We start from the raw sequence: 136,197 nt of genomic DNA on the forward strand, positions 1-136,197 counted from the left end.
AAACGGGCGTTATACCAGGGCCGAGAAACGTGTTAGCGATCATTAACTCTAACGCGGACCTCTTAGAAGGACAACCTTTGATCTACATTTGCTGTCACTAGTGTTCCCCGGGCCTGAGCTGTAACCTACACACCTGATAGACGGGTATCCTCGTACAAGCGCACAGAGACCTATTGTAAGAGGTCTCATGCCCGACTGTCCAATTACGTCTGATTGGTTGTGGCGATTATAGATCTGATGACAATCCGTGGATTTAGCCAATAATTGCTAAATATTTGCCCACCTTTACAATTAGTACTGGGAGAAGACCTTGAGGTCCGAGAAGGCCTACACTGAAGAAAACATGCACACTGCAATTGAGGGAAACAATACAGTGGTCCTTAAATCTGAAGATACACTTGCCCCTAACCAGACTACCGGACAATAAATGTTTAGGGCAGGGGTCACTGTGACAGACAACTCATTTCAGTGATCGCTGTACTTCCTGTAGCTCTGCGTTGTCACATCATGTCCCCGTTCTAGGGTTTCTCTTTGGCATTTGGCAGCCGGGCCTAGAATGTGCCCGCCGTACAGAACACAGATTGTCCCTATGTGGGCACAGCTGCCAAATCTATAATTACAAAGCAAATACAGTTCTATCCCAACATGATAGTATGAATTCACTTGTTGACCTTGCAATGGCAACAATGGTAAATCAGATCTGGGAGAACGTAAAATAGCAATAGATGGGTTTTCTGGCGGAAATGTTAAACCCGGCAACACAACGTGGTATACTTGTACTCGTCAATGACATGCGCATAGTCACTAATTCTAATTCGCCAGACATTACAACTTATGTCAATGCATTTTAGGGTTTCGGCTACAAAATGGTCAATTTGTTGGCATAATTGCATATTCGAGTTATAGTTAGCAATCCTAAATGTTTATTCTGTCTTAGTGGACTACGGTGGTTGGTTGCGAGTCAGATAACCGTAACATGCTAACATTATATAGAAGTATAATACAGTAGTGGCGCAAATAGGAATATAAATTATATACTCTGCATTGCCAAACGTGTGCGGACATACGAACATCACACCGAACGGGCTGGTTGAACATCCCCTTTAGTCTCTACTCTTCTGGAAAGGCTTTCCACTAGATTGTGTAACATGGCTGCAGGGATTGGAATCCAGTTGTCCACAAGGGCATTAGTAAGGTCAGGCACGGATGTTCGGTGTAGGCCATAGGCCCGGTTTACAGTCAGTGTTCCAGACAGAAATATAAAATTTGACGTTCATCCCAAAGATGTTCAGTGAGGTTCACAAATGTTCACAGTGCACTGTGCAGGCCAATCAGGTTCTTCCACACCAAGTTAGGCAACATATGTTTATGATGGACCTAAAGTTCTATGAGAGTATTCTTTACACAGCTCCAGCCAATGTCTCATATTGAACTTGGCGATCAGAGACTTATCTGTTGCGGTTCTGCATTGGGAAACCCAATCAATAAGGCTTCCGACACACAGTTCTTGGGCGGACGTTGCCTCCAGAGGCAGTTTGGAACTCAGCAGTGATTGTTGGGACAGATGATTTTGTTTGCGGTCGAGAACTTTGCAGCCGAGCTGTTGAGGCTCCTAGATGTTTCCACTTCAAAACAGCAGCACTTAGCGGTGACTGGGGCAGCTGTAGCAGCCCAGAGATTTGGCAAACTATCTTCTTAGAAAGGTGGAATCCTGCATCGGTACCATGATGTGCTGCTGTTCAGTACAAACCCATCCTACTGCTAATACTTGACTATGGATATTGCATGGCTGTAAGCGTCATGTTGCTCACCTGTTAGTAATTGGCATAGCACATTAACAAGGGAATCCACATACTTTTGTCCATGTAGTGTAATATTATATATATATATATATATATAAAATAAGAATTTACTTACCGATAATTCTATTTCTCGTAGTCCGTAGTGGATGCTGGGGACTCCGTAAGGACCATGGGGAATAGCGGCTCCGCAGGAGACTGGGCACATCTAAAGAAAGCTTTAGGACTATCTGGTGTGCACTGGCTCCTCCCCCTATGACCCTCCTCCAAGCCTCAGTTAGGATACTGTGCCCGGACGAGCGTACACAATAAGGAAGGATCTTGAATCCCGGGTAAGACTCATACCAGCCACACCAATCACACCGTACAACTTGTGATCTGAACCCAGTTAACAGCATGATAACAGAGGAGCCTCTAGAAAAGATGGCTCACTACAGCAATAACCCGATTTTTTGGTAACAATAACTATGTACCAGTATTGCAGACAATCCGTACTTGGGATGGGCGCCCAGCATCCACTACGGACTACGAGAAATAGAATTATCGGTAAGTAAATTCTTATTTTCTCTAACGTCCTAAGTGGATGCTGGGGACTCCGTAAGGACCATGGGGATTATACCAAAGCTCCCAAACGGGCGGGAGAGTGCGGATGACTCTGCAGCACCAAATGAGAGAACTCCAGGTCCTCCTCAGCCAGGGTATCAATTTTGTAGAATTTTACAAACGTATTTGCTCCTGACCAAGTAGCTGCTCGGCAAAGTTGTAAAGCCGAAACCCCTCGGGCAGCCGCCCAAGATGAGCCCACCTTCCTTGTGGAGTGGGCATTTACAGATTTTTGGCTGTGGCAGGCCTGCCACCGAATGTGCAAGCTGAATTGTACTACAAATCCAACGAGCAATAGTCTGCTTAGAAGCAGGAGCACCCAGCTTGTTGGGTGCATACAGGATAAACAGCGAGTCAGTTTTCCTGACTCCAGCCGTCCTGGAAACATATATTTTCAGGGCCCTGACAACGTCTAGCAACTTGGAGTCCTCCAAGTCCCTAGTAGCCGCAAGCACCACAATAGGTTGGTTCAGGTGAAACGCTGAAACCACCTTAGGGAGAAACTGAGGACGAGTCCTCAATTCCGCCCTGTCCGAATGGAAAATCAGATAAGGGCTTTTACAGGATAAAGCCGCCAATTCTGACACGCGCCTGACCCAGGCCAGGGCAAACAGCATAACCACTTTCCATGTGAGATATTTTAACTCCACAGATTTAAGTGGTTCAAACCAATGTGACTTTTGGAACCCAAAAACTACATTGAGATCCCAAAGTGCCACTGAAGGCACAAAAGGAGGCTGTATATGCAGTACCCCTCTTACAAACGTCTGAACTTCAGGGACTGAAGCTAGTTCTTTTTGGAAGAAAATTGACAGGGCCGAAATTTTAACCTTAATGGACCCCAATTTCAGGCCCATAGACACTCCTGTTTGCAGGAAATGTAGGAAACGACCCAGTTGAATTTCCTCCGTCAGGCCTTACTGGCCTCGCACCACGCAACATATTTTCACCAAATGCGGTGATAATGTTTTGCGGTTACATCCTTCCTGGCTTTGATCAGGATAGGGATGACTTCATCCGGAATGCCTTTTCAGGATCCGGCGTTCAACCGCCATGCCGTCAAACGCAGCCGTGGTAAGTCTTGGAACAGACAGGGTCCTTGCTGGAGCAGGTCCCTTCTTAGAGGTAGAGGCCACGGATCCTCCGTGAGCATCTCTTGAAGTTCCGGTTACCAAGTCCTTCTTGGCCAATCCGGAGCCACGAATATAGTGCTTACTCCTCTCCATCTTATCAATCTCAGTACCTTGGGTATGAGAGGCAGAGGAGGGAACACATACACTGACTGGTACACCCACGGTGTTACCAGAACGTCTACAGGTATTGCCTGAGGGTCCCTTGACCTGGCGCAATACCTGTCGAGTTTTTCCCAACGGTTTATAATCATGTGGAAGACTTCTGGGTGAAGTCCCCACTCTCCCGGGTGGAGGTCGTGCTGAGGAAGTCTGCTTCCCAGTTGTCCACTCCCGGAATGAATACTGCTGACAGTGCTATCACATGATTTTCCGCCCAGCGAAGAATCCTTGCAGCTTCTGCCATTGCCCTCCTGCTTCTTGTGCCACCCTGTCTGTTTACGTGGGTGACTGCCGTGATGTTGTCCGACTGGATCAACACCGGCTGACCTTGAAGCAGAGGACTTGCTAAGCTTAGAGCATTGTAAATGGCCCTTAGCTTCAGGATATTTATGTGAAGTGATGTCTCCAGACTTGACCATAAGCCCTGGATATTCCTTCCCTGTGTGACTGCTCCCCAGCCTCGCAGGCTGGCATCCGTGGTCACCAGGACCCAGTCCTGAATGCCGAATCTGCGGCCCTCTAGAAGATGAGCACTCTGCAACCACCACAGGAGGGACACCCTTGTCCTTGGTGACAGGGTTATCCGCTGATGCATCTGAAGATGCGACCCGGACCATTTGTCCAGCAGGTCCCACTGAAAAATTCTTGCGTGGAATCTGCCGAATGGGATTGCTTCTTAGGAAGCCACCATTTTACCCAGAACCCTTGTGCATTGATGCACTGAGACTTGGCTCGGTTTTAGGAGGTTCCTGAGTAGCTCGGATAACTCCCTGGCTTTTTCCTCCGGGAGAAAAGCCTTTTTCTGGACTGTGTCCAGGATCATCCCTAGGAACAGAAGACAAGTCGTTGGAACCAGCTGCGATTTTGGAATATTGAGAATCCAATCGTGCTGCCGCAACACTACCTGAAATAGTGCTACACCGACCTCCAACTGTTCCCTGGATCTTACCCTTATTCAGGGAATCGTCCAAGTAAAGGATAACTAAAATTCCCTTCCTTCGAAGGAATATCATCATTTCGGCCATTACCTTGGTAAAGACCCGGGGTGCCGTGGACCATCCATACGGCAGCGTCTGAACTGATAGTGACAGTTCTGTACCATAAACCTGAGGTACCCTTGATGAGAAGGGTAAATTTTGACATGAAGGTAAGTATCCTTGATGTCCCGAGACATCATGTAGTCCCCTTCTTCCAGGTTCGCAATCACTGCTCTGAGTGACTCAATCTTGAATTTGAACCTCTGTATGTAAGTGTTCAAAGATTTTAGATTTAGAATCGGTCTCACCGAGCCGTCCGGCTTCGGTACCACAACAGTGTGGAATAATACCCCGTTCCCTGTTGCAGGAGGGGTACCTTGTTATCACCTGCTGGGAATACAGCTTGTGAATGGCTTCCAAAACAGTCTCCCTGTCAGAAGGAGACATCGGTAAAGCCGACTTTAGGAAACGGCGAGGGGGAGACGTCTCGAATTCTAATTTGTACCCCTGAGATATCACCTGAAGGATCCAGGGGTCTACTTGCGAGTGAGCCCACTGCGCGCTGAAATTCATTGAGACGGGCCCCCCACCGTGCCTGATTCTGCTTGTAAAGCCCCAGCGTCATACTGAGGGCTTGGCAGAGGAGGGAGCGATGTTTCTGTTCCTGGGAACTGGCTGATTTCTGCAGCCTTTTTCCTCTCCCTCTGTCACGGGGCAGAAATGAGGAATCTTTTGCCCGCTTGTCCACGAAAAGACTGCGCCTGATAATACGGCGTCTTCTCATGTTGAGAAGCGACCTGGGGTACAAACGTGGATTTCCCAGCTGTTGCCGTGGCCACCAGGTCTGAAAGACCGACCCCAAATAACTCCTCCCTTTAATAAGGCAATACTTCCAAATGCCGTTTGGAATACGCATCACCTGACCACTGACGTGTCCATAACCCTCTACTGGTAGAAATGGACAACGCACTTGGACTTGATGCCAGTCGGCAAATATTCCGCTGTGCATCACGCATATATAGAAATGCATCTTTTAAATGCTCTATAGGCAATAATATACTGTCCCTATCTAGGGTATCAATATTTTCAGTCAGGGAATCCGACCACGCCAACCCAGCACTGCACATCCAGGCTGAGGCGATTTCTGGTCGCAGTATAACACAAGTATGTGTGTAAATACATTTTAGGATACCCTCCTGCTTTCTATCAGCAGGATCCTTAAGGGCGGCCATCTCAGGAGAGGGTAGAGCCCTTACAAGCGTGTGAGCGCTTTATCCACCCTAGGGGGTGTTTCCCAACGCACCCTAACCTCTGGCGGGAAAGGATATAATGCCAATAACATTTTAGAAATTATCAGTTGTTATCGGGGGAAAACCACGCATCATCACACACCTCATTTAATTTCTCAGATTCAGGAAAACTACAGGTAGTTTTTCCTCACCGAACATAATACCCCTTTTTGGTGGTACTCGTATTATCAGAAATGTGTAAAAACATTTTTCATTGCCTCAATCATGTAACGTGTGGCCCTACTGGAAGTCACATTTGTCTCTTCACCATCGACACAGGAGTCAGTATCCGTGTCGGCGTCTATATCTGCCATCTGAGGTAACGGGCGCTTTAGAGCCCCCGACGGCCTATGAGACGTCTGGACAGGCACAAGCTGAGTAGCCGGCTGTCTCATGTCAACCACTGTCTTTTATACAGAGCTGACACTGTCACGTAATTCCTTCCAACAGTTCATCCACTCAGGTGTCGACCCCCTAGGGGGTGACATCACTATTACAGGCAATCTGCTCCGTCTCCACATCATTTTTCTCCTCATACATGTCGACACAAATGTACCGACATACAGCACACACACAGGGAATGCTCTGATAGAGGACAGGACCCCACTAGCCCTTTGGGGAGACAGAGGGAGAGTTTGTCAGCACACACCAGAGCGCTATATATATATATATACAGGGATAACCTTATATAAGTGTTTTTCCCCTTATAGCTGCTGTATCTTTAATACTGCGCGTAATTAGTGCCCCCCCTCTCTTTTTTAACCCTTTCTGTAGTGTAGTGACTGCAGGGGAGAGACAGGGAGCTTCCCTCCAACGGAGTTGTGAGGGAAAATGGCGCCAGTGTGCTGAGGAGATAGGCTCCGCCCCCTTATCGGTGGCCTTATCTCCCGTTTTTTTATGTATTTTGGCAGGGGTTAAATGCATCCATATAGCCCAGGAGCTATATGTGATGCATTTTTTGCCATCCAAGGTGTTTATTATTGCGTCTCAGGGCGCCCCCCCCAGCGCCCTGCACCCTCAGTGACCGGAGTGTGAAGTGTGCTGAGAGCAATGGCGCACAGCTGCAGTGCTGTGCGCTACCTTGTTGAAGACTGGACGTCTTCTGACGCCGATTTTCCGGACCTCTTCTGCCTTCTGGCTCTGTAAGGGGGCCGGCGGCGCGGCTCTGGGACCCATCCAGGCTGGACCTGTGATCGTCCCTCTGGAGCTAATGTCCAGTAGCCTAAGAAGCCCAATCCACTCTGCACGCAGGTGAGTTCGCTTCTTCTCCCCTTAGTCCCTCGATGCAGTGAGCCTGTTGCCAGCAGGTCTCACTGAAAATAAAAAACCTAAACTAAAACTTTCACTAAGAAGCTCAGGAGAGCCCCTAGTGTGCACCCTTCTCGTTCGGGCACAAAGATCTAACTGAGGCTTGGAGGAGGGTCATAGGGGGAGGAGCCAGTGCACACCAGATAGTCCTAAAGCTTTCTTTAGATGTGCCCAGTCTCCTGCGGAGCCGCTATTCCCCATGGTCCTTACGGAGTCCCCAGCATCCACTTAGGACGTTAGAGAAATATATATAATTTTTTTTATTTTTATTTTTCAAAGTATTCGTCAGGAAGAATTGTGTAATATCAGTGACAGCACACTTCCAACTGTATATTTTTTGATATTAGAGGTCACTTTAGATCATCGTTCTCTATATAACTATAACTCTATGGGGCCGATTCAAATGTGTTTTTTCCTGCAGCCGCTACTAGAGGCACCCAGCAGCAGCAATTCAATTGTTCTGGCGTTTGGGCACCCAGCGGCCGCAGAGTATACATTTTTCTCGCAGCCTCCTGAGGTGCGAGATAAAACGTGTGTAAACTGGATACTTAGGGCGTCCAAACAGGAGCTTAAATGGGTTTAAACCTGTCTATCTGGGCCCGACATGTGCATGGGCGCCTAAACACAATAGAATTGCGACAGTTGTTTGGACGTCTAGGTCCCGTTTAGACAGGATTTCTAGACGCCCAAAACAATTGAATCGGCCCATTATGTACCAACTGGAAAATTCAGTAAAACCCCCGTATTTTCCATTTGTACTATGCCCCGTCCGCCGGCTTTCGCTATAGAAGCCTATGCGGTCAGAGGGATCTGATTGGATCCCTAACAGCACCACCTGCAGTCGCCGTGCCACTGTGTATACATTCATAAACCTGGAAGTCCAGGAACCGCGCTCGCCTCAAAGGCCAGCTCTTATAGGGAGAGCTTTACTAATCGCATATATCAGTACATACGAGATTATGGTCGGCGCAATGTGTGGTGGGTTGTACCGCAAGAGGTTGGTACATGATCCCTTCCAGGGTACGAAGCTGCAGATACGGTATATATTCAGAAAACAGTAGGATTAACTTAAACCACTTTATTTTTGAATCATTAAATATTTTCAAAACACAACACAAATGTCAGAATTCAAACACAAAAACCCAGAACCTACAGCAGTGACCCCGTTTATACAATATTTACATTTTATTATAAATCAACAAATAATTCAGCAAGTGTGTAACATTCATCGGTCAGCCACAGAGCATCAGTGCCCATCAAAAAGATTTTTTTAGGCTGAAGAACAAATAATTAATGTGTGGAAATGTTGCCGGAAAGAATGGTCCCTGGCTTGTAGCTAGTAATAACCATTTATACTGTAACAAATATGATAAGACAAATCCCCGGATACTCTGTCAGCACTCACTTCAATACAGCTCCTTTAACAAAACACAGTAATTAAGATATTTTTACTAATACTACGAGGACATACTGTACATAGTTATTGGCTATAAATACAGCTCATCAGGTTTAAGTGCACACTAACTTCAAATTCCATTGCTAATTCCGAGCAAAATAAATATGCACATATAATGGATCCAATAGTCTAAAATAAATAAGAACAAAAAATCTACACAAGTATGGAAAAATACAGTGAAATATTTGTAAATATGGACAGATTTGGGACGAAAGTCGGCTTTTTATTTTTTTAACCTTTAAAAAAAAATTACATTGTTTACCAGAATCTATTATTATTAATAATATTACTTGTTGTGAAGTCCAAATAATAACGTGAGGCATAAAAATTAGAATCTTCTCCTTTTTTTTTCCAAGATGTGTAAATAATTTACTAAAGATTGTAATTACACAATATTTGTCCAAAGTTGCAATATACAAAACTGACTTTGAATAATGCGGATATAAATACTAAATGTTTAAAAGCATTAACTACCATTTAATTATCTGTGGTTTTTACAGCATTCATGCACGTTATATTATCTTGGAGTTATTGGAAATGGCAGATTTGTACATATTACAGAAAAAATTCGAAACCTCCCACCCCCAATATATAGAACTCCACTCCTGAATCGTAAATAAAAACATATCAGAAATTAATGTATCTTATTATTTAATAGACAATTTATACGATGCAAAATACTGAACGTCAACAGAGAAGCGACAAGTGATTTAAACAATTTGCAAATGACAATCCGCACCCTTGCTTTTATGACGTGAATTTATTTGTCGCTATCTTTTTGGTAATGTAAAAGTAATATGTTTATGGCAAAGTAAACCAAACAAACATTTCAATTAATTAAGCGTAACACCTGTCTACAAAGCAGGGTCAAATTTCTGCAGAGTACAGGGAAACCCCCCTGCGATGTTCAAAAGCTGTGCAACACCTCTCAACAAGTCCGTTTTACGGGGCAGTATTATTTTCACACTGCTCTGACAGAATGTTTCAGAAGAGGCTTCATAGTCACCTCTGAAGGTGCAGTTTCATGCGGGCACCTACGGTCTACACACTGACCAGCGTATAAGTATCAATAAGTACAACATTGCATTTCCGCCAGGCAGAATCAGATCACCACCGACAAGGTGTGGGCTTACCCGAAACTCTTTCTGTACAAAAGCACAAAAAAAGCAAACTTTACTAAATCCTTTTTTTATTTTTTTTTTATTTATTTTTTAGCATTTTTTTTTTCTAAATTAGAATTTCCAGTTAGTACACTTAAGAAAAACAGAAGTCGCTTGAAACAACCATCCTTTATTACAAAATAGATTTATTGGTCCCCGTAAAATACCGTATATACACAAAGAATAAAAAAAAAAAAAAAAAGTACAACAGCCGCTCAAGATACTTTCTTCTTGCTTCGTCCTTTATCGCCATCCCAAAGATGGACTATGTTAAAGTAGGCGAAAAAAAGGAGGAAGTGCGCACAGGAGACACCAGAGATCAGCATCGGGAACAGGTCTGGAAGCGTGGGGGGTGGACGTAAGATACAGCTCCCGACGGTCAAAGCGGCCATCGCCAACATGGACAGGAAGAACTGCGGAGATACGAGGCGGGAATAGATCAGGTTCTAGAGACAAACAGGCCGGGGGGGATGAACCCCCACTCAGCGGACAACTAATTATCTTGCACCGACAAAACCACCTGTTCTGCAAGGGTTAAACCCAAAGCATTTACACATCACACATACTTTTGATTTAAATATATAGCACTCAAGAGGCAGATTTAGCCGTCTCATATGTGTTCTCCAATGACCTCCAGGCATTTCACACATCATCCAAGAAGCATTTGAGGGGCCAAGATGATTTACCGAAGCATCTTCTCTTGCAAGATCACTGGATCTTAGACACCGCTAGGAGGTTTTACAGTACAAGCGAAATGTAGAGCAAATGATATCTAATAATCCAATGGGCTAGACATGTGCAGTATACACATTACATACAGAGAAACGCAACAGCAGCAATTCACTAAGGGTACAGAATGGCATCTGTGTGCAGTAAACCATACAGACCCCAGTTGTGCAGATTTTAATTAATATAAATGAGGGCTGTCATGTTATCTATCAAGGTAAACTGAGACGTGAGAAGGGGAACCGAAGCAGCAGGATGCCACAGACTAAGAGTTATATAGTGAAAGGAGCAGGGTCCTCCAGCAGCACAGAGTATATCAGGAGATGAGTGATGTGTCAGTGAGGACAGGGCTACATGTGACAGGGGCAGTGACACGATGTGAGGAGGGGAATGGAGGCAGCAGGAAGCCACAGACTGAGAGTTATATAGTGGGAGGAGCCGGGTCCTCCAGCAGCACAGAGTATATCAGGAGATGGGTGATGTGTCAGTAAGGACAGGGCTGCATGTGACAGGGGCAGTGACATGATGTGAGGGGAATGGAGGCAGCAGGACGCCACAGACAGAGTTATATAGTGAGAGGAGCAGGGTCCCCAGCAGCACAGAGTATATCAGGATATGAGTGATGTGTCAGTGAGGACAGGGCTACATGTGACAGGGGCAGTGACATGATGTGAGGAGGGGAATGGAGGCAGCAGGACGCCACAGACAGAGTTATATAGTGGGAGGAGCAGGGTCCCCAGCAGCACAGAGTATATCAGGAGATGAGTGATGTGTCAGTGAGGACAGGGCTGCATGTGACGAGGACAGGGCTGCATGTGACAGGGGCAGTGACATGATGTGAGGAGGGGAATGGAGACAGCAGGAAGCCACAGACTGAGAGTTATATAGTGGGAGGAGCAGGGTCCCCAGCAGCACAGAGTAGATCAGGAGATGAGTGATGTGTCAGTGAGGACAGGGCTACATGTGGCAGTGACATGATGTGAGGAGGGGGTTGGAGAGGCAGCAGGAAGACACAGACTGAGAGTTATATAATGGAAGGAGCAGGGTCCCCAGCAGCACAGAGTATATCAGGAGATGAGTGATGTGTCAGTGAGGACAGGGCTGCATGTGACAGGGGCAGTGACATGATGTGAGGAGGGGAATGGAGGCAGCAGGAAGCAAGAGACAGAGTTATATAGTGGGAGGAGCAGGGTCCCCAGCAGCACAGAGTATATCAGGAGATGAGTGAGGTGTTAGTGAAGACAGGGCTGCATGTGAAGCTGCTGTCACACTGATGCTGGAAGAGTCACACCAACCTTGATTTGTTTTGCTACAATGACCATTTAAAGCATAATCTATTTTCATTTTGCCCAGACAACCCCCCCCCCCATCCCAACACACACACACACCATCTAGACTGCGTGACTTTAATTCAGATCCAGTCACTTCTGTCATCTCCATGTAAATCTGTATCAATCTCTTCTGCAGTTCTGCAATGTTTTTCATTTTTAATATATTTTTAACTAACTCTCCCTCTCGATGTAATGAGGGGACTGAAGCTCTTTTAGTCGGAACTCTAAGCACATGAGAGAGTTCCGGGAGCGCTAAACCAATAGTCCTGTACCTGGTAATTCTGTCCCCAAGATACCAGCCACATCGATCACTGCGGGGACCACAGGAACCAGGTCACCGTTTACTACATTTATCCAATGTTTTTTTTCCCTGCATTAAATGTTTCGGGCAAGTATTTAAACACAAGATGCGATCCCTCTGGGTTGTGTGGCTGCCTATATGCGCCCATGGGTCATAGAGGGTATAACCAGGCTTATACACATCTCAGGGGAATTTGCCCCCCAAAAACTTTTCAGCTCTATGTGAGAAATATGGCGTACAACACGCTAGACACTTCGACTGTATGCAGATTACCAGTTTTGTGCGCTCTCTAAGTAAGCCTGGCAAACTCAGACCTCCAACTCCTATTGAACGACTGCGTTTTTATACCCCTGACCGTAGGGGCGTCATATCAATTATGTACTCTCTCCTGGCCGCCCCTCCCCCTCCAAAGAGCCATTGGAACTAGCCTGGGAAAGTGATTTGGGAGTGACTATGGAGGAGGAGGATTGGTCAGAAATCAGAGAGTTGGTCGCTAAAGCCTCTATTAACTCCAATATTAAGGAAAACGCCTATAAGGTCTACTCGTGGTGGTACATGGTTCCTGTACGAATCCATAATATATTTCCATAAGTTCAGATCCGTGTTGGAGACAATGTGTTTCCAAGGGCTCATTTTTACACGTGTGGTGGGATTGCCCAGGGATTGGCCCTTATTGGAATGATATTTTTTCTCTCTTGGGTAAACTCTTTAATTCCTCTATCCATATAAACTCCCTTCATGCATTGCTTTGAAAAACACTGGAACGTATTTCCAGACGGTATCCGGCTCTGGGTCGACACCTCTTAGGTAGACAGTGAATAGGTCGACCCGACCATTAGGTCGACATGCAAAAAGGTCGACATGAGTTTTTTTTTTTTTTTTACTTTTTCATACTTTACGATCCACGTGGACGATTGGGAACAAAGTATGGTGAGCGAAGTGAGCCATGTGAGGGGACACGGTGCACAAATTGGGGTTCACGGTCACTTTCCGAAGAAAACGACACAAAAAAACCCCATGCAAAACTCATGTCGACCTTGTTCATGTTGGCCTAATGGCCGCGTCGACCTATTTCTAGTGTTGACCTAGCCACTGTCGACCTAGACACTGTTGACCCCGAGTCCCATACCCTTCCAGACCAGGAAGTAAATTATGCAACCATATATTCAATTCAGCAAATTATTGATAGCAGCTCACTGGAAACAACCGGCTGCCCCATCCCTACAAGCGCTGATTAATAAAATCTGGTTCGTAGCCTCAATGGAATATATTACAGCTCTACTCGGTAGATAAACTCTCAGCAGTCTGGAGGCCTTGGTACCAACACTTTCAGAAACAAATTGCCTTGCGCCTTATAGACTCATTCGCTACTTTCCCCGCAGGTTCGGCCTTACCACTTTTCAATACGGATAGAATGTGCTCATCCAAATTTTGGTGTTCCAAATTTTTCTGCATATCCCAACTTAGTCCCCTTTCCCGTACCCCCCCCCCCCCCCCTCCCTCCATATACGGTATCTGTGGTTTTTTCATTTGCTACGCATATATTCTACTGCTCTACACTTTTCAAAAGAAAGATTAAAAAAAAAAAAAACCAAGATGCGACTTTCTGGCCCTTATTTTATTAGTTCATTAATATTTAGTTATTTTATTAGAACAAATACGGTGCTTATGATGGGTTTTGTTTTTGGCTGTCGTTAGTGCATTTAAAAATCAATAAATATGATCTCTATTAAAATAGAAAGGGGACCTGAGAGGTTTAAAATAGAAAAAATATCTATGCAATAATTGTTCATGGCTGTCATGTCTTTGTCATGCGCAATGAGAGCTGGGAGAGCGCCCCCCACTGCCCGCCACATCACAGCCCAGGAGAGGAGGACCCGCAACAGGACATATAGAGAGGTGGGAGGGCAAACGTGGGCCCATTAGGAGACCAGTCCAAAACCACTAGTATGAAAAACATTGTGGCAGATTTCCTTTAAAGTACATTAAAGAGAGTCGCAGGGAGCTTTAAACTGAGGACTGCTGAAGACATATATGGCCGAGCAAGAAGTACATGGTACCCGATACTACTTCCTTCATCCCACCTCCCCACAAACTCCCGTCATGCTGCAGGCTGCTGGAAGAATATGGCAATGAGACTGCTCTAGGACTACTTACCATAAGTTTGACCAGGGACTCAGGAATACTAAACCAGGACACGTATCTCCTTACAGAGAGACAGAAGGGTTTCAGTTTTAGGGAATCTTCAGAGGTATTCTCGTGGAAAGACAGCAGCGCCGTGGTCACCAGCAGGAACGCCAGCGTAGTAACAACGTATGCCATCATCAACCCGTCCTTGTGTAGGAGCGGCAGCATGCTGGGAGACGGGGAAATTGCGCAGTTAGTACCCGGGAAAGTCTTTCATATATTTTATTCATGCTCAAACCTGTAAACGCACCTGAAGGTGGAGGTCAGCAGAAACCAGGTCGCCATCATCGGAAGGTCATTGATCAGTAGACACACTGGCCTGCAAATAGTGGTAGAGATACAATCCTTAGTCACACCCAGGTCACATCTTATCATGGCCCCTATTACTTAGCACACGGGGCCCGATTCAGAGTTGCAGATTTATCAGACTGCGCATTTCCTGGGATTACATACGCATCTCTGCGTAGCTACAAATGGGTCAGAGTCGTACTTATCTCTTTGTTTTGTCTGACGCTAAATGGGCGTTTCTGGATGGTAACCACGCCAACGCAGGCAGGAGAGCCGCTCTGTGTGTCTGCAGCCAGCGTTCCTGCTATTCTGAGTCCTACGTGTGCAAAGACGACGCCAAATGGAAATGGAGATAATGAGGACGTCTGCTCTCACAAATGGAAGAGTGGGGTGGTGCCATGACGTACGTCTCGTAATACGGACGTATAGTCTTATAAGCAGTGTTTGCAGCAGGCATTCTGGATAGTGGTCGCATTACATACCCCAGTAATTGAAGGTTGGTTTAAATCTTACAAGACGATATTCCTGGAATGGGTCGTACACACTCACAGCCATAAGCCCCTCATTGCAGCAATGAGTTTCTCCCTCCACCCATTTAAGCTTTTTCTAATGGTCCCCAATTGGCTTGCAGAAACAGGGAGTTCGGGTGGGTGGATGGGTGTATAACCCCCTTAGGATAGGACCTGAAACTTGCTACTACTGTACTTCTAGTGTTGAATGTTTAAGAGCACCCATTACTATATGTAGGATTCTGCAGGGTCCTTAGACCTTTCAGTAGCTCCCGTCATAACCGTACAATGTTTATAGTACAGGAACCTTAACATATTGTAATGGCTTGTGTAGAAAGATTATAATAGTGTAATGAATTTCCACATTGGTTGTGACGACACCTGTTAAAGCTTTAGCTACGACAAGCAGCCTAGGGCAGCACGGATGATGTAATGGTTAGCATTACTGCCTCGCAGCACTGAGGTCAAGGGTTTAATCCCTGCCATGGCCCTAACTGTGTGGAGTTTGTATATTCTCCCTGTGCTTGCGTGGGTTTCCTCAGGGTACTCCGGTTTCCTCCCACACTCCAAAAATATACTGGTAGGTTAATTGGCCCCTGAGAAAAAAATAACCCTAGAGTGTAAGCGTGTACATACGTTTAAGGCAGACTAGATGGGACAAGTGGTTCTGATCTGCAGTCAAATTCTCTTTCTATGTAACAGCAACCCTAATATTCAGTATATTCTTTCTGTAACAGGTTTACACCACCTACAGTCCCCCCTGGGGCTCCCTATTAACCCTCCAACATTCCCCCTACCCCCGGCTACAAAGAGCTCTCTGCTCCTGCAATGCTGAATCATTTGTTACTGCCGTTACCTGGGCTCAGTTGATTCAGGTTTACAACGACCTTTCACATCAATTAATTAACAAATTAATCATAGGTAATGGCAGCGGGAAATGTGGAAAGGAACACTTTATACTGATTGGACGCGGTCACGTCTCCAGGTGGTGTGGGGACTACAAGTGTCAGCATGTTGGCACTTGTAGTTCCACAAAAGCAAGACAACCACACACAAAAAAAAAAAAAACATCACAGCTATTTGCCTTTTCAGAAGCCTGGTCCCAATTTCCTCGCCAGAATAGAGCCGTAGGTGTCACTTCCTACTCTCTGTGTAATTTGTGTGTCAGTAGCTGGTGTGACAAACCACCTTTGTGGTAATCTGCCTCATGAAGTGTTGTGTAAACAAGGCAATCTGTGGCCAGTTACAGACAATTACTAGGGAATTACTAGAGATTAGCCAGTTCACATCTCAATGATAACCACTCAATGAAACTCAGCAGTAGGCTGTTAGAAAAGCACAATTACTTCTCTCTCTTCGGATTTGAATAAGAAACCTCTGTGGGGTAACGTCGGTGGGAAACACTAACCTCCCATTAATTCACAGCCCTTACTGAGGCACGAGGCACTGGTTTCCAGCAAATGAATACGCTGCATTCTAATAATGCGCACATAGATTGTAAGTTTGCGAGCAGGGCCCTCCTACCTCTATGTCTGGCTGTTATTACCCAGTTTTGTTCTATCACTGTTTCCAATTGTAAAGCGCAACGGAATATGCTACGCTACATAAGAAACGGTTAATAATAATAATAATGATAACGGCTGCCTCTAAATGCAATTGCTGCAAGGCCTTAAACCAGATTGAGTCCCAAATTAGACCAAGGCAAACTACGGTGGGCTAAGTATACTAAATCACCAATCGGGGAACAAATAAAAGTCAAATGCGGACACATCGCCGACGAGAGAAGCGACTTACAAGGAGACCAGGAGGATGGACTTTTCATGAACTTGATAGGAGAAGAGGAAGAAGGACAAAGCGGAGTTCACCTTGGGAAAAAAACGAAGCAACGTGGTTAGCGCATGTTGCACAAAGTCACCGACACAAGGGGAACATGCGGGAGCATTGTGTCTAACGTGTTCTAACCATGGTAACCAGACACCCGCTTTGTTGGCCCAACTCGCACAAGACCAAATAAAAGCTCACTGCCAATCGGTTGCTGGGGTTCTGTGCTAATCCTGTACCTAAAGACAATTTAAGTAAAATGAGCCTCAAAGTGCACTGAACACAACCATTACCAGACACAGGTTTATTTACTAAGCTTGCAAAAGCAGCCGCTTCTCTGCCTGTCTGAGCCCCAAATATAAAGATGCAATGATTTTAATAGAGCGTTTTGCTATTAAAATCTGCATTTTAAATTTGGGGCTTAAACGCGCAACGAGGTGGTGGCTTTTGCAAGCTACCACTATACTAAAACCCCAAAAGGGTCCTGCATGATTTGTTATTCGTCTCTGTGACTGTATACATTGTTCATCTGTTCATCTCTATGCAAAAGGAAGGCAAACCGTGGCTCACCCCTTACAAGCCCAAATGACTGTAGAGCGAATCTGCCTGTAACACAACAATGCACGGCTCATTTACATACTAGAAAGCTCAGTGTATGTTAAATCCATAATATTCAATGCACATCAAAAGCTGCCCTGCGAGGTGTAACTTTCCCTGCACTCCCCCACCCCCACACACATTGGTTCAGTCCTCCAGCTCCTCCGAGTCTTTGAGAAAGTGCAGACTATCATCAGTGAACTACACGGTTCTGCAGTGTGAGGGCCACAGGCAGATAAGGGACGCGATAACCGCTAATCACCTGACACAAATAGGGTGGGTGTGGGGCAAATAACACACGATGGGGGAGATTCAAATGTTTCAAAAGTCAGTTGGGAGTCTGTTTTTTCCTATCTAATAGACAGACACCCAACCGACTTTTCAAACATTTGAATTCCACCTACAATGTTTGCGTATACATTGGCACTCACCAGGGCGAGTTTAAATCCTCTGAAAGTGGGCTGTGCGGTTAGTCTGGCGCAAGTTGGTAGAACTCCGAGCAGTGTACAAGCAAGGCTACGAGGAGAAAAATTAACCAATATTAAATAATTTTCATATACTGTATGCAGTTTCCAAAGTCTTACATCTGTGGGCACAAATCCATTAAACGTGCATGGTAAAAATTATTTATCATTAGTAGTTTTATTTAAAGGAAGAAAAAAAAAAAACAGATGACAGTCATTAGGTCGACATGAGTTAGGTTGACATACATTGTGTCGACCACGTTTGGTCGACACATACTAGGTCGACATGAGTTTGTCACAATTTTTTTCCAGTTTTTGGCCTTTTTCATACTTAACGATCCACGTGGACTACAATTGGGAACGGTATGCGAGGGGTTACGATGCACTAATTGGGGTTCCCCGTCACTTTTCAAAGAAAATGGCACCAAAAAGTGTAAAAAAAAACTAATGTTGACCTTTTTCCATGTCGACCTAGTGATCATGTTGACCTAATGTGTGTCGACCAAACGTGGTCAAACCAATGTATGTCGACCTAATGAACCACACCCCAAAAAAACCCCATATAAAACAGTGGTTCCCAAAATGTCAGCATTCTTATTACGGCACCCCTAGGACAAAAGTTTCTTATTGATAAATTCAGAAAAAATTAAACTTAAGTAACTTTTGTCATTCTTATGGGTCTATTCAGTGCATGTCGGATCCTCTCCGATGGAGAAGATCCGACAATGCAGTATTTAATTTGCGGGCAAATCCGACAGGTTTTGCCCGTTTCCAACAATGCCAATCCAACTCTGAATGACATTGTCGAAAACGGGACTAAAACCTGTCGAAATTGCAGACAAGTCGGAAAAACGTCAGGACCACAGAATAGGTCGAATCATGATTCTAACTAAAAAAATAAGATTTTACTCACCGGTAAATCTATTTCTCATAGTCCGTAGTGGATGCTGGGAACTCCGTAAGGACCATGGGGAATAGCAGGCTCCGCAGGAGACTGGGCACTCTAAAGAAAGATTTAGTACTATCTGGTGTGCACTGGCTCCTCCCTCTATGCCCCTCCTCCAGACCTCAGTTAAGGAAACTGTGCCCGGAAGAACAGACATTATTAAAGGAAAGGATTTTGGAATCCCGGGTAAGACTCATACCAGCCACACCGTATAACTTGTGATACACTTATCCAGTCAACAGTATGAACAACAACAGGGCATCAACAATGGATGCCAACATAACATAACCCATTATTAAGCAATAACTATGTACACGTATTGCAGAAAGTCCGCACTAGGGACGGGCGCCCAGCATCCACTACGGACTATGAGAAATAGATTTACCGGTGAGTAAAATGTTATTTTCTCTAACGTCCTAGTGGATGCTGGGAACTCCGTAAGGACCATGGGGATTATACCAAAGCTCCCAAACGGGCGGGAGAGTGCGGATGACTCTGCAGCACCGAATGGGCAAACTCAAGGTCCTCCCCAGCAAGGGTATCAAACTTGTAGAATTTTGCAAATGTGTTTGAACCCGACCAAGTAGCAGCTCGGCAAAGCTGTAAAGCCGAGACCCCTCGGGCAGCCGCCCAAGAAGAGCCCACCTTCCTTGTGGAATGGGCTTTCACTGATTTTGGATGCGGCAATCCAGCCGCAGAATGAGCCTGCTGAATCGTGTTACAGATCCAGCGGGCAACGGTTTGCTTTGAAGCAGGAGCCCCCAACTTGTTGGGGGCATATAGGATAAACAGCGAGTCAGTTTTCCTGACTCCAGCCGTTCTGGCTACATAAATCTTCAAAGCCCTGACTACATCTAGTAACCTGGAATCCTCCAAGTCACGAGTAGCCGCAGGCACCACAATAGGTTGGTTCAAATGAAACGCTGATACCACCTTTGGCAGAAATTGGGGACGAGTCCGCAATTCTGCCCTGTCCATATGAAAAACCAGATAGGGGCTTTTACATGACAAAGCCGCCAATTCTGACACATGCCTAGCCGAAGCTAAGGCCAACAGCATGACCACCTTCCACGTGAGATACTTTAGCTCCACGGTCTTAAGTGGTTCAAACCAGTGGGATTTTAGGAAACCCAACACCACGTTGAGATCCCAAGGTGCCACTGGTGGCACAAAAGGGGGCTGAATATGCAGCACTCCCTTAACAAACGTCTGAACTTCAGGAAGAGACGCCAGTTCCTTTTGAAAGAAAATGGATATGGACGAAATCTGGACCTTTATGGATCCCAACTTCAAGCCCATAGTCACTCCAGACTGTAGAAAGTGCAGAAATCTGCCCAGTTGGAATTCCTCTGTAGGGGCCTTCCTGGCCTCACACCAAGCAACATATTTTCGCCATATGCGGTGATAATGCTTTGCTGTCACGTCCTTCCTAGCCTTTATCAGCGTAGGAATAACTTCCTCCGGAATGCCTTTTTCCGCTAGGATCCGGCGTTCAACCGCCATGCCGTCAAACGCAGCCGCGGTAAGTCTTGGAACAGGCAGGGCCCCTGTTGCAACAGGTCCTGTCTGAGAGGCAGAGGCTATGGGTCCTCTGTGAGCATTTCTTGCAGTTCCGGGTACCAAGGCCTTCTTGGCCAATCCGGAACAATGAGTATTGTTCTCACTCCTCTTCTTCTTACGATTCTCAGCACCTTGGGTATGAGAGGAAGAGGAGGAAACACATAGACCGACTGGAACACCCACGGTGTTACCAGGGCGTCCACAGCTATCGCCTGAGGGTCTCTTGACCTGGCGCAATACCGTTGTAGCTTTTAGTTGAGACGGGTCGCCATCATGTCTACCTGTGGCAGTTCCCATCGATTTGTAATCTGAATGAAGACTTCGTGATAAAGTCCCCACTCTCCCGGGTGAAGGTCGTGCCTGCTGAGGAAGTCTGCTTCCCAGTTGTCCACCCCCGGAATGAACACTGCTGACAGTGCTTGCACGTGATTCTCCGCCCACCGAAGAATCCTGGTGGCTTCCGCCATCGCGACTCTGCTTCTTGTGCCGCTCTGGCGGTTTACGTGAGCCACCGCGGTGATGTTGTCTGACTGAATCAGCACCGGTTGGTTGCGAAGCAGGGGCTCCGCTTGACTCAGGGCGTTGAATATGGCCCTTAGTTCCAGGATATTTATGTGCAGACAAGCCTCCTGACTTGACCACAACCCTTGGAAGTTTCTTCCCTGAGTGACTGCCCCCCACCCTCGGAGGCTCGCATCCGTGGTCACCAGGACCCAGTCCTGTATGCCGAACCTGCGGCCCTCGAGAAGGTGAGCACTCTGCAGCCACCACAGAAGAGACACCCTGGCCCTGGGGGACAGGGTGATCAGCCGCTGCATCTGAAGATGCGATCCGGACCATTTGTCCAACAGATCCCATTGAAAGATCCTCGCATGGAACCTGCCGAAGGGAATGGCTTCGTACGATGCCACCATCTTTCCCAGGACTCGCGTGCAGTGATGCACCGACACCTGTTTCGGTTTTAAGAGGTCTCTGACTAGAGTCACAAGCTCTTGAGCCTTCTCCGTCGGGAAAAACACCTTCTTCTGGTCTGTGTCCAGAATCATGCCCAGAAAGGGCAGACGCGTCGTAGGAATCAGCTGCGACTTTGGGATATTCAGAATCCAGCCATGCTGTTGCAACACTTCCTGAGAGTGCGCTACGCTGATCTGCAACTGCTCCCTTGACCTCGCCTTTATGAGGAGATCGCCAAGTATGGGATAACTGTGACTCCTTGCTTTCTCAGGATCACCATCATTTCTGCCATTACCTTGGTAAATATTCTCGGTGCCGTGGAGAGCCCAAACGGCAACGTCTGGAATTGGTAATGACAGTCCTGTACCACAAATCTGAGGTACTCCTGATGAGGCGGATAAATGGGGACATGCAAGTAAGCATCCTTGATGTCCAGAGACACCATAAAATCCCCCTCTTCCAGGCTTGCAATGACCGCTCTGAGCGATTCCATTTTGAACTTGAATCTTTTTAGATAAATGTTCAGGGACTTTAAATTTAATATAGGTCTGACCGAACCGTCCGGTTTCGGTACCACAAACATTGTGGAATAGTATCCCTCTCCCTGTTGAAGAAGGGGAACCTTTACCACCACCTGCTGGAGAAATAGCTTGTGAATTGCCGCTACCACTACTTCCCTTTCTATGGGGGAAGCTGGCAGGGCCGATTTTAGGTAACGTTGAGGGGGCATCACCTCGAATTCCAGCTTGTATCCCTGAGACACAATCTGTATAGCCCAGGGATCCACCCATGAGCGAACCCACTGGTGGCTGAAATGTCGGAGACGCGCCCCCACCGCTCCTGGCTCCACCCGTGGAGCCCCAGCGTCATGCGGTGGATTTAGTGGAAGGCGGGGAGGACTTCTGTTCCTGAGAACTAGCTGTAAGGTGCAGCTTTTTTCCTCTACCCCTGCCTCTAGCAAGAAAGGAAGCACCTCTGACCTTCTTGCTTCTTTGTGCGCGAAAGGACTGCATTTGGTAATACGGTGCTTTCTTAGGTTGTGAGGGAATATATGGCAAAAAGTTTGACTTCCCAGCAGTAGCTGTGGAAACCAGGTCCGAGAGACCGTCCCCAAACAATTCCTCACCCTTGTAAGGTAACACCTCCATGTGTTTTTTGGAGTCGGCATCACCTGTCCACTGCCGAGTCCACAGGACCCTCCTGGCAGAAATTGACATTGCATTAATTCTAGAGCCCAGTAGGCAAATGTCCCTCTGGGCATCCCTCATATATAGGACAGTGTCTTTTATATGTCCCAGGGTCAGCATAATGGTATCCCTGTCCAAGGTATCCATTTCCTCAGACAGATTATTTGTCCACGCTGCTACAGCACTACACATCCATGCCGACGCAATTGCCGGCCTCAGTAGAGTCCCTGAATGTGTATAAACAGATTTCAGGATACTTTCCTGCTTTCTATCTGCAGGATCCTTTAGGCTGGCCGTATCCTGCGACGGCAGGGCCACCTTCTTAGATAAGCGTGTGAGAGCTTTATCTACCCTAGGGGAGGATTCCCAGCGCACCCTGTCCTCTGGCGGGAAAGGGTACGCCATAAGTAACCTTTTGGAAATCAGGACTTTCTTATCTGGGGAATCCCACGCTCTTTCACATAACTCATTTAACTCATGTGAAGGGGGAAAAGTCACCTCTTGCTTTTTCTCCCCATACATATAAACCCTCTTTCAGGGACAGGGTTAACCTCTGATACGTGTAAAACATCCTTCATCGCTATAATCATGTAGCGTATAGCTTTTGTCATTTTCGGTTACAATTTTGCATCATCGTCGTCGACACTGGAGTCAGAATCCGTGTCGACATCTGTGTCAACCATTTTGGATAGTGGACGCTTTTGAGACCCTGCGGGCCTCTGCGCTGTATGATCAGGCATGGGTTGAGACCCTGACTGGCCCGAGGTATCAGCTTTATCCAACCTTTTATGTAAGGAGCTTACATTATCATTTAACACCTTCCGCATATCCATCCAATCAGGTGTCGGCACCGTCGGCGGCGACACGTCAGTCAACTGCACTTGCTCTGCCTCCACATAGCCCTCTTCGTCAAACATGTCGACACACGCGTACAGACACACCACACACACACACAGGGGAAGCTCTAAATGAGGACAGTTCCCCCACAAGGCCTTTTGGAGAGACAGAGAGAGAGTATGCCAGCACACACCCCAGCGCTATATAACCCAGGGATTACACAGTACTTTAGTGTTTACCCAGTAGCTGCTGTATTATGATTAATGCGCCTAAATTTATGTGCCCCCCCTCTCTTTTTCACCCTTCTACCGTGATTCTGCAGGGTAGAGCCTGGGGAGCTTCCTCTCAGCGGAGCTGTGTCAGGAAAATGGCGCTGGTGAGTGCTGAGGATGAAGGCCCCGCCCCCTCAGCGGCAGGCTTCTGTCCCGCGATTTTCTGTAAAATAAATGGCTGGGGCTCATACATATAACAGTGTCCCACTGTCTATATGCAGTTTTCACCAGGAGGTATCAATTGCTGCCCAGGGCGCCCCCCCCTGCGCCCTGCACCCTACAGTGACCGGAGTGTGTGGGTTAGTGTGGGCGCAATGGCGCACAGCTGCAGTGCTGTGCGCTACCTCATGTGAAGACAGGAGTCTTCTGCCGCCGATTTCGATGTCTTCTCCGCTTCTGCCGGCTTCTGTCTTCTGGCTCTGCGAGGGGGACGGCGGCGCGGCTCCGGGAACGGACGACAAGGTCAGGTCCTGTGTTCGATCCCTCTGGAGCTAATGGTGTCCAGTAGCCTAAGAAGCGCAACCTAGCCGCAGTTAGTAGGTTTGCTTCTCTCCCCTCAGTCCCACGTAGCAGAGAGTCTGTTGCCAGCAGAAGCTCTCTGAAAATAAAAAAACCTAACTAAAATACTTTCTTATTAGCAAGCTCAGGAGAGCTCACTAAAAGCACCCAGCTCTGTCCGGGCACAGATTCTAACTGAGGTCTGGAGGAGGGGCATAGAGGGAGGAGCCAGTGCACACCAGATAGTACTAAATCTTTCTTTAGAGTGCCCAGTCTCCTGCGGAGCCCGCTATTCCCCATGGTCCTTACGGAGTTCCCAGCATCCACTAGGACGTTAGAGAAAGTCGGAAACTGCCATCTTCCCGACTAGACGGCAGTTCCGACTTTAATTGAATACTGCCCTTACAGTCCGTTATGGTGGTGGGTAGGGTTGCACTTCTGACTGTCCACATAGTCTATGAATGACAGCAACCAGCTCTGGTTTTGCTCATCACACGGACCATAAATTATTTGGTTTGGTCCTGGACCACCAACCTGAGGCCCCCCCGGCAGGTGCCGCGGCACCCAATTTGGCAATCACGGACATAAACAAAGGGTCTTAGAACCACAGGGTCTGATTCTGTGTCGTACCAAGCTCTGCTGGCATTCCGCATCAGTTTATCTTAGCAATCAGTGGATTATCACTAGCGAATATATGCATCTCTGTGCATCTCTGGGCCAGACGGAGTTGTGCGGCTCTCGGACGCTTCTCTCAGTCAGTGAAATGAACGTTGATGAAAGGCAATTACACAGCAACCTTGCAAACGAGAGATCTGTCATACGGGAGTTTTGCGGGCATGTAGCCACTTTTGCGTCCTATTTTGAGTCTTACGACTGCCGACGGGACGCCTGCTTCATGCGGATCAAATGCCGACACTAATGAAAACAGACGGCACTTAGGCCAGGTCGGAAAAAAAAAAAGCTGGCGCTGCGAGTATACTGCGTAGAGTCACATTGGCATACCGTCAGCGAGATATTTGCAGCCTGACAGCGGTCAAACACACCTTGAACTAAATAATTTACCTCAGTTGTAGTTGAATCTCGGCTGATAAAATATTCTTTATCTTGAACAGGGCACTCAGACTGCACCAAATATTAGCTACTTTATCCTGAAAAACAAAACAAGGTAACACAGAGTATCATGCATTGCTCAAGCTATTAAGAATCAGTGCCTCGTGCCTCAATGATGTCCCTATATTTTAGTTAAAGAAAATGCTGCATCTTCATAGATATTTGTTCTGACCACATAACTGTCTGAGGTGAAGTATTGCATAAGTGGATCGTGTTCCGCACACTCCCATCGGCGGTCAGTGGGTTAACAAGTAATAAATCAAGAACACTAAAGACGTTAATAGTTGTGCTAGGATCACTTTCAAAATTAAATTCGTAACCACAGCAATCCCGTCCGTGAAACCCATCCGTCGGACAGCTGCTGAATTCACAGCTGTGTAGGGAAACGCGTGGACTGTGCTCTGCTGCCATATACTGCAAGCTGCAGACACAGCACAAGGCACGCATACGGCAAATGAACATTTACAGGCTCAATGTATATAATATGTGCAGAAAAATATACTATCAAGCCTTCAACAGCGATAAACCAAAATGTTATATTTTATATAATTAAACATTAAATATACTAATATACTGTATACAAGTCCCACACACTAGCATTTTTCAGTATTTAGGACGTTTAAAAAGTATTTCAGCATAAAATGCTTTTCATTATATTCCATAAGCATTAATTATCTGATGTATACAGATTTGTCCGTTCTTCCAGTTACGCCAAATAACCCTCTCGGTGCGCCACTTCCAGGGAGACTCGGCCGTGCGTCTTTCTCTGTCAAAAAGCGCGTTTTACTGGCATAAACAAAATAGCTGCGACAAAATGACATGGCTAGATTACGCTGATAAATTTGCTGTGCAACATTTATACATCTGTGCTCTACAGAGTCTGAAAAGGTGTAAAAAGTGCGGCTTTTCCTCACGCCAAGTTCCGTAGCTTCAACTGCGACTTTGTATGTGTGTGGGCGGGGACACAGACGTATATTTAAAGCGATCTGCACTCCATATTAAATCTTCCTGAACGCTCATCCACAGCTCAAACCCAGCTCTCCCCGTTACAACCCAACAGGAGAAAGCTGATTTGCAGCCAATAACTTGAGTGAGGGGGAAAAAAAATTAAATTGCAAATCAATTTTTCTAGAAAATAATTGCAGCATTAAAGCAGCAGAATGATTTCTATAAAAAAATAATGATAGCTTTAAAAGGCAAACAATTAGCATAGGACATTACAGTGCTAAGAAAAGAGCGTATAATGTCTGATGCGTTTATGATGCTGCTCTGGCACACGGGCTTACTATGGAATCTATTACAGGGGAAAAGGTCTGAGCGAAGCACGGTTTTAATAATACAATATGCAGAGCCTCTTGGCACACGCCTAAAACGGAGACTGGCAATCCAGAGGCGTCCAACAAGCCAGCTCGTGTTACTAGGCCCGGTGTGTGTGTGTTCTGGAGCTCAGGACAAAATCCCTAAAGGTCACTGGCAACTGATTCTAGTGCACATGAAGAATAACAGAGAACCCTTCACGGACCTCAAAGAGGCCGCGTCCCACAGGGAAAAGTCTTCTGAGGACTTGAAAGATTTGCTCAACGTCTGTCAAGAAAGGGATCCAGCAAAGGGCGAAAGCGGCAATTACAGTCACGGCGATCTTCAGTAGGAGAAGGAACCTGTGGAAACAGAACACGAGCTGTCTGAGATACGTCCCAGGGTCGTTTCTGAGAATTCCAGTGACAACTTGGGACACGGTGTCTGGGTTAAACTGATGGGTAGCAGGCAGCACCGTCCGGGGGGGATTTAAGAAGTGGAGAAAAACCGGAGCAAGAAACGGTTTTATTTGAGAATCCAAAATAAGGCCATCATGGCATTCTCAAGTAAGATTTTACTCAAGTTTTTCTTTAGCCCACATTAATAAATACCCCTAGGTGTAAAGATAATACTCCCCCGCCTGACAAGTAGGATCGTGGTGGTACCGTGTCCGCAGAGCTGTCAAAGCTATTGCACAAAATATTTACCTCATTGCACATTGAGCAGCATAATTGTGCTTGTTTTAAGCAATTGGCCCTAAGCATTCCCAGCTCTAGCCTAACCACAACGTACAGCCAAATAAATGGATTGTCACCGTCCCAGCTCTATTCATATGAAATGTGACTCTGTAAATAGAACATAAAGAAACAAGAGATTGTATCCTCGGAAATCAGCACCTCTGTAAGATTGGTCTTAAATTTTACCACAGAAGTACTAATTTCTAGCAGCCATTACCAGTGTACGGGGATTACACAGCTGCCGATGAAATTGGATGGCCATGATTCTCACCCTAACTTTCATGAATCTGAGATATCATTGCTTCTAGTCTGGATGCTGGCCACTACAAAATGGCTGCCGCCACCATTTTGTAGGACTCATAACAGCCAACATAATTGGTTGGTATGGGTTACATCTCACACACCCATACTTGCATGATGAACCATATTATTACATATGTCAGAGAAAAGAGGATTAATGGGGGATACATGTAAGTAAAATATAATTTAGTGATGACCAGATGGTAAAAATAGGATTTTAAATACCTACTGGTAAATCCTTTTCTCGTAGTCCATAAGGGATATTGGGGACACATTAGTACGATGGGTATAGACGGTGTCAAAGTCAGAAAAATATCACGCTGCACATTGCCATATATGCACCTCATGCGTGTGCCCGCTGCACGAGCATGAGCTCTCCCGTGCGTGCGTATACTCGCGGTCGCGTGCACACGCGGGCGCGCGGTATGCGTATTTACGGTAGAGTTTGTGTGCGTCTAGCGGGCGACTCAATCGTAACATATTTTAGTCATATAATGTATTTTGTAGATTATGGTCCCTTTGATAGAATCTGAAAGTTTAGTTAATATAGCATGTTCGGGGACAGAGAGATTCCTCTTTGTATGATACGAAGGGTCAGACAGGGGTTACACAGTGGTGTTTAGTATCCATCGGAAGAGAATATAATTAGCAATATTCCGGTGTTGGTTTGAAGCGGATTACTCGCTCGTGCGTATAGTTATGGACATAAGAAGTTTATGGACATTTACTATATTTGCACTAAATTACCCATGCGGCGGGAAACCCAGTTTCCCTCCCACCTGAGCAGTTTGAAATAGTCACAGCCCACCTGTATGAACCAACCTATGACCTTTTGTTATAATGCAGAGACGAATTCCTGTGTCCAATGAACAATAAGAATGTAGGGACCATTGTACTGTACTGTGTGTAAGTGTATATAAAGACAAGCCGATCTGGGCCAGCTCTCTCTCTTCTCAACGGTTCTCATCACTGATAATCGGGAGCTGGATATCCAGAAAGGCGCTTGCGATTGTTCCCCTTGTGCGTAAGTTCTCTGCAACCATGGCCCTCATTCCGAGTTGATCGGTCGCAAGGCGAATTTAGCAGAGTTACACACGCTAAGCCTACGCCTACTGGGAGTGTATCTTAGCTTCTTAAAATTGCGACCGATGTATTCGCAATATTGCGATTACACACTACTTTGCAGTTTCTGAGTAACTTCAACCTTACTCTGCCTGTGCGATCAGTCCAGTGCTTGTCGTTCCTGGTTTGACGTCACAAACACACCCAGCGTTCGCTCAGACACTCCCCCGTTTCTCCAGCCACTCCTGCGTTTTTTCCGTAAACGGTAGCGTTTTCATCCACACGCCCATAAAACGCAGTGTTTCCGCCCAGTAACACCCATTTCCTGTCAATCACATTACGATCGCCGGAGCGATGAAAAAGCCGTGAGTAAAAATACTATCTTCATTGTTAAATTACTTGGCGCAGTCGCAGTGCGAATATTGCGCATGCGTACTAAGCGGATTTTCATTGCGATGCGATGAAAAATACCGAGCGAACGACTCGGAATGAGGGCCCATATTTATCTCCTAGTTTGTGTAGGCCATTCTCTCTCTCTCCTTCCCCCTTGAATGTAATTGTGTCTTTGTTGTATTTTAAACGTGTAGTAACTCGGTTAGGTATTTTATGTTCGTTTGGTAGTGTATAACTTGTATTGTGTATACTTTTGCGATTGAACGTTCATTCATTCCCTTAAAAGGTGTTAGACCCTTAGACCGGTATTTGAGTGTTTATTATATTGCTAAAGGGTTCTCAAAGCGTAAGAGTCGCTCATACAGCTTTTAAACAAACAAGGTTACACTGTTACATTTACACCTTATCACTGCACAAAGGTTTACAATTTAAGTACATTGTTTATGGTATTGTTACAAAGGTTTAACTCTGTGAGCGTCAGCGCCGCTCGTGATCTCCTCGTGGTCTCGAGCGTCCGCTACGCTGATAGCGTATCATTACGTCAGTCGGCAGCCTATAGCGTGCTTGCCTTTACGCTGTAAGCCGTGAGCAAACGTGCCGCTCGTGCGTCTCGTCCACGGCTAAGCGTTTGTACGCTACGTGCGTACTCTTACGGTATTCCATACGCCAATTGCGTACTGTGTTCATTAACCTTTTAGAGTGTTTTAAATAGGATAAATATTAGGCTTTTACAACGGGGTCCAAAGGAACCAGTGCACTTTAAATTTCTTCGACTGGGTGTGCTGGCTCCTCCCCTCTATGCCCCGTCCCACAGGTAGTTACAGGTCAAACAGTGACCGAAGGAGAAATGACATACTTGAGAGAAGGAACATAACAATAAGTGTGGTGAGATTTATACACCAGCACACCATAACATAACTGGGCCAGCAACATCTGGCACCATAAACAGCAACGGCTGAACAGGTAACACATAACAGAGAACCTGCAGAAAGTCACCGCACAGAGGCGGGCGCCCAATATCCCTTATGAACTACGAGAAAAGGATTTCCCGGTAGGTATTTAAAATCCTATTTTCTCTAGCATCCATAAGGGATATTGGGGACACATTAGTACGATGGGGATGTCCCAAAGCTTCCAGAATGAGCGGGAACGTGCGGAGACATCTGCAGCACTGCCTGCCCAAACTTGGTATCCTCTTTGGACAGGGTATCAAACTTGTAGGACTTCACAAAAGGTATTCTTCCACGACCAGGTAGCGGCTCGGCATAGTTGCAAGACCGAGACACCACGGGCAGCCGCCCAGGAAGAGCCCACCGATCTAGTAGAGTGGGCCTTTAGAGACTTAAGAACAGGTAAGGCTGCCGACACATAGGCCTGTTATATAGTAAATCGAATCCAACGAGCAATGGACTGCTTTGAAGCAGGGCAACCCTTCTTCTGCGCTTCATAGAGCACGAACAAGGAATCAGTCTCTGATCCGAGCGGTACGCTTGATATAGATCTTCAAGGCATGCACAGCATCAAATGCCTCCAGAGGAGCAGAAGCGTCATAACAGGACGGAACCACAATAGGTTGATTCAGATGAAATGCGGAAACAACCTTCGGCAGGAACTGCTGTCTAGTCCGGAGCTCAGCTCTGTCCTTGTAAAAGACCAAATATGGACTTTTATACGATAAGGCCCCCAATTCTGAGACATGTCTAGCAGATGCCAGGGCCAGTAACATCACCGTCTTCCACATGAGGTACTTGTCTTCTACCGTCATCAGAGGTTCAAACTAAACAAATCCGAAGGAGGTCGGATGTGAAGCACCCCTTGCAAGAAGGTCTGAACTTCAGGCAGTATAGCCAACTTCTTTTGGAAGAAGATTGAAAGAGCTGAAATTTGAACCTTAATGCATCCCAGACGTAAGCCTTGATCCACTCCAGCCTGCAGGAAACAAAGAAATCTTCCAAAGTGAAAATCGGCAGATGGATATGTGCGTTCCTCGCACCAGGAGATGTATCTCCGCCAGATATTATGGTAGTGTTTCGACGTCACAGGTTTTCTTGCTTGCACCATAGTGGCAATGACCTTTTTAGAAAGTCCCTTGTGACCTAGGATGTTCCGCTCAACTTCCATGCCGTCAAACAAAGCCGCCGTAAGTCCGGGTAGACGAACGGTCCTTGCTGAAGAAGATCTCTTCAGAGTGGTAAAGGCCAAGGGTCTTCGATGGACATGTCCAGAAGATCCGCGTACCACGATCTCCGGGGCAAGCAGAATTGCCTGTACTCCTTGATGCCGGATCCTCTTGAGCACCTTTGGGATCAACGGAATCGGAGGAAATATGTAGACCAGCTGGTAAGGTCAAGGCGACGTCAGTGTATCCACTGCGCATGCCTGAGGGTCTCTGGTTCGCGAGCAATAGGAGCGAAGTTTTTTGTGGAGGCGAGACGCTATCAAGTCGATCTGGGGGCAACCCCACCAGTCGATGATCTGTTGAAACACTTGAGGATGTAGGCCCCACTCCCCTGGGTGGAGATCATGGTGACTCAGAAAGTTTGCTTCCCAGTTGTCCACTTCTGGATGAAGACTACGGACAGTGCTAGTGCATTTCTTTCAGCCCAGAGGAGTATTCTTGATACTTCTCGCATGCAGGCACTGCTTTTTGTCACTCCTTGTCGATTGATATACACCACAGCCATGGCGTTGTCCGACTGTACCTGGATTGCTTGATCCCGGAGGCCTGAATCAGGGCATTGTAGATAGCCCGAAGTTCCGGGAGTTTGATCAGAAGTAGGGCCTCTTGGGCAGACCACCTGCCCTGGATCTGCACACTTGGGTAACCACCCCCCATCCTCTCAGACTCACATCCGTCATGAGGAGAATCCAATCCTCAATTCCGGTGCATCGACCTTCCTGAAGATTGGAAGACTGCAGCCCCCACAGGAATTAAATCCTGGCCCGGGGTGACAGTCGAATCACCTGGTGCATCTGACGATGGGAACAGCTTGTTCAGGATGTCCAGTTGAAAGGGTCTGGCATGGAACCGTCCATACTGGATGGCCTCGTACGAGGCTGCCATATTTCCCAACACTCTTATGCAAAGATGAATGGAAACTCGAGTCGGAGAACCATACGAACCATTTCCTGGAGAGTTCTCACTTTGTCCTCTGGGAGGGACACTTTTTGCGCTACAGTATCCAGTAGCATTCCCAGAAACAGGAGCCGCTGAGATGGGTCCAGGCGGGACTTGTGTAGATTGAGGATCCACCCGTGGTGTGACAGAAGGTGCATAGTGCGATCCATATGGAGCAGTAGGAGCTCCATGGAATTCGCTTTTATCAGGAGATCGTCCAGGTAAGGGACCACGTTGACCCCCTGGACCCTGAGCTGGAACATAATTTCCGCCATTACCTTCGTGAACACCCTCGGAGCTGTAGACTGGCCAAAGGGTAACGCCTGAAACTGGTAGTGATCGTTCAGCAGGGCGAACCTCAAGCCTGATGAGAAGGCTAAATTGGGATATGGAGGTAGGCGTCCTTGATATCCAGGGACACTAGGAATTCCTTACGTTCCAGGCCTGCGATCACCGCTCTCAAAGATTCCATCTTGAATTTGAAAACCTTTTAGGTAAGGATTCAAGGACTTCAGATTTAAAGATTGGCCTCACAGACCCATCTGGTTTTGGCACAACGAACAGACTGGAGTAGTAACTTTGTCCTTGCTGTTGCAGGGGTACAGGAACAATGACTTGGGACTGGACCAACTTTGTGATGGCCTGTAGTAGCGTAACACACATAATTTCCAAAGCTGGTAAGCTTGATTTGAAAAATCGTTGGGGAGGAGCACAGTCAAACTCCAGCTTGTAACTCTGAGAAATAAGGTCCGCTACCCAGGCGTCCTGGCAGGAACTTTCCCAAATGTGGAAGAAGTGACGTAACCGGGCTCCCACCTCGAGATCCACCCGGGGTGGGCGGGCACAGTCATGCTGAGGTCTTTGCGGAAGCTGAACTGGCGCTCTGTTCTTGAGAGCCGGCAACGGCTGGTTTCTTAGGTTTACCCCTGGTGCCTCTAACTGCATTTGATGCACCTCTGGCCCTAGATCGAAATCTGGTGGACCGAAAGGACTGAGTAGATGGACCCGGGTAGGTACGTCTAGCAGGCGGAGCCCCCTAGGGAAGAAACGCGGATTTCCCAGCAGTAGCTTTGGAGATACATGCATCCAATTTGCCTCCGAAAAGCCATTCACCTGTAAAGGGATGAGATTCCTCATTGCGTTTGGAGTCAGCGTCTGCAATCCACTGACGTAACCACATGGCTCTGCGTGCTAGCATTAATATTGCCAATCTCTTTTATGGAGTCACAGAGGACTCTTGCCGTGTCCTGAATGTGTTTTAGGAAAGTCACCGTAGTAACTAGGGTCATGTCACCCGAGAGACCTTCCTGAATTTGAGTAGCCCAGAAGAGAATTGCATGTGTCCAGAGGCGGAACTACCGCCAGTGCAACCAGTGTGTTGCACTGGGGCCCGCCTCTGTCCAGGGGCCCAAAGCATGTAATGAGTCAAACTGACTCATTACATGCCGCTGTGCGCTGCGGGCAACCGCTGCCCGCAGCGCACAGCCGCCCAGAGAGGAGAGGAGCAGCGGTACAGGGGAAGGAGGAGGGGGGAGGTGGAGGAGGGAGCCGCAGCAGCGCTTTGTTACTGGTTGAGGCGCTGCTGCCCCTCTGCTTCACTATAGGCTGTCTTCCGAGAACAGCCTATAGTGAGGCAGAGGGGCAGCAGCGCCTCCACCAATAACACAGCGCTGCTGCGGATCCCTCCTCCACCTCCCTCCTCCTCCTCCTCCTCTCCTGCCCGGGAATCGTCTGACGCTGCACCGAGGAGCCTGAGCCAGCGGAGAGGGTAAGTATAATTCTTCTTTCTTTCTTTTCTTTCTTCAAAAAAGGGGGACTGTCTGCCGCAATGTGTAAAAAGGGGGAATCTGCCTGTCGCAATGTGTAAAAAGGGGGAATCTGCCTGTCGCAATGTGTAAAAAGGGGGAATCTGCCTGTCGCAATGTGTAAAAAGGGGGAATCTGCCTGTCGCAATGTGTAAAAAGGGGGAATCTGCCTGTCGCAATGTGTAAAAAGGGGGAATCTGCCTGTCGCAATGTGTAAAAAGGGGGAATCTGCCTGTCGCAATGTGTAAAAAGGGGGAATCTGCCTGTCGCAATGTGTAAAAAGGGGGAATCTGCCTGCCGCAATGTGCAACAGGGGCACGCTGCCTGCCGCAATGTGCAACAGGGGCACGCTGCCTGCCGCAATGTGCAACAGGGGCACGCTGCCTGCCGCAATGTGCAACAGGGGCACGCTGCCTGCCGCAATGTGCAACAGGGGCACGCTGCCTGCCGCAATGTGCAACAGGGGCACGCTGCCTGCCGCAATGTGCAACAGGGGCACGCTGCCTGCCGTAATGTGCAACAGGGGCACGCTGCCTGCCGTAATGTGCAACAGGGGCACGCTGCCTGCCGTAATGTGCAACAGGGGCACGCTGCCTGCCGTAATGTGCAACAGGGGCACGCTGCCTGCCGTAATGTGCAATAAGGGCACGTTGCCTGCCGTAATGTGCAACAAGGGCACGCTGCCTGCCGTAATGTGCAACAAGGGCACGCTGTCTGCCATTATGTGTAAAAAGGGCACGCTGTCTGCCGCTATGTGAAAAAAGTGTACGCTGTCTGCCGCTGTGTGTAAGGGGACGCTGTCTGCCGTAATGTGTAAAAAGGGGACGCTGTCTGCTGTAATGTGTAAAAAGAGGAATCTGTCCACCGTAAGGTGTAAAAGGGTCTCTACCTGGTGTAGTGGTGCTACTGTGCGGCGTAATTTGAATAATGGAGACTACTGTGCACCGTTTTATGAATTGGTATTATTTTGTGGCCACACCCCTTCCCCACGAAGCCACGCCACTATGTATTTTTGCGCGCGCCTGCTGCGCGCACTGCACCTGTTTTGCATGCAGGGGTGGGGCTCCGATGCCGTTTCTTGCACACAATGCTAAAATGTCTAGTTACGGCACTGTTGCTAGGTATCCACTTCCCTGAGCAGGTCCCCTTCACCAGATCTTCTCCAGGGGTGAGGGGGTGGACTTGGATGGGATGGGGGGGGGGGGCAAGCCATTTTGTCGCACATGGGCCCACCGCTCGCTAGTTCCGCCACTGCATGTGTCATTCAGCAACCTGCAATAACCGGTCTTTGAGATACACCCGCAGCAATGTAGATAGATTTCAGTGTGGCCTCAATTTTCCTATCCCCCGGGTCCTGTACCGTAAAGGAGCCCGGAACCGGGAGTACCGCCTTCTTAGAAAGGCGAGAGACTAAGACGTCTACAGCCGGAGATTTTTCCCAGAACTTTCTACCCTCAGGGGCAAAGGGGAATGTATGCAAAAACCGTTTTAACACCTGATATTTCTTATCTGGATTTTTCCAGGTTAGTTTAAACAAATCATCTAATTCTTTAGAATCAGGAAGTGTGACAGTAAGTTTGTCTTGAGGGAGGACAAATTACTGCTGATTTGCAGCGTCCTCTAGGGGAAGCTTTAGCACATCCCTAATAGCGAAAATGAGGGGTTCAATACCCTGTGTAGGAGTGGAATCCCCACCATCCTGTATATCATCATCATCAGAATCTGATAGAAGTGCAGGTAAAGCACGTTTATGTGGATCTGCAGTAGATATGGGGGGTTGGGGAACATCAGCCCTGGCAGCTAGATCTGCTACTGCTCTTTGTAGTTCTTGGTGTTTTGTTGGCATTAGCAGTGAGTTGAGATGACATATCAGACATCATAGTTTTGATAGCCCCCAGCCAGGTGGGCTCGTGACTCTCCCCCACATTGTCATCAGCATTTTGTGAGGACTGACTACACTGCTCACATGATATGGAACCAGATGAAAGAGGGGTTTATCTGGTATTATATACACTGCATAACATGTTTTACCATTATGAAGTACACACAATACAATTTACAATGCAAGCCTGCCCTATTGCATGTGAGAGGAGACACATAGGAAGAGAGGACCCAGCACACCCAACGTGCAGAGCCCCAGTGAGGCTGTCAGCATTTTTACATTACATAGTGAAAACTGCTTATACAATGAATTCCCTCAGAGGAATATTATCTGTGCACAAATAGCGGCTCTCCCCCTAATCAACGCCATGTACCAGTGAACCAGCGTGTTGCGACAGCCAAGGCGCAGTTCCCCGCTGAACAAACAACACCTCAGGACGGTGGTACTGCAGCGGGGAGGCGGCTCTGCACCTCGCGAGGCCAGTGACTGTCCACCCCCCCTAAATACCACGGCGCAGGTATGCTATTGCCCAGACAGCATACCGAAATAAAATGAAGAAGAAAAAACTCAGCGTGTGTAGCCTCTCCTGAGGGCCCTTTTTTCGAAACTGCCTGTGGGAGGGGACATAGAGGGGAGGAGCCAGCACACCCAGTGGAAGAAATTTAAAGTGCACTGGCTCCTTTGGACCCCGTCTATACCCTATCGTACTAATGTGTCCCCAATATCCCTTATTGATGCTAGAGAAAACACTTTAGGTACGTGAATGCGAACACTATGACCATGTAACTCTACCAGATATGGAAGCATGCCTCGATACTAAGGTCACTTACCCCCAGCCAGTGATTCCCTTCTTGATGCACTTTCCCAGGAGGTAGCAGAAGAAGGGAAGTGAGTGGTACAGCTCCATTTGTTTGTAATTAAGTGCAAAGCAAAATGCCAGGGACCCCAAGGCATCCCAGCCACGCGAGAGCGCAACGACTCCCCACAGTGCAAAGCCGAGGCTGACAGAGTTGTATGTGTGTCTCTGTTAAGTGCAATACCGTTGTGTGTTCTGAAATCTTGTTGTTGGGAAAGACAAATGCCTGCAAGGGTTATTACAGCGATCTCTGTCATGATGAATGCGCACATTGTATCACAAACACACAAGTACAACACCGGCTACACAGGCTGTGTAATTTACAGTCACAAGCACTGTCTGCTTATAACCTCACTCCAGATACACACCCGGCAATGCAGATCACTGTATACTGCAGATCGGAAGCCTGTCGTACAATTAGAAGTCTCAGCAGAGGTTAGCAGGTCATTCTGGGACTTGCAGTTCCATAACAGGAGAGACACAAGCTGTCCAAGGTTACTCAATACTGTCCTCTTTATAATACCCTAATATATCAAAGGAGAGGAGAGCATTTCTGAAACTCTTCTGCATTTGGCCACAAAATTTCACGTTTCGTTGTCGGAATTTGATCTAAAATGTTTTGCTTGAGATTCTTACAATCATTTAACTAAGAAAGGTGGGATAATAAATAGGCAGACTGGGATATTAGAAGCGTTGCATCCCCTGCTATAGTAGATAGTCCCCTGGTTAGTCAGCGGAGGGCGTGTCTCTCCCCAAAAACTCCACTGGTCATACCATGGTCTTCTCTCACCGTATGCTTTCTCAACCAGCTTCACTGGCTCCTTACTCCATCAGAATCCAGTCACACCTTCGACCAGCATGTTCCGCTATAAACATGCACTGAAGACACAACTTTATTTATCAAAGCTTAACCAGTCCTCATCATAACTCACCCTCATCTCCTCTATTCCCCACCATGTATCTTTCCCAGTTCACCCCTCTCCATTATTATGTAAGCTCCTGCAGGCAGGGCCCACTTTCCTCCCTAGCACACTCCATGTCACCAGTATTCCGTTCCTTTGTTCCCCTTCAGTGACTCTGACACGGATTGCTCACCAATACCTTGGGTACAGGATCATCAGCGATTTGCCCCGCCAAGTCTGTGATGTTATAGTAATATAGTTTTGTACTTATGCTATATACTTACACCATGGTTAGCTGATGTGAATTATGCTCTGATACAGGGCCTAATTCAGACCTGATCGCAACAGCAACATTTTTCTCTAATGGGCAAAACCATGTGCACTGCAGGGGGGGGCGGGGGGGGGGGGGGGGCAGGTGTAACATGTGCAGAGAGAGTTCGATTTGTGTGGGGTGTGTTCAAACTGAAATCTAAATTGCAGTGTAAAAATAAAGCAGCCAGTATTTACCTTGCACAGAAACAATATAACCCACCCAAATCTAACTCTCTCTGCACGTTACATCTTCCCCACCTGCAGTGCAGGTTTTGCCCGTTAGAGAAAGATTTTGCGTTTGCGATCAGATCTGAGGCCCACAGTGTTTTAGGGGCCTAATTCAGGTTGGATCGCAAATCGTGACTCAACCGGAATTTGTGTGTTCGCCTGGCGGGCGCATAGTGCAGGGGGCCCGTCCTGCACATGCGCCTGCATTTACTGCGGGCACCCCGTAGTATTTGCGAACACCTCTGATTGACAGGCAGAGGCGTTTGTGGGGCAGCAACACTTAGCTTCCAAGGCGGAGACGGAGCAATACAGGCAGTTACGGGGGGGGGCTGCTGCGTGACGTCACACTCAGCCGCTCCGATGAAAAAGATGGCGCCGGGCTGCGCCGGCAGGAGGCTTCCCTAATTTCTGCGACCGTGCACTAATTGCGGCGCGATCGCAATTAGTGTGTGGTCGCACATGAGGGGCGGTTGTCAGCATGCTGGGCGGCCCCTAGCATGCGAGGAAAAGGATTGCAAATTCTGCTAAAAAGCAGAATTTGCATTCCTTGCTCAATAAGGCCCTAGGTTCGCAAACTTGTATGGTGCGGCAGATATTATGTGGCGCCTTATAAAATAAGATTTTACTTACCGATAAATCTATTTCTCGTAGTCCGTAGTGGATGCTGGGACTCCGTCAGGACCATGGGGAATAGCGGCTCCGCAGGAGACAGGGCACAAAATTTAAAAGTTTGACCACTAGGTGGTGTGTACTGGCTCCTCCCCCTATGACCCTCCTCCAAGCCTCAGTTAGGATACTGTGCCCGGACGAGCGTACACAATAAGGAAGGATTTTGAATCCCGGGTAAGACTCATACCAGCCACACCAATCACACCGTACAACTTGTGATCTGAACCCAGTTAACAGTATGACAAACGTAGGAGCCTCTGAACAGACGGCTCACAACAATAACAACCCGATTTTTTTGTAACAATAACTATGTACAAGTATTGCAGACAATCCGCACTTGGGATGGGCGCCCAGCATCCACTACGGACTACGAGAAATAGATTTATCGGTAAGTAAAATCTTATTTTCTCTGACGTCCTAGTGGATGCTGGGACTCCGTCAGGACCATGGGGATTATACCAAAGCTCCCAAACGGGCGGGAGAGTGCGGATGACTCTGCAGCACCGAATGAGAGAACTCCAGGTCCTCCTTAGCCAGGGTATCAAATTTGTAGAATTTTACAAACGTGTTCTCCCCTGACCACGTAGCTGCTCGGCAGAGTTTTCTGACTCCAGCCGTCCTTGAAATATATATTTTCAATGCTCTGACAACGTCCAGCAACTTGGAATCCTCCAAATCGCTAGTAGCCGCAGGCACCACAATAGGCTGGTTCAGGTGAAACGCTGAAACCACCTTAGGCAGAAAGTGAGGACGCGTCCGCAGTTCTGCCCTGTCCGAATGGAAAATCAGATATGGGCTTTTATACGATAAAGCCGCCAATTCTGACACTCTCCTGGCTGAAGCCAGGGCCAGTAGCATGGTTACTTTCCATGTAAGATATTTCAAATCCACCGATTTGAGTGGCTCAACCAATGGGATTTGAGAAAATCCAAAACTACATTAAGATCCCACGGTGCCACTGGGGGCACAACCGGGGGCTGTATATGTAGTACTCCTTTTACAAAAGTCTGGACTTCAGGAACTGAAGCCAATTCTTTCTGGAAGAAAATCGACAGGGCCGAAATTTGAACCTTAATGGACCCTAATTTGAGGCCCATAGACAATCCTGTTTGCAGGAAATGTAGGAATCGACCCAGTTGAAATTCCTCCGTCGGGGCCTTCCTGGCCTCACACCACGCAACATATTTTCTCCAAATGCGGTGATAATGTTGTGCAGTCACCTCCTTCCTGGCTTTTACCAGGGTAGGGATGACCTCTTCCGGAATGCCTTTTTCCCTTAGGATTCGGCGTTCAACCGCCATGCCGTCAAACGCAGCCGCGGTAAGTCTTGGAATAGACACGGTCCCTGCTGAAGCAGGTCCCGTCTTAGAGGTAGAGGCCACGGATCTTCCGTGAGCATCTCCTGAAGTTCCGGGTACCAAGTTCTTCTTGGCCAATCCGGAGCCACGAGTATCGTTCTTACTCCCCTTTGCCGTATAATTCTCAGTACTTTTGGTATGAGAGGCAGAGGAGGAAACACATACACTGACTGGTACACCCATGGTGTTACCAGAGCGTCTACAGCTATTGCCTGAGGGTCTCTTGACCTGGCGCAATACCGGTCCAGTTTTTTGTTGAGGCGGGACGCCATCATGTCCACCATTGGTCTTTCCCAATGGACCACAATCATGTGGAAGACTTCTGGATGAAGTCCCCACTCTCCCGGGTGCAGATCGTGTCTGCTGAGGAAGTCTGCTTCCCAGTTGTCCATTCCCGGGATGAACACAGCTGACAGTGCTAACACATGATTTTCTGCCCAGCGGAGAATCCTTGCAGCTTCTGCCATTGCCCTCCTGCTTCTTGTGCCGCCCTGTCTGTTTACGTGGGCGACTGCCGTGATGTTGTCCGACTGAATCAACACCGGCTGACCCTGAAGCAGAGGTTTTGCCAGGCTTAGAGCATTGTAGATTGCTCTTAGCTCCAGTATATTTATGTGAAGAGACGTCTCCAGGCTTGACCACACGCCCTGGAAGTTTCCTCCCTGTGTGACCGCTCCCCAGCCTCTCAGGCTGGCATCCGTGGTCACTAGGACCCAGTTCTGTATGCCGAATCTGCGGCCCTCTAACAGATGAGCACTCTGCAACCACCATAGCAGAGACACTCTTGTCCTTGTGGACAATTTTATCCGCTGATGCATCTGCAGATGCGATCCGGACCATTTGTCCAGCAGATCCCACTGAAAAGTTCGTGCATGGAATCTGCCGAATGGAATCGCTTCGTAAGAAGCTACCATTTTTCCCAGGACTCTTGTGCATTGATGCACAGATACTTTTCCTGGTTTTAGGAGGTTCCTGACTAGATCGGATAACTCCCTGGCTTTCTCCTCCGGAAGAAATACCTTTTTCTGAACAGTGTCCAGAATCATCCCTAGGAACAACAGACGTGTCGTCGGGATCAGTTGGGATTTTGGAAAATTCAGAATCCACCCGTGTTGTTGGAGCACTACTTGGGTTAGTGCTACTCCGACCTCCAGCTGTTCTCTGGATCTTGCCCTTATCAGGAGATCGTCCAAGTAAGGGATAATTAAGACGCCTTCTCTTCGAAGAAGGATCATCATTTTGGCCATTACCTTGGTAAAGACCCGGGGTGCCGTGGACAATCCAAACGGCAGCGTCTGAAACTGATAATGACAGTTTTGGACCACGAACCTGAGGTACCCTTGGTGTGAAGGACAAATTGGAACATGAAGGTAAGCATCCTTGATGTCCAAGGACACCATAAAATCCCCTTCTTCCAGATTCGCTATCACTGCTCTGAGTGACTCCATCTTGAACTTGAATTTTTGTATGTACAGGTTCAGAGATTTTAGATTTAGAATCGGTCTTACCGAGCCGTCCGGCTTCGGTACCACAAATAGCGTGGAGTAATACCCCTGTCCCTGTTGTAGGAGGGGTACCTTGACTATCACCTGCTGAGAATACAGCTTGTGAATGGCCTCCAATACCGTCGCCCTGTCGGAGGGAGACGTTGGCAAAGCAGACTTTAGGAAACGGCGAGGAGGGGACTTCTCGAATTCCAACCTGTAACCCTGAGATACTACCTGCAGGATCCAGGGGTCCACCTGCGAGTGAGCCCACTGTGCGCTGAAATGTTTGAGGCGACCCCCCACCGCCCCTGAGTCTGCTTGTAAGGTCCCAGCGTCATGCTGACGCCTTTGTAGAAGCCGGGGAGGGCTTCTGCTCCTGGGAAGGAGCTGCTTGTTGCAGTCTCTTACCCTTTCCTTTGCCTCGGGGCAAATAGGAATGTCCTTTTGCTCGTTTGTTCTTATAGGAACGAAAGGACTGCGGCTGAAAAGCCTGCGGCTTTTTCTGCTGGGAGGTGACCTGGGGTAAAAAGGTGGATTTTCCGGCCGTTGCCGTGGCCACCAGATCCGATAGACCGACCCCAAATAATTCCTCCCCCTTATACGGCAATACTTCCATATGTCGTTTGGAATCCGCATCACCTGACCACTGGCGCGTCCATAAACTACTTCTGGCAGATATGGACATCGCACTTACTCTTGATGCCAGAGTGCAAATATCTCTCTGTGCATCTCGCATATAAAGAAATGCATCCTTTAACTGCTCTATAGTCAGTAAAATACTGTCCCTATCCAGGGTATCAATATTTTCAGACAGTGACTCCGACCAAGCCACGCCAGCACTGCACATCCAGGCTGAGGCGATTGCTGGTCTCAGTATAACACCCGTATGTGTGTATATACTTTTTAATGTATTCTCCAGCCTCCTATCAGCTGGATCCTTGAGGGCGGCCGTATCAGGAGACGGTAACGCCACTTGCTTTGATAAGCGTGTGAGCGCCTTATCCACCCTAGGAGGTGTTTCCCAGCGCGCCCTAACCTCTGGCGGGAAAGGGTATAATGTCAATAACTTCTTTGAAATTAGCAGTTTTCTATCTGGGGTAACCCACGCTTCATTACACACTTCATTCAGTTCCTCTGATTCAGGAAAAACTATCGGTAGTTTTTTCACACCCCACATAATACCCCTTTTTGTGGTACTTGCAGTATCAGAGATATGCAAAGCCTCCTTCATTGCCGTGATCATATAACGTGTGGCCCTACTGGAAAATACGTTTGTTTCTTCACCGTCGACACTGGATTCAGTGTCAGTGTCTGGGTCTGTGTCGACCGACTGAGGTAAAGGGCGTTTTACAGCCCCTGACGGTGTCTGAGACGCCTGGACAGGTACTAACTGGTTTGCCGGCTGTCTCATGTCGTCAACCGACTTTTGTAGCGTGCTGACACTATCCCGTAATTCCATAAACAAAGCCATCCATTCTGGTGTCGACTCCCTAGGGGGTGACATCACCATTACAGGCAATTGCTCCGCCTCCACGCCAACATCGTCCTCATACATGTCGACACACACGTACCGACACACAGCAGACACACAGGGAATGCTCTGATAGAAGACAGGACCCCACTAGCCCTTTGGGGAGACAGCGGGAGAGTTTGCCAGCACACACCCAAGCGCTATAAATATATATAGGGACAACCTTAATAAGTGTGTTCCCTTTATAGCAGCTCAAATATTATAAATATCGCCAATAAGTGCCCCCCCTCTCTGTTTTTACCCTGTTTCTGTAGTGCAGTGCAGGGGAGAGTCCTGGGAGCCTTCCTCGCAGCGGAGCTGGGCAGGAAAATGGCGCTGTGTGCTGAGGAGAATAGGCCCCGCCCCCTTTTCGGCGGGCTTCTTCTCACGGTTTTTTTGGAACCTGGCAGGGGTTAAATACATCCATATAGCCCCAGGGGCTATATGTGATATATTTTAGCCAGAATAGGTATATTACATTGCTGCCCAGGGCGCCCCCCCAGCGCCCTGCACCCTCAGTGACCGCTGGTGTGAAGTGTGCGGAGAGCAATGGCGCACAGCTGCAGTGCTGTGCGCTACCTCATGAAGACTGAGACGTCTTCTGCCGCCGGTTTCTGGACCTCTTCTCTATTCGGCATCTGCAAGGGGGTCGGCGGCGTGGCTCCGGTGACCCATCCAGGCTGTACCTGTGATCGTCCCTCTGGAGCTAGTGTCCAGTAGCCTAAGAAGCAAATCCATCCTGCACGCAGGTGAGTTCACTTCTTCTCCCCTAAGTCCCTCGTTGCAGTGATCCTGTTGCCAGCAGGACTCACTGAAAATAAAAAACCTAACAAACTTTTTCTAAGCAGCTCTTTAGGAGAGCCACCTAGATTGCACCCTGCTCGGACGGGCACAAAAACCTAACTGAGGCTTGGAGGAGGGTCATAGGGGGAGGAGCCAGTACACACCACCTAGTGGTCAAACTTTTAAATTTTGTGCCCTGTCTCCTGCGGAGCCGCTATTCCCCATGGTCCTGACGGAGTCCCAGCATCCACTAGGACGTCAGAGAAAAAGATGATCATTATGATCATTTTACATAAACTTTAATTGAATAAACCACATCCCACATTCAGCACTTTACTAAATAAAAGCGATATTTCCTCTTTTTTATGTCCCAGTCTAAATGGGAAGAAAAATGAAGACAAAACAAGAGAACGCCACTAAAGACCACCCTCCTGCCCACTACAGAGAACGACCGATAGATTATCACAACAGGGACTCACTGCCAGCCAATCACAAGTGGTTTTATGACGCCAGCCTCTTGCCGCTGTAGTTTTATAGGGTCAGAGTTTTCGTAAGCAGTGTGATTCCGGCAGTATCGGCTGCAGTCTGGTTTTGCCATTACAATGATTGTGACTTTATGCCGGCAGATTACCGGGATCACAGTGCTTCTGAAAACTCCAAGTACTGTGTGTCCCCTTTTTTATAACGGAAACAAAATCAGCACTGCCTCGTGATGGGTCTGGTTGAGGATTCTCAGGGGAAGGAAGACGATGGAACATCCAAGCAGAGGGAGACTGTGAAATGTCAAGTACTGCTGCAAAACTGAAAAGGGGAAATAAATTCAACTGGATGGATGCTATTGGATGCATCAGACCATGTGACCATCTATATCGCATATACTGTACATGTGCTGTAATAAGAGGATTTGTGCGCAGTCACAGCTCTTCGGGATGGAATTCTCCCCAATGTGTGTACATATTTTCCATTTTGCTCACCTCTACCACACAGCCATCTTCCCTATTTATAATCTTTTTTTATTGTTATTTCTTATTATACCTTAATAATAAATCTTACGGTTAATTGTTATTAACATTTCTTCTGCAATCTTTGCCCCCTGCTCCCAGTCCTGAGTGCTAAGTAAAGACATGAGTAACGCGGCTCTATATAGAATGTATACAGATGTGTCCTCATACCTTATTGCCGCAGTCACGCCAGACACACCTTTTCGGCACGCCAGGTCCAGTGTGACTCGGCTCGCGCTCAGCATCTTTTATGACTGAATGTGCATCTTAGGCGCAATGCGATTTGACAAAACCGCTTCATGAGAACGCACCAATTACTTTAATAAGCGACGCTTGCGTATCTGTGTGCGAACGAGTCTGAAGTGCTATGTGATTTTTCACGCCAAGTTCTGTTGTGCCTAATCTGCGACTTTGGGGGTTATTTAGTAAGGATTGCAGATTCTGCTAAAAAGCCAAATCTACCATCCTTTCTATCGCATAGAACAAGAAAATTCCCGGCGCTGTGATTACATGGATATGTAAGCAGCTCTCTCAGGGGCAATTGGTATTTTACCCCTGCAATTGAAACTATAGAAAAAACAAACGAGAGAGCGCTAATCACATCTAATGTGGATTTTATTTTTTCAATATCAATAGTTTTAATCACATTATATACTTAATGCTGGCCGGCAATACATAAAAACACAATAAGAAATTGCAGTATACACCTAAAAAACAATTAATCAATAATTGTACTATGAATAATTAATTTCATGTGCACATGTGGGTATAACCACCCCACTGTTTAAATCACTTTCCTTATTTGTTAAGCTCCTACGGCTTGTAATATCTCTCAGGTGGAACAGATATTATGTACACAACATATGTCCAACAGTGTATCTCTTGTACTCAAATATATTGCTCATAAGCTTCTCAAACTCACAGTGGACCATGTACCTGTATATTAACTATGTATAGTACTTCAGTCCACAAGTCTGTTAGTCTGATTAATAAAGCATGCGTTTAGGAACAATAAATTGAGCACAGCCTTGCTCCCAGCTTGTTAGTGATGTTAAAGCAGTTAATGCAAAAGCTGATTACAAATAACCGTCACTGTCCTGCAGTAATCTGTGAATAAATGTTACAGGTATACCGTACAAGAGCCTCTGTTCAATCACGGTGCATGTGATAATCCTCCTGGCTAGTTTCTCACAGGTAGCCTTCTATGGAGTGGAACATACATCCGCTTTATCCACGGTAAGATAACTTTGTCCTACCGGCCGGTGCTAGCACTCTCGACCTTATCCGGAGTCCAGACAGACGCGTTTCCCCGCCTACTCACAAGCATCGGCGGCTTCCTCAGTGCCCTGACACCGAGGAAGCCGCCGATGCTTGTGAGTAGGCGGGGAAACGCGTCTGTCAGCACCTCCGGTTACAGACTGCAGCGGATGAAAATCCACCAGCTGGTCGGCTGAAGTATATTCCCGTAGCAGGGGAAACGCTGGTTCAATCATCTGCCCATGGACTCCGGATAAGGTCGAGAGCGTTAGCACTGGTCGGGAGGACAAAGTTATCTTACCGTGGATAAAGTGGATGTATGTTCCACTCCATAAAAGGCTACCTGTGAGAAACTAGCCAGGAGGATTATCACATGCACCGTGATTGAACAGAGGCTCTTTTACGGTATACCAGTAACATTTATTCACAGATTACTGCAGGACAGTGACGGTTATTTGTAATCAGCTTTTGCATTAACTGCTTTAACATCACTAACAAGCTGGGAGCAAGGCTGTGCTCAATTTATTGTTACTAAACACATGCTTTATTAATCAGACTAACGGACTTGTGGACTGAAGTACTATACAAAGTTAATATACAGGTACATGGTCCACTGTGAGTTTGAGAAGTTTATGAGCAATATATTCGCGTACAAGAGATACACTGTTGGACATATGTTGTGTACATAATATCTGTTCTACCCGAGAGATATTACAAGCCGTAGGCGCTTAACAAATAAGGAAAGTGATTTAAACAGAGTGGGGCGGTTATACCCACATGTGCACATGAAATTATTAATAGTACAATTATTGATTAATTGGTTTTTAGGTATATACTGCAATTTCTTATTGTGTTTTTATGTATTGCCGGCCGGCATTAAGTATATAATGTGATTAGAACTATTGATGTTGAAAAAATAAAATCCACATTAGATGTGATTAGCGCTCTCTCGTTTGTTTTTTCTATACTTTCTATCGCATGCTGGGGACTGCCCATCGCAGGGCAAGGCCGCCCTGCATGCTGAATGGCCTGCCCAGCGGCTGCAACTGCAATTTAATTGCGGTCGCAGTAACTCTGGACGACTACACTGCAGCCGCAGCTAGGCTGCTATGCAGGCGGTCAACCGCCATTTTTCCATCGGAGCAGCTGTGTGGGACGTCACGCAGCTGCCCTGAAAACGCTGCCGCCTCACCCCCGTTTTCCAAGCGCTGCCCCCCCAGCGGTCCACCGCCGCCAACCCCACCCCCCTCCCCCCCTGTGCGAACGCCTCTGCCTGTCGTTCAGGGGACCTGTGCGTGTGCACTAGAACCGCCAATGGGGTTATTGTGGTCGGCATCGCTTAGTGATGCGATTTGATTAACCCCCTTTGTACAAATGTAAAAAGTATTCCTGGGTGGCAAAGCCAGGCGTCTCTGGTACAGACTGAGTGGCGTTTTGCTTCGTTTGCGTGAGAATAACACGCAAATTTAAAGAAAAGGTCGCTGCACTACAACGCTTAGTGTGGGTCTTACGCACCAGGCGTCTCACGCTGCATGGAGTATTGAGGATAATGGGGGTATCCAATTATCTGTGGTCAGTGACTATTTTGCTGGCAGCTATCCAATTAGCCCCGATGCCAGCAAAGCAAAATCCCCAAAAAGAAGCATCCGGAGCCGCGATAACACAAGGGATTGTTAACTTATCACTGATCCCATGTGTTATCGTGCGATCGCGAGTCCATTTTCGGCCGATAAAAACGACCTCTAATTGGATACTGGGATAATGATCATCGGTCATACATTGGGATAGCAAGCCGTTTTTATCTTCCAAAAATGGATACCACCCCACTGTGTATGAAGACACATCTGTACATCCAGTGTACATTAGTAAAATGAATCACACCTACCACTGTCCAACACAACAAATAAATCATTCACAATGATAAACTCAAAGTATAAAAGGATACTGAAAATGGCCGTAGTCTATGAGGATGAGACCGGGATACAGTAGAATGCAGAACAGGGACAGCGCCTAGAATTAGGAAAATAGAATCAGAAATAATGACAATTTTGGAAAAACTGAAACTAATAGGAACCTACCTGTGAGTTTTTGCCGTTTAATAGGGCATTGCTCTAGGGTACACGACTGCAAAGAGACTCTAGCATGAAAGTGGAACGTATCATACAACGACTGTAGTACAGGAGCAGTTGGTCTACGGAACACACACAGGATGCAGATTCCCGTTTGCCACTTACTTTTCTTTTGGAAGATGTGTCTTGCAGATTGGAACAGTACAGGATAACAGCCGGGATGTAAACTATCAAATCAGCAACTAAAACTACAAGACATAGACAAGTTTGTATTATAATAACATAATGATTCCGCACATATCTGGACAGTGACAACAGGATTTAATGGGAAAGTAGCTCAGAAACTGCCGCACAAGTTCTAAGAGTCACCTTGGGGTTAGAAAAGAGCTCATTTAGGCCAAAACGATATTTCAAGTGAAGTAATTACCCAGAGTACTCCGCTAACAGGCTGCAGCAGGAGGACCTGTCAGACTATTCATAAACCCATGACTGATAGGACAATTCCTGCACAATAAATCAAGCCTGCTCCCTATCTGAGAAGTTATTGTTGGGTTGACATGTTCCTACTTAACCAATAGTCATAAAAATGCAGCCTGTCAATTCACTAGTGGATGAGGTATGAGGAACGTTGTGCCTCGTGCCTCCCTGATCTCTGTAGTTCACAATGAAGGCTATGAACACATATAGAGAAAGATACTTGCAAATTTACCCCATAGCACGGTAGCCTCCCCTGTGTGTAGGAGATTTGTGCTTTATGCTTTTTTTCCCCATGATAAACTGAACACCAGGGGGGGCTGCTCCTGCAGAACGGATTATGTAATGTGACCTTTCAGCGAAACAGCGGAAAACGCTTCGTCTCTAAGTGCATGTTTTACCACGGACATTTTTACTGAGCGGCCTGCAACTGATTTTTAGGGAACTGGAAACAGAACAATGGTGGTCATTCCGAGTTGGTCGCTCGCTAGCAGTTTTTAGCAGACGTACAAACGCTATGCCGCCTCCCACTGGGAGTGTATTTTAGCTTAGCAGAAGTGCGAACGAAAGGATCGCAGAGCGGCTACAATTTTGTTTTGTGCAGTTTTAAAGTAGCTCAAAACCTACTCAGCGCTTGCGATCACTTCAGACTGTTCAGTTCCTGTTTTGATGTCACAAAAACGCCCTGCGTTCGCCCAGCCACGCCTGCGTTTTTTCTGCCACGCCTGCGTTTCTCCGAACACTCCCTGAAAACGGAAAAGGAAAGGATCCTTTAGAAAAACAATCCTCCATCTGTCCTGTTCTATCATTGAGGATTACCATCCAATTAAGGGTGAATGTTTTTATTCCATGCCACTATGTCTATTACTATGCACATGGGGTATTATGGTATTTGGTGAGCGCTGCATTTTGTTGTGCTTTAATTCTGTCTATGCGTTACTCCCTGAAAACGGTCAGTTGCCACCCAGAAACGCCCTCTTCCTGTCAATCACTCTGCGGCCAGCAGTGCGTCTGAAAAGCTTCGCTAGACCCTGTGTGAAACTACATTGTTTGTTGTAAAAGCACATTGCGCCGCATGCGCAGAAGTGCAGTTTTTAGCCTCAACGCTGCACAGCGAACGAATGCAGCTAGTGATCAACTCGGAATGACCACCAGTGTTCTGCAAAGTACAAATGCGTCCTCATACATCTAGCCGCAATACACCACGCAGGCGTGCGACGAGGAGCTATTTGCCGTGGCTGCAGCAAAGATGAAGATACATCTGTATCAGAATTTTGCACAAAGCAATGCAAAACTGTCTCATTTGCATATTCCCTCCCAAATTTCACACCTGAGTCATAGGGCCGGATTAAAATCCCCCCCCCCCCCCCCCCGACAAGTTCATTTTAGCGAGCTGAAATGCGCATAGAGAGACCCGTTTGGGTGCCCACGGGTCTTTTCACAATCACGTCTATTACTTTAGTCGGGTTTAGGTGCTTTGCGCGCCTAAACTCGTCTGTAAGGGGCGCAATCAGCGCGATAACGGGGGGACATTTGAATATCACACCTCTGTATCCCGTCACTTTAGACGGGAGATAGGGGGTCCGATAAGATTTCAATTCCCCCCTTAAAGTTACTTAGGAGATTTGCTCATGGTGGATGATTAGTGGAATTGCTAAACTTGTAGTTTACATCAGGTTGGTTTTGAAGTAGCTCTATTACATGGTCCAACTTAACAAATGTATTATCAATTCATTTTTACTCTGTTTGTAGAAATTGTTAAATAACTGTTCCCTGTTCCAACGAGAAATACAAAGTTTGCAGACTGATTTGATGTTATGTCAGCGGAGTCCTGCGAGAATCAGCTGGATCTGGTTGCTTGTATAGAAGTACAGAACTGAAACATTCATTTCCTCCGAACTGCTGAAAAGTTTCAGGAAAGTCATTAGACGGGGAAGACACCTACCGGTCGCACGCATGAAGACCTTGTGATGCAGGCTCTCGTATCCCCTGGAGGAGAACAATGCCACCCAGTCAGGATTGATCATGCGGGCGCTACAATAGAAAGTGGGAAATGTTCAGCTGCTCTCGCCCAGTTCTCCAGCAGATCACAGTGAGCAATATTAGACTGGAGCCTCCTCTTAATATGAGGCAGAGGTGAGCTACCTACCGTAACAAGCGGAATCCAAAACCTGGCTAGCAAATACTAACGTAAACAAAACAATGCATGGTTTCGTGTATCTGCATAAAATAAAAAGGTTCCCCCGAAAATGAGAATCCTTTTCTTATATTTAACAAAGAAGAAAAAAATGGTTCCTTTAAATTTAAAAGGACAAATAAGCAGAAGGTTACAATCAGGGCTGGTGCTGAGGAGTTTGATGCTCCCCTGCCTGAGGTCAGAGTATGCCAACTTCACTGTGCAGAAAAGGCATGTGCTACCCCCTCTACCCCCACCATTCCACCCATCTCACAGCGGTGCCCTACAGCTACCTCTGTGACTCTATTCATTTCATCTAAGGACTATTAGATTGCTCCAATGCAGATTTATATCATATACCCATCAGCTGATCATCGTGAGAGCAATCTGTCAAGTCTCTAGGTTTTGATTACTATTATGTGCAAGTCTGGGTATCCTTTTAGCGATCTGTAGCATGGTGAGTGAGACAATCTGTGAGGGGATACATTTCCAGTAATTTAGCTCAGATATGGTGAAACATACAAAATGACACCAAACAATAATAAAAAACAACAACGTGTGTCGACCTTTTGACCAGTTGGAGCGACCTATGTCTACTGTAAATCTAATGAACAACATCCATGATATTGATACATTAAACATGCTTTTACTCTAGCTTATTTATACCTTTATAACTAGGTAACCCTTCCATTCCTGTATATATCTTTGAAACCTTTGCTCCCACCCTGAAGGTGGAACAGAACTGTGCCACCTGCTTGCACCCGCAGGGTGCTCCCAGAAGCACAGTGCCCTCCTGCTGCGCGTGCTGGGCTTGCCATGTTCTGCCGAAACCAATGTGTCCACTTTTTTAACACCCCATGAAAATACACTGTTATGCTGGGTACACACTGGCCGATATATCGCTGGCCCGTCGGCCAGTGTGTACCAACGATATGTCTGTGAACACCTTCGCTCACAGACATATCGCGTCGGCCCTGCAGCACACATGATGACCAATAAATCTAGAGCGAAATTGGTGCATCGCTGTGTGTGTACGGGCGGTCAGCTGACTGCCCGTACATAAGCAGCAGCTGCTGGTGGCGATTGATGGCTGAACTAGGCGGGCGCATGTAAATGCCTGCCTAGTTCGTGACGTCAGTCACGACGGATCGTGCAGTGTGTGTGCACACAACACACTGCACGATGCGGCTAAAGGTATACCTGCAGATCCATTGATCTGCAGATATATCTACCAGGGTGTACCCAGCATTACTCAGTAGGAAGGGGACCAATCTGTGACTGATTAGCGCAGCGGAGCCTTCATATGCAAGTCTGATCGAGCTGAATCCCCTCTTCAGGTTATACTAGGGCATGGGGACAGAGTGAAGCGAGACTGTGGGGGAGATGTACCAAACCTTCTAATGAGGGGACAAGTGGCGAAGTTGCCTATAGTATCCAATCAGCTTATAGCCATCATTTAAGAAAATGTATTTCATAAACGCGATCTAGAATTTAAATTGACTGTTATGGGCAACTTCTCCACACTTCAGAGGGTTTGATACACCTCCCCCTGTGACACCACATCTAATGTGATGGAGCACCTGAAGCGTACTCCAGCCATACAAAACTCCCTAAGTGTTTAACGCCAGTAATACTCACACGTAGCCGCACAGGAGGCTGTGATAGGCCGTCAGAGGGGGGTAGTCCAGACCCCAGTACAGAAGATCATTGTCGGTGGAATTGAAGTACCTGCGTACGAAAAACCAGTTACTATTTGATGTTCTCCGAAATGCCCCAGCGTGGAGTAATATAGATGTGGAGTCAGAACTCCATTGGTAGACAGCATTAACAACAAGGCACAAATAAATTATACACACAAGTTATTATAAGAGACATATCCCAGGTCTACAAGAAATACACCATAAACTCTACAAACCATTGTTCCACCGGCAAATTGACGGTCACTTCTTGCCAGTGTCTCTGGGCCTCATAGTCCCCAAACATGGGCGGTTTTCTGGCGCCTACAAAAATATTGACGGAACAGACACGTAAATAGGGCACATTTCACATGCAGAAAACAACGAACATTTAATGAAAGAGACCAGCAGAGATTATATTCTCATTATATACATGGAGACGTTTGTAGTAAGTGACGGTAAACGCGCTGTACACACATTTACCACCACAGCCTCTAACTCACAGATCAAGTGCGGAGACGGGCTGTAAAAGGTGACAAGATCGCAGTTATCAGAGTGGCGAATATAATGGGAGAAACATTTCATCAAAATGTTTATTCAGGGTTATCTCAGCTGCACGTGTGGTGGGAAGAGCAGCAGGTTCCAATCTGGTACGTTCTATATGAGATCTCACAGCAGAATTCCACCAAAGGCAATGTTTAGCCGATATTCACTAACATCAGAGAAAGTGCTACTTACCGTCAGATTGGGGTCACCCCAATGAGGTGGGTCCCTGCCAACGGCTGCCACAGTCCAGTACTGTGATAATCTCTCCTGCCTTATTTAAATAGACAGCAGTGTTGTTATTCTTAGGAACAGGACGGTTATAGGAGAGGGGCTTAACACCACCAAAGACTGAAGCTGTCCCAGTTTGTAGGAGAGAGGATCACAGGACAGGACCGGTTTCAGCCTTTAGGGAGACCTGCAAGATCAGGGGTTACACCAAACGATAAAACTGTATTTACTTTTGTATTAGTGAATTCAACAAAGAACTTTTTGGTTGCAGGTGGAGTTATGCTGTTGCTGAACTACACATACCAGCATGCCCTGCAACAGTTTTGCTATTTGGTCATGCTAAAATTGTTGCAGGGCATGCTGGGATGTGTAGTTCAACAACAGCTGGAGGGCCAAAGGTTCACCATAGGCAGAGTATTATTATTATCACCTTTATTAATAAGAGTTCTTTTCTGTAGGGGCAATAAGGCTTATGTGGCCAATGATCCAGGGAGGTTATCCACTTAAAATTTTTGGGGTCAGGAGAACACACTACCCGAGTCTAAATTGGCTCCCGTCACGCTGGAGGTTGTTTTCACTTCTTCTCGATCAACACAATTAGAGTTTATGAAAGGTTGAATATGATTGGCCAGTTTTTTTTCCCAAGTATAATAATCCCGCATATTTATAATTAAAGTATATGGAAATAATACACTTCCTGGCCTCTGGGAAACTGCAGAGATAATTGTGCCCAAATAGTCTCAGCTGCAAAAGGGGCTAGAAAATAACATCATAGAGAAAATGATAATATTTTACAGTCCAAAACTATTTCCATTTTCACTTCTGTTATGGATTATCAGACAAATTCTACAGGGCTGTACATTTCCGTGTTACAAAACTAATGCTGTTGTTCCGTGAATCATGCAATATATGACAGCTCGGAAACCGCCACATGGATTTGCCCCCAGCCACTGGAGTTATATACCCCGCTAAAGAAAGAGATGGCTGTAGCCAATGAGCGACTGTTATATTCTTACTGAGGTTTAGTGTTCCTCCATACAGAGCCACGGAGTCACTGCTATATTCTTACTGGAGTTTAGTGTTCCGCAATACAGAGCCACCGAGTCACTGTTATATTCTTACTGAAGTTTAATGTTCCGCCATACAGAGCCACGGAGTCACTGTTATATTCTTACTGGAGTTTAGTGTTCCGCCATACAGAACCACCGAGTCACTGTTATATTCTTACTGGAGTTTAGTGTTCCGCCATATAGAGCCACTGCTATATTCTTACTGGAGTTTAGTGTTCCGCCGTACAGAGCCACCGAGTCACTGCTATATTCTAACCGGGGTCTAGTGTTCCTCCATACAAAGCCACCGAGTGTTACATTTTTACTGGGGACTAGCCTTCGGCCACACAGAGGGACTGTTACATTCTTACTAGGGAATAGTGTTCGGTCATACAGAGGGACTGTTACATTCTTACTGGGGACCAGTGTTTGGCCATACAGAGGGACTGTTACATTCTAACAGGGGACTAATGTTCGGCCACACAGAGGGACTGTTACATTCTTACCGGGGACTAGTGTTCGGCCATACAGAGGGACTGTTACATTCTTACTAGGGACTAATGTTCACCCATACAGAGGGACTGTTACATTCTTACTGGGGCCTAGTGTTCAACCGTATAGAGGGACTGTTAAATTCTTACTGGGGACTAGCCTTCGGCAATACAGAGGGACTGTTACATTCTTACTGGGGACTAGTGTTTGGCCGTACAGAGGGAATGTTACATTCTTACTGGGGACTAGCCTTCAGCCATACAGAGGGACTGTTACATTCTTACTGGGGACTAGTGTTTGGCCGTACAGAGGGACTCTTACATTCTTACTGGGGTCTAGTGTTCGGCCATACAGAGGGACTGTTACATTCTTACTGGGGACTAGTGTTCGGCCACACAGAGGGACTGTTACATTCTTACTGGGGACTAGTGTTCGGCCACACAGAGGGACTGTTACATTCTTACTGGGGACTAGTGTTCGGCCACACAGAGGGACTGTTACATTCTTACTGGGGACTAGTGTTTGGCCTACAGAGGGACTTTTACATTCTTACTGGGGTCTAGTGTTCGGACATACAGAGGGACTGTTACATTCTTACTGGGGACTAGTGTTTGGCCGTACAGAGGGACTCTTACATTCTTACTGGGGTCTAGTGTTCGGCCATACAATGCAGGCTTCCAACAGAAACAATTTCTGCCCTGGAGGTAAATATACTCTATGGCATCCTATACAAACAGTGAGAGTCTAACCTTTCTAAAGCTCCCATGCCCTACCAGAGCAAAGATAAGTATTTTAAATTGTGGGGCCTGCAATGAATGACAGTAAGTCATTTATTCCGGGAACCTATGACATCCTAGAATGTCTCTCCCGAAACGATTCCTGTCTTTCAATGGTAACACAGCACTAGAGCTGGCTCAGCTCTGCACCTGTTCAGTCCCAACATAAATGTTCCTTTGACCACTAACCAAAACATGACTAATATGATTAACCTCCTCGTCCTGAAGCAGAGCAACCAGCCCCAGAATAACCATCCATCAGCAGATCAACATCTGCAGCAACTCGTTATCCTCCGGCACTTGTCCAAGCGGTCTGAGGGTTCCAGATGCAAGAGCTGTACAGGGCAATGTCATTCAGCCAGGGTCTTGTCATGTTTTTAAAAATATATAATGACATCTCTGACCACAGTGTCGGAAAGAATGCACCGGCAGACAATTCACATCACGCATCTGACATGGTAACAAAACATAACACCCAGCGGAGAGTAAGACGATATCAAATGTATTAGTCCAAGAAAATGTACACCTGGATGGTGGGGTAAGTATTTATAAGAAGACAACACTTAATAGAATAAATTCCTGATTTAAGTATTTAGGAAGTTATTTCTTGCACAGAAATTATAAGTATATTCAGATTATTGTAAATGCAGCAAATGTATTTGTGTGAAATAATGGTTCCTTACAGTAAATCCGGGTACATACTATAGCAGCGGTGGCCAACGCGTGGCTCTTTCTCCCTCCGCATGCGGCTTGGCTCCCGCCTCCCTGCACACTGCCCCCGAGTGCAGCAGCAGCGTTTCTAAGGGCGCTGGCCCGTGAGCCAATCAGAGCTCGCGCTCCGACAGCCAATAAGGGGTAGCTGCTGCCGGAGCGCAAGCTGATTGGCTCACTGTTCAGCACCATAATTAATATGTGCAAGAGACTTGCTGAGGGGCAAGGGAGACGTGTGCTCTCCTCCCATTAGTCTCAGAGGACGGCGGCAGCTGTAGCCGCCCAGGCCAGCCCAGCGACAGCAGTGGTGAGCATTATTGGGGGCATTATATGTATGGGGCACTGTACTGGGGCATTATATGTATGGAGCACTGTACTGGGGCATTATATGTATAGGCAGTGTACAATGTGACTAAAAACGGGGTTATGACACAAGGTCATACTCTTACAAATGTCATACCGAAAGGTGTGCACACAAAAATGGGGTGTGGCTTTGTGACTAGGCCACGCCCCTTTTTTTGTTGCGTGCGCATGATAATGGCTCTTTCACTTGACTACAGATCTTTTCTGGCTCCTTGCCACTGGATGGTTGGCCACTCCTGTACTATAGGATACATTGGGCAATCTTGTGATCCATGATGTAGCTAAACGGACATCTAGTGCAGGCATGTCCAAACTGCGGCCCTCCAGCTGTTGTGAAACTACACATCCCAGCATGCCCTGACACAGCTTTAGCATTCTCTGACAGCAAAACTGTGTCAGGGCATGCTGGGATATGTAGTTTCACAACAGCTGGAGGGCCGCAGTTTGGACATGCCTGATCTAGTGTATGCTCCCAATTCATTGTTTGAATACTTGGATGGTCACACCTGATGGGACGATGAGACAGGCGATGAGGTGTAGTTACATTAAGCACATAACGATATCGTGTATATATCATTACATCGCATCATCGCCAGATGGCTGAGCTGTGCAGCAGGCTTCTGACCATTAGGTCATGGTTTATGTGGATAGGCTATCTGGTCAGATGGGAGAAGGATGGAATAATTATGTACTATGAACTGCGATAAAATTATTGTGACCAAATTTTAATGTATGCAAAATATCATAACCACACTGATGTAAAGTACTTTCTTTTATCTTTTTATGGTTTTAGGAAATAAAATTAATAAACGACAAAAATTATTTAATATTCTACATGAAAACTGAACTAAAAATTTGCACGTCACTCAATTCCCTAAAGCAAACACTCCAGCCCAGTGAAGTAACAAGGAGAGGTAATATTCACATCAATTCCCCCTACTTACATTCCACTCACAACATGCGTTTCATCCATCGTGATTATATATATTACCCCTTTGGCATTATGCAGATGTCCCTATGTAAAGAATGTTTCACTTCCCCACCCTCCCCTTTTTATCATTCATTAAACCAGGGGATAGCAGTAGTATATGTCATGTGCCTGGGTTACACCGGGAGAGAGCAGTAGTATATGTGCCTGGGTTACACCGGGAGAGAGCAGTAGTATATGTGCCTGGGTTACACCGGGAGAGAGCAGTAGTATATGTGCCTGGGTTACACCGAGAGAGAGCAGTAGTACATGCGCCTGGGTTACACCGGGAGAGAACAGCAGTATATGTGCCTGGGTTACACCAGGAGAGGAGAGAACAGCAGTATATGTGCCTGGGTTACACCGGGAGAGAACAGCAGTATATGTGCCTGGGTTACACCGGGAGAGAACAGTAGTATATGTGCCTGGGTTACACCGGGAGAGAGCAGTAGTATATGTGCCTGGGTTACACCGGGAGAGAGCAGCAGTATATGTGCCTGGGTTACACCGGGAGAGAGCAGCAGTATATGTGCCTGGGTTACACCGGGAGAGAGCAGCAGTATATGTGCCTGGGTTACACCGGGAGAGAGCAGCAGTATATGTGCCTGGGTTACACCGGGAGAGAGCAGCAGTATATGTGCCTGGGTTACACCGGGAGAGAGCAGCAGTATATGCGCCTGGGTTACACCGGGAGAGAACAGCAGTATATGGGCCTGGGTTACACCGGGAGAGAACAGCAGTATATGTGCCTGGGTTACACCGGGAGAGAACAGCAGTATATGTGCCTGGGTTACACCGGGAGAGAACAGCAGTATATGTGCCTGGGTTACATCGGGAGAGAACAGTAGTATATGTGCCTGGGTTACACCGGGAGAGAACAGTAGTATATGTGCCTGGGTTACACCAGGAGAGGAGATAACAGTAGTATATGTGTCTGGGTTACACCGGGAGAGAACAGTAGTATATGTGCCTGGGTTACACCGGGAGAGAACATTAGTATATGTGCCTGGGTTACACCAGGAGAGGAGAAAACAGTAGTATATGTGCCTGGTTTACACCGGGAGAGGACAGTAGTATATGTGCCTGGGTTACACCGGGAGAGAACAGTAGTATATGTGCCTGTCTTACACCGGGAGAGAACATTAGTATATGTGCCTGTCTTACACCGGGAGAGAACAGTAGTATATGTGCCTGTCTTACACCGGGAGAGAACAGTAGTATATGTGCCTGTCTTACACCGGGAGAGAACAGTAGTATATGTGCCTGGCTTACACCGGGAGAGAACAGTAGTATATGTGCCTGGCTTACACCGGAGAGAACAGTAGTATATGTGCCTGGCTTACACCGGGAGAGAGCATTGGTATATGTGTCTGGGTTACACCAGGAGATGAGAGAACAGTAGTATATGTGCCCTGGTTACACCAGGAGAGGAGAGAACAGTAGTATATGTGCCTGGGTTACACCGGGAGAGAACAGTACTATATGTGCCTGGCTTACCCCGGGAGAGAACAGTAGTATATGTGCCTGTCTTACACCGGGAGAGAACAGTAGTATATGTGCCTGTCTTACACCGGGAGAGAACAGTAGTATATGTGCCTGTCTTACACCGGGAGAGAACAGTAGTATATGTGCCTGTCTTACACCGGGAGAGAACAGTAGTATATATGCCTGAGTTACACCGGGAGAGAGCAGTGGTATATGTGTCTGGGTTACACCAGGAGATCAGAGAACAGTAGTATATGTGCCTGGGTTACACCGGGAGAGAACAGTAGTATATGTGCCTGGGTTACACCGGGAGAGAACAGTAGTATATGTGCCTGGGTTACACGGGGAGAGAGCAGTAGTATATGTGCCTGGGTTACACCGGGAGAGAACAGTAGTATATGTGCCTGGGTTACACCGGGAGAGAACAGTAGTATATGTGCCTGGGTTACACCGGGAGAGAACAGTAGTATATGTGCCTGGGTTACACCGGGAGAGAACAGTAGTATATGCGCCTGGGTTACACCGGGAGACAACAGTAGTATATGTGCCTGGGTTACACCAGGAGAGAACAGTAGTATATGTGCCTGGGTTACACCAGGAGAGGAGAGAACAGTAGTATATGTGCCTGGGTTACACCAGGAGAGGAGAGAACAGTAGTATATGTGCCTGGGTTACACCGGGAGAAAACAGCAGTATATGTGCCTTGGAAAACCAGGACAGAACAGTAGTACAGGCGCCAGGCCGAGGCCAGGAGGGAACATCAGTATATGCACCGGGCTGAAGCTATGAGGGAACAGTAGTATACACGCTGCTCTCACCTGCAGAGCAGCAATGAATGGATCGCAGAGAGTGGCTGGGGGCAACCTAGTAGCACGGGTAGTGATGGTTACACCCCCAAGCGCGGCATGCAACCGGGGTGTGACTCACAGCTGCACCTCCTTTTTCATGCACACTCCATAGGTGCTCACACCATGCCCCCACAGGCTCTCCTCCCCTCCCCAAATGTTGGGAGGCACACATATACACTGGGGTTCATTTATTTGACATAAGCCAATTATCCTACTGCAGCACTCATGCAAATGCAAACCCAGGCAAATACGTGAGAACATACAAACTCTGCACATACTGTACATGCCCCAATATGCAACAATACTAACCACTGCACCACTGTGCTGCCCTACGCAATAACACAAGCTATACCCAGTGTAAAGAAGCAGGGACAGCACACTGCAGCACGTTACCTGAGTACGGATACAGGGACACAGCCCAGCGCACGGTGAGAGCCAGCAGCACTATCACACCTGTCACGGACGCCTCCATGTCTCTCCCTCCCGCACACATCAGCTTCGGTAGATGCTAGAACCAACCCATCAGCTTCACCGCCCGGCCTCTACGTCACACACAGGCGACGGCGCCACAGTGACACATCACCGAGCTGCCAGCCCTGCGCTCCCGCGTCACCATGGCAACAGAAGGGTGGGGAGATTTGGCTCTCTGGTTTCCTCAAACGACCTGTAGGCTGTTTTAGCCGGAGAGTCAGAGCAGGAGCAGCTCAGTGTCCGCCGTGCGGGATCCTCCTCGGTAAGACTGAAATCTGCTGCCGCCAGGCCTTTGCCCTCATCCAATATGGCGCGGCAGGCTTCAAGGGCGCTCCCTGTGGACCCCCTGAGCTCTGACTGATATCTTGGAGTAAATTTACTAAAATGGGAGTTCTATTTAAGATGGGATTTTGCCCATAGCAACCAATCAGATTCCATTTACATACCTCCAAACTGTCCTGATTTTCGCGGGACAGTCCCGTTTTTTTGGAACTGTCCTATACCCTCCATCTGTACCTTTTTGGCAGGTACAGTACTTTTTTTTATGGTCTGTACCGATTTTTGTCTCTCCAAACGTCCATTGAAAGTGTAGGTAAAGAGGCGTGACCACTTTACCCGTGGCCACGCCCACTTCCCTAATTTGTACCGATTTTTCTGTGCAAAATGTTGGAGGGTATGCTGTCCCGCTGTCCTACCTGCGGTGGGGGGGGGGGGGGGGGCAGTTGGGAGGCTCTACGCATGCGCACAGCGTCTATTCACTGGAGACAGAGGGAGAGAGGGCATGCCAGCAGCTCACAGAGTGCTGGGCATGGCCCCTCAGTGACGGTAAATGGGGGCGTGGCTCTCAGTCGTGGCACTGCTGCAAGGCCGCGCCTCTTTTGATTAGGCCATGCCCCTTTTTCGAGAGAGCGCTTCTATCAAGGTTTGCATTTATTATCTTCTAGAAGGTGCTAGATAAATGAGAAGTAGAATCTGATTGGTTGCTATGGGCAACATCCCATCTTAAATAGAACTCCCATCTTAGTAAATTTACCCCCCAATGTCGCCGGCTTAGCTGAGGCGCTGCCTGTGGCATTTGTCTCCTGGTCTTGTTGAATTGCTAGGCATAGGGGCCAACTCTGTGGGTGCTTCAGCTCCCCTGGGTCCAAGCATAAGTTGGGAGGGCATCTTGGAGCGTGTAGTCCCACAGCCTGCAATATTTAATCACAAATGTTGTCAATGAGAGATGAAAAATGTATCAAAAAAGAGGACAGCTAGTGGTGCTGCCAGCTAGGCCTGCGATCTAATGTGTGCATATTCCGGACTTACGGTAGAAGCCCCGAGATCGTGTGCTTTTGTATGCAGCGCTATGGGCCTGCAAACTAAAATTCCTCACACAATAAAAAATTGTGCGATTCGTAAATACAAAGTCTATAGGCTACTGTATGTGTAGCATATGTGCACAGATCGCGGGCATTCCCATAGCTGATTAGATACTGGATAAGTGCACAGATATTTATTCATTTCTGAAATGATTGCACTGATTTCCTATTTTTGGATCTAGTTATAAATTGATAAAAAGATCACAGATAATAATAATAATAATAATAATAATAATATAGCGTTCTTTCTCCAACAGGATGAGATGATATGCTCTTCCTCAGCCAGTGACCTGCTCAATTCCCTTCCTGAACCCTCTGTCATCGTCTCTTCATTTGATCCCACAAATGATGATAAAGTATCAACACTCTTCTCATCCTGCTATTCTACTACCTCTCCTCTTGATTCCATATCCTTCCAAATCAGTCTCCTGTGCTCAACTAAAATCGGTAATCTCTCTCTATTGATATCTTTCCTTCACTATGCAAGCACAGTGTGATTACTCCCATTCTGAAAAACATAGGATTTTAGGGGGTCATTCCGAGTTGATCGCCAGCTGCCGTTGTTCGCAGCACAGCGATAAGGCAAAAAAAATCAGCATTTCTGCGCATGCGTATGCACCGCAATGCGCACGCGCGACGTACGGGTACAAAGTCCCTTGTGGTTTTGCACAGGTTCTAGTGAAGCTTTCAGTCACACGGCACAACGCAGGAAGATTGACATGAAGTGGGCGTTTCTCGGTGTCAACCGACCGTTTTTAGGGAGTGCTTAGAAAAACGCAGGCGTGTCGGGGAAAACGCAGGCGTGGCTGGGCGAACGCTGGGCGGGTGTGTGACGTCAAAAGCCATCCCACCATCGTTAGAATCAACGCACACGAAGAGTAACTACAGGGCTGGTCTTGTTTTGCACAAAAAGATTTCACAGCCGCTCTGCTGCACAAGCGTTCGCATTTCTGCAAAGCGAAAATACACTCCCCGGTGGGCAGCGGCAATGCATTTGCACGGCTGCTAAAAACTGCTAGCGAGCGATCAACTCGGAATGACCCCCTTAATTACCTACCGGTGAATCCTTTTCTTATAGATCGTAGAGGATACTGGGGTCCACATTAGTACCATGGGGTATAGACGGGTCCATAAGGAGCCATGGGCACTTAAAAAAATTGATAGTGTGGACTGGCTCCTTCCTCTATGCCCCTCCTACCAGACTCAGTCTAGGAAACTTTGCCCAAGGAAACGGACATACTTTGAGAGAAGGATATAAAAGGATAGTGGTGAGATTCCAAACCAGCACACACAAACTAGAGGAAAGCCAAACTAACCAAACTTTAAACCAGGAACAGCAACCGCTGAACCAACAATACTTAACCAAGTAACAGTGCAGGAAGAAACGAAGCACTGGGCGGGCGCACAGTATTCACTACGGACTACGAGAAAACAATTTTCTCTTACGTCCTAGAGGATACTGGGGACCACATTAGTACCATGGGGATGTACCAAAGCTCCCAAACCGGGTGGGAGAGTGCTGAGGTTCCTGCAGAACAAATCAACCAAACTGAAGGTCCTCAGAGGCCAAAGTATCGAACTTGTAGAACTTAGCAAACGTATTCGAACCTGACCAAGTAGCTGCTCGGCAGAGCTGTAAAGCCGAGACACCCTGGGCAGCCACCCAGGAAGAACCCACCGACCTAGTAGAGTGGGCCTGTACAGATTTTGGACACGGCAAACCTGCCGTGGAATAAGCATGCTGGATGGTAAGCCTGATCCAACGTGCAATAGTCTGCATTGAAGCAGGAAACCCAATTTTATTGGGATCATAGAGAACAAACAGCTGTCCGCTTCACATAGATCTTCAAAGCCCTCACAACATCCAAGGACTTTGAAGTAGCAGAGGTGTCGGTAACCACTGGAACCACAATAGGTTGGTTGATATGAAACACAGACACCACCTTTGGAAGAAATTGCTGACGAGTTCTGAGTTCAGCCCTATCTTCATGAAAACTCAAATAGGGGCTTTTGTGAGACAACGCTCCCAGCTCCAACACACGCCTCGCAGAAGCCAAGGCCAACAGTGTGACGGCCTTCCACGTAAGAAACTTGACGGTAACGTCCTGTAAAGACTCAAACCAATCTGATTGCAGGAACTGCAACACCACGTTGAGATCCCAACAGTGGCGGATCCAGGGGGGGGGGCACTCGGGCCCGTGCCCCCCCTGTCATTTGTGTCCTCCGTCCCCCGGCGCCGCAAAGGGAGATGACGGGCGCCCGCTGAGATTGTGTTACCAGCGGGCGCCCGTCTCTCCTCACCGAAAGCCGGAGGCAGGAGCTCAGTACTGTGTGGCGTGCGCTATGGGAGAGACGTCAGTCATCACGTCTCTCTCATAGTGCTGAGGAGAGGACGCCAAGAGAGGAGGACTGCAGCGGTCTGGAAGCGGGAACGGGGCTCGGTAAGTATGATTTAATTTTTTTCTTCCTTAGTGCAGCGGGGGCATCTACTGGGGGCAAACTATGGGGGGACATTACTACTGGGGGGCATCAACAAGGAGCATTACTACTGCGGGGGGCATTACAACTGGGGGCAAACTACTGGGGGCATTATTACTGGGGGCATCTACTGGGGGCACTACTGGGGGGTCTACTATTGGGGGCATTACTACTGGGGGCAGCTACTGGGGGACATTTTTACTGGGGGGCATCTACTGGGGGCAAACTACTGGGGGACATTATTACTGGTGGCATATACTGGGTGTATTACAACTGGGGGCATTATTACCGGGGGGCATCTACTGGGGGCATTACTACTGGGGGGGTCATCTATTGGGGGCAAACTCCTAAGGGGCATTACTACTGGGGGCAAACTACTGGAGGACATTATTACTGGGGGGCATCTACTGGGGGACATTATTACTGGGGGGCATCTACTGGGGGCAAACTACTGGGGGACATTATTACTGGGGGCTAACTACTGGGGGCAAACTACAGGAGGGCATTACTACTGGCGGTGTAACTACAGGGGCATTACTACTGGCGGCGTAACTACAGGGGCATTACTACTTGGGGGCTAAACTACAGGGGGGCCAAACTACTGGGGGCATAACTATAGGGACCAAACTACTGGGGGATAACTACAGGGGCCAAACTACTGGGGGCATTATTACTGGGGGCTAAACTACAAGGGGGGCATAACTACAGGGGCTAAACTACAATGGGGCAAACTACAGGGGGCATTACTACTGGTGGCTAAACTACAAGCAGGCAAACTACTGGGGGCATTACCACTGGGAGGCTAAACTAAAGGGGGGGTAAACTACTGGGGTCATAACAGCAGGGGCATTACCACTGGGGGCATAACTACTAGGGCGCTAAATGACTGGGGGCATTACTACAGGCAACATTACTACTGGGGGCAATACGGGCATTGCATAAGGGTCACCACTACTATGGGGTCTACATAAGGGTCACTACCAGTACAGTGGACATTGCATAATGAGCGCTACAACTGTGGGCATTGTATAAGAAGCGTCACCTCACATGCACCGAAGCCGCACGCAAATGTACTTGCCCCTTCCATGGTGCCCCCCCTATCATTTTCTTCTGGATCCACCGCTGGATCCCAAGGTGCCGTAGGAGGCACAAAGAGCGGTTGGATGTGCAGAACCCCTTTCAAAAATGTCTGAACCTCAGGGAGAGAAGCCAATTGTTTCGTGAAGAAAATGGATAAGGCAGAAATCTGGACTTTTATGGAGCCCAAACGTAAGCCCACATACACACCTGACTGCAGAAAAAGGAGAAAATGTCCCAATTGAAATTCCACTGCAGGAAATTTCCTGTTCTCACACCAAGAGACGTATTTTTCCAAATACGGTGGTAATGTTTAGACGTTACTCCCTTTCTGGCTTGGCTCAGGGTTGGATTAACCCTATCCGGGATCCCTTTCCGGGCTAGAATTTGACACTCAACCTCCATACTGTCAAACGTAGCCGTGGTAAGTCTTGATAGACAAACGGCCCCTGTTGGAAAAGGTCCTCGTGAAGAGGTAGAGGCCATGGGTTCTCTAGGAGCATCTCCAGTAGATCCGCATACCAGGCCCTTCTTGGCCAGTCCGGGGCAATGAGAATTGCTTGAACCTTTTCCCTTTTTATACTTTTGAGAATCTTTGGGATCAGTGGGAGTGGTGGAAACACATACACCATCTGGTAGACCCATGGAGTCACCAGAGCGTCCACCGCCACTGTTTATGGGTCCCTTGACCTGGAACAATACCGCTTGAGCTACTTGTTGAGACGAGAGGCCATCATGTCGATTTGTGGCATTCCCCACCGATGTGTCAAGCACCCGAACACCTCCGGGTGAAGGCCCCACTCTCCTGGGTGGAGGGCGTATATGCTGAGGAAGTCTGCTTCCCAGTTGTCTACTCATGGAATGAAGATCGTGGACAACGCCACAGCGTGTCTTTCTGCCCAGAGGAGAATCCTTGTTACCTCTGCTATTGCTGCCCTGCTCTTCGTTCCACCTTGTCAGTTTATGTACGTTACTGCCGTCACATTGTCCGACTGAACCTGAATGGCTTGATCTTGAAGAAGATGCGATGCCTGTAGAAGGGCGTTGTATATGGCCCTTAGTTCCAGAATGTTGATTGGAAGAATGGCTTCCTGACTTGACCATCTTCCTTGGAACTGTTCCCCCTGGGTGGCTGCTCCCCAACCTCTGAGGCTTGCGTCTGTGGTTAGCAGAATCCAATTTTGAATCCTGAACCTCCGTCCTTCGGTCAGGTGAGAAGTCTGAAGCCACCACAGAAGAGAAATCCTGGCTTTTGGCGACAGACGGATCCTCTGGTGCATGTGAAGATGCGATCCGGACCATTTGTCCAACAGATCCAGCTGAAACCTTCCGTACTGCAGCACCTCATAAGCAGCTACCATCTTTCCCAGAATGCGAATGCATAGATGAACCGATATCCGGGTTTGTCCTAGAACATCCCGCACCATCGACCGGATCACCAATGCCTTTTCCAACGGAAAGAACACTTTCTGTGCCTACATATCCAGTGTCATTCTCAGGAACGGAAGCCTCCGCGTTGGCTCCAGATGAGATTTGGTAGGTTCAGAATCCATCCGTGATCCTGGAGTAGTCGGGTTGAGAGGGCAATGTTGACTAACAACCTCTCCCTGGATGGTGCTTTTATCAGCAGATCGTCCAGGTACGGTATTATGTTTACTCCCTGTTTGCGGAGCAGGAACATAATTTGTGCCATTACCTTGGTGAACACCCTCGGTGCCGTAGAGAGGCCAAATGGCAGGGCCTGGAACTGGTAGTGACAGTCCTGTAAGGCAAACCTTCGATAAGCCTGATGAGGCGGCTAATTCGGATTAATATCCAGAGACACCAAGAATTCCCCATCCTCCAGACCTGAGATCACCACTCTCAGAGACTCCATCTTGAACTTGAACACCCGTAAGTACGGGTTCAATGACTTGAGATTGAATATGGGTCTTACCGAACTGTCTGGTTTCGGAACTACAAACAGGTTGGAATAATAACCCTGGTTTTGCAGCTGAAGTGGAACTGGAACAATGACCTGAGTCTGTACCAGTTTCAGAATTGCTGCCTGTAAAGTCATACTTGCTTCTGGAGAAGCTGGTAAGCCTGATTTGAAGATTCTGTGAGGTGGGAGTTCCTGAAACTCCAGTCTGTAGCTCTGGGGTATAAGATCTTTGACCCAGGGATCCTGGCATGACGTTGCCCATATGTGACTGAAGAATCGCAAACGGGCTCCCACCTTCCTGTCTTCCAGGCAGTGCGGTCCACCGTCATGCTGAAGGCTTAGAGGAAGAAGAACCGGGGTTCTGTTCCTGTGAACCTGCATTTGCTGTTTTCTGGGTTTACCTCTATTGCCTTTGAAGGCCGTAGAAGAACCTTTGGTTTTGGTTTTAAACTTTGCTGTCCGAAAGGACTGCAGAGTTGGAGCAGTGTAGGTTTTTTTTACCCGGGGGAGCTGTGGAAGGAAGGTATGTAGACTTATCCACCGTAGCCTTGGATATCCACGTATCCAGTTCATCTCCAAAAAGGGCTTCACCTGTGAAAGGTAAACTTTCTACGCCTTTCCTGGAATCTGCATCCACAGTCCACTGGCGTAGCCACAAGCCCCTACATGCTGACACTGCCATGGCAGTGGTGCGTGCATTGAGTACACCAATTTCCTTTATGGCCTCCACCATAAAGTTATCAGAATCCTGTATATGCTGTAGGAGTAAAATTACCTCCCCCCGGATAAGGAATCTAACCCGTCAATTAGATTACCTGACCATTTTGCAGTGGCCCTAGTGATCCATACACAAGCTATAGTGGGTCTCTGGGCAAACCCCACAGCTGTGTACAGAGATTTGAGAGTGGTCTCAATCTTGCAGTCTGCAGCATCCTTCAAAGAAGCTGCCCCAGGAACAGGTAAAACTATCTTACGAGACAGCCTAGAACGGATGCGTCAACTATCGGTGGGTTTTCCCATTTTTTGCTATCATCCTGAGGGAACGGGAAAGATGTGACTAACCGTTTTGGGACCTGAAACTTCTTGTCAGGATTTACCCAAGTTGCTTCAAATAGGGAATTTAATTCCTTAGATGCAGGGAAAGTAGCTGAGGATTTCTTTTTCACATTAAAATAAGATTCCTCTTCGTCCTCTGACACCTTATCAGGAATGTGCAGGACGTCTCTAATAGCTTCTATCAGGGCCTGTATTCCTTGTGACAAAGCTGCATCTGCCCCTCCCGAGTCCACCTCACCCTCCTCTGGGTCTGATACATCATCATCATCATCGGTATCAGCCTGCATGATTTGGGCCAGAGTACGCTTCTGTTGACAAATGGCAGGGGTCTGAGATGATGGAATGACCACTTAATCTCTATTTCATCAGGTCATCAACAGATTGCCTTAAGTATTGCATCTTCTTCTCATTTTTGGATAGTTTATTCGAAATATTTGAAATCAGCTCTTTTACTGAATCTAACCATACTGGTTCAGATCCGCTAGCCTGAGAATGTGTACTATCCTGAGTACACAGCAGTGATCCCCCAGATTGAGAAAAGCACTCTGCTGTGCATGATACAAACTCCTTTGACATATTAAACGTGAGAGAACACACACATACACACAGGAATAAGTTAAAACACAGTTAACCCACACAGAGCCCTTATAGGGAGACACAGAGTAAAATGGAGCCGGCCACAGAGCGTCCCTATAGCTAAAGTGCTAGTTTAGGTGGGTAGCAAACTAAGTACCCTAAGTATGGTTTAGTACATGCAGCGCTGTGCTCCTACCCTTGTGCTGCCATTACCGCCGGTGACCCGCTATCCGGGACACCGGCTACTTACTCACCACTCTTCAGTCTTCTGGCTCTGTTAGGGGTGGCGGCGTGCTGTGGGCCTGTATGCTTGCCGTGGTGGGGCTTGCGAATAGGACCCTCAGGAGCTCAGTGTCCTGTCAGCAGGGAATGGGATCATTAACCCTAGGGAGGTTGGGCCGTTCCCCCTCCCTAAGTCCCACAAAGCAGGCAGTCTGGTGCCAACCAGACATGCCTAAAAAACAACAAATAGAAAATAAATGCAGAAAACTCTTCAGGAGCTTCCCAAGCATGAGCGGCTCCTCCGGGCACATTTTCTAAACTGAGTCTGGTAGGAGGGGCATAGAGGGAGGAGCCAGCCCACACTATCAATTTCTGAAAGTGCCCATGGCTCTTAGTGGACCCGTCTATACCCCATGGTACTAATGTGGACCCCAGTATCCTCTAGGACGTAAGAGAAAATACATTTTTTAACCCTAACTCTCTCTCAAACTACTGTCCCATCTCTCAGCGCCCATGCCCCTCCAAGCTACACTCACCTCACACACTTTCTTAACTCACAAATTATTGGACCCACCTCAGTCAGGCTTTCATTCCCAACACGCCACAGAGACAGCACTGACTAAGGTAGTGAATGATCTGGTCACTGCTAAGTCTAAAGGACATTACACACTTCTTAGTCTTTTGGCTCTTTCTGCTGGTTTGACACTGTTGACTACTCTCTTCTCATACAAACACTACAATCCTTAGGTCTTCAGGACACAGCCCTTACTTGGTACTCCTCCTACCTATCTAATCACTCTTTCAGTGTCTGCTTCTCTGAATCCACCACCTCTTCGCTACCTCTATCATTTGGCGTACCGCAAGGCTCAGTCTTAGATCTTCTGCTTTTCTCAATCTATACCACATCTTAATCAGCCCTTTTGTATTCCAGTATCATCTGTACGTGGAGGATACCTAAATCTATCTATCCTCCCCAGAGTTCTCACCATCTGTATTGGGCCGTGTCACTGAATGCCTTTCTGCTGTTTCAGCTTGGATGTCATTTCGCCACCTCAAATAAAATATATCCAAAACAGAGTTAATTATATTTCCACCGACCAATAGTAGTTACCAACCTGATATCTCTATAACTGTTGAGAACTTGATATATAATCTACCCCACAAGCTCGCTGCCTAGGTCTCATCCTTGACTCTTATCTGTCCTATGTTTCACACATTCAATCTTTCTCCAAATCATGTTACATGCATCTATAAAACATATCCAAAATACGACCATACCTTACACAAGACATTGCAAAAACTCTAATACATGCTCTCATTATCTCCCGCATTGATTTTTGCAATAGTCCTCTTACTGGTCTTACCAAAATGAGACTCTCACCCCTACAATCCATTCTGATTGCAACTGCAAGGCTAATCTTCTTAGCTAGATGTTCATCTTCTGCAGATCCGCTCTGTCAGTCCCTCCATTGGTTACCTGTATTCTACCGTATTCAATATAAAATACTTTTACTCACACACAAGGCCTTTAACCAAACTGCACCAACGTACATCACTTCACTCATCTCAAAATATCTCCCGAACCTCTCCACTCTTCACAAGATCTACGTCTCTCATCCACACTCACTATTTACTCCCATTCATGACTACAGGAATTTCTTCGGGCTGCACCCACTCTGTTAAATGCCCTCCCACGCACAATAAGGCTCTCCTCTAGTCTCCAAACCTTCAAGCTTTCCCTGAAAACTCACCTCTTCAGGCAAGCTCTGCGTCGGACTGGCTGACCAGGGAACCGTTTCCAGTCCATTTATGCCGGGACAATGTTTAGAGGCACCCAGTATTCTGCACTCGCACCTGGGATGCAGGTAGCGGGTGTAAAGAGCCAGGTGCTTCTAAACATTGTTCCGGTATTAATGGCTTGGATGCAGTTCCCCGGTCAGCCAGTCCGATGCTGGGCAAGCTTATCAAATTCTGCAACTGCCCACATAACCTTCATAAACTTTCCTATCCTATTGCATCCCCCGTGTACAGTCCTTACATATTTTCTCTTTCTTCACTTTCTCATCCTCCTGACCTCAGGTCAACATTGCTGTGTGACCAGTGATGGCTTCTACTTTTGTGGAGGAGGGGGGCTGCCGCCAGCCAGGTCCCTGCAGAGAAGAAAAGCCGCTCCTACCGCCAGCTGGGTCCCGGGACCGCACATGTCTAGTTAAGCTGTGGCTTGACTGTGTATGTGCAAACCCCCGGCTTCTATGGACTGTATCAGCTGCAGTCCATAGAAGCCGGGGTTTGCACATATGTAGTCAAACCGCGCGCATGTGCCGATCGATCCCAGGGGATCACAGCCCGGTCTGGCAGCCCCGGAGGGAGGAAACACTTCCCAATGGGACTGCCTGTACTGAGGTTGACTGGCAGGTAGGACTTCTAATAGATGTCATCATTGCCAGTCACTACGTAGCCAGAGCAGTCACAGACTGCAACTGGCTCACTCCCTGCAATGGAGGATTAAACTGGGGGTAGGGGGGAGAGGGGTGTGCAGTCTTGCAGCCCATAGGTAAAATCCACCACTGTGTGTGACCATTTTATACAGCCCACCAAGGACCTTTGCAATCTGGTGAATCTTGTGTATGAATTCCTATTTCCCTATAGATTGTAAGCTTGCGAGCAGGGCCTTCCTACCTCTATGACTGTTATTTTCCAGTTTTGTTTTGTCACTGTAAAGCGCAACAGAATTTGCTGCGCTATATAAGGAACTGTTAATAAATAATAAGTAAATAATGGCATTTTTTAATGGCGTCATTTATTTATTTATTTTTACAAATTTGCCTATTTGCACCCTGACCCTGCCCTTTCCTGCTGGCATTTCCTCAGCCCTTGCAATTTTGTTAGCGTTGTCCTGTTTTATAGATTTCGCCGGAATTTTGTTTAGTACTTGTAAATAACTATGGGGGTCATTCCGAGTTGATCGTAGCTGTGCTAAATTTAGCACAGCTACGATCATGTTCCCTGACATGCGGGGGACGTCCAGCACAGGGCTAGCCCGCCCCACATGTCAGTGCCGCCCCCCCCGCACAAATACAAAAGCATCGCACAGCGGCGATGCTCTTGTATTTGAGGAGTAACTCCCGGCCAGTGCAGCTCCTGCGTCTGGCCGGGAGTTAATTGTCGCTGCTGCTGGCCGTAGTGGCTGCGTGAGACGTCATGCATCCGCCGCGGCCCGCCCCCCCCAACGGTCCGGCCACGCCTGCATTGGCCGGACCTGTCAAAGTCGAAAAATATAGCAGAACACACATCACGTACAAACTGCACATACATGCCCTCTGCGCGTGCACTTGTTCTGCCGTGCGTGCACATATCCGCAATTTGCGTATGGTCGCTCCCGCGGTCCTGCGCATCGACGCGTAGTATGGGTATTTACGGCAGGGTTTGTGTACGCATGGAGAGCCATCAAAACACATTACATATTTAATCCAAATAGTGCACAATGTACACATAGTCTCCTTGCACCACATCAGAAAGTTATAGCTGTTTAAATGGTTGCAGAACAAAGGGATTCACCTTTACAGGATAAGAGGGGACAGACTAAGGTTATAAGGTGATATTTGGTATCCAGCTGTAGGGTATTTTAAGGGTAACATTCCGGTGTTGGTCTGCGGAAGATTGCATGTTCCTGCGGATAGTTATGTGCAGAAGCAGAATATAGATATAAACTGCATTTACTGTATATTATGTATGCGGCGGGAATCCAGAGGAGACCACCCACCAGAGTAGTTGAGAAAGACATCGCCTACCTTTTCAAATCAACCTGTGACCTCTCCTGTACTGTAAAAGTTCAATCCTGTGTCCATTGGACAAAGGGATTACAGTATCCATTGTATTGCTTTTGGGAGAATTGTATAAATAAAGCCTGCTGCAGACTGGCCACACACAAGACTCACAAAGTTATCTATCAGATGACCGGGCACCGGCCGGGTTTCGCAAGCGAATCCACTCACGTATGTACATTGACTGTAGCCATTATTCTGTTATATTGTTTTGTATTGTAGTGTATAATTTGTATTGTAAACCCCCTTTCAGAAATAATCCACTGTGGTGTCGGAACCCAGCGGTAAAATCACAATTGGTGTTGTGTCCTCATTGCCCTAGTCAGGTTTAAAGTGTACTATTATTGCATAGCATTGCTGTAGAAGGTTTAAAGTGTATCTCTGGGTGTGTATGCGCTGTGAGTACTTTGTACCGTCAGCGCGGCGTGTGTACGCAAAGTCCGTACACTTCGGAACCCTTTTACGCTAATAGCGTAAAAGGTGCGTAGTGTGAATTAAGTATAGCGGTCGCAGCGGCTAAAGGTTTAAAGTGTATTTACGGTGTGTTTTGGTATAGCTTTTATTCCTGTAAAGATAATCAGCATTATCAATTGGGGGCATCATCCGGTTTTCCACATTTTTTACTGCTTAATAGGTCACAAGTAGACTTAATCTATCAGCATAAGGGTGGACAGGGATCCTACGTATCCTTTTCTTGGTCGGTGGAGACACTGAAAACCCTACTTAATTGCTGATTAGATGGAGTCTGCTCTGTATGGTTTGTAGAGATGCTGGTAGAACTCGTACGGTAAGCAGGAAAAAAGCTATTTAAAATCTGTGAATTTTTTTTGGCGCCAAAAGCGTACACAGCACCCATACTCTTTGCATACTCTCTCACATTGTTGCAAAACAAGGTTCAAATAAGTCATATTGTGTTTGATTCAGACTGGATTGCTTATCTGTTAAGTAGGGTTAAAAGTACATTTAAAAGTTGCTGCATAGCATTGATATAGTTTTTATGTTTAACTCAGGCCTAAAATAACTTCAGGTGCTTGCATGGTGTGTGATTTCTTTGTGACAAAGGAAGCCGCATGGTCTGTCCTCCATTTTGGACTAACCACATGGCCTGTCCACCATTTTGTGTAACCCTCATGGATGTGGAAAGGGGAGGAGCAGCGGCCAATTTGGGAAGGTCTTTTTTCTAAATGGCTGATTTTCAGTCTGCTCATGAATAATCAGCTTTCCTTAGTCACATGAAACACGATTTATGAGTTACCAATGCATTATTTAACCCATGCCATAGTCAATTACAAATAGTTTCAATGGGGCCTAGTAAAAGTTAATAGTAAGATGAATACTTGATGTAAGAATTACACACAGATAAAAACAAAGTTTTTTTCCCCCTTCTACCTCTAGGATTCAGTTAACTCTGCTTGCTACAAGATAGCCATTGAAATGCAAATTTACCTGTGTAACTGCTTTTACAGGCAGACAAAAGCACATAGCTTTCATATGCAAATTAGAAGCACTGAATGGGTAAAAGAGTCTCAGGAGACCAGTGAATGGTATTTCTCTATCGTCCTAGTGGATGCTGGGGTTCCTGAAAGGACCATGGGGAATAGCGGCTCCGCAGGAGACAGGGCACAAAAGTAAAGCTTTCCGATCAGGTGGTGTGCACTGGCTCCTCCCCCTATGACCCTCCTCCAAGCCAGTTAGATTTTTGTGCCCGGCCGAGAAGGGTGCAATCTAGGTGGCTCTCCTAAAGAGCTGCTTAGAGAAAGTTTAGCTTAGGTTTTTTATTTTACAGTGAGTCCTGCTGGCAACAGGATCACTGCAACGAGGGACTTAGGGGAGAAGAAGTGAACTCACCTGCGTGCAGGATGGATTGGCTTCTTGGCTACTGGACATCAGCTCCAGAGGGACGATCACAGGTACAGCCTGGATGGTCACCGGAGCCTCGCCGCCGGCCCCCTTGCAGATGCTGAAACATGAAGAGGTCCAGAATCGGCGGCAGAAGACTCCTCAGTCTTCTAAAGGTAGCGCACAGCACTGCAGCTGTGCGCCATTTTCCTCTCAGCACACTTCACACGGCAGTCACTGAGGGTGCAGGGCGCTGGGAGGGGAGCGCCCTGGGAGGCAAATGAAAACCTATTTGGCTAAAAAATACCTCACATATAGCCTCCGGGGCTATATGGAGATATTTAACCCCTGCCAGAATACACTAAAGAGCGGGAGACGAGCCCGCCGGAAAAGGGGCGGGGCCTATCTCCTCAGCACACAGCGCCATTTTCCTTACACAGCTCCGCTGGTCAGGACGGCTCCCAGGTCTCTCCCCTGCACTGCACTACAGAAACAGGGTAAAACAAGAGAGGGGGGGCAAAAATAGTGGCAAAAATTATATTATAAAAGCAGCTATACAGGGAGCACTTATTATAAGGCTATCCCTGTCATATATAGCGCTTTGGTGTGTGCTGGCAAACTCTCCCTCTGTCTCCCCAAAGGGCTAGTGGGGTCCTGTCTTCGTTAAGAGCATTCCCCGTGTGTCTGCTGTGTGTCGGTACGTGTGTGTCGACATGTATGAGGACGATATTGGTGTGGAGGCGGAGCAATTGCCAAATATGGGGATGTCACCTCCTAGGGGGTCGACACCAGAATGGATGCCTTTATTTATGGAATTACGGGATAGTGTCAACACGCTAAAGCAGTCGTTTGTCGACATGAGACGGCCGGACAATCAGTTAGTGCCTGTCCAGGCGCCTCAAACACCGTCAGGGGCTGTAAAACGCCCTTTGCCTCAGTCGGTCGACACAGACCCAGACACAGGCACTGATTCCAGTGGTGACGGTGACGAATCAACCGTATTTTCCAGTAGGGCCACACGTTATATGATTTTGGCAATGAAGGAGGCGTTACATTTAGCTGATACTACTGGTACCACTAAACAGGGTATTATGTGGGGTGTGAAAAAACTACCTATAGTTTTTCCTGAATCAGAAGAACTAAATGATGTATGTGATGAAGCGTGGGTTGCCCCCGATAAAAAGATGCTAATTTCAAAGAAGTTATTAGCTTTATACCCTTTCCCGTCAGAGGTTAGGGCGCGCTGGGAAACACCTCCTAGGGTGGATAAGGCGCTCACACGCTTATCTAAACAAGTGGCGTTACCCTCTCCTGAGACGGCCGTACTTAAAGATCCAACAGATAGGAGGATGGAAAATATCCAAAAAAGTATATACACACATACAGGTGTTATACTACGACCAGCTATAGCGTCAGCCTGGATGTGCAGTGCTGGAGTAGTTTGGTCAGAGTCCCTGATTGAAAATATTGATACCCTGGATAGTGACAATGTTTTACTGTCTTTAGAGCAAATAAAGGATGCATTTCTTTATATGCGTGATGCACAGAGGGATATCTGCACACTGGCATCACGGGTAAGTGCTATGTCCATTTCGGCCAGAAGAAGTTTATGGACGCGACAGTGGTCAGGCGATGCGGACTCAAAACGGCATATGGAGGTTTTGCCGTATAAAGGGGAGGAGTTATTTGGAGTCGGTCTGTCAGATTTGGTGGCCACGGCTACAGCCGGGAAATCCACCTTTTTACCTCAAGCTACTCCCCAACAGAAAAAGACACCGACTTTTCAACCGCAGTCCTTTCGTTCCTTTAAAAACAAGAGAGCAAAGGGATATTCATATCTGCCACGAGGCAGAGGAAGGGGGAAGAGACACCAACAGGCAGCTCCTTCCCAGGAACAGAAGCCCTCCCCCGCTTCTACAAAAGCCTCAGCATGACGCTGGGGCTTCTCAAGCGGACTCGGGGGCGGTGGGCGGTCGTCTCAAGCATTTCAGCGCGCAGTGGGCTCACTCGCAGGTAGATCCCTGGATCCTGCAGATAATATCTCAGGGGTACAGGTTGGAACTAGAGACAGATCCGCCTCGCCGTTTCCTGAAGTCTGCTTTACCAACGTCCCCCTCCGAAAGGGAGACGGTTTTGGAAGCCATTCACAAGCTGTACTCTCAGCAGGTGATAGTCAAGGTACCTCTTCTACAACAGGGAAAGGGGTATTATTCCACTCTATTTGTGGTACCGAAGCCGGACGGCTCGGTAAGACCTATTCTAAATCTGAAGTCCTTGAACCTGTACATAAAGAAGTTCAAGTTCAAAATGGAGTCACTCAGAGCAGTGATAGCGAACCTGGAAGAAGGGGACTTTATGGTGTCCTTGGACATCAAGGATGCGTACCTCCACGTTCCAATTTACCCCTCACACCAGGGGTACCTCAGGTTCGTTGTACAAAACTGTCACTATCAGTTTCAGACGCTGCCGTTCGGATTGTCCACGGCACCTCGGGTCTTTACAAAGGTAATGGCCGAGATGATGATTCTTCTTCGAAGAAAAGGCGTATTAATTATCCCATACTTGGACGATCTCCTAATAAGGGCAAGGTCCAGAGAACAGCTAGAGAGGGGATTAGCACTGTCTCAAGAAGTGCTAAAACAACACGGCTGGATTCTGAATATTCCAAAATCCCAGTTAATGCCGACAACTCGTCTGCTGTTCCTAGGGATGATTCTGGACACGGTTCAGAAAAAGGTTTTTCTCCCGGAGGAAAAAGCCAAGGAGTTGTCCGAGCTTGTCAGGAACCTCCTAAAACCAGGAAAGGTGTCTGTACATCAATGCACAAGAGTCCTGGGAAAAATGGTGGCTTCTTACGAAGCAATTCCATTCGGCAGATTCCATGCACGAATTTTCCAGAGGGATCTGTTAGACAAATGGTCAGGGTCGCATCTTCAGATGCACCAGCGGATAACCCTGTCTCCAAGGACAAGGGTATCTCTTCTGTGGTGGTTGCAGAGTGCTCATCTATTGGAGGGCCGCAGATTCGGCATACAGGATTGGATCCTGGTGACCACGGACGCCAGCCTGAGAGGCTGGGGAGCAGTCACACAAGGAAGAAACTTCCAGGGAGTGTGGACGAGCCTGGAAACGTCTCTTCACATAAACATTCTGGAACTAAGAGCAATCTACAATGCTCTAAGCCAGGCAGAACCTCTGCTTCAAGGAAAACCGGGTTGATCCAGTCGGACAACATCACGGCAGTCGCCCATGTGAACAGACAGGGCGGCACAAGAAGCAGGAGTGCAATGGCAGAAGCTGCAAGGATTCTTCGCTGGGCAGAGAATCATGTGATAGCACTGTCAGCAGTGTTCATCCCGGGAGTGGACAACTGGGAAGCAGACTTCCTCAGCAGACACGACCTTCACCCGGGAGAGTGGGGACTTCATCCGGAAGTCTTCCACATGCTGGTAACCCGTTGGGAAAGACCAATGGTGGACATGATGGCGTCTCGCCTCAACAAAAAACTGGACAGGTATTGCGCCAGGTCAAGAGATCCGCAGGCAATAGCTGTGGACGCGCTGGTAACGCCTTGGGTGTACCAGTCGGTGTATGTGTTTCCTCCTCTGCCTCTCATACCAAAAGTATTGAGAATTATACGGCAAAGAGGCGTAAGAACGATACTAGTGGTTCCGGATTGGCCAAGAAGGACTTGGTACCCGGAACTTCAAGAGATGATCACGGAAGATCCGTGGCCTCTACCTCTAAGGAGGGACTTGCTTCAGCAGGGTCCCTGTCTGTTTCAAGACTTACCGCGGCTGCGTTTGACGGCATGGCGGTTGAACGCCGGATCCTAAAGGAAAAAGGCATGCCGGAAGAAGTCATTCCTACTTTGATTAAAGCAAGGAAGGAAGTAACCGTGCAACACTATCACCGCATTTGGCGAAGATATGTTGCGTGGTGCGAGGATCGGAGTGCTCCGACGGAGGAATTTCAACTGGGTCGATTCCTACATTTCCTGCAATCAGGATTGTCTATGGGTCTCAAATTGGGATCTATTAAGGTTCAAATTTCGGCCCTGTCGATTTTCTATCAAAAAGAATTGGCTTCAGTTCCTGAAGTCCAGACTTTTGTTAAGGGAGTGCTGCATATACAGCCTCCTGTGGTGCCTCCAGTGGCACCGTGGGATCTCAATGTGGTTTTGGAATTTCTAAAATCTCATTGGTTTGAACCACTAAAAAAGGTGGATTTAAAATATCTCACATGGAAAGTGACCATGTTACTAGCCCTGGCTTCGGCCAGGAGAGTGTCAGAACTGGCAGCTTTATCTTACAAAAGCCCATATCTGATTTTCCATTCGGACAGGGCAGAACTGCGGACTCGTCCGCATTTTCTCCCTAAGGTGGTGTCAGCATTCATCTGAACCAGCCTATTGTAGTGCCTGCGGCTACAAGTGACTTGGAGGACTCCAAGTTACTGGACGTTGTCAGAGCATTAAAAATATATATTGCAAGGACAGCTGGAGTCAGAAAATCTGACTCGTTGTTTATATTGTATGCACCCAACAAGATGGGTGCTCCTGCGTCTAAGCAGACGATTGCTCGTTGGATCTGTAGCACAATCCAACTTGCACATTCTGTGGCAGGCCTGCCACAGCCTAAATCTGTAAAGGCCCACTCCACAAGGAAGGTGGGCTCATCTTGGGCGGCTGCCCGAGGGGTCTCGGCATTACAACTTTGCCGAGCAGCTACGTGGTCAGGGGAGAACACGTTTGTAAAATTTTACAAATTTGATACTCTGGCTAAGGAGGACCTGGAGTTCTCTCATTCGGTGCTGCAGAGTCATCCGCACTCTCCCGCCCGTTTGGGAGCTTTGGTATAATCCCCATGGTCCTTTCAGGAACCCCAGCATCCACTAGGACGATAGAGAAAATAAGAATTTACTTACCGATAATTCTATTTCTCGGAGTCCGTAGTGGATGCTGGGCGCCCATCCCAAGTGCGGATTATCTGCAATAATTGTACATAGTTATTGTTAACTAATTCGGGTTATTGTTAAGAAGCCATCTTTCAGAGGCTCCTCTGTTATCATACTGTTAACTGGTTTTGATCACAAGTTGTACGGTGTGATTGGTGTGGCTGGTATGAGTCTTACCCGGGATTCAAAATTCCTCCCTTATTGTGTACGCTCGTCCGGGCACAGTACCTAACTGGCTTGGAGGAGGGTCATAGGGGGAGGAGCCAGTGCACACCACCTGATCGGAAAGCTTTACTTTTGTGCCCTGTCTCCTGCGGAGCCGCTATTCTCCATGGTCCTTTCAGGAACCCCAGCATCCACTACGGACTCCGAGAAATAGAATTATCGGTAAGTAAATTCTTATTATCAGGGACGTGCAGTCAGGGGAGGCAGGGGAGGCAGTGCCTCCCCTGTGATTAATTATTAAAATAATATAAAGAAGATACTTATGACACATTTTCTGTGTCATAAGTATCTTCTTTATTTTATTTAAATAATTGTAGGTCCTTCAAGTACTTTGGGAGGCACTGATTGCAGTGCCTCCCGTGGATAATGGGAATGGGATAGAGCGGGGGGCGGGACCAAGCACGGGGCTGTAAAAGCCCATTAAAAAAGATATAGAAAGCGGCACTTAAACAAGTGCCTCGCTGACAGGGACACCACCCCCATGTCAGCGAGGCACCTGTGATTGGACAGCGGATCCAGTGCTGGATCCGCTGTCCAATCACACACATGCGGCGCTGGAAGCGGCGGGTCCCGGCGGTGAGTGAAGCTGGAGGTAGCCGGGAGGGAGGAGTGCCGCTGGAGTGTGTGCGGCTCTCCTCCGTCCTACCGCTGACCCGAGCGGTGGTGTGTGCTGTGCGGCTCCCGAGCGGTAGTGCGTGCTGTGCGGCTCCCGAGCATGGTGTGTGCTGTGCGGCTCTCCCCATCCTGCGCCCTCCCGCTGACCGAAGCTACTCTCTCTCCCTCTCCTCCGGCAGCGTGCGGCTCTCAGCAGGTAGTGTGTGTGTGTGTTTTATTATTATCAGCGTTAGGTTCTGAGCTGTAATGTGGGGTTAGCCAGTATTATACAATATAAAAGTAAAACCACCCATGAGCTATGACATTTCATATACTCTATGTGCACCACTTGCAGCTGGCAGGACTGTAACATACATGATCTTGAGTACAGTGTGGAAGGGTCACATATCCCACTGCATCTTCAACCCAGTGAGAGAGATGCCACAGAAAACTTGTCAGCCACCTGCCAGGTACACATGCTCGGCTCACTCTGATTGGTCCATCTATTTCCCATTATCTAGTAAGTATTTCCACTGCATTGTACACTTTCTTGAGTGTAGTGTGGACAGACTGATATGACATGCAGGTGGTGTATGGTATGGTTACACTGGAAGTACCCTAGGCATGTGCATTAAGTGCCTAATGGTAAATTCACTACTGCATTCAAACATGTGATCCAGGTGTTTAAGTGTTTATTCCTGATTCTAATTGTTTTGTATTTTAAGTCACTGAGCTGGCCGCACACATTTTTCAAGCTGTACATTTCCCCCCCCCCCTCCCCAACACCTTTTCCCCGTATTTAATTAACCCGCAGCCTGCCACGCTGTCACTTGTACCTGTTACACGTGACTTCTGCACGATACCTGCTCTCATATGTAGCCTATTGGTCCACCGCGGGCACCGTATGTATGAATGTACAGGACCCATCACCTCTGATCATTAAACAATGGCACATATGCCTGGAGGTGACGGGTCCTGTACGTTCATACATACAGTGCTTGTGGTGGAATAATAGGCTACCTATGACAGCAAGTACCGTGACGAAGAAGTCACGTGTAACAGGAGATGCGGAAGCAACTGACAGCGCAGTAGGCTTAGGATTAATAGAACATACGGGGAAAAGACATCGGGCCGGTAACAGGTTTTACCACTATATTACGCTTAGTACATCCCGCCCTCACACTCTCTCTCTCTCTCTCTCTCTCTCTCTCTCAGTTTGTAAGTATAATGTTCATTTTTACAGGTACCCCTACCCTATTGGATTCTACTGGACAAGTGGACGTGACCGGCGCGGGATGTAGGTAAGTATGTGTGAGTGTGTAAGTGTGTTTTAATAAATTTATACTTTCACCGTGTGTGTGTTGTGTTTTTATTTGGGTATTTTTGTTGTTGTAGAACTACAGGTACCTGCGGGCCCGTTATTTCCCCGCATGCTTGTACTTGAGGTTCTCCAAGTACCAGCAAGAGGGGGAGGCTTGCTGGGCCTTTTAGTTCCACAACAAAAAACAATATTCTTTTTTTTACACACATGGCTATCAGCCCGGCACCCACCGGCCAGGGGTGCTGGGGACAGCCTCGGGCTTCACCCCTGGCCCTTGGGTGCCTGGAGGGGGGGTGACCCCTTGATTTAAGGGGTCCCCACTCCTCCAGGGAACCCCGGCCAGGGGTGACTAGTTGGGGGGGGTAATGTCACGGCCGCAGAGACCTACATAAATGTGTCCCCTGGCTGTGGCATTATGTCCCTGGCTAGTGGAGCCCGGTGCTGGTTTCAAAAATACGGGGGACCCCTACATCTTTTGTCCCCCGTATTTTTGGAACCAGGACCGGACTAAGAGCCCGGTGCTGGTTGTCAAAATACGGGGAACCCCTGTCCAATTTTCCCCCCAGTATTTAAACAACCAGGACCGGCTCAAAGAGCCCGAGGCTGGTTATTCTTAGGAGGGGGGACCTCACGCATTTTTTTTTTTTTTAACCCATTCTCCATTAAGTTAATGGAAGCCCTGGACAACAAAATTGCATTCATGTCCTCCTCTCACTCCCTTCCCAGTCCCAAACACAATTTTTTTTTTCTATAAAAAAGTACAATATACAACAAGTATGATGAGCAGGCAGGCAGAAGGCATTGGCGGCATTGGACTGAGATGCAAATTAGTGCAGGAGGCCTGGGTCAGTTGATGGTGGGCGAGTTTGTAAGCCATTGGCGGTGGCAGCGGGCATCGGCTCAGAGGCAGTAGCGGGCATTGGCTCGACGGCGGTAGGGGTCATTGGCAGGATGAGGCGGACATTATGGCTGTAGTTCCTCACCAGCCACTGACCTCACACCACGCCACTGTGGTATATATATAATTATTATAATTATGTGTACATTTATATCAGTGTATGTTCTGCAAGATAGCTATCCAATCTGAATCATATCATTTAAATTATTGATTATTGCTAGAGTAAGTAAGCGTAAAGACACAAACGCAGTTCTGCATAAAGGTTTATACAGAAAGAAACTGTGTGGCGTGTTAAGTGAGCGATTATAGTTAATATTGCTCACATTTATAGAAGTTGTGTGATCTGTTTTATTGCATACGCACATTGGTATACATGGTACGGAACGTGAGGACAGCGTACAAAAACGTGCACGTAGCGCAAGGCCGCACACGTGGCATAGAGGTACGCACGGTTGCGTAATTACGCAAGCTTGCGTAGCGCTGTGTGCGCATAATAAAACCACACGATAGTTCGTTTAGTTTAAAGGTGGGACAGTAGCCACGCTACAATAACACAAGATTGCCCAGTTTCCAAAGTTTAGTATAAAACTCTTGTTTACTGTATTGCCTCTGGGAGTAAAGCTGCTTGTCTGAATGAATGATAATTTTCTGTACAGAAAAACCAAAGTGTAATTGAGTGAGCGAACGTAGGAGCGAGTGGAAATTTGAACCCCGGAATGTGGAATCTCGTCGTGTGGTACATCAAGTGAGTGGAGACTTGGTGGCGTGAGGCGGCTTACTCACGTTAGTATAAGGTTTAATACGTAAGTCGTGCGGAGACTTACACAGGAGCGTGGTAGGGAATTGTGAAGTGTTGTGACCCATATAGTTTTTTTTTTTATACGCTCCGGCTGAGGTTTCGCAGCCTGAAAATCGATTCCAGTGGTCGTACGGCAGATAAGTAACAAGTACCTATACGCTGTGCGATTGGACCGCGTGTTTGTGGGTGCGATATATAGTGCAACGTGATATCCTTTTTACGAGCTTTTGCGTAAAATCGCGGTATCATCAGCGCTGTATAGAGCATACGCAAGCGTGATTTGTGTATAATAAAGTGCATAGGGAGTTTTCGCTGGTCTCTCTCAGGAAAATCTCCAACGGCCGATACTTTACTGGAAAGGGTAAGTTATTCCTAAAAACTTCCAGTAAATATAGGTCACATAGGGCCCTAAGTTGGGTACATTGCCTTCGCTATCGACAGTGTATGGTAGTACTGGCCAACGTGGGCGGTGAGCGGGTGAAGAGCGCTCGGAGAGCTTTCACCGTTACCTTATATTGAGTATTTTGGTGTTTGTGGGAAAAGGCCCACAATTATGGGAGCCAGTTGATCAAGTAAGGGACGTTTAACCAGGGTTCAGGTTGTAGAGCCGCGGCCCATGGGGTCAGCGGAGTTTAAAGGAAAAAGTATTAAAGACTTTTTGTCTGAATGGGAACGTGTGACTGACAAAGATAGGGAACCATTCCCTAAGGTGGGCAGCTTTGAACCAGAGATACTGCAGAATGTAAGCAGTAAAATATGTCTTCTAAAATCCAGAAAACAAAGGATTAGACATAATGATTGTTTAAAATGATGGCAACAGGAGGGGGATATGCAAAGAGAACAAATTCGCAAAACAGGTTCAAAACCTAGCGGGAATGAGAACACAAACACACCAGTGTCGACACAGGTCGAAGGGGAAGAGATGGCTACAGTCAATGGTATATCCGTAAATGATAGTAGTATGCAAAAACAATGTATTAACCCTAATTTTTGCAAGATGTATCCTGTTTTGAAGTCTTTTCCAGGTTATAGGTCACAGGAAGATGAAGGATCCAGCCAAATCGCAGCTCTCCTCCAAGCCGTCACTTTGCAGGACAATCAAGCTGGGCCTGTCCAACCAGGTAGTGCAGTAACAATATTCCCCAATGAAAGAACTGGTGAGGTCACAGCTACCGGTAAGTGTGAGACAGTTCATTGCACAGAGACAACAACACCACCACACAGTAAACAGATTAGGAACGGAACGGTAGAATTACACCCTGTCTTGGAAATAGTAACTACCAATGGGGGAACCGATAGTCAGGGAGTAGTCCTCACCAGGAATAATGCAATGTATTGCCCGTGGCCCAGAGATGAGCTGCGATCAATCATTTCAGAATTCCCCGACCCTCTGAAGCATTTAGCCAGATGTCAGAAATTCATCAGAGATCTGGGTAATGCGTATGAACCGACAAACAAACACTGGCGGATATTTTTAAAAGCGTGCCTACCCCCTAATATTGACACCCAAAAATGTATCACTGATTGTAGGTTAGAGTCGGATAGTCTTATGACTGACGAAAACAATCAGGAGAACTTAGAACTAATTAATAGACAACTAGAGTTGTGTTTCCCCATTCACGTTAAGTGGAGAAGAATTTTCTCCATAAAACAGAGGGAAAATGAAATGACATCTGAATATTTCCATCGGGCCCTGCAAATAATGGATAGATACATTGGGGTATCAGATACAGGGTACGATACGAATTACAGGGAGGTGGCTGTCTCTGTGCTAATGAACGGACTCGATAAGACAGTAAGGGACAGAGTACAAACATCTTTGCCTAATTGGAGAGGGGTCACAGTAGCTTGCCTTAGAGAGTGCGCAATTATACACCACAAGAATATTGTTAGGCCTAGAAAACAACAGGAGGAGAGGCTGAGGATTGAAAGTATACAGGCTCTTACACCAAAGTCTCATCAGCCTAAACCCTAGACCCCTGCTGTTTGGAAAAGACCGAGAATATGTTACAGTTGTAAAAAGGAAGGGCATTTTGCCAGAGATTGTAGGTATAGTAGAACACATAGCCAATATAGACCCCTAGACAGAGAAAACAAGCCACGTTATTAAACACATAGACGGGATCAAGGGATATACAGTAAGGAATCACGATACTGTATAGAAAAACACAGATTCGGTTAATGGGAAGAACAGAATAAATGCAACTTTACCCTTTTGACAGAACTTACTGGGGTTAGGAGGAGGCCTCTAAACTTCTGCTTCTCTCTCTAGCAGAAGTAACCTCTAAGTAACTTAACAGGAGTTTTGTTAGAGATGGTAAACATATTGAGTGCTCCCACCCAGGAAGCACAAAATATGTTAGATACCCACGAAGACTAATGTTGCATTTCACTGTTTTAGATGCATGTCCATCACAGGTAGAGGAAATTATCTCAAAGATACCGGGTTCCCTATGAACTTAGAATGGACAAGACACTGGATTGATGGCTGGGATAGTCCCAGTAGAGATATAACACACATAGAATTTTTTTTAGGGGAACAGACCGATTAGGGAATCATTCCCCGTAGTGCCCAATCCAGATGTCAAACTTTGTAAAACCTTCTTTGCCTCTACAAACTTATCTGTTACTAAACTCTGTGATTTGTCTTCAAAGTTTCCTCTTCATCTCTTACGTTCACCGACAGGATTACAGTTCAAACGTCACATGCCTACTCGGTCTTTTCAGAGTCCTGCCCAAACCCAGTTTCTCTATCGTCCTAAGTGGATGCTGGGGTTCCTGAAAGGACCATGGGGAATAGCGGCTCCGCAGGAGACAGGGCACAAAAAAGTAAAGCTTTACTAGGTCAGGTGGTGTGCACTGGCTCCTCCCCCTATGACCCTCCTCCAGACTCCAGTTAGATTTTGTGCCCGAACGAGAAGGGTGCAATCTAGGTGGCTCTCCTAAAGAGCTGCTTAGAGAAAGTTTAGTTTAGGTTTTTTTTTTCTTTACAGTGAGTCCTGCTGGCAACAGGATCACTGCAACGTGGGACTTAGGGGGAAAGTAGTAAACTCACCTGCATGCAGAGTGGATTTGCTGCTTGGCTACTGGACACCATTAGCTCCAGAGGGATCGAACACAGGCCCAGCCGTGGAGTCCGGTCCCGGAGCCGCGCCGCCGACCCCCTTGCAGATGCTGAAGCGTGAAGAGGTCCGGAAACCGGCGGCTGAAGACTCCTCAGTCTTCATAAGGTAGCGCACAGCACTGCAGCTGTGCGCCATTTTCCTCTCAGCACACTTCACTGGGCAGTCACTGAGGGTGCAGAGCGCTGGGGGGGGGCGCTCTGAGAGGCAAATATAAACCTTATACAAGGCTAAAAATACCTCACATATAGCCCATAGGGGCTATATGGAGATATTTAACCCCTGCCTGACTGGAAAAATAGCGGGAGAAGAACCCGCCGAAAAAGGGGCGGGGCCTATCTCCTCAGCACACGGCGCCATTTTCTGTCACAGCTCCGCTGGTCAGAACGGCTCCCAGGTCTCTCCCCTGCACTGCACTACAGAAACAGGGTAAAACAGAGAGGGGGGGCACATTAATGGCTATATATATATATATTAAAGCAGCTATAAGGGAGCACTTAATATAAGGATATCCCTTGTATATATAGCGCTTTGTGGTGTGTGCTGGCAGACTCTCCCTCTGTCTCCCCAAAAGGGCTAGTGGGTCCTGTCTTCATTAGAGCATTCCCTGTGAGTTTGCGGTGTGTGTCGGTACGTGGTGTCGACATGTATGAGGACGATATTGGTGTGGAGGCGGAGCAATTGCCAAATATGCAGATGTCACCCCCCAGGGGGTCGACACCAGAATGGATGCCTTTATTTGTGGAATTACGTGATGGTTTATCTTCCCTTAAACAGTCAGTTGAGGACATGAGGCGGCCGGACAATCAATTAATGCCTGTCCAGGCGCCTCAAACACCGTCAGGGGCTGTAAAACGCCCTTTGCCTCAGTCGGTCGACACAGACCCAGACACGGGCACTGATTCCAGTGACGACGGTAGAAATTCAAACGTATTTTCCAGTAGGGCCACACGTTATATGATTTTGGCAATGAAGGAGACGTTACATTTAGCTGATACTACAGATACCGTAAAACAGGGTATTATGTATGGTGTAAAAAAAACTACAAACAGTTTTTCCTGAATCAGAAGAATTAAATGACGTGTGTGATGAAGCGTGGGTTGCTCCTGATAAAAAGTTGATAATTTCAAAAAAGTTATTGGCATTATACCCTTTCCCGCCAGAGGTTAGGGCGCGCTGGGAAACACCCCCTAAGGTGGACAAGGCGCTCACACGCTTATCCAAACAAGTGGCGTTACCCTCTCCTGAGACGGCCGCACTTAAGGATCCATCAGATAGAAAGATGGAAGTTATTCAAAAGAATATATACACACATGCAGGTGTTATACTACGACCAGCTATAGCAACTGCCTGGATGTGCAGTGCTGGAGTAGTTTGGTCAGAATCCCTGATTGAAAATATTGATACCCTAGATAGGGACAATGTTTTACTGTCGTTAGAACAAATAAAGGATGCATTTATCTATATGCGTGATGCACAGAGGGATATTTGCACACTGGCATCTCGGATGAGTGCTATGTCCATTTCAGCCAGAAGAGCCTTATGGACACGACAGTGGACAGGCGATGCGGATTCAAAACGTCACATGGAGGTTTTGCCGTATAAAGGGGAGGAGTTATTTGGAGTTGGTCTATCAGACTTGGTGGCCACGGCTACTGCCGGGAAATCCACTTTTTTACCTCAAGTCACTCCCCAACAGAGAAAGGCACCGACCTTTCAACCGCAGCCTTTTCGCTCCTACAAAAATAAGAGAGCAAAGGGCTTGTCGTACCTGCCACGAGGCAGAGGAAGAGGGAAGAGACACCAACAGGCAGCTCCTTCCCAGGAACAGAAGCCCTCCCCGGCTCCTGCAAAAACCTCAGCATGACGCTGGGGCCTCTCAAGCGGACTCGGGGACAGTGGGGGGCCGTCTCAAAAATTACAGCGCGCAGTGGGCTCACTCGCAGGTAGACCCCTGGATCCTGCAGATAATATCTCAGGGGTACAGGTTGGAATTAGAGACGGATCCTCCTCATCGTTTCCTGAAGTCTGCCTTACCAACCGTCTCTTCCGAAAGGGAGAGGGTGTTGGAAGCCATTCACAAGCTGTACGCTCAGCAGGTGATAGTCAAAGTACCCCTATTACAACAAGGAAAGGGGTATTATTCCACTCTATTTGTGGTACCGAAGCCGGATGGCTCGGTAAGGCCTATTCTAAATCTGAAGTCCTTGAACCTCTACATAAAAAAGTTCAAGTTCAAGATGGAGTCACTCAGAGCAGTGATAGCGAACCTGGAAGAAGGGGACTTTATGGTATCCTTGGACATCAAGGATGCGTATCTACACGTTCCGATTTACCCCGCACACCAGGGGTACATCAGGTTCATTGTTCAAAACTGTCACTATCAGTTTCAGACGCTGCCGTTCGGATTGTCCACGGCGCCTCGGGTCTTTACCAAGGTAATGGCCGAGATGATGATTCTTCTTCGAAGAAAAGGCGTATTAGTTATCCCATACTTGGACGATCTCCTAATAAGGGCAAGGTCCAGAGAACAGCTGGAGACAGCTTTAGCACTATCTCAAGAGGTGCTAAGACAACACGGGTGGATTCTGAATATTCCAAAATCCCATTTAATCCCGACAACTCGTCTGCTGTTCCTAGGAATGATTCTGGACACGGTTCAGAAAAAGGTTTTCCTTCCAGAGGAAAAAGCCAAGGAGTTATCCGATCTGGTCAGGAACCTCCTAAAACCAGGAAAAGTGTCAGTACATCAATGCACAAGAGTCCTGGGAAAAATGGTGGCTTCTTACGAAGCAATTCCATTCGGCAGATTCCATGCAAGAATATTCCAAAGGGATCTGTTGGACAAATGGTCAGGGTCGCATCTGCAGATGCACCTGCGAATAACCCTGTCACCAAAGACAAGGGTGTCACTTCTGTGGTGGTTGCAGAAGGCTCACCTATTAGAAGGCCGCAGATTCGGCATTCAGGATTGGATCCTGGTGACCACGGACGCCAGCCTGAGAGGCTGGGGAGCAGTCACACAAGGAAGAAACTTCCAGGGAGTATGGACGAGTCTGGAAAAGTCTCTTCACATAAACATTCTGGAACTAAGAGCAATCTACAATGCTCTAAGCCAGGCGGAACTTCTCCTGCAAGGAAAGCCGGTGTTGATTCAGTCGGACAACATCACGGCGGTCGCCCATGTAAACAGGCAGGGCGGCACAAGAAGCAGGAGTGCAATGGCAGAAGCTGCCAAGATTCTTCGCTGGGCGGAGAATCACGTGATAGCACTGTCAGCAGTGTTCATCCCGGGCGTGGACAACTGGGAAGCAGACTTCCTCAGCAGACACGATCTTCATCCGGGAGAGTGGGGTCTACATCCAGAAGTCTTCAACATGTTAATAGACCGTTGGGAAAGACCAATTGTAGACATGATGGCGTCTCGCCTCAACAAGAAACTGGACAAATATTGCGCCAGGTCAAGAGATCCACAGGCAATAGCTGTGGACGCACTGGTAACTCCTTGGGTGTACCAGTCAGTGTATGTGTTTCCTCCTCTGCCGCTCATACCAAAGGTATTGAAGATCATACGGCAAAGAAGAGTAAGAACAATACTAGTGGTTCCGGATTGGCCGAGAAGGACTTGGTATCCGGAACTTCAAGAGATGCTCACGGACGAACCGTGGCCTCTACCTCTGAGAAGGGACCTGCTACAGCAGGGTCCCTGTCTTTTTCAAGACTTACCGCGGCTGCGTTTGACGGCATGGCGGTTGAACGCCAGATCCTAAAAGGGAAAGGCATTCCAGAAGAAGTCATTCCTACCTTGATTAAGGCACGGAAGGAAGTCACCGTGAAACATTATCACCGCATTTGGCGAAAATATGTAGCGTGGTGCGAGGATCGGAGGGTTCCGACGGAGGAATTCCAACTGGGTCGTTTCCTACATTTCCTGCAATCAGGATTATCTATGGGTCTCAAATTGGGATCCATTAAGGTTCAAATTTCGGCCCTGTCAATATTCTTCCAAAAAGAATTGGCCTCTGTCCCTGAGGTCCAGACTTTTGTCAAGGGAGTACTGCATATACAGCCTCCTGTGGTGCCTCCGGTGGCACCGTGGGATCTAAATGTAGTTTTAGATTTCCTCAAATCCCATTGGTTTGAACCATTGAAAAAGGTGGATTTGAAATATCTCACATTGAAAGTGACTATGTTACTAGCCCTGGCCTCTGCCAGGAGAGTATCTGAATTGGCGGCTTTATCTTATAAAAGTCCTTATCTAATCTTCCATTCGGATAGGGCAGAACTGCGGACTCGTCCGCATTTTCTCCCTAAAGTGGTATCAGCATTTCATCTGAACCAACCTATTGTGGTGCCTGCGGCCACTAGCGACTTGGAGGACTCCAAGTTGTTGGACGTTGTCAGAGCCTTAAAAATATACATTGCAAGGACGGCTGGAGTCAGAAAATCTGACTCGCTGTTTATATTGTATGCACCCAACAAGTTGGGCGCACCTGCTTCTAAGCAGTCGATTGCTCGTTGGATTTGTAACACAATTCAACTTGCACATTCTGTGGCAGGCCTGCCACAGCCTAAAACTGTAAAAGCCCACTCCACAAGGAAGGTGGGCTCATCTTGGGCGGCTGCCCGAGGGGTCTCGGCATTACAACTCTGCCGAGCAGCTACGTGGTCGGGGGAGAACACGTTTGTAAAATTTTACAAATTTGATACCCTGGCAAAGGAGGACCTGGAGTTCTCTCATTCGGTGCTGCAGAGTCATCCGCACTCTCCCGCCCGTTTGGGAGCTTTGGTATAATCCCCATGGTCCTTTCAGGAACCCCAGCATCCACTTAGGACGATAGAGAAAATAAGAATTTACTTACCGATAATTCTATTTCTCGGAGTCCGTAGTGGATGCTGGGCGCCCATCCCAAGTGCGGATTATCTGCAATACTTGTACATAGTTATTGTTAACTAATTCGGGTTATTGTTAAGGAGCCATCTTTAAGAGGCCCTTTCTGTTGTCATACTGTTAACTGGGTTTAGATCACAAGTTGTACGGTGTGATTGGTGTGGCTGGTATGAGTCTTACCCGGGATTCAAAATGCCTCCCTTATTGTGTATGCTCGTCCGGGCACAGTACCTAACTGGAGTCTGGAGGAGGGTCATAGGGGGAGGAGCCAGTGCACACCACCTGACCTAGTAAAGCTTTACTTTTTTGTGCCCTGTCTCCTGCGGAGCCGCTATTCCCCATGGTCCTTTCAGGAACCCCAGCATCCACTACGGACTCCGAGAAATAGAATTATCGGTAAGTAAATTCTTATTATATCTCACCAGCATAGGGACACCAGTATCAGTGTGCCTGGTCATGCACAAAGGGTGGAGAATGGGAATACTGGTGAAGGGAGACTGTGCATAGATACCGATATACATGATGGTGTGACAGCCTGATGGTGAACGCAAATCCGACAAATTTTCTTTTTTTTATTATTTCCTCTCTCTTTTCACTTTCCACAGATGGTTTACTTCACACAACTGATAATACACAACAGTTAAACACATTGGTGGAAATTTACTAAGCTCCCGATTTTGACCGAGATGGTGTTTTTTCTTCAAAGTGTCATCTCGGGAATTTACTAAACTCAAATCACGGCAGTGATGAGGGCATTCGTATTTTTTTGGAACTCAAAGAAAAAACATACGAATGAATACACCATCGGTCAAATACGCCTGTTATTTGGTAGAACTCGGTAATTTACTAAAAAGTGTAATTCACAAACACTGCCGGCAATAGTCAAACACTGCCGTGAAAAAATACAAATCGTAAAAAAATGCTAAAATAAAACAGACCTGCTTTTTTTTTACCGTGTTCTGATAGGCATTCACGGATCGATGAGATCCGTGCATGTTTATCAGTGGGAAGGGGTGGGAAAGTGTTAAATTTGTTTGAAAAAAAAATGCGTGGGGTCCCCCCTCCTAAGCAAAACCAGCCTCGGGCTCTTTGAGCCGGTCCTGGTTCACAAAATATGTGGAACAAAATGACCGGGGTTCCCCCATATTTCATAAACCAGCACCGGGCTCTGCACCTGGTCCTGGTTCCAAAAATACGGGGGACAAAAAGCGTAGGGGTCCCCCGTATTTTTGAAACCAGCACCGGGCTCCACTAGCCAGGTACATAATGCCACAGCCGGGGGACACTTTTATATTGGTCCCTGCGGCCCTGGCATTACATACCCAACTAGTCACCCCTGGCCGGGGTACCCTGGAGGAGTGGGAACCCCTTAAATCAAGGGGTCCCCCCTCCAGCCACCCAAGGGCCAGGGGTGAAGCCCGATGCTGTCCCCCCCATCCAAGGGCGGCGGATGGGGGGCTGATAGCCTTTTTGTAAAAATGTGAATATTGTTTTTAGTAGCAGTACTACAAGTCCCAGCAAGCCTCCCCCGCAAGCTGGTACTTGGAGAACCACAAGTACCAGCATGCGGTGGAAAACCGGGCCCGCTGGTACCTGTAGTACTACTACTAAAAAAATACCCCAATAAAAACAGGAGACACACACCTTGAAAGTAAAAGTTTAATACATACATGCACACCTACATACATACATACTTACCTATGTTCACACGAGGGTCAGTCCTCTTTTCCAGGTAGAATCCATGGGGTACCTGTTGAAAAAATTATACTCACATAATCCAGTGTAGATCGGTCCTCTTCTGTTCTTTGTATAATCCACGTACTTTGCAAAATAAAAAAACGGACACCCGACCACGCACTGAAAGGGGCCCCATGTTTTCACATGGGACCCCTTTCCCCGGCTGCCAGGACCCCCCCCTGACTCCTGTCTAAGGGGGTTCCTTCAGCCAATCAGGGAGCACCACGTCGTGGCACCCTCCTGATTGGCTGTGTGCTCCTGTAGTGTATGTCAGGCAGCACACGACAGTGATACAATGTAGCGCCTATGCGCTCCATTGTAACCAATGGTGGGAACATTGAACCAATGGCGGTCAGCGGTTGACCGAAAGTAACCTCACCGCTGACCGCCAAGTTCCCACCATTGGTTACAATGGAGCGCATAGGCGCTACATTGTATCACTGCCGTGTTCTGCCTGACATACACTACAGGAGCACACAGCCAATCAGGAGGGTGCCACGACGTGGCGCTCCCTGATTGGCTGAAGGAACCCCCTTAGACAGGAGTCAGGGGGGGTCCTGGCAGTCGGGGAAAGGGGTCCCATGTGAAAACATGGGGCCCCTTACAGTGCGTGGTCGGGTGTCCATTTTTCTATTTTGCAAAGTACGTGGATTATACAAAGAATAGAAGAGGACTGATCTACACTGGATTATGTGAGTATAATTTTTTCAACAGGTACCCCATGGATTCTACATGGAGAAGAGGACCGACCCTTGTGTGAACATATGTAAGTATGTATGTATGTAGGTGTGCATGTATGTAATAAACTTATACTTTCAAGGTGTGTGTCTCCTGTTTTTATTGGGGTATTTTTTAGTAGTAGTACTACAGGTACCAGCGGGCCCGGTTTTCCACAGCATGCTGGTACTTGTGGTTCTCCAAGTACCAGCTTGCGGGGGAGGCTTGCTGGGACTTGTAGTACTGATACTAAAAACAATATTCACATTTTTACAAAAAGGCTATCAGCCCCCCATCCGCCGCCCTTGGATGGGGGGGACAGCCTCGGGCTTCACCCCTGGCCCTTGGGTGGCTGGAGGGGGGGACCCCTTGATTTAAGGGGTTCCCACTCCTCCAGGGTACCCCGGCCAGGGGTGACTAGTTGGGTATGTAATGCCAGGGCCGCAGTGACCAATATAAAAGTGTCCCCCGGCTGTGGCATTATGTACCTGGCTAGTGGAGCCCGGTGCTGGTTTCAAAAATATGTGGGACCCCTACGCTTTTTGTCCCCCGTATTTTTGGAACCAGGACCAGGCGCAGAGCCCAGTGCTGGTTTATGAAATATGGGGGAACCCCGGTCATTTTGTTCCACATATTTTGTGAACCAGGACCGGCTCAAAGAGCCCGAGGCTGGTTTTGTTTAGGGGGGGGACCCCACGCATTTTTTTTTTAGAATTTTAACAATGTTCTTTTTTTTACGAAAGGTGCACAATGAAGTCCAGCACGGATCTCACAGATCCGGACGAGATTCATTGTGTTAATGTCGGCAGTGTTTTACAATTCACTCCGTAAAACACTGCCAAAAAATACGAATGACATCGACATCGGAAAATACGAAAATGCAGAATACGACCGCTTAGTAAATTAGTCGTAATAAATTCAAAAAGTTGCAATTTTACACTTTCGATGTCATTCGTGTTTGAACTTTAACCTCATTCGGAAAAATACGAATTTTAGTAAATTTACCCCATTGAAATGCAAGATTTATGTACCCTACAGAAAGGCCGCTGACCCAGTGAGAACTCGTGACAAAGAGCAGAGTGTAGAGAACATCGTATCACTGGAGTGTCTGTTCCGGGAAAGCTGAGAGGCAGGACTGTTGAGACGTCACCTGAGCGCAGAGAACAAGACCAGAGGCGGTTGTCGCACCAGTTTTTATTTTTTTTATTTTCTCCATCTCCCACTACCCTCCTTCTCTCCTTCTCTTTCTCCCCCTTCTTGTTTCCCTTCTCTTCCCTTAACAAGATGGACTTACCCCAAGATTCTGCGTTCCGGGTTTTCCTGTTAATCCTGTTGTTGACCAGGACAGTCTGTTTCGGTGAGGGTCCCAGAGAGGTCGAGAAAGGATCTGGAATGGGTTCTGATGGCGAGGATGGATTTGAAGAATCTCAAGAGCAACACATCACTCGAGCAAAGGCGAGTATCAGAAAGCGATCTGGTAGTCAGGGAGCTCGGAGGCACTGTGAAGGGTTATTGGCTGAGGAAAATTGCATTTGTAGGAATTGTGAGAACATAGTCGAGGATGGGTGCATCCAGAGATGTCAGTCCAGCCTTAATATCAACATGGACCGTCATCCATTGAGTGATTACCACTCACTAGTGGGTAAGGTCTTAAATCAGACAGAATGCTGGGTGTGCTCACAAGTACCTCAAGGTCAGAGCAAGTCAGGATTAGTACCGTACCCTTTAGCAATAGATGAGGTACTCGAATTACGGGGTGGAAGACTGGTGGACAAGAAATTCAATATTTCTAGGCCCCCTAGTTTGAAGCTCCACCAGTATCATGTAGATAGATCCTTATTATGTTTCAATATTTCCAATTACCGAAAACCGGGAAATTGGGAAGTGACGTGGAATAACCAGACAATGGCCTTTTCGCACAGAACTGATAGGATACCCATAGACTCTGAACTTGTACGCCAAATAGCCAACAGTGGAAGGTATTTTCGGTATAGGTATACTCGAGGAAGCAAGACCATGTGGGTTGGAGAAGTATCACCAGGGTACTGTGCTCATATCATCCAGCCTGATACTTGTACTGAGCAGATGGGAGAACAAGGGATTGGGTTTTTCACTTGGAAAGTTTGTAATATGGTAATGTCATATTCTGTCCCCTATGTTCTCCCCGATGATGCCTATTTCATATGTGGGAGGAAGGCGTACAAGTGGCTTGCCCCGAGCTCAGAGGGATTGTGTTATATTGGAAGAGTGTTGCCAGAGGTCATGACCATAACCCATGATAAGATGAAAGATGTTCACCGCAGTGCTCAGGCTCCTTACACTCATACTCACTATGAACACATCGTCAGGAGACACCTCATAGATAGGACAGAGCACGTAGCCTCTGATTTGATCCACGAATCCACCGGGATTCAATTCCTTCTCGCATTAGACATCACCCGTACTGCCAGAGGAATTATAAATTATAGGTATATCCATGCGCTAGCGAACTTGATAGATAATATCACTGAGATGTATGACGACACCTTCAGGTATACGAGAAGGGAGTTACAAGCTTACAAGACGGAACTGATCCAGCACAGGATGGTCCTTAATTATATCACAGCCGTGACGGGTGGGTACTGTGTCGCTTTGGCAACTCAATATGGTGTGAAGTGCTGTACGTATATTACAAACAGCACTGACAACCCCACAGAGATTATCGATCAAAAGATGGATGATATATTGCAGTGGAAGTGGGAGTTCCGGAGGAGACACAACCTTACCCTGACCGCTGTGTGTAATGAGCTGACCGGCTGGGTCTCATGGTTGAACCCACAAAATTGGTTCTCAGGATTAGGAGAGTGGGCTCAAAATGTTATTATGAGTGCAGGGAAGTTTCTCCTTTGTATCCTGGGAGTCGTCATAATTATTGGCTTGATATTTAGGTGTGTTCGAATTCTGACGCGGCGCAAGCACGGCACAAATTTGATGAGTTTAAGGAGCGAGGGCATTGTCATAGCAGCAGATTTAATTTACGATCCATCCATAGAGACAGTGTTATGATAAGGATTGCAAATGAATTCCATGGCCTGTTTCTTTCACCCGTTTTTCCTTTGTCTCCCCCTCTGCCCAGATACACCCATCCGGAAAAGACATCAGCCCTACCCAAGAATGTTTATGAAAATGTTATGTGAATGTATTTTAGATATGTGTCTTATCTTCATCTCTACAACCTTCAGTTAATGACACACATAGTCGACAGGTGATATCCACATATATTAGCACTCACATACGTTCCCCCTCCATGTATCATCAACTAAAAGTGCACCCCATTTGTTGGAACAAGAAGCCGAAAAGAGCTTGGTAGTGTTTGTTGGCCCACTTACAGACCCTTAATACGGGATGAGAAGGATTTAATGTATACTTCGAAATACCTCGAAGCTTATCTAGAACATATACGGCACGATGATACATGCCCCTCAGACATGGATTCATACATACATGCTTTTTACTATCCCACTAGGTCATACATTTCCCGCCTACAACTCTCCTCCGACCATCCAATCGTCTGTAGATATTGTATTGATATTTTTCTGTTTAGTGATTAGATAGTGGCAGTTATTGGTGACTGCCAAATGGTGGACTGTCAAAGTCGAAAAATATTGCAGAACACACATCACGTACAAACTGCACACACATGCCCTCTGCGCATGCACTTGTTCTGCCGTGCGTGCACATATCCGCAATTTGCGTATGGTCGCTCCCGCGGTCCTGCGCATCGGCGCGTGGTATGGGTATTTACGGCAGGGTTTGTGTACGCATGGAGAGCCATCAAAACACATTACATATTTAATCCAAATAGTGCACAATGTACACATAGTCTCCTTGCACCACATCAGAAAGTTATAGCTGTTTAAATGGTTGCAGAACAAAGGGATTCACCTTTACAGGATAAGAGGGGACAGACTAAGGTTATAAGGTGATATTTGGTATCCAGCTGTAGGGTATTTTAAGGGTAACATTCCGGTGTTGGTCTGCGGAAGATCGCATGTTCCTGCGGATAGTTATGTGCAGAAGCAGAATATAGATATAAACTGTATTTACTGTACATTATGTATGCGGCGGGAATCCAGAGGAGACTACCCACCAGAGCAGTTGAGAAAGACATCGCCTACCTTTTCAAATCAACCTATGATCTCTCCTGTACTGTAAAAGTGCATCCCTGTGTCCAATGGACAAAGGGATTACAGTATCCATTGCATTGCTTTTGGAAGAATTGTATAAATAAAGCCTGCTGCAGCCTGGCCACACACAAGACTCACAAAGTTATCTATCAGATGACCGGGGACCGGCCGGGTTGTGCAAGCGAATCCACTCACGTATGTACATTGACTGTAGCCATTATTCTGTTATATTGTTTTGTATTGTAGTGTATAATTTGTATTGTAAACCCCCTTTCCGAAATAATCCACTGTGGTGTCGGAACCCAGCGGTAAAATCACAATTGGTGTTGTGTCCTCATTGCCCTAGTCAGGTTTAAAGTGTACTATTATTGCATAGCATTGCTGTAGAAGGTTTAAAGTGCATCTCTAGGTGTGTATGCGCTGTGAGTACTTTGTACCGTCAGTGCGGCGTGTGTACGCAAAGTCCGTACACTACGGAACCCTTTTACGGTAATAGCATAAAAGGTGCGTAGTGTGAATTAAGTATAGCGGCCGCAGCGGCTAAAGGTTTAAAATGTATTTACGGTGTGTTTAAGGTATAGCTTTTATTCCTGTAAAGATAATCAGCATTATCAGACCGCTCCCCCTAAACGGCGGCTTAACGCCGCCATTCAGCTCCCTCCCGCCCAGCGACCGCCTCTGTCTCAGACGTGATCGCTAGGCAACGAAAGCTGCCATGCGCTGGTGAACTGCGGCACCGGCGCATGCGCAGTTCCGACCCGATCGCTGCGCTGCGACAAACAGCAACGAGCGATAGGGTCGGGTTGACCCCCTATGTTATTTATGGACTGAACAAATGTTCAGTGTATTTGTATTTTTATATAGTGAATGCATTTTGGAGCAGCATTATAAGTTAATCTGTTTGCATGCATTTTATAATATATTAAAAAATAAACTGTACATTATATTGTAGTTCTATAAGCTTGGCTTCATGCGTGATTTCAGGGTTATATAGTGCTGCATGCAATGTGCATATAGTGCTGCAAAGTCTTCTTGAAATTAATTTAAAATGTTAGTAATAGTGCATAAACATAGCAGCTTGGGATCTCAGGTGGTCATTCCGAGCAGTTTTTAGCAGCCATGCAAACGCTATGCCGCCGCCCACTGGGAGTGTATTTTAGCTTAGCAGAAGTGCGAACGAATGGATCGCAGAGCGGCTACAAAGTTTTTTTGTGCAGCTTTAGAGTAGCTCAATACCTACTCAGTGCTTGCGATGACTGCAGACTGTTCAGTTCCTGTTTTGACGTCACAAACACGCCCTGCGTTCGCCTGGCCATGCCTGCGTTTTTCCTTTCACGCCTGCGTTTTTTCGAACATTCCCTGAAAACGGTCAGTTGACACCCAGAAACGCCCCCTTCATATCAATCACTCGGCGGTCAGCAGTGCGAATTAAAAACTTTGCTAGACCTTGTGTGAAACGACATTGTTCGTTGTAATAGTACAACGCGCGTGCGCATTGCGCCGCATGCGCAGAAGTGCTGTTTTTTTTGCCTCATCGCTGCACAGCGAACGAATGCAGCTAGCGATCAACTCAGAATGACCATCATAGCCTGCTGCAAAGTCTTCTTGAAATTACTTTAAAATGTTAGTAATAGTGCATAAACATAGCAGCTAGGGATCCCAATCTCTCCCGCTACACGTCCACTTTGGTAACTTTGCGTTCTGCCTACTCCCAGTCCCAGCACTTATTGGTGACAACCGTGCAATGTCACCATTGACTACAACCACTTTTCCCGGCAACTTCCGGATCACTTTGTTAATGTTGTACCGTGCAACATATTAAAAAAAGTATAAATCAGGACAAAATAATCCTCACTCCATCTGCCAAACTTGCATTCTGCTGAAGCCATCTCTGATTTTCCGATAATCCACACCCTTTTTAGGATCCCAAAATGGTGAGCGGGATGTACTATGTGACATCGCCACCCATCGGCACAATGCTAAGAAGCATATATACTTACATATGCGCTTAGCATTGCGAAGGACAGCTCTTCTGATAACAGCTGTCCTTCGCGATCCCCGGCGTCAATCTGACTTCTTGCTTTCGGCCCCCTGTGTCATTCTGAGCATGTGCAGAATGACTGGGGCGGTCGCAGGGCTTACTGGGAGGGATCTGATCAGATCCCTCACACAGTGCTGCAAAAAGAAGCCCATAGGCTTCTATGGGGTATCACCAGCAAAAGCTGGCGAACCCCTTCGTGGCGCTGACCCGGCGGCCAGGCTTTGCTGTTGGCCGAGTATAGCAGATTGCCTGGTGCAGTGACGTCAGTCCACACACTTAATGAACTTAAACAGTAATGCAGGTTTATTCAGTAAACACACAGATGACTTGGATGTATTATTGATATAGCCGTGCAGTCTGACTCCCGCTGTATAGAAGGTTCGGCGCCCGGCTTTGTGATAGCTCCGGAGCCGTGGTACATGCATGGAAACGCTGTAAGTCTCTCTCACTGAGCTCCGCTCCCGGTTTCAGCTCTGCATGCTTACTCACCCACTCTAAGATGGAGGAACAGAGCATTACACATACTAAGCTTTGCCTCCGAGAGACTCTGGCACAAGGGGACAAACACTAGGGGATGCGCCCATAGGCTTCTATGGTAGGAGACAGGTACAGAGCGCGTCATCTACTAACATTTGTACAGTAGGAAAATGTGGTAAACGGGGGTTTACCGCATTGTCCGCTTAGTACATCGCTCCCATGGATGTGGAACAGCAGGGTGTGAAATCCAGTCCAGGTATTCAGTTTGATCAAGTCTGATTCAGCGAGCATGATTGTAGACACCTGTCAGCCTGCAGTTAAAATGATTACAGACACAAGAGGCAAGGCTCCTGACGGTGAACTAGTCGCCCAGGTGATAGGCCAGGGGAGTGGCTACTGTTAGGGGTCCTGGATAGATAGTCTCTAGAGAATTTACACTTTGTATGCTAAGAACTGCTGTGAACTATTCTGTAGCCTGTGACTTGCTGGTAACGGCTTATGTTCAGTTGTGAATTGCCTACCTGTGGAAAATCTGTGGAAAATAAACCTGCAGTGTGGAACTTTTGCCCAGTGTATGTGATCCTAGTCACAAAATAAAAAATGGGAACTATTGGGAGTTGTAACATCAAAGCGTTATCACCTGGAGTTGTACTGATGACAGTGCGACCTGTTCCCCCGCCCAGACAGAGGTCTAATGGCTCGTATCGCATGCATGTTACTTGCCACTGCGGCACAGGTCCCTGAAGAAGCTCCTGGACCTGTGTAGCCGATTCTTTGTTCCTTCTAGTGCCACCCACATGATGTCATGACACTGCAACGTTATCAATGGAGGGGAGCCAGAGTAGCAAAGAATAGTAGCCAAGAAGAACCATACAATAAGTGCAACCTGAGGGAGGGACCAGAGAGAACTGGGAGGTGGGGGGATGGAGGGGGGGGGGCAGAGGTCAGGAACAGTAGTAAAGTTGCTGGAGAGAACATGGGGGGGGCAGTTGATTATTGCAGAGGTGCCCTACATCCCACCCATGTTGAATAACAATGGAATATTCCACCACTTTCATTCATATTGCCCCCCTACACATATGCTACATGAGCCAGGAATCTTCACAGCTGTGTTTGCTACCTAGCACCATAGACTCTAGTATGTAAATGAGAGGTAGACTCTAGTATGTAAATGAGAAGTACGCTCCAGTATGTAAATGAGAGGTAGGCTCCAGTATGTAAATGAGAGGAAGGCTCCAGTATGTAAATGACAGGTAGGCTCCAGTATGTAAATGAGAGGTAGACTCTAGTATGTAAATGAGAGGTAGACTCCAGTATGTAAATGAGAGGTAGGCTCCAGTATGTAAATGAGAGGTAGGCTCCAGTATGTAAATGAGAGGAAGGCTCCAGTATGTAAATGACAGGTAGGCTCCAGTATGTAAATGACAGGTAGGCTCCAGTATGTAAATGACAGGTAGACTCTAGTATGTAAATGAGAGGTATGCTCCAGTATGTAAATGAGAGGTAGGCTCCAGTATGTAAATGAGAGGTAGGCTCCAGTATGTAAAGGAGAGGTAGGCTCCAGTATGTAAATGAGAGGTAGACTCTAGTATGTAAATGAGAGGTAGGCTCCAGTATGTAAATGAGAGGAAGGCTCCAGTATGTAAATGACAGGTAGGCTCCAGTATGTAAATGAGAGGTAGACTCTAGTATGTAAATGAGAGGTAGACTCCAGTATGTAAATGAGAGGTAGGCTCCAGTATGTAAATGAGAGGTAGGCTCCAGTATGTAAATGAGAGGAAGGCTCCAGTATGTAAATGACAGGTAGGCTCCAGTATGTAAATGACAGGTAGGCTCCAGTATGTAAATGAGAGGTAGACTCTAGTATGTAAATGAGAGGTATGCTCCAGTATGTAAATGAGAGGTAGGCTCCAGTATGTAAATGAGAGGTAGGCTCCAGTATGTAAATGAGAGGTAGACTCTAGTATGTAAATGAGAGGTAGACTCCAGTATGTAAATGAGAGGTAGGCTCCAGTATGTAAATGAGAGGTATGCTCCAGTTTGTAAATGAGAGGTAGCCTCCAGTATGTCAATGAGAGGTAGACTCCAGTATGTAAATGAGAGGTAGACTCTAGTATGTAAATGAGAGGTAGACTCCAGTATGTAAATGAGAGGTAGACTCCAGTATGTAAATGAGAGGTAGGCTCCTGTATGTAAATGAGAGGTAGGCTCCAGTATGTAAATGAGAGGTAGACTCTAGTATGTAAATGAGAGGTAGACTCTAGTATGTAAATGAGAGGTAGACTCCAGTATGTAAATGAGAGGTAGACTTCAGTATGTAAATGAGAAGTAAGGACTGTGCACCATTGGGAGAGCTATATTCCAATCTGGGGCCCTTGTAGGGTTAATCTCAGTCATGTCAATTCTGCCGGGTATGGCAGTGGGTGAGGCTGCCCCAGCCCTAAGAGGGTCACTGGTGTGAATGCCAAGGAACGCACACTAGGACCTCTCCTCCATCTTCTAGGGTTTCTGGCCTTGCAGACTGCATTCTGTTCTCCGGGAAGATTTAAAAAAAAAGAGTGTAACATTTCAAAGCGCTCGATCCTGATCTGACATCAAAGGCCCGGGAGATGCCCCACACCACACATGCATGGCTGGGATAAACATCCCAGCAGCCAAACTCAGCCCACTGCTCTCTCTGTGAATGGGGCAAGTCCTAGCCTAGAGGCTATACATGAAGTGTATTGAGAGAGTGGAGGTGATGGATTTCTGCGTGGAGCTCCTGGCTGCTCACAAAGTAAGACTTCTACACCCTTGTGTGCTACTTGTGCGTGGAAAAGCTAGCTGCATCAATAACAATTGCCTGGTGGATAGCAGTATATTTGGGTTTAATTGACTATTCTGTATGCTTCATACATTGTTAGGCTTGTCTATCTATCTATCTATCTATCTATCTATCTATCTATCTATCTATCTATCTATCTAGTGTGTGTGTGTGTGTGTGTGTGTGTGTGTGTGATATATATTTAAGATGGGATGTTGCCCATAGCAACCAATCAGATTCTACTTCTCATTTATCTAGCACCTTCTAGAGGCTGATACCTGGAATGTGATTGGTTGCTATGGGCAACATCCCATCTTAAATAGAACTCCCATCTTAGTAAATGTACCCCCTGGTCTGTAACAGTTTTAAATGATACTTAATTTACCAGTATTTTAATTATTTAATATTATAGTAATAAAATAAACATAGGGGGTAATTCAGACCTGATCACTAGGCTGCATTTTCATACAGCGGGCACTCAGGTCTAGACTGCACATGCGTCTGCACTGCAATGCGCAGGCGCGTTGCACGGATACAAAGTGGATCACCGCTCAGCGATGGGTTTGTGCGATGGATCCGTTCGCACGGGCGTTCGCAAGGAGATTGACAGGAAGAAGGTGTTTGTGGGTGTCAACTGACCGTTTTCAGGGAGTGGTTGGAAAAACACAGGCGTGTCCAAGCGTTTGCAGGGAGGGTTCCTGATGTCAATTCTGGACAGGCTGATGTGATCGCAGCGGCTGAGTAAGTCCTGGGCTGCGCAGAGACTGCACAAGATCTGTTCATACGGCTCTGCTACACATGGGATCGCACACTTGCAAAGCGAAAATACACTCCCCTGTGGGTGGCGACTATGCGAACGCAGGACTGGAAAAAACCCTAGCGAGCGAACAGGTCTGAATTAGGCCCTTACTATTTAATTAACAAAATTAACTTTATACACTACTATGCTGATATACACTACTATGCTGATATACACTACTATGCTGATATACACTACTATGCTGATTTAAGACGAGTCATTATCACCCAGTACCGAATGCTTCTGGTTTTCCCACTTATTTTCCTAATACAGTAACACGGGCTGAAACTCCCCATGAACTTGACAATTCAGCCTGCATTCCTGCAACAGTAAGTGGGAAAATCAGGAGCAATGCATCTTGTGGCTGTAAAACGAGTCATGTTGGATGGCTAGATTACGCTATGCTGTCTCAGGTGTTTTAATGTACCAATATATATAAAGAACACCCTGTAACAGGTGATTATACCGAGTGATAGCTGATGTTTATGTTGCAAAGCTACATGAACTTATACTGTCACCTTTAAACCTAAATACACATTACTGCGCAATGCTACCTGCCAATTTTTCCTGATACCACTTGAGTAATTTTCCCAGTGTGATAATAGTCTGGTTCTGCTTTTCCTACTTATTGTCCTGGGTTGAATAACTGAGCTGCATTTAACATCAGGTCACTTATTCAGTCATGGTCAGTGGCGCACCCAGGGGGGGTTTACGAGCACCCAGAAACCCCCCTCCACTAAAAAAAAAAATAATAATAATTTTTTTAATAGCTGCATGAGTATTATTAATGGCTGTCTAGCGTCCTCTGCAGCCTGCTGTCTTCCTGGTGGCACTTGTAAGTGCAATAAAAGTTTACTTTATTTTAATTATAGTACATATATATCCATGTGCATACATATATACACATGTATATACATACATACATATAAACACACACACATGATATATATATATATATACATGTGTATATATATGTGTACTGTACATATATATATATATGCATGTTTAATATGCTATGTATATGTGTATATGTCTGTGTGTGTATGTATGTGTATATATATATATATATATATATATATATATACATGTATATATATATATATATGTGTAGATATATGTACAGTATATATATATATATATACACACATATATATATATACACACACACACACACACACACAGACACCCTAGTTTTACGGACCCAGCATATACTGGGTCACCTCAGTCCCCACCCCCGTGATTGGCTCCGCCCAGTTCTGGAAACCCCCCCATGCAAATCCTGCGTTTGCCACTGATGGTGATTGCAGTTTTACAATATCAAACACTGTGAATTGTAGTCAGTTTGGCAGATAAGTCTATTTATAAATAATTAATAGCGCGTTATTCATCTTTATATTGCATTGGTGGAGTATCTATAATGAATGCAAGGTATAGATGCCAACTTCTGCCCGCCTCCTCTGTGGGGGCGTGGCACTGACAAGTGGGTGGTGCAGGGGCTGTGACAACACCTTAGCGTCATTATGCCCCTCCTACCTGCTATACAGTGCTGCAATTACTGATATTGTGAACTAGAGGGGGCACGATGACTTGATTCAGTACAAATTGTATCATGGGCTACCCCGAATGCCTACTTCACTCAAGAAGTAGGTGCAATCCGGGAGACATGTCCACTCTTCCGGGCATCCGGGAGAGCCAATCAAGCTTCTGGAGTATGCAAGTATGGTGTCGGGCGTAGGGTCTGCTGGGTCAATATGTAATCTGATGGCGGCGCCATCTTTCAGGTGATGTCTTTGGAAAGATAACGCCATCGCAGCTAATAGCAAAGGCTCTGGCACTGTGCCATGTTCCCCCCAAAAAATGTCGCGGGAAAGATGATGGCAAGGGTGGAAAAATAACCAATTCACTGAGTTCCAGCCCATCAGCTATCAGAGGGCTGCGTAGTGCCATGAACAAGTCGTTACTGGATTAGCGCTACTGAAAGTCAGAAGACTCTAGGCAGAGTTGGAAGTAAATCGGTTGCACGCCAGGCCACCTCTGTGTATATTGGTGGTTTGAAGGAGAATTCCAGATTCAGATTATTCTATTGTGCCAGGCCAATGTGCCAACTCTCAGGTAGCTGGGCCAAATGAGGTGACGTTACTCATGCACCCAAACTACTGCCCCCTTCTCGCAGTGACACGCCCCATTCCCCGTAGGACAAGCCCCTTACCGCCGCTAGAAATCTTCGGTAAATACTGTTGGGCAACCATAAATTATGATAAGTGCTTTTAGTTTTACACCTGTTTACCTGCGTCCTTACCCTGCTTTACTGGTATCCAGAGCCGGCCCTAACCAATATGATGCCCTAGGCAAGATTTTGGCTGGTGCCCCCTAGCACTGCCGCTAGTTCTGCAGGAGATGCCTGGCATGAGTCAGCAGGCAGCTCTGCTAATGTCGGGCGCCTTTTGTTTATGAAAATGCATCTTATTTGCATTGCTATGTGGCTAGGATGAACAAGCAGCTTCTGCTGATTAAAATGATATGCAGCATGCCTATATTCTGTGTGCGACTATGGCTGTATCTGCATACGAAATGCTACATTACAGTGATTTCCAGGAATACACACAACGTAGCATTTCATATGCAGATACAGCCGCAGTCACACACAGAAAATATAGGCATGCCGCATATCATTTTAATCAGCAGAAGCTGCTGGTGCCCCTAAGCATACCAAATGCCCTAGGCATTTGCCTAGTTTGCCTATGCCTAAGGCCGGCTCTGCTGGTATCCCTAGTGCCAGTGTCAACCTATGCAGAATAAAGGAGGAGGCAGATTCAACAAGATTTCTTGCAGCATGAAGGGAAAAATAGCTGTGGGTGAGGAGTGGGAAATAGGTTTATTGCAAATTTTTTTTCCAGATTTTAATACACAGAGGGACAGATTCAGACCTGATTGCTGGGCTGCAAAGTTTGCTGTCCTGCATTCAGATAGTCGCTGCCTCCAGGGGGAGTGTAAATTCGCTGTGCAAGTGTGCGATCCCATGTGTAAACAGAGCTGCAAAAATGTACTGTGTGCAGTGTGTGCGCAGCCCAGGACTTACTGCTACAGAGCGATGAGAACAGGCTGATCGGGGCCGGAGCTGACGTCACACACCCTCCCTGAAAACGCTTGGGCATGCCTGCATTTTTCCGGACACTCCCTGTAAATGGTCAGTTACCACCCACAAATGGCCTCTTCCTGTCAATCACCTTGCGAACGCCCGTGCGTTTGGATTTTTCGCACCATCCCGTCGCTGACCGGCGTTGCCCGTTGTTGTTGTCCGACGCGCGTGTGCATTGCGGTTCATACACATGCGCAGTTAGGACCTGATCGCCCACTGTGCGAAAACGCACAGCAGCGACTAGGTCTGAATCACCCCCAGAGATCACTGACAGGACTGTTCATGCATTTGTATGGCATCCAAAACAGGAAATCTCTTATAAGCTACAGTACCATCTGTTGGAGGTTCCACAGTGCTGCCTGGTCATGCCCCGCACTATGCGTCCGACCACAGAGCTAGCAGAGAGGTGTAGATGAGCAGGGATGGGTGGAGAGTGGAGTTCCTGTGTTTGTAGGGTGCCTAAATATAACACCATGGGGTATATTTACTAAGATTCCTGTTTCTGACGAATTGTTGGGAGTTTAAACTCGAATTTTATCGGACGTATTTTTCTGCAACTTTTTGTAATAATTTTCGGGAATTTACTACGCTGCCAAGTTTTGATTTTTCGTATTTTCCGATGTCGATGTGATTCGTATTGTCGGGCAGTGTTTTACGGGAGTGATGAGTAAAACACTGCCGGACATAATACAATGAAGGCCGGCCGGATCAGTGAGATCTGTGCAGGGCTTCATTGTGTACAGTATTAAAAGAGTTAAAAGTGTTTTAAAAAATTGCGTGGGGTCCCCCCTCCTATGTACAACCAGCCTCGGGCTCTTTGAGCCGGTCCTGGTTGTTTAAATATCGGGGAAAAATTGACTGGGGTCCCCCAGTATTTAGACAACCAGCAACCCACAAGAGTGACCCCAATTAACTTTGCGGTTAACCGCAGACCGCAAAGATCCCATCATAGGCTATAATGGAGGAGCGCGGTCCTCCATTCTAGCCGGTGCGCTACTCCTGATTGACAGGCTAGTAGCGCACAGCTAATCAGGAGAGCGCAATGACATGGCGCTCCCTGATTGGCTGCTGGGATCTCCAGTGACATGAGTCACGGGGGGTCCCTGCATTCGGGGAAAGGGGTTCCATCTGTAAATATGGAACCCCTTTAGTGGCGTGGATCGGTGTTTGACCGATGGTCTATTAATTCGTATTTGTGAACTCTGCCGGGAAAAACAATACGAATAGCCCCAACACTGCCGAGATTTGTGTTTAGTAAATTCCCGTGATCACACTTAAAAAATACAAACTCGAATTAAATCGGGACCTTAGTAAATATACCCCCATGTCTGAATTGGTGGAAATCACCTTTTTCAATCATTTTAAACAAATACATCGCTTCAGTTAGGATTAAATAATGCAAAATAGAACCAATGCAGAGCTGAAGGTTCTGCGTGTCTGGGACTGCGCTTGCCCTGTAGGCGTGTGCGCGCATCCACAGGCAATTCCAATCATCTGCGTGCACATCGGTCGGGATCCCAGCAGTCGAAATACTGACGCCAGAATCCAAAAACTGCTCCCCTAATGAGAACACAATCCCAGCGCCGGCATTCCGACAGCCAGGATCCGGAACAAGTAACTGCCGGGCCGTCGGAGAGGTGAGCCGCAGGGGGCGGGATTTAAAAGAGTTAGGTTTAGGCTGCAGCAGGGGGCGGGGCCTAGGTTTCAGAACCCTCTGGGAGGGTTACGGTTAGGCTGCAGGGGGTGGGTGGTAGGTTTAGGCTGCAGGAAGGGGGGTTGGTTTAGGCACCACCGGTTAGGGTTAGGGGGTTAGTGATGGAGGATTGGCACATTTAACCGGCCCCTGTTGGGGTTCTAACCATCGAGATTCAGCGGTCGGTATTCTGACCACCGGCAACCCGGACGTCGGCATTTCAGCCCCAACCCCATTAAACATCTGAGTAGGTTACTCAGAATCAGGGAATTCATGTTGCTGGAGACAGGGAAGTAAATGGGGTAGACACCACCACGCTTCCTGGAAGGCTGCCCGTCACCGCCCCAAACCCCAGCAGCATGTCAATCATACAACAGCTTTTGTGACCCTGCGAGCGACATCGTGTGACACCCTCTGCCCAGCCCCAGTTAGACTCCTGCGCAAACCATTGGAGTTTTATGTGAATGTAGAAGTTCCGGAAGTCTCTATCTCAGGCCCTCAGCTGTATCGTATTTGCAGCTAAAGGGGCGTAACTGGGTGTTAGACGGAATCGCCAGCTACACAGAATTGCGCACACAGACAGAGCTGTGTGTATGCGGATAGATCTCATGCACCGGGCTTATTACTGATGTAAGTGTGTGCTGATAATAATGAGAGCTGACGGAGACAGTGACACACGTCTGGTAGCCCCCAGGGTCATTGTGACGCTGAGCTGTTCCACTGTAGCGCGTCGGTCGGCCCTCACGCACCGTCGTCGTAGCCGACGTTCACCTCTCACAGCAATGGCACGTGGTGCTCCGCAGTTTCCACTTATTCGCAATGGTGCCATCTGTCCAGTCACGATACACCTTCACCGCAGCAGCAAGCAAACAGTTCCCAAACTGCGCTGTGTCAGAATTACCGCCACCCTTGGCCCGAAAGCCGATAATCGTCCCTTTTTGCAACTCGGATAAATCATTGCTTTTACCCATGACAGCAACGAGTGATATGTGTGCAGACGGCCTATCACACACCTTATATACCCACCAAGCCAGCGCACATCACGTGACCTACTTCATGGGCTACGGGTTGCCGACGTCACATGTGGGGGGCGGTCATAATAATGTGACTCGACCGTATATTTGTAAGTATTGAAATGGAGAATTTTTTTTTATATTTGCATCTGTTGCGTGGAGCAATTGAGATGCTCCAAGACACTGGGGTATATCTTACCTGCACTGCCTGCTAATTTCCTGTACTGTCCGTGAAGCCACGCCTCCAGTCACAATACGGTCTCATCTCTTACTTATTTCCCCCCAAATCCCCCAGTTTGGTGGGTTCTCCTTGAAGCAGGTGAATCTAGTGATGCCAGCCCATTTTATTACGGAATACGTTTTTCCGTCGCAGAACCTCGCCGCAGAGTCTTATTTGGCCTTGGTATTTATGGAGGCTTAATGTCACGCTGAACTGCTTGCGACATTAAGATGTAATATTTGGCGTGTGATACTTTATTCATGACTGACTTCTGTTAAAATGTCATATCACTGTCTTAGTGATAAGATGCAATAACCTACTGAATTACACTGGCCTACAATCCGAATGACACTTGGAATAGATACTGTGACAACTGGATGCAATTATTATCCAGAATTAGCGCAATAATGTTACTGACTTTTAATACCCGCTCTAAACGGAAATATTGTTAGAGAAAATGCAGCCCATTAATTTACTAAGAACTAGTTACATGACTGAGGCGTGAGGCGCTAAGTACCTCAGGTCTTGCTGATGTCGCTAGTTTCTAGGGACTGAGTATCGGTTCAGCGCACAGAATGTCTGCAAGGGAGGGGGCAGCTGGCCGACCTGCCGACTTTACTTGGGAAGTGGGTGACACCGGGTGGACCCGCTGCAGGACTGGGTGGCTGGGAGCAACACTTCAGATTCGGGAGTCTCACAGCCCTTTCTAGGAGACTGGGGGGAGGGGGTCATTCCGAGTTGATCGCTCGCTGACATTTTTCGCAGCGCAGCGATTAGGTCTCTACTGCGCATGCGTATGCACCACAATGCGCAGGTGCGTCGTACGGGTACAAAGAGGATCGGTGCTGGGCGATGGATTTAACGAAAAATCCATTTGCACGGGCGATCGCATGGGGATTGACAGAAAGAGGGCGTTTATGGGTGTCAACTGACCGTTTTCTGTGTTTGGAAAAATGCAGGCATCTCCAGGCTTTTGCAGGGCGGGTCTCTGACGTCAATTCCGGGACCAAAAAGACTGAAGTGATTGCAGCGGCTGAGTAAGTCCAGAGCTACTCAGAAACTGCACAAAATGTTTTTGCACAGCTCGGCTGCACAGGCATTTGCACACTTGCATAGCGAAAATACGCTCCCCCGTGGGCGGCGACTTTGCGTTTGCACGGCTGCTAAAAGTAGCTAGCGAGCGCTCAACTCGGAATGAGGGCCGAGGAGCTAATGCGAGAATTCGCCCTTATATGCCGAAAAATCCATGCATCTGACTATAGAAGCCCATCCCGCCCACTGTTTATATGTCCCCAGCTGTCATTATCAGTATCTGAACATGCTCCCATCCAATGCTGGGTCCAACAGATCCGTCATCACCAGATATCCAATGTCCGCCTGTGCGCTATGAGACAGAAGAGTCTATTGTGTTCACATGGTTGCCGCCCACTAACCAATCAGAAACGCCCATTTCACAAAAACAGATGTCCGTCGTTGGATGGCGCAATCCCTACGCTCCAGTGATCTCTATCTATCGGCGTATACCTGATCCGGTGCATGTGCAGTTTGCCTGTGCATAGTCACTGGTAATCAAACTTTTTTGAATCACGGCGCCTAGAGTATCAGATTCTTTCCATGGCACCCCTAGGACAGAAGTCACTTACTGAGGAATTCAGAAAAAAAATAAGTAAATGGAGCCTAAGGGAGGAATTTAATCAGTTGCGGTAATTTATGCCAGGGGCTATCCAATTAGCCCCGAAAACTGGCACTCATCTGGGATTTTTTTCCCCACCCGCCTGAGTAAGGTGAAAAAAGTCCCCGATATCAGCCTGTTATTCGCAGCCGCGTTTGCGAAACACGTAGGTTGGGAACTTATCACAGATCCTATGTGTTTTCACCCAAAAATAGAAACATTTTCATGGGCAAAAAATGTGGTTAATTAATAAAATGTGAAAAATCTGCAAAATATCACGAACTCTGCATCCCCCCCCCCCCCTCCACCACCCACACCCACATACATTTTTGCCTCCTGAAAATTTTGGGGGGCTAATTGAATTCCCCCCTAAAATTCATCCTTAGGGTCAGTTGTGTGGTTAGAGACAGCATTCAATTCTGTTTGTCCACTTGGTTTATGAGTGGCATTCACCAGCACTGATTTTACCTGTTATGTTGACCATACATTATTGAATTGGTCCTGGATCACCAACCAACTAATCGGTGTATATAATCAGTGAAAATAATTGGTGTAAATAATTGGTGATAATAATCGGTGTTAATAATCAGTGTTAATAATGCCTTTACATTTTAAATCTACATTTTTAACCAGATTGAAATTTTAAATGATACATTTAGATGTTTTTGCCATTTCCAGGACCTTTACGGTGTAAGTTTCAGAGCTAATTCCCCATAATTAAATACAAGCAATGTACATTCCAGTGATTTTCCTGTAATTGCTAATCAATACCAATTCATGTTATTTCAATAGCCTACTAAATTGTGAATTGCTGGCTTCATTTTATTATTGCTCCAGCACATATATATTATCTTCTGTAAATTTTGAAGATGAAATATATATATATATATATATATTCTACTGCTTAAAATAAATAATATACAGATAAAGGCAGATAAGTTGGAACATGTAGTAGTTAATGCTTTAGAACCATCATAGTTTTCATTTTGAATGTCCATAAATGTATTTTTGTCCATGTATATTAGGCTTAAATTAAAAGGATAAATTTCACTATGCTACAAAAATAAGTTAGAAAACCAGATAGTATCTCAGAGGGAAGTAAATCAAGGATCTCTTAATAGATATGACTAGTATGGGTGTAGTATGGAGGGTGGGCAGTGTCTAAGTAGACCACTATTGGTCGACAGTAACTTGGTCGACAGGGTTTCTAGGTCGACATGTTCTAGGTCGACAGGTCAAAAGGTCGACATGATTTTTTTCAGAGACCGGATACCGACTAGTATATACCAGACTATGGGTTTCAGTGGTGCGGAGTGTTGTGTTGTACTTTCTTTAAGTGTCCGAATTAAGAGGACAGATGTAGTCTATAGTTCTTTAACTCTTGCAGTGCTATGGCTAATTGATCACGGCCTAGCAATGGCCGCCTAGGTGTAGTATACATCCATCGGTGATCTGTAGAGCTATTGGAAAATGATCAGGAAAGTTAAACATCTAAATAAATAGCTGTTCGCATCTAAATCCGAGTGACAATTAACGCACGGCTCATCAGTCACAAAGTGCTGTTTAAAAGGTCTCCGATAGAAGCGGCTGCCTTTTACTGTGGCATGGATTTTGTTGCTCAGGGGCTATTACTCCTCGTACAATCTTCCGCTGAAGGTAAAACCTGAAGGTGGCAGTTTAGTTAATTCTTGGCTACACTTAATGATCCATTGTGGAGCACCTGGAGATTACTTTGCCACCTCTACGGCGTTTGGCATGGCGTCCGTAATCTTCATAAACCTGACAAGTGCCAGCGGCCGCTCTCATCTTGCTTACTGAGTCCTGAATAGAAATTAGGGGAAGTTTACTTACTTGTTTAAATAAGAATAAATGTCACATTTCCAATACAAGGCGCAGATCCTGCCGCGTACTGACCTATTTTCCCTCTGTGATTTCGCAAAAGGCGAGATTAGCATGGAGATTGCATTTTCAAGGACCTTGCCACTATTAAATAGACTGTTAAGTGCATTTTATGGCTTGAGAGTCTGTTCCCTGCTCTGTACCAGAGACGCACTAAGTTCATTTGTAGCTGCTACATTGAACATTCACTGAATAAAAAACCTTCCGTGGGAGGGTAATACCTGCTGTAGCCTAAGAGTACATAACGTGGATCGCGTTAACCCGTCGCATGCCAGGGTTATTTGGCGCAGTGTGCTTGGGATACCACCTATAACCCACTGTTAACACATATCTAGTTTAATCACTGTTTGTTCCTGGAAGGGTTAAATAAAGTTGTATTAAAGTTCATAGTAAAAAAAAAAAAAATGATATATACTTTTGCAAGTGCATGCAACAGTGGGTTGGGTGCCCTCAACAGCTCATTTCCCGCAGGGTCCCAAGACAAAGGTGACATTTAAAAAGACGCCATCTTGGGTATATATCCAGATGCAAATTATCCCCAGGAGACACAGGCTCAGTCATTTTACAAATGCACAGAGAATCTTAGGTCCTCCACCTAGGGCTGCTATAATTGGCAATGTCAGGTCCAGATTAGCAGTGGAGAGGTTAGGGACTACAGTCCCAGGCCTGCCCATAAGAATAGGCCCATCATCATCAGGGCCGCCTTTTCGTATGGGCTCAATGGGCTCTTGCCCAAGGGCCCCAGGAGTATAAGGGCCCTAAGCTGATAGCTGAGGGTCCCCTCTTTCCAGGGGTACCAGATTTTTGAAAATCGTCCCAGGGGAACTGGAGATATGCGACTTGAAAGCAGCGGTCCCCATCCAAGCCTGTTAATTGCTCTTCCCGCCAGATATCTCGGGTTCTGTCTGATTTAGAGTTTTTCTGAGGGTATAATCCAAAAGCTGAGACTCTCCCCTTTTGGTGGACTTTGGCAGCTTGTCTCTACTATGGCAAGAACCAGAGATATCAGCCTTCAAGCCAGGGCCGGCTCTACCATTAGGCAACTTTAGGCGGCTGCCTAGGGGCGCCACTGAATTCATCTAGCAAAAAACTGAAGGATGTCTCTATATGCGGCGGCCTCCTTTTACACTGTGCTGGCTGTTGCTGCGGGTCTAACCGGGTGCAACTACCACTATCAGGCTGTACCACATAATGCCACAGCGCTTCCTTTGCGCCGACATGAGTAACATCAAGTCATGTGAAGGCACATAGGAGGCGGATTTAACTATGGCTCCCGAGGGGCGCCCCCATAACCGCTCCTCAAATTAGGGGGCACCAGGTTAAAGCTTAGCCTAGGGTGCATAGAGACCTTGCACCGGCCCTGCTTCAAGCAGCTGATCCCTGCTCCAGCTCCACACTCCTAATATGCAGTTTTATATTTTCGTTGGTGAATTGCTCTGGCTCCTGAACTCTGATTCCCAAGTCCACAGAACCTTCTGAAAGGTGAGACTCTATAGTTTTTATCCCATTCAAAGCTAAGAAATATATTTTGAGGAACTTGAGATATCTGCAGTCAAGCAATCTGCCCTCCCATCGGAAAATGATAAATATTAAGCCCACTCCACTATCCACCGTCCCCTACATTTTAAACACCCCCTACCACCCAGGAAGTCATGTACCGAGGTCCCTTCATTCAGCTCAATGCCCCCTTCTACAGTTTAGCCCCATCTGTGCAGTACAGGAGTAATTAGCAGAAATTACTGCGCCAGGTCCTACATGCTGAGCGGAAGATAGAACACCCCCTACCGCCCGCGGGACTTCACAGCTGCCACTGATAGCACCCCCCACCCCTACTGCTGGAAGATGGGTAGGGGGCCCAGTGCATTGCTATGCCCAGGGGCCTACACTGCTGTTAAGACAGCCCTGATCATCATGACAGCATAATGACGACCAGGTGGTCACACTATCGACTATAAATCACAAGCATTAAAATTTTGATTCCATTTTCTTTATAAAATGATGCAATCTTTGTTCTTTTACATATATAAGGAGGAGACATTGGGCTGATGTGTGAGGGTGTACACGCCCACATGCCACTGACCACACCCACACAGCCCTGGCCACACCTCCTCCACTTCTCACAGTACGCTCTTGACCATTTTCAGCCCCAGTCCCATGTGGCCCTTTATCCGGCCCTGCGGTTTGTAAGTTCATACCCTCCAACATTTTACACACAAAAATCGGTACAAATTAGAAAAGGGGGCGTGACCACGGGTAAAGGGGGCGTGACCACGCCCCTTTTCCTATACTTTCAATGGAAGTTTGGAGAGCCAAAAATAGGTACAGACCATAAAAAAGGTACTGTACCTATTAAAAAGATACAGTTAGAGGGTATGTAAGTGTTGTGTGAGAGGCCTGCATGTATACACATAGCAATCATAGGCAGCACTGCTGTATTTTCCATTATGCATTATAGCCTCCTGCCTAGGTCCCAGAGGGCACTGGTAGGCACAGATCACTCTAGCCCGTTTCCATGTGTGGATTTATCATGAACGATGGAGGGAAAGGCGGCTGAAACTAATTTCTTGCCTAGGACCCTATAATCAGGAAGGGGGTGGGGGAGAACTGTTCCGCCGGTAACTGTGCTGTAAACTTGCTGTAACCCATGGCAACCAGTCCATTTTGGCACTTTTTACTATAGCAAATGAAACTGAAGTTTTAGTTGGTTGCTAATTAATTTTACAGGAGCTTTCATACATTTCCCTATATATCCTAATGATGTTCTGCCCATATATTTTTATTAACATTTACTTATAGACTTATAGTGCTTTAAAATGAATGGCATTTATACTCCGTTCTCAGGGGCAGGCAGAACATCATTTTAATTGGAAACTACAAATTCTTCATAAATATCCAGTGATATAGCATATATGGTGGCTTCCTAGGTTGTTTATTGTGTTGTATTAGATATATTAGCTCAATCAGAACCGAGGGTCCTTATTTACCTCATTCCCCCAATAGTCCCATTTCTTGGAATGTATTATTATTATTATTATTACCAGTTATTTAAACTACCATTACCAGAGCAATTTAAACATGCTTGAGATAGGCATATGAATATCCTTACAAAGAATTAAGGTTCAAAAAGGGTTGCGATTACCTAAAGGATAAAAAAAAAATGGGCAGACTAGATGGGCCAAGTGGTTCTTATCTGCCGTCAAATTCTATGTTTCTATTTATATAGCGCACACATATTCCACAGCACTTTACAGAGAATATTTGGCCATTCACATCAGTCCCTGCCCCAGTGGAGCTAACACTCTATACCACATGTACACGTGCACACTAGGGTTAATTTTTTGTTGGGAGCCAGTTAACCTACCAGTATATTTTTGGATTGTTTGTGGAAACCAGAGTACCCGGAGGAAACCCACGCAAGTACGGGGAGAATATACAAACTCCACACAGTTAGGGCCATTGTGGGAATTGAACCCATGACTTCAGTGCTGAGAGGCAGCAATGCTAACCATTACACCGTCCATGCTGGTCTGCTTAGGATGAATTTGCATGAACACTCCCTTACTGTACTTTCCCTCCCCATGCAGTTGCACCCATGCAAGATGTGGTAGAAAAATACAAACACCATTTTACACTAGGTCTTACCTCACACTGGAGCAGATGTACAGTATTAAGCCTGGAGAAGAGATAAAGCAGTGATAAGTGGAAGGTGATAATGCACCAGCCAATCATCTCCTAACTGTTATTTTTCAAATCTGCAATGATTGGCTGGTGCGTTATCACCTTGCGCTTATCACTGGTTTATCACTTCTTCATCCGTTCTCCAGGTTAATAAATCTGCTCCACTCTTCCTAATGCCAGTTGAATGAAAGATCTAAAGCAATACACGTATACTCCCCATGTCCCGGGCTGACCCTCCCTCCTCTGGATTTTATAATATGTGAGGTGGCACGGTGAGCACAGATGAGGTTCTATGTTATACGCTGATGGGTCCACGTTCACCATTCCACACAGTCCTCCTGTTATAAAACATGAGAAATGGGCCAACGTTACGACCATCATGCCTGCTCATACACAAATGTAATAAAGGGTTTTCAGGACCTTTAAAGGGAACGAGGTGTCCCAATATCAGATGCCAAGGAATAGCCGCAGCTGCTGCTTATGGGTATGTGGTTAGCTGGGCTTTCTGTGCAGCAGACAGACTCTGAGCTCTCAGCACAGTGTGGAGACCCCAGTATAATGACTTATACTTGGCTCTTGGGTATTTGACCATCAAAACTGCAGTATAGGGTCCTACTGGTTACAAAGGAAGATTTGTAAGGAAGTTTTAACCAATATAGTACAAACTTCATATGTAAAAGTACAATGACTAAGTAAAATGAGATGGATTAATATATAATAGTGCACAGACACTACTTGTATAACAAAGTGGAGGGGAATAATAATATTTATGACATCAGAGCTTGGACACTCTGGTTGGCTGAAATGTAATGGGCCAAAGTGTAGGTGATCACTTTATATAGCGATCCTTGGATATTCTGTTTCCAGGGCCTAATTATACTGTGTCACTCTCTTCTCATTGACCTGACCCTGCTCTAGCTATGGAAGCTGTGCATAGTGGCCCTCTGAGGCTATTGTAGAATGACAATACTGGGGAGTACAGCATAGGCAAACGCAGGGGGGGTTTCCGGTTGCCCAGAAACCCCCCTCCACTTGGCAAGTTGCTCAAATTATGACAACAATGGCAATCTGAGAGCCGCTGCCACAACATGCAGTTCAAGGAACAGAGCAGGGCTGCTGCACATGCCCAGTGGTAGCAGCTTCTTCTGCCAAGTTTGCTGTGTGTGTGGATCTGAGTCCTCAGTCATTGCACTGTACCAGAGAGCAGCTACCAGGAGCCTTACCATGAGGTGGGAGAATGTGTGCTTAGAAAGTGCAGTACTGGTTCTGTTATATTTGTGTATTTATTTATTATGGTATTTATATTATTTAAATATGTGTGATACAGCCCATACTATAGACCATCTATAGTGTTAAATATTAATTCCGTATTCCATACAGTATCCAGTGTATAAAAAGACCAATGTGTACATTAATGTCCAGGGTTGTTACTAGGTTCTTCTACCGCTCCCCCAGTCTCCTGCACTGGCGCTAATGTTATGCAGAGTGGGAGATTGTGGATTGCATTTGGAAACCCCCCTCTAGAAATCCTGCGTTTGCCACTGGTACAGTGCCGGTCTGGGGCATGAAGGGCCCACCGGGAGGGGGGCAGGGGGGCGGATGCAGTGATAGAGGCCCATGTTTAGTGGTGCAACCAGTCTCCAGAGGGGGTGTGGCCAGCCACCACATTTGTTTGCCTAACCATTAGAGAGTGCATGGTCTGGGCCCCTTGATATATATATGGGCCGGACTGGCCATCTGGCAAATGCCAGTAGGGCCGACGGGCAGGTGGTCCGGTCTGGTCCCACAGTGAGCCGGGAAGGCCGCGCGCAGCGCAGCTTCTGGCTCTCTGGTTTAGCCGCTCTCTGGTCTCCATGGAAATGGTGGTATGCCGTGAGTCGACGCCTCCGGAACTCACGGCGCGCCCTCGCCCCCAGCAAGCATCGCCCCAAAAAATGGGGGCGTACTCATGAGAGCTTACATCCTAAGGGGAGGGGTGGACAGACAGGGGTGACATGGATGGGGTACATAGAGAGCGTGGAACAGAGGGTTTGGATGAGATTGGTGGCCAGAGAGGCTGAAGAGGCTTCACTTGGACCCATTCCGCGGAAATCACTTTGTACTTACACCACTGCCGGTAGTGTTATAATTGATAGATAGATAGATAGATAGATAGATAGATAGATAGGGGCGTGCCATGAGTCAAGGGGATGTGAACTCGTGGCACGCCCCCATTTTCTGGGCGACGCTTGCTGGGGGCGTGCCACGAGTCCATGTCCCCTTGATTCATGGCACGCCCCCATACATCGTGACGGCGTGCCCCCCGCGGCGTGTCATCAAAAAAATCCTTGCTGTCGACGTTCCGTTTCGGTTGCGAACCTTTATCAAGACCGGCAACACATCAGAACAACGTACTTATTAAATTCAAGAAGACATATATAGTGTGTCTAGAAAAGAACAAAAATATGTACATTGAGTACTCTGCCTCCCGGGCCACATAGCATGAATTTAATAAATACGTTGTTCTGATGTGTTGCCGGTCTTGATAAAGGTTTGCAACCGAAACGTCAACAACTAGGCTTTTTTTGATGACACCAATAAACCATTCACTTCAAGTTCTGTGGACAGATCTATTTGTTTGTGAGAGTGCACCCTCCACCCTGTGGAACCTTTGCTATCTATCTATCTATCTATCTATCTATCTATCTATCTATCTATCTATCTATCTATTATAACACTACCAGCAGTGGTGTAAGTACAAAGTGATTTCACCGGAATGGGTCCAAGTGAAGCCTCTTCAGCCTCTCTGGCCACCAATCTCATCCTAACCCTCTGTTCCACGCTCTCTATGTACCCCATCTGTGTCACCCCTGTCTGTCCACCCCTCCCCTTAGGATGTAAGCTCTCACGAGCAGGGCCCTCTTCCCTCATGTGCTTATCCTTTTCTTACTTTAATAATCTTCAACTGCCCAAATCCCGCAGTTTTTTGGCCACCTTGCAACTTATCTCTATGTCGTTTACTGGTGTAGTTATGTTTAGTTACCCTGTACTTGTCCTATATTGTCTTCAACTGTAAGTCACTGTTTTCCTGTTTTATGTGCATATCAGTGGCGGTTCTTGCCACGGGCAAGCGGTACTTTTGCCCAGGGCGCCGCCTTTCCGGAGACGCTACGGTCTAGTTTCCCTTCGTGTAGAGGACCTTTGCTGTGCGATGCGCGATGACGTCATCGCGCACCGCACAGCATAGTGGCACAGACACTAGGGGTCATAATTGACCTCTAGTGTCTATGCTGTTCTATGGGAGAGACGTAATAACGTCTCTCCCATAGATCGAAGAGAAGAGAGAGGGGAGAAGAGCGGTGCCGCCGGCGGAGGGGGTCTGGATCAGGAACGGGGATGGTAAGTATTCTTTTTATTTATTTATTTATTTTCTTGCAGCGTCGTGACCACGCCCCCAATTGAAGCCACGCCCCCATATTTTGGCCGGGGCGCCACAACTCTTAGAACCGGCCCTGGTGCATATGTACTCTGTAATTGGGCGCTGCGGAACCCTTGTGGCGCCATATAAATAAAGGATAATAATAATAATAATAATAAATAAGTACCGCTATCCTGAGATTTGGGATTGACTTGCTCTTAAATTGATAGAAGCGGAGTAAAGCCAAATCTTTGGTGAAAATGCCAGAGATGTGGCTTTCTCCGCTTCATAAATAGACCTTTGCATTAGTTACATTTAATCATGAGCTTGTTACAGCTGGTGTTATTGTAATTCCACTTTTGTTTTACATACAGAATACATTAATAGGCCAAATTACCGAGAACTTTGCTTAGTGGGTGCAGTTATGGGGCAGAAAATAATTGCCCTGGGGGCAAAGATATAATGTAAGTCTGCCCCATTTTTTCTCTCTCTCTCTCTCTCTCTCTCTCTCTCTCTCTCTCTCTCTCTCTCTCTCTCTCTCTATCTATCATCTATCTATCTATCTATCTATCTATCTATCTTTTATGGAGTTCGTGATATTATGAAATAATAAACGAAACATTGTTACACAGAAAATAATTGATACACAGCAATTTGAATGTGTAAATTATAGCACATAAACATGACACGACGATCGGGAGCAATTGAATTGGTGATACATAGGCAGGGCATGATATCTAAGCATGTGATATAAGAAACATTGCGTATATGATCATTATTATTTCCAAAAACTCCATTATAACGCCCCTGTGGGTGGGATGTTCCAGTGTCCACATACTTTTGCCCATGCAGTGTATGTATAATACTATTTATTCAGCGGTCCTTGTTCTCTTTTTTTAAGTTATTATAATACTAGCTGCAGTTCCCTACTCCGCTCGGATGGAAGTTGGTGATGATGGAAGTCAATTACCTAGGATTTGGGGATTTTGGTAAAATATAGGGTGGGGTGGAGGGTATTATGATGCTTACCTACGAATAAGTCTATCACGGTACACAGTACACATGTGGCGCAATGTACTTATCACATGTATGGCCGTCGCTGACGACTTGCTGAGAGCAGTGTGCGGGACCCTCCCCACGGAGCCCCGCCCACAGCCCCCGACGGCCGATCGTGATGAAACATAGCCTAAAACCTGGCTGGGGAAATGACCTACACAATGGTGAAAACTGCATCACAATTGGTTTAGTGGTTTCAGAGTTTATTGCAATCAGACAAACAGACGTTCTCATTTATAAGATAGATAGATAGATTGATAGATAGATAGATAGATAGATAGATAGATAGATAGATAGATAGATAGATAGATAGATAGATAGATACTGTAGATTTTAACATTGTGCCACAAAAAATAAATCAGTCACCTACATCCACGTCGACAAGTGCACTATAACCCTATAAGGCTGAGAATCACTGCTATAGTATGTCACCAATACGAGGCACTTTTGGATAATTCAATGAATCTATTTTTTTGTTTTCTTTTGTTATAAATAATTGCTGGCACTAAATAAATGGGAATGATTATATGATCTACCTTTAAGTGATCTGCAGGGTGAACAAGCTCAGACTGAGTGCATTCTATTGACCCCACCATACAGTAAGTGGGTAAATGCTAAGTGTGAGGGCGCTCAGGGTAAACTAACAATCACTAATGACCCATACAATGCAGTGACATGTAGTAGGCGGTAATGCAGAGAGTCACAGATACATCAATCGGCCACAGTTACAGGGAAATCATATCTCCAAGGAAATTAAAATAACAAGTTCATCTCCATGATAATGCTGTGTGTTTGGTCTCATGTTCCCACTGACGGTCCATCACTGATGTTCTTGAGGAATTGTTTCAACAAAATCCAAAAAACAAATAAATTAGCTATGTACAGTCCTCATAGACTCCCGCAAGCCAATATTTTTAGTAGTGTGAGTCGGATATGTGGGTGCACTGATGATATTAGGGTCCCGCTGTTTATCTTGAACACCGAACCCCAGGTAAGTAGCCTTTGTGGACAATATTTTAAGTAGTTGGGAGATTGGTTGGAATTATTCTCAGCTAGTGCTATGTAAATAAATGTTGTCTATATAATTCATGAAAGCCGTTCAGCTCTCATGCTAACCCACTGCCCCATACTCTCTATCCACCCCATCTGTGTCACCCCTGTCTGTCTGCCCCTCACCTTTAGAATGTAAGTTCTTATGAGCAGGGCCCTCTTCCCTCACATGCTTTCGCTTCCCTAACTTATGCCATCATCTACTCCATACTCCCTACAACGGCACCAAACCCTTGGTTTCTGCCATCTTGCTGCTTATTTGAGTGTTATGTCCACTGATTTGGTAATGTCCAGGGACGGACTGGGGCCGCATTTCGGCCCTGGCATCTGTGCGCGTGTGAATAGTGGCACGCACTGCGTTAAAGGGGAGCACGGACACTGCTAATGGGGGCGTGCCGCGAGTCAGGGGGCATGGACTCGTGGCACGCCCCCATATTGCTTAGCAATGGGCATTATGGGTACTACGGGCACTACAGGAGGCAGGGGGACAATCCAGAGAGCCGGAAGCTGCATTGTCTTAACGGACCTCTGTTGACCGGCCCCAGCCCACCAGCCCATCAGTCCTTCTGGCATTTACCAGAAGTGCCAGATAGGCAGTCCGGCCCTGGTAATGTCTATATACCATGCTATATACCAGCTCCGGAATACAAAGCATTCTGGAGCTTGGCCCCTGTAGCTACCACCATATGAAGATGGCGTGTGCTGCTGTAGCCTATGGGCAAACTTAGCCTGGAGGGACGGGCTCCTTTTGGAGCCTCTGTCCTTGTGACTGGTCATTAAAAGATCTGACTGGTATAATCGTATACTGCCATGCGATTCTGGGTGATGAAATTGCGCCCGGATCACATTGAGTATGTGATTAGTGATAAATAGACCCTAGAGTTGCTGATAACTTGTTCTGCTCATTTTTTTATGTACTTTGTTGGGGGACGCTGCTGAACCCTTGTGGCGCCATATAAATAAAGGATAATAATAATAATAATAATAATAATAATAATAATAATAATTTACAAAGATAATATACATTTATTAATATAAAAAAATACACTTCTAATAAGTCCATATACCCAGAACTCTTACAGTAGTGAGAACTGTCATAATGGCTCCTACAAGAGTCAGCACCTGACAGCACATCTCAGGATGACAACCAGAGGACTGTAAGAAGAAAGGAAGGAATGCAGTATACAGAAGAGAATAATTCAGTATATTAGGAAGTTGTTATATAGGAGAGGTGCACATATATATATATATATAATAAGGTTGCACATATTGCACCAGCTGAGCGACTTTCTCATTGGGCTGCAGTGATGCCAACTGTGAGGGTGCTGGGACGGGAGCCTGTCAGGGTCAGAACAAAACTAAAATCTATTTCTAAAATCACGTTTTGCGTAAAGCCCCTCTCAGTCCTGGCAGCCGCATTGTCAGACATGAATTTATCATTCCCAACAAAACTGTTACTCTTTCAATTTATCTTTTAGGGACAAATCCTGAATTGAATGGGCCATACTGGTCATAGCCAGTAGTCATGTGGAAATAGCTTATAAAATATTAATGACCTTATTAGAATTAGAGCTACTGTGGAATAAGATGACATGGAGAAAAGTATCTACATTCATCAATTGTATGGGCTTGTTTAATCCCTCGAAAAGTTTAGCTCCTCTGCCATCCTTCAAATCAACACGGGCTCTACACAGAGAAGTAGGGGAACAGGTGAGATACCTATATAGTACATATGTGTATGTATATATATATATATATATATATACAGTATATATAAAATAAATACAGTATATATACATACATATGTAATATCAATATATAGATGTGTAATATATTTAATGTATATCTGCATGTGTAATGTGTGTATATATATATATATACATACATTTCTATGTGTCTGTATAGATAGATAATAGATAGATCATAGATAGATAGATAGATAGATAGATAGATCCCATAGATTGTAAGCTTGCGAGCAGGGCCCTTCTACCTCTATGACTGTTTGTTTTTACACGGTTTTGTCATCTAATACCCCTTTCACATCGCACTAAAAACCCGGTATCGACACGGCATATTGCCGTGTCGAAACGGGTCCGTGTGCGATGTGAAAGGTCCTTTGGTGAATTAGCGGGTCGCCTGACCCGGTAATTCAACCCGGTAAAAAAGAAGGGTTATTACCGGGTTGATTACCGGGTCAGGCGCAGTGTGAATGGGAGCCGTTCCGATGCGACACGGCTCCCATTCACAGCATAGGCAGAGGCGGCGCAGGAGATGAGCTCATCTCCCGGCGCCGCCTCCACCCCCGCCCCTGCTGCTGCTGCGCCCTCCGCTGCTATGGCAACCGACCCGGTATATTGCCGGGTCGGAAAGCCAGCAACGGAGCGCAAATGCAGGAACCCACCCGGTAAGTACACGTTTCTCTTACCGGGTAGGATCCGGCATTTGCGATCTGAATGCAGCATAATTGTGTCCAGCTGTAAAGAGCAACGGAATTTGCTGCGCTATATAAGAAACTGTAAATAATAAATAGATAGATAGATAGATAGATAGGTAGATAGATAGATAGATAGATAGATAGATAGATAGATAGATAGATAGATAGATAGATAGATAGATAGATAGATAATCCAGAAGTAGGGCACTCCCCAATGTCGGCAGCAAGATTTGCATTCCCTTATTGTCACCACCCAGCAGTGTAAGACAGCAGCAGCCACAAGCAGCCCTGGAACATCTCATGTCATATTGCATGCTGTATTATCATGTAAGGAATAGTACATTACTATGCAATATGACATGAGAAGAGCTGATGCTGCTACTGTGTTACACTGGGTGGTGACAATAAAGGAATGCAGTTTTTGCTGCTAACGCTGGAGAGTGCCCTATTTCTGGACTGTGTTATGTATGGTTACAGTTGTTATGCTGGGGCATTTTAGGAACCACCCCACAAGTTGGATTTTGCAATAGGAGAGTGCATTCTGCTTCACCAATATTTATTGGATATTTATTGTATCCTGATAAGGGGAACATCCCCCTGAAACTTAATAAAGCACTATCCTGTGAATATGTATATATATATATATATATATATATATATATATATACATACATACATACATACATAAACAAACACACACACACACACACACACACACACACACACACACACACACACACACACACACACACACACTAACATATATATATATATATATATATATAGGTGATATACAGTACAAATATACACATTCATATGTATACTGCCTGTGTTGATTACAGCTGAAAAGAGTAAGCGATTTCAGTTAAATGCCAATTTATGAAATTTTATTTATATGTATATATCCTATTTCTCAGACTAAATGCAGATTGCATGTTTATATGCATGAGGGGTGTGTGTAAATATATATATAATGTAACTATGTTGCACCAACTGTATCATATGTTATCCACATAACACTTCCTCATTGGTGGAGATATACACACACACACACACACACACACACACACACACACACACACACACACACACACACACACACACACGTATATATGTCTCCATCAATGAGGAAGTGTTATGTGAACAACATATGATACAGTTGGTGCAACATAGTTAGAATTTGTAATACTGATAAATTATATTAATATTTACTATTACAATTATTTAAATGTTGTGCAGGAGCAGAGACTAATTATTTTGCATCCGAACTCTGGTTACACTATTTAGTTGTTGTTTTTGTTATTATTATTATTATTATTATTATTTTATTTTTATTATTTGTTTAAGTGTTCCAACCTGCACATCTGATTATGATAACGTTAATTACAGGTAATAGGCTCTGTAGCTCTGTTTGCATCAAAAGTGACGGAGACCCCCTGTCTCTGCTGTGTAAGGTCATTACAGAACCATGTATTACCTATACAATTCTGTGTAACAGAGTACTATGTATGGTGGTCAGGGAAATGCTCTGTACATCTCTGCAGAAGTCAGTAAATGAGCCATCAGCGATGTACTAGAAGTCGCACAACAAGTACAGTATATAGATCAGGTCATTTGTATTGGCTGGGAGAGAGAGAGAAGACCCTTCACCCCCTTTCATTCTGATCAGTGACAACTGAGAGTGAGTGTTACATTGTTAGAGTACGTGTGAGGGGACCCTGGGATGCTATAAACGCCTGACTAGTTATTACACACCGCTATTATATTGTCTGATCATATAATATACACTACCGGCATACGATATGTATGTTACACGATTAATAGACAATCCACTCATTGTTCAGTCACCTTTTCACCTACCTAGCCTACAGTGTATATTATATCCATTGCATTATATATATATATATAATACACACACACACACACACACACACACACACACACACACACACACACACACACACACACACACACACACACACACACACACACACACACACACACACACACACACACACTCGTTATTAGTTATTTACAGTAATTGATAGCTGGATATGTGCACTGTTTGTTTTCTTTTATGCTGTTTGTTTTCTTTCATGTTTGTTTGTTTGTTTGTTTGTTTTCTTTTGGGGAAATTCAAATGGTTACTTCTTAATCAATACAAAGTGTGAGGCTTTATGTTACATTTGACCACCTGATAATTGTGTTAGATGTTGTAGTTTATTCCCCCTGCAGATGGCTGTAGATGTTTATGTTGTTGATGTTTATGTCTTTGTGCTGTGTGTGTATGTGTATGGTTCCAATGTGTGTCTTGTGGGGTGTTGTGTGAGGCAGTGAAGGGTAAATGACCAGCAGTGAAGTGTTGGCTCTGGTTAGCCTTAGAGCAACTGTTAGAGAGCAGAGAGCGCTCATATTATCACTGCTCTGTATCCGGTTACCTATAATACACCCCCGGAGGACAGCCCTGCTTTGCTTTATACTAATAGGCATTTGTCACTAACTGTGTCAGCTTTTCCCATGTGTCCAATAATTTATTGGAGCTGAAAGAAAAGGAGAAAATAGGACTGGTTTACACGGGCCACTCAAGTGCTGCCAAATTGCAGCCCCAGTTCCTCCTGCTGCTGACACTTTCCTCTCACTTCTGAGATCTGAGGAATCAAAACATAATATTTATAATATTCCTGCATTTAATTGCAATCTATTTTATTTAAATGATTATGGAACCTTAAATACGCGCAACTCATCCACTATATCCAAACACTCAGTATATAGTCATCCCCAGTGACCCCAGTGCAAATCTCACACCACAAAGAGCGAGACAAATGCCACCACAGTCCCAGATAATTACCGAAATGGAATTTGATGATATTTCTCTCTTGCTGTCTCGTGCACGTGTTTCTACATAAAATCAATGCAAGCTAGCAGAACATATGCAATGTAATTCAATGCATAAAAGATGTGGATAGTTTGTTATGCTGACAAGTAAATTCTTATTTAATGTTTTAGTTTCGGAAAAAAAATGAAAAAAGAAGAAGAGGAATATAGTAATAAGATATTTATACGTGGGATGACAAGATGTGAGGGCTGAGCTGTGCATGCAGCATAGCCGCTCTGCCATCTAGAGGCTGATGTTGGTATTGCCGGAGTTCCCACGAGTGACAGAGGAGGTTACAGAAACAAAAAAACACTGTACAGTACCTGCTCTTTATTCTATCACCTCATAATAGCAGAAAACACAGCTGTCCAAACTCTGACCACCGTGTTATTCCTATAGCCTGATGGTGGGCTTTAGCTGTCATCTGCTAATTGGGCTCATCACACTTCCAGTCTTCAGAACAGAATATATACACGTAAAAGCCAAAAGTCTTATTAATCCTTTGTATCCAATTCGTCCCATATTACTAGACAATACCGGCATCATGGCAACTGAATATTACAGAGAAGAATAAGAAGAAAATTCTATCTATCTATCTATCTATCTATCTATCTATCTATCTATCTATCTATCTATCTATCTATCTATCTATTATACACAGATAGGTAGAGATACTCTAAAAACTATAAGTAAATAAACAACACAATCTTATTTGCATGCAAATAATACTTTTTTTTGTCTGGGAGCATACGTGATTACTATTATAATTTATTATTATTATTATTATTATTATTATTATTTATTATTATTAACATCATTATGAAGAGAGTATATTAGAATAAATGTAATCGATTTCTACAATCGCCATTATGTGTGTGCATTTGTGTTTTTTCGTAACTATGTAACGATAGATAGATAGATAGATAGATAGATAGATAGAAACAGATAAACATAAATATATCTTATCTGTCACATTTATAAAGACAAATATATGTATGTACATATATATATATATATATATATATATATATACATACATACATACACATTTCCTATCTTGTGTACGTGTGTGTATATATATATATATATATGTATATATATATATATATATATATATATATATATGTGTGTATGTATATATAAATTATATATATATATAGAGTATATGTTTAGATAGGTAGGAAGACAGATATAAATATATATTTTGCGTGAATTGTATTATGTATGAAAATCAAGAATTGCTACATATATATATATATATATATATATATATATATTTATTTATACACACACGCACACGCACACACACATATAATTTTCCATGGAGAGGCAAGGGTTGCAGTACAGCCTGTGAGTGAGAGTCCTCCGGCCCCTGCCAGGCAGAGGTATTGGTGCTATGTACTGAAATATGAGGGAGTAATTTTATAAGTAACAAAGGATCAGGACTGGAATGAGACCCTGTTATCCAATGTCATTTAGAAGCACTGGATCAGCAGCTTCTTGAGACTAAAAGTGAATCCAAGAAGACAAGTCCTTTCCCTTTTCCCAGGGGTATCGCCTATATTTAGCCCTCTCCTCCCGCTGGTACATTTGCTGTTTGTGCAGCACCGATTACACAGACACAAGTGTCAGACAACTTGCTGCTCCTATAACACACACAACCAGGCCCAAGTAATGTTCTCTGTACGGGGGAGGGTGGCCCGATACCTTACCAGGGCTAAATGCAGGTGACCCTTCCTCAGTGTCACATTATTAACGGCTCCTTATTTATAAACCTCATCATATCGCATCGCCGGCCAAGCTTCTTTTATTCCGCTATATTTATCCAGCCGTATAAATGTTTACTCAGTGGGAGGGATAATGTTTCTCATAGCCTAAGAATTACATAACCGCAAAAAGAAAAATATTTCCGTGATAACGAGGATTTTTGCAATTCGTGCAAACCAGCAAATACCGTTGTAATTAGAGAGGCCGCTGCCTTTATTTATTTTTTTAGCGTAAACGGATTTTAGTGTCCGATTTATTTATTATTTTGTTGTTCCACCAGAGTGTTTTTTTTTTTATATCCGGTGTTTAAAGTACAGCTGAGGTTACAGACAGGATTCCCGGTGGTATCAGTGCAAGCAGTTGTCCTGTGTCTTACAATTCCCGAAAAAATAAAAATGATAAAGAGGAAATAAGAATTAAAACAAAGAAAATTGAAAACATGTGAAAATTAAGGTGGAAAATTAGCGTTACTATTATACTGTGAATTTATCATGCGTGGAAATTCCTAAATTAGCTAATATTGCCGATGTAATTTGGTATAGTTGATGTGATGTGTGTGTGAGTATAAATATACAATTTTATATATATATATATATATATATATAGAGAGAGAGAGATATGGATAGATAGATATAGATAGATATTTACAATTAATCGTTCCAATTTTCTAGCACAATTCATTCACTTACCGGATAGTAATATATATTTAGAATTTGTAGGGATATAACAGTTTATTTTGTTTAGACTGAAACAAACTACATTAATTATTTCTTGATATATATATTCAAGAAATAATATATACCTATATCTATATCTATATAGTTATTTTAATATTTCTATACTACATTGTATTTGAAACTAAATTCATCCCTATCACATCAGTGCACAATACAATATTGACATATTTATACATTTGAAAATCTGTTTGCTCCGATTGTATTCACACAAAAAAAAATGAGATGACATGCATACTTAAAGATAAAGTCTAGAGATATTTTTGATTAAGATGTATAATGATTAAAAAGTAAAAAGATTCTAACTACGGCGAGAACGATGAACATAAAAGGCGAAGTAACATTTTAAAAAATTTATTTACAAAATTGTGTACAACACGATGGAGCAACATTTAGAATACATATATATCCATTCATATATAAACAGACTTTTTTATTTATTTAATAGACTGACATTTTCTTTTTCTTTTTTTTAATTTTCTGGAAAATGTAATATTTAAAATTTCTTTTGTACATTTTTTTTTCTCGATAAAGTGAGCGAACCTTCAGCAAAAATGAAAGCTCGGTGCTCTTAGCTTACAATTATTATAATTATTATTATTAATATTTTTTTCTTAAAAAAATAAAAACCCAGAAAGTAAAATTGATCAAATATAAGTAAATAATTTGTTTTTCTCGATACAAATATGTACAAATTCGTTAGTTCGCAGTTACCTGTACAGAATGCATTCCAGATTCGTACAGTTTAACACTAAAAGTTCGTTCAGTTCGTTCTGGTTTGCAGCTGTGGGGTAGGCAGTGGGTGGGAAGGGGTGGGGTGGGGGGTAAAGTTTACAGTCTCATGGGCATTATTGGGCCGGCCACTTTGCCACTGCTGCGGCCGCTGCGGGCAAGAACTGCCCGGACAGTAGGTTGGTGGGCACACTGAGGATGGGGGTGAGGGTGGCACCGCTTCTGCTAAGTGCCAGTGGTTGGTGGCTCATCAGTGCGGACTGCACAGTCACTGGGGGTCTCAGGAAAGTCTGTGCCCCCACAGAGGAGGCGGCTGACACCCCAATAATGTTCTCTATGCTGAAGGAGGGCCTGCTGCTGGGTTCCGACTTGATGATGGAGGTGGCACTACCCAGGCTGTTCAGCTGCAGCTGCAAACTGGGGCTGAGCTGGGAGTTAAAGGCTTTCCTGCTGAGTTCACTGGAGGGCAGGAGGGGGACAGCTGGGGGGAGCATGTGCCCCACTGGGGGGATGTAGGGGTACTGCAGAGCAGCATGGTGGTGGTAGGCTGCAGGGTGGAGCCCATAGTGGCGCCCATAGGGGCTGGCCAGGCTGTATGCCCCAAAACTCTGCATCATCAGGGCAGTCTGGTCCCTCAGGGTGTCCGGCTGGTGCCTCTTGAACCTTTTCCTCCTGCGCAGGAAGCTGCCATTGTCGAACATGTCCTCAGACTGGGGGTCCAGGGTCCAGTAGTTGCCCTTGCCAGGGTTGCCAGGCTCCCTGGGGATCTTGACGAAGCAGTCGTTGAGGGAGAGGTTGTGCCTGATGGAGTTCTGCCAGGCGGGGAACTTCTCCCTGTAGTAGGGGAAGCGCTGGCTGATGAACTCGCAGATGCCACTCAGGGTGAGCTTCTTCTGGGGGCTCTGCAGGATGGCCATGGTGATCAGGGCGATGTAGGAGTAGGGGGGCTTCACCAGGCTGCTCTTTGGCTTGCTCTGGGCGCCAGCGATGCCCTCCTGCTGCTCTCCCTTGCCCTCCGCCTCGTTGGCACTGTCCGAGGGGCTCCTGGGCAGCTCCTTGCCCCCCAGGTCCTCCTCCATGTGCTCCTGGTGGCTCTCGCAGTCGCTGTCCTTCTCCAGGGACTCGTCCCCCTCTCCCACCACGTCAATGTCCACATCTTCTGCGGACAGCACGGTCTGGCCGGACATGTCACTGGCACTGCTGCTTCCAGACAGGGTCATCACAGCTCTGGGCCAGGGTGGTCCTGGGGGGTGGAGGTGGTGGATGGGGGAAAGGGTGGGGTGGGGGGTGCAGTGGTGCAAATGAAGGCCACAGAAATAAAATGCAAAGCCAGACGTCCAGGAGTCCTCAGGAGCTGCCCCTGCTCAGGCCACACAACTTGCAGCACAGCTCCTGTGCATCCACACTGCTTTTGTGCTGATCTCTCCTGTATGCCTGAGCCAGTGCCCCCTCCCTCCAGTCTGGGGGTAGCAGATTGTCCAGCAGAGGATAGTAGGGAGGGGAGTAGGGGGGATATATCTACAGTAGCAGTGTCCAGAGAATAGATCAGGGTCTCCAAGTGCGGACTGGATATTGCACACAGTCCGGAGGGTTGCAGGGTGCAGCAGTGTCCAGAGGAAGGCTGGGCTGTAGCAGAGACACTTTTAAAGTCCCCCCTTTGAAAGACTGGCTGATAGATTACTTTCCAGTTAAAGATATACTGGCAGGGGTCTCACGTGACCGCCTGACGTCACACCCCCTTACACCCCCCCCAGCTAAGCCATGCACAACTCAAGTTGTTTCATGAAATTGTCAACAAAGAGACAACAGTAGCACTTCCTATCATCATCTGCAAGCATCAGGGATCTGTGGCAGGGGTTTGCTCTGACACCACCACTGCCTGCTGCATGCACCCCCACCCATATTTCATTTATTTATTGATTGATTTTTATTTATTTATGTTTATATACCTTTATTTATCTTTATATACACATTTAGAGTTTATTTATTTTTGTGAATGAATGAATGAATTGTGTGCCTATGCACAAGGATCTGGGGAGACTTGGGACCCCCCCCCCCATCTCCCCCCTCCCCAGCCTGTGGATGCCTCTCTGCTAGGTGCATGTGAATGTACAGGGGCCCCAGTGCCAGCCAGTCACCTCTGCCAGTGGGGTCCTATTCACCGGCATCAGCTGGGCCGGGAGATGTGAAAGTAGCTATTGATGAATCTATTAGAAGTGAAGGAGGAATGATAACAAAGGGGGGGACTGTAAATAAAGGCGATGGAACTAGTAGTGCAGGAGTGTTAACGAGTCAATCATTGCGGCGTTAGCATGTGAAAGGCGAGGAAATGGGAGCGGGACAGGTTCCAGCACAGGTTCCCCCAAAATCTCCATTTACATTCAAAACACATCTGAGAAGTAACAAACGGAAACGCAGATTTACTGAGCAATTGTTCTCTGTGTCTTTTGTTCCATGTCAGCTAAAGAAAACATTCGGGGTCTTAGTTTAAGAATTCATTGCGAATCCAGGTGCAAAACGTACTGTATCTCCATTCCTATCCATCCATCCATCCATCTATCTATCTATCTATCTATCTATCTATCTATCTATCTATCTATCTATCTATCTATCTATCTATCTATCCATATACCTCTAATTACATATCTATACATTTACCTGATATCTATCTATCTATCTATCTATCTATCTATCTATCTATCTATCTATCTATCTATCTATCTATCTATCTATCTATCTATCTGTTATCTATCTATCTATTACCTATCTATATATTTATCTAATATGTGTCTATTTTTCTATCCACTCATCTCTAGAAATATCTCTAGTGGCCTATATATATATATATATATATATATGTGTGTGTGTGTGTGTGTGTGTGTGTGTGTGTGTGTGTGTGTGTGTGTATCTAATATGTATCTATCTATCTATCTATCTATCTATCTATCTATCTATCTATCTATCTATCTATCTATCTATCTATCTATCTATCTATCTACCTGTGTGCATATATCTAGTTATTGCTGGATAACATATTTATTAATATTTTTTCTATACCTTGTGCTTATTTATCGCTGAATATCTTTCTATCGATCGATCAATCTCTCTATCTCTCTATCTCTCTATCTATCTATCTATCTATCTCTGTCTATCTAATATCTATATATTTGATGTCTAATATCTATGTATCTGATGTAATCTATTCATCTGTCTCATATATATGTATCCCGCTATATCTCTAATGCTATTATTTTTCGGAAATTAATTTTGAGATTGACATGGATAGTTTCTAACTCTCACGTCTGTCTATGTTTCTATTCTTAAATTTGATGTAATGTATTTATTGATTAACTTGTGTTTTATATATACAGTATATATATATATATAAAAATATATATATATATATAAATATATATATATATATATATATTCGCACAAACATACCGTTTTAGATTGATTTATCTATCTATCTATCTATCTATCTATCTATCTATCTATCTATCTATCTATCTATCTATCGATGTTTATATTGTGTGTCTCTCCTTATTAATGCACTTTATCTCGCCTCATATGGTATTTGCAGTAGATGCTCTGTTTTCCTCTCCGTATTTATTAAAATATCCGTAAGTGACAAACAGTTGAATGCCTCTGCCTCCTATCAGGGCCTGGACAGGTGTATTCGGTGAAAGCCCCGGAGTGTGAACGTGGTGAGACCAGCGCTGCCGGGAGGTGGGGGACGCTCTGCACTACTCCTGGGTGAGGGTCACTACACCTCTTATTCCCCCTGTTATACTCATCTCCCGACATCATTGTCTCTCTGCACAAAATCGATATCGATTCCCTGATGGACTATTACGTCTTACGTTATTAGCGGTTTTAATGAACGATTTGTATTATGTAAAAATATTTAGAGAAAATGTAACTAGAAATGAGACATTAGTTTCGATCATGGCTCGGATAGTTTTAAGATGCGCATATTTTATATTTATAATTCCCTTAATATTTATAATTTGTTTTACTGATTTTATTTAATATAGATGTCCCATTTTTTTTTGTAAAAATAATAATAATTCTGTTTTTTTTTTTAAATCTAAATTTCCAAGCGCTTTAGGTTAAGCAGAAATAACTGTATGTAGAACTTGTCTAAATAATTATCATTCCTCTAATTGGTCTCTT

At 46.2% G+C, this 136,197-nt stretch overlaps 2 protein-coding genes and 1 long non-coding RNA gene across 3 annotated transcripts in view; 1 reads left to right on the forward strand and 2 right to left on the reverse strand.

Annotated features, from left to right (window-relative positions):
• Positions 1 to 8,331: 8,331 nt before the first annotated feature.
• ALG6 (ALG6 alpha-1,3-glucosyltransferase) lies at positions 8,332 to 60,931 on the reverse strand. Its single transcript, XM_063939198.1, has 14 exons — positions 60,682 to 60,931; positions 53,063 to 53,147; positions 52,786 to 52,875; positions 50,917 to 51,005; positions 48,663 to 48,745; positions 48,374 to 48,438; positions 36,896 to 37,081; positions 26,995 to 27,130; positions 25,425 to 25,510; positions 18,076 to 18,160; positions 17,021 to 17,091; positions 14,680 to 14,748; positions 14,400 to 14,598; positions 8,332 to 10,297 (listed from the first exon to the last, which is right to left on the reverse strand). The coding sequence occupies exons 1-14, from the start codon at positions 60,779 to 60,781 to the stop codon at positions 10,100 to 10,102; spliced, it is 1,542 nt and encodes a 513-aa protein (XP_063795268.1). The 5' UTR covers positions 60,782 to 60,931; the 3' UTR covers positions 8,332 to 10,099.
• A 42,772-nt stretch (positions 60,932 to 103,703) lies between these two features.
• The window catches only part of LOC134956652 (uncharacterized), an 86,825-nt gene continuing 54,331 nt past the window's right edge, over positions 103,704 to 136,197 (forward strand). The window contains exons 1-2 of the long non-coding RNA XR_010186058.1: positions 103,704 to 103,836; positions 135,684 to 135,777. This is a non-coding gene — a long non-coding RNA (uncharacterized LOC134956652). The remainder of the gene's footprint in view (positions 103,837 to 135,683; positions 135,778 to 136,197) is intronic.
• FOXD3 (forkhead box D3) lies at positions 131,682 to 133,691 on the reverse strand. Its single transcript, XM_063938685.1, has one exon. It carries the CDS (start codon positions 133,239 to 133,241, stop codon positions 132,138 to 132,140), a length of 1,104 nt encoding a protein of 367 aa, XP_063794755.1. The 5' UTR covers positions 133,242 to 133,691; the 3' UTR covers positions 131,682 to 132,137.

This window comes from Pseudophryne corroboree, chromosome 9 (assembly GCF_028390025.1).
Source record: "Pseudophryne corroboree isolate aPseCor3 chromosome 9, aPseCor3.hap2, whole genome shotgun sequence".
Classification (NCBI taxonomy): domain Eukaryota; kingdom Metazoa; phylum Chordata; class Amphibia; order Anura; family Myobatrachidae; genus Pseudophryne; species Pseudophryne corroboree.

What these genes read in the sequence shown, in the direction of transcription:
- ALG6 (XM_063939198.1), bottom strand. Translation starts at nt 60,781, where the DNA reads ATGTGTGCGGGAGGGAGAGACATGGAGGCGTCCGTGACAGGTGTGATA. An exon ending in GTCCCTGTATCCGTACTCAG is followed by an intron (nt 53,148 to 60,681) that starts GTAACGTGCTGC and finishes ATATTTTTGTAG; the next exon opens with GCGCCAGAAAACCGCCCATG. An exon ending in ACACATCTTCCAAAAGAAAA is followed by an intron (nt 48,439 to 48,662) that starts GTAAGTGGCAAA and finishes TCCTAATTCTAG; the next exon opens with GCGCTGTCCCTGTTCTGCAT.
- FOXD3 (XM_063938685.1), bottom strand. Translation starts at nt 133,241, where the DNA reads ATGACCCTGTCTGGAAGCAGCAGTGCCAGTGACATGTCCGGCCAGACC.